The 121,896-nt window shown below is 35.7% G+C and overlaps 10 protein-coding genes, 5 long non-coding RNA genes and 1 other non-coding gene across 28 annotated transcripts; 5 read left to right on the forward strand and 11 right to left on the reverse strand.

Annotated features, from left to right (window-relative positions):
• Positions 1 to 28,515: 28,515 nt before the first annotated feature.
• Positions 28,516 to 29,237, forward strand: LOC118437405. Its single transcript, XR_004836090.1, has 4 exons — positions 28,516 to 28,665; positions 28,791 to 28,854; positions 28,959 to 28,984; positions 29,075 to 29,237. It is a non-coding gene; the product is annotated as an uncharacterized LOC118437405 (long non-coding RNA).
• An 8,116-nt stretch (positions 29,238 to 37,353) lies between these two features.
• On the reverse strand, positions 37,354 to 38,942 carry LOC110855666 (probable isoprenylcysteine alpha-carbonyl methylesterase ICMEL2). 2 transcript variants are annotated; one of them, XM_022104079.2, is made up of 3 exons: positions 38,798 to 38,942; positions 38,464 to 38,685; positions 37,354 to 38,081 (listed from the first exon to the last, which is right to left on the reverse strand). In XM_022104079.2, the coding sequence occupies exons 1-3, from the start codon at positions 38,847 to 38,849 to the stop codon at positions 37,546 to 37,548; spliced, it is 810 nt and encodes a 269-aa protein (XP_021959771.1). In that variant the 5' UTR covers positions 38,850 to 38,942; the 3' UTR covers positions 37,354 to 37,545. The 2 variants fall into 2 exon arrangements, with proteins under 2 accessions (XP_021959771.1, XP_021959770.1); XM_022104078.2 differs by having other exon boundaries at positions 37,354 to 38,090.
• Positions 38,943 to 39,400: 458 nt separating this feature from the next.
• LOC118437512 lies at positions 39,401 to 39,990 on the reverse strand. The gene is made up of 2 exons (XM_035856562.1): positions 39,875 to 39,990; positions 39,401 to 39,742 (listed from the first exon to the last, which is right to left on the reverse strand). Exons 1-2 carry the CDS (start codon positions 39,923 to 39,925, stop codon positions 39,440 to 39,442), a joined length of 354 nt encoding a protein of 117 aa, XP_035712455.1. The 5' UTR covers positions 39,926 to 39,990; the 3' UTR covers positions 39,401 to 39,439.
• Positions 39,949 to 40,969, reverse strand: LOC118437486. Its single transcript, XM_035856513.1, has 5 exons — positions 40,777 to 40,969; positions 40,558 to 40,692; positions 40,253 to 40,490; positions 40,060 to 40,079; positions 39,949 to 39,996 (listed from the first exon to the last, which is right to left on the reverse strand). Exons 1-5 carry the CDS (start codon positions 40,864 to 40,866, stop codon positions 39,949 to 39,951), a joined length of 531 nt encoding a protein of 176 aa, XP_035712406.1. The 5' UTR covers positions 40,867 to 40,969.
• Positions 40,970 to 53,097: 12,128 nt separating this feature from the next.
• Positions 53,098 to 53,216, reverse strand: LOC118437528. Its single transcript, XR_004836148.1, has one exon. It is a non-coding gene; the product is annotated as a 5S ribosomal RNA (ribosomal RNA).
• Positions 53,217 to 57,502: 4,286 nt separating this feature from the next.
• On the forward strand, positions 57,503 to 60,932 carry LOC110855635. Of its 8 annotated transcripts, none has more exons than XR_004836075.1 (9): positions 57,503 to 57,705; positions 57,788 to 57,940; positions 58,016 to 58,186; positions 59,344 to 59,540; positions 59,615 to 59,830; positions 59,919 to 60,089; positions 60,174 to 60,267; positions 60,522 to 60,583; positions 60,789 to 60,932. XR_004836075.1 is itself a non-coding variant. In XM_022104043.2 (4 exons), exons 2-4 carry the CDS (start codon positions 57,802 to 57,804, stop codon positions 59,406 to 59,408), a joined length of 375 nt encoding a protein of 124 aa, XP_021959735.1. In that variant the 5' UTR covers positions 57,504 to 57,705; positions 57,788 to 57,801; the 3' UTR covers positions 59,409 to 59,410. The 8 variants fall into 8 exon arrangements, 1 of the variants encoding a protein (XP_021959735.1); XR_004836078.1 differs by having other exon boundaries at positions 57,504 to 57,705; positions 60,174 to 60,245; positions 60,555 to 60,583; positions 60,789 to 60,931; XR_004836079.1 differs by lacking the exons at positions 60,522 to 60,583; positions 60,789 to 60,932 and adding an exon at positions 58,751 to 58,785 and having other exon boundaries at positions 60,174 to 60,361.
• Positions 60,933 to 61,713: 781 nt separating this feature from the next.
• On the forward strand, positions 61,714 to 63,317 carry LOC110855634. Its single transcript, XM_022104042.2, has 2 exons — positions 61,714 to 62,294; positions 62,701 to 63,317. Exons 1-2 carry the CDS (start codon positions 62,292 to 62,294, stop codon positions 63,142 to 63,144), a joined length of 447 nt encoding a protein of 148 aa, XP_021959734.1. The 5' UTR covers positions 61,714 to 62,291; the 3' UTR covers positions 63,145 to 63,317.
• Positions 63,226 to 64,900, reverse strand: LOC110855637. Of its 2 annotated transcripts, none has more exons than XM_022104045.2 (5): positions 64,816 to 64,900; positions 64,596 to 64,707; positions 64,409 to 64,521; positions 64,207 to 64,339; positions 63,226 to 63,862 (listed from the first exon to the last, which is right to left on the reverse strand). In XM_022104045.2, exons 2-5 carry the CDS (start codon positions 64,657 to 64,659, stop codon positions 63,624 to 63,626), a joined length of 549 nt encoding a protein of 182 aa, XP_021959737.1. In that variant the 5' UTR covers positions 64,660 to 64,707; positions 64,816 to 64,900; the 3' UTR covers positions 63,226 to 63,623. The 2 variants fall into 2 exon arrangements, with proteins under 2 accessions (XP_021959737.1, XP_035712252.1); XM_035856359.1 differs by having other exon boundaries at positions 64,820 to 64,882.
• An 847-nt stretch (positions 64,901 to 65,747) lies between these two features.
• On the reverse strand, positions 65,748 to 68,939 carry LOC118437509. Its single transcript, XM_035856554.1, has 4 exons — positions 68,357 to 68,939; positions 67,673 to 67,953; positions 66,546 to 66,965; positions 65,748 to 66,156 (listed from the first exon to the last, which is right to left on the reverse strand). The coding sequence occupies exons 1-4, from the start codon at positions 68,598 to 68,600 to the stop codon at positions 66,031 to 66,033; spliced, it is 1,071 nt and encodes a 356-aa protein (XP_035712447.1). The 5' UTR covers positions 68,601 to 68,939; the 3' UTR covers positions 65,748 to 66,030.
• Positions 68,940 to 69,922: 983 nt separating this feature from the next.
• On the reverse strand, positions 69,923 to 71,487 carry LOC110855678. The gene is made up of 3 exons (XR_002548490.2): positions 71,356 to 71,487; positions 70,970 to 71,033; positions 69,923 to 70,489 (listed from the first exon to the last, which is right to left on the reverse strand). It is a non-coding gene; the product is annotated as an uncharacterized LOC110855678 (long non-coding RNA).
• Positions 71,488 to 76,064: 4,577 nt separating this feature from the next.
• On the forward strand, positions 76,065 to 79,167 carry LOC110855515 (sushi, nidogen and EGF-like domain-containing protein 1). The gene is made up of 6 exons (XM_022103918.2): positions 76,065 to 76,276; positions 76,363 to 76,433; positions 76,588 to 76,736; positions 76,935 to 77,137; positions 77,883 to 78,272; positions 78,716 to 79,167. Exons 1-6 carry the CDS (start codon positions 76,222 to 76,224, stop codon positions 79,087 to 79,089), a joined length of 1,242 nt encoding a protein of 413 aa, XP_021959610.2. The 5' UTR covers positions 76,065 to 76,221; the 3' UTR covers positions 79,090 to 79,167.
• Positions 79,168 to 79,432: 265 nt separating this feature from the next.
• On the reverse strand, positions 79,433 to 80,965 carry LOC110855724. The gene is made up of 3 exons (XR_002548499.2): positions 80,826 to 80,965; positions 80,466 to 80,529; positions 79,433 to 79,864 (listed from the first exon to the last, which is right to left on the reverse strand). It is a non-coding gene; the product is annotated as an uncharacterized LOC110855724 (long non-coding RNA).
• Positions 80,966 to 97,142: 16,177 nt separating this feature from the next.
• LOC110855516 (ervatamin-B) lies at positions 97,143 to 99,077 on the reverse strand. Its single transcript, XM_022103919.2, has 8 exons — positions 98,880 to 99,077; positions 98,687 to 98,816; positions 98,436 to 98,618; positions 98,338 to 98,369; positions 98,185 to 98,266; positions 97,844 to 98,076; positions 97,490 to 97,596; positions 97,143 to 97,417 (listed from the first exon to the last, which is right to left on the reverse strand). Exons 1-8 carry the CDS (start codon positions 98,970 to 98,972, stop codon positions 97,258 to 97,260), a joined length of 1,020 nt encoding a protein of 339 aa, XP_021959611.1. The 5' UTR covers positions 98,973 to 99,077; the 3' UTR covers positions 97,143 to 97,257.
• A 722-nt stretch (positions 99,078 to 99,799) lies between these two features.
• Positions 99,800 to 104,916, forward strand: LOC118437323. Of its 3 annotated transcripts, none has more exons than XR_004836012.1 (9): positions 99,800 to 100,053; positions 100,160 to 100,458; positions 100,886 to 101,115; positions 101,459 to 101,581; positions 101,897 to 102,085; positions 102,213 to 102,389; positions 102,646 to 102,974; positions 103,069 to 103,320; positions 104,515 to 104,916. XR_004836012.1 is itself a non-coding variant. In XM_035856274.1 (9 exons), the coding sequence occupies exons 2-9, from the start codon at positions 100,183 to 100,185 to the stop codon at positions 104,531 to 104,533; spliced, it is 1,533 nt and encodes a 510-aa protein (XP_035712167.1). In that variant the 5' UTR covers positions 99,800 to 100,053; positions 100,160 to 100,182; the 3' UTR covers positions 104,534 to 104,916. The 3 variants fall into 3 exon arrangements, 2 of the variants coding, with proteins under 2 accessions (XP_035712167.1, XP_035712166.1); XM_035856274.1 differs by having other exon boundaries at positions 103,069 to 103,258; XM_035856273.1 differs by having other exon boundaries at positions 99,801 to 100,053; positions 103,069 to 103,258; positions 104,191 to 104,916.
• A 9,966-nt stretch (positions 104,917 to 114,882) lies between these two features.
• LOC110855633 lies at positions 114,883 to 118,782 on the reverse strand. Its single transcript, XR_002548485.2, has 4 exons — positions 118,459 to 118,782; positions 116,142 to 116,246; positions 115,714 to 115,795; positions 114,883 to 115,603 (listed from the first exon to the last, which is right to left on the reverse strand). It is a non-coding gene; the product is annotated as an uncharacterized LOC110855633 (long non-coding RNA).
• Positions 118,783 to 119,998: 1,216 nt separating this feature from the next.
• Positions 119,999 to 121,578, reverse strand: LOC118437292. 2 transcript variants are annotated; one of them, XR_004836000.1, is made up of 4 exons: positions 121,125 to 121,560; positions 120,960 to 121,040; positions 120,264 to 120,793; positions 119,999 to 120,178 (listed from the first exon to the last, which is right to left on the reverse strand). It is a non-coding gene; the product is annotated as an uncharacterized LOC118437292 (long non-coding RNA). The 2 variants fall into 2 exon arrangements; XR_004835999.1 differs by having other exon boundaries at positions 120,264 to 121,040; positions 121,125 to 121,578.
• Positions 121,579 to 121,896: the final 318 nt, after the last annotated feature.

Raw genomic sequence — 121,896 nt, forward strand, 5'->3', positions numbered from 1 at the left:
CGTAATCCAGGCTGTTCCCCCCTTTACCACATCGCAACGTGGAGGTGACCCGTTTCGTCACAGTTTTCGTCTTTGTCGAGGTGATCGTTTTGGTCGAGGTTATCGTCGATTGTGATTCCGCCTCCAAGATTAGAGTGGTCACGGTAACAAGTAAGATTAAGGCCACGGCTAAGTTTGCCATGTCGATTCAAAATACTTTTTTTGGGAAGAGTTTTTGAAAACTTGCAGAAAAAAATTCAAGTTTTTTGGAAACTTGTAGATGTACTGATTTTATATTACCAATTTTATTTGGCAGGACGAAAAGCTTAACGTGTTCGTCATGCGGAAAGCCAAGGTGGACTGGTATTCCAGTAATATTTATTATGATGGTGGATTAATACAGGGTGCAATTAAATACTTAAATGTGTATGTACCTTGACAAAGTAATGGGGATATTCACGGCGAGTAAGAGTTGCAATCGTTATTATATATGTAACAAAAAATATGTGCACTCTTAGAAATCCAGTATTAAAGTAATACCAAGCGATATTCATATATGACTCTACCAATGTAGTATTTATGTATAAGTAATACCATGCAGTAATACCTCTGTGATGAAGCTGTACCACATCAGCCTCAAATTTTTTACGGACAGGTAAATTTTTTTTACCAAGCGGTAGCAATTTTAATACCGAGACATCATTACATACATATCTTTTTTTGGACGCTGTTCCACAAACACAAGTTTACTGACGTAAGTACCCCTAATCATGCAGACATTGATGATTCTACCCGTAATTGGCTTAAGCTTCCCACGGTGTGATTTTAATAATTAAGCATTTTGCAGAATTCGTTTTACATAATGCGTCACTATAAAAATCATAACACATATGCATGTATGCACGTAATCACTTTGTAATATGTATTTATGTATTTGTAAACTTTGTACACATGTACATACATATGTATGGCATACGTACTGTCAGAATTCTGCATGCGTCAGCCAGATATGAAACATTTATTCTTTTTTCTCACACCTAGTGGATTTCGTAGCCATGGTTAGGCTTCATATGTACCAATGCCAATGCTAAGAATATGTACCTTTAAAGGAATGAAAGTAAATATTTAAAGATAATCATTCAAATCTTGCAAGGTTATTATACAAAAATTACATATGTGGTTCGTACAATTGTTCCAAATGGCCGAAAGTAAACTTTCGTTCTGTCATCTGTACTATTTAAGCTAACGATAAAGTAAAAGTTAATAAAAATTAAACGATATTATGACATTTTGTAATGCTTCTTGTTCTAACATTTGAAGTGCGTTCTTCACCTTACAAGGGAACATACCGAGGTGTCCAACGAGTTAAGGGTCGACACCTATACCAAAATGACCACAATACATGACTTATTAAACAAACTGAAGGAATTTCCGTGTAAAATTCACTTTTCGTCAAGTTGTGACGATATTTGTGATGAGCGCATGACCATCGGGTTGCCAGAGAGGGAGAGGTCGGCCGCTGAACGATCACGTCGAACACAGAGAAGCGTCGTCGTCTTCGGAGATTTCAAATTTTGAAAACAACTTGAAATTTTGAAAAAATTTTGAGAAAATTTTGAAAATTTGAGAAAATTTTGAAATTGTGAAATTTTGAGAAAATTTTGAAATTTTGAAGAAATTTTTGAAATTTTGAGAAATTTTTAAAATTGTGAGAAAATTTTGAAATTTTGAAAAATTTCAATTTTTTTTTCAAAATTTCAAGTGGTTTTCAAAATTTGATAGAATTTGAAATCTCTGAAGACGACGTGAAGACGACGACGCTTCTCTGTGTTCGACGTGATCGTTCAGCGGCCGACCTCTCCCTCTCTGGCAACCCGATGGTCATGCGCTCATCACAAATATCGTCACAACTTGACGAAAAGTGAATTTTACACGGAAATTCCTTCAGTTTGTTTAATAAGTCATGTATTGTGGTCATTTTGGTATAGGTGTCGACCCTTAACTCGTTGGACACCTCGGTATGTTTCCTTGTTAGATTTATTAATACTTATTTATTTACTTACTTATTTCTTGTGATGTCTGAACTTCCAGGTCTTTTATGTGTGAACTCCACAACTAGCAGCGGAATGATTTAGTATTTAAGGTTTTATAAAAAGTAGCACGTACTTATTTACATATATATTTATTCGGTATGTAATTAATTATCAGTATTATTTGTATAGCACACGATATACGATCAAATTTTTCAGGTTGGGAAATAGTATTTTTTGCTAAAACACAACCTAAACAAAATTTAATCAAATTTTAATCAAATAGGCTGAAATTGAGGAAAGCGCTAATATATATAACTCGATTTTAAACGGGTGCGTTTTGATCAAGCAATAAAGCGATTATCTCATCCTCAGTAACAGCACATTATACAAGTATCTTCCAGGTCTTACAACGTATCCTGCTAAAAGATGTCCAAAAGCGGTACAAATGTTTACAGCAAAATATTTTTAGTCATTTATTTTTGTAATCTGTTATTTTTACATTCACAAAATTCGCTATGTGGCCCGTATGTATGACAAAAAGGTTTGTAATCGTGTTTGCCTTTCGTTACGAAAAACATCCCGTTAAAAAAGTAGTTAACGCCTACCTTAAACTTCACCAGTTCTTGGACCAGTATGGACATAACAGTTTAGATGTTAATACAGACTTGAGACTGTATTTATATACATTCTTTTCAAACCGGAAAAATAACCTTAAAGGCTGTGGTCTACATACTCATGTCAATATTTTTATCAAATTCGACTCAAGTCTTGACATTTAATAATTTCTGTGCACATGCAAACTGGTTTGAAATCGTGTTTGAAAGTTATCACGAAACTCACGCTTCTAGAAAATTAGTTACCGCCTGTCTTAAAGGTCACCATTTCTTCGGCAGATATGAACATGAAAAACTAATCTTCTTTTAATGTCCAAGAGTGCCTGATTCCAATCCAAACCGATGGGCACAATCTAAGAAATCCGGTAATTAAATGATACCATGACCATGGAAGAATGACTCTTCCTAACTATGTAGTATTCTAAAATATGTATATATCTAAAGCCTTACGTCGATACATCCATATTTGTTCGGGTAATAAAGTTTATCATAACCGACTAAGGATAATATCACTACCAATTGGTGGAAAATTTAGCGAATAATTCTTATCTACACTACTGGACCGTGTTGTCTTCACCATATTTCTAAGAGTATTTTGTATAACTTATTATCCAACTACATAGATATATCGATTAATATCCCACGCTAACCTTATAAATATATGACATCTACTTCGCGGGTGGTCTACAGAAAACTGACGCCAATATTTTAGTCACATTCGAACGTCCTGACACAATTTCTTGCTAAGCCAGGAAGGTTTTCAAACAATTGCGATTGGGAAGATTTCGCAATAAGCATAAGTGTACTGAGGGCTTTGTTTAAAAATTGCTTAGCCTTTAACGTGCTACCCTCGTTGGTACATACATCTGTCTATTTTTACCCCTCAAACTACATATGCAAACTCTTAGCAGGAGAGCTTCACCACCTGCCCTTCTCAGATCCTGGTGTCCTTTGCATATGTGGTAGTATCCTGTGAGTGTACTAAAACCCTGAAGTGGTTTAATTCCATGGCCACGTTTGCGCCAGCCAGACACAGTAAAAGGGATCAAAACCACAAAATTTATCAACTTCAAAAATCCACCAAAAATCCAATTTTGGTTGGATTTTGATAAAATTTGCATCCTTGTGATCCCAGATACTTGTGTGATCATATCCATTAGCAATCTCAACTTCTTTGAAATTTTCAAAATTTTTGGACACTCTATTGTTGATGAATTATTCGGAAAAATTCAAAACTTCAACAAAGTTGCTACTGGATATGACCACACAAGTATCTGGGATCACAAGGATGCAAATTTTATCAAAATCTGACCAAAATAGGATTTTTGGCATTTAAAGCACATGAAAACAAAGTTTTTTTCGTATGTTTGGCGCCTTTGAGTGGGTGTGGCGGGCGCAAATGTGGTCACGGAGTTAACCCACTTCAGGGTTTTAGTACACTTATGGAACACCACCACATGTCCAAAATGTATCAAGATCTAAGAAGGGCAGGTGGTGAAGTTCCCCTCCTTAGTAAAATTGTGTGTACAGTCCGTTTATTTACTATACGACCCTCGACGTCACCACTGCAATGCTATTAGTAATTAGAGTGATGACGTCGAGGATCGTATGGTAAATAAAACAAGAGTAAATGTTGAATCACTACCGACAAGAGACCGACCACTAATAAATATGTATAGATTTATCGGCGCGGTAATAATGGATATTACCATATAGTGTTGAAGTATATGTACTGTTGTGGTAATGAAAGCTCACCACTAAGAATCAAACTACTACCAATCGGGAGGAAGTTAATCTCCAATCTAGATATATCAGCAAGGGGCCCATACATATGTTACTTAACCAAATTTTTAACAGTACCTAACTACAAATAAGTACGTAGTCACGCTACCAACAAATCGAAACCTGAACTTATATTACTGCCTCATTAAGAAATGTACTCCTTCCTTATCATCTTGGCTTTAGGAATTAGGAACACTATAGCCGTGGACAAATTTGACCTCCATTTCGTACTTGACAACGATGAGGAGTATGGGCAGGAACTTAGCATACCCAATTTGTCACCCGTTTCGTACCATCACAACGTTAAAACTATACGAAATTTTAATCCTCCCCTAAATAAGACCTGCTTTACGCAAAAGGAAAACCAAATTGGAAGATACCCTCGCCCGAAAATATTATTTATTTCAAACCCATTATTCTTAAATTCTACGGCCCTTAGCCCAAATTTAAACTCAGAATATGTCTTTCTCTTTCAGTCTCCGTCAAAATTCTCAGTCGACAAGTTCCATGAGCTCTCGATTCTCATCAGGTCATCGAAGATAATATTTTTCAGCGCAGGTGGAATTTTCATCCCTTGCTTTCCCTGTCGAAATTTTGCCATTGTGAATACGCATATTTTTCCTTCGTTTGATATAATTGACTCAATTTGGCACCAACATAACCAGATCGACATGCAGGGATCCATTTTCACTACTAATGGATTTCTTCGGACTATTATCGTTTATGACAAAACAACTTTTTATGTCATCAACCTAAGTAGATTCGGAAATGAGATTTTACCATCCTGTGTGAGCTATTTGATAGCGATGCAACTAAATTTCACCATGGTTAGCGTTTACAAAGTTTTACAAAATTCAGACACAGCGAGTGCCTATATCGTATGGAATATCATGCTACAAACTGGTGCAATTACCGAATTGCATAAACAAGAGGAGAAATTATTCACTCTGTCTTTTACAAAATTTAGATTTTCAATCATCACGCAATTTCCGAAGGCAGAAAGCAGTTTCGGGAACGTTTTCGCCCCATTTGACGTCCCCACGTGGACCTTAATTTCATCTTTTTGCATTGCAACAACTATTCTAATTCAATTTAACCGGGATATGAGTAAGACCAGGGCAGAATATAGTGTCACATTCCTCCGTGACTTAATAGCATTTACCTCAATTTTGCTTAGTCAATACGGTAGTGATATAGCGAATTGGTTACAAAAGCACAGGAAAGTTGTTCCCTTGCTTACCGTGTGGTTTTTGGGGTGTAACGTTCTCATGCAGAATTTGTACCAGGGATCAATCACCTCGGATTTGACGGTAACACCATTTCCCGTGGTTCCCAGAACTTTCGAAGAATTACCGGAATCTAATCTCACAACAATTACGGTCGGTACTTCCGTGTCAGAAGGAAAGTATGGATCCATCCTAAAACGTCTCCTGCCACCGTTATTACAGTCTATTAAGGCAGCTTCGACACCAGCCAGTGATAAATTTGCCACCTTGTTGTCAACCTTTGTACAACGGTGCATCCACGTGTCGTACATGAAGTTTGCCCTTATAGACATAGTGAATAATATTTCCAGCTCGCAAGTCATCGCGACCAAAGATTCGAAAATTCAAACGCATAACACGTTTGCAATTATAGACAACGAAGAGGACCTAAGCAGATTAACCTCGCCAATTAAAACGATTGGGAAGCGGTTAGTCCTGGACGGCCTGCGCGATGTACCCATCCAATTTTACATATTGAGTCATGGCCCCAAAAATTTTATTTCGCCGGCAATATCCTATTATATCGCTACATTAATGGAATCCGGTATAACTGCGAGATGGAGAGCACAAGAGGGTATGATGGTGCAGCTAATAAATATGCGACATTTTGGGCTAGATTTGCAAAAAAATTATATCGGAAATTAAGTTCCAACTTTAAAGAGGATAAGGTTCAAACCTCTAATTCTCAGGATAGCGCGTTTCCCGCTCTTTATTACTTTCTCGGTTTATGCGCTATGATTATCGCAGTGGCGGTCATAACTTTGTTGGTAGAGTGCAAATCTGCGATCAAGAGAGTTCTAAGAACAACCGTAAGAGTTTTCGTACGGCACTTTGGCAATTGCGCATGCTTCTTGCTTGGCACCGGGGTAAGTATGTTAATTATCCCTGGTTATCGGGGCGTTGGGGGTTGCCGGTCTTGGTGGGTTCTTGGGTAGCAAGTACATATGAGCAAAACCTACGTAGAGTGGGGTAGTCGAGGTTTTTAAATTTAATAAAGTATGACATGTAACAGGGCATTAGTAACAATTATTATTTTGTAGAATACCTACAAAAGTCTGCATTGTAGTCCGTATTATGTATGTTCTCGGTTTGTTGGTTGAGTGCAAGTTTGCGATCAAGAGGTTTCCAGCAATATGAATGATTTTTATGCAGAACCTTTATGTGTTTATGTTGGGCACCTGGCACGGTGCATGGTGTACTAGAAGTCTACAGTGGGCTCTTGCAGATAATTAAGTAATTATAGATACATAAATATGCAGATATTTGTGAGAAATAGAAATATTTTCCATGAAATACAGTTATGCAATTTAGGACGTATTTTGGTGTGTAAGTCATTTCATGGGTAATGCATTCTTATCCTTTTGTAAGGACGGACGTCCATGCTATTATAATGTAAACGGGTTGAGAAATAATCAGACGGATTTCAGATAAAATTTTGCACAAATAACTGGAATATATTTATTTCAATAAACTGATAAGTTCTATAAAAACACTTGTATAAGGCTATTGTATTCACTGGTAAAAATGTATACTAAATATTAAAATATTCTAGATAGTCGGTTTCGGTTTTAGTAATTTTGTCAGGTTGTCAAAAGATTTTCGGAGTACAAGAAACATCCGAGTTCGGAGTATAAAGAACCTCCGATTGAGCAGAGTGGTCTTGGCGGATAAGCACACCAACTTGAAAAAGAAGTTTTGGATGTCAAGTCTCTCCAACAACTCGTCGTTTTCCAGTTTTGGACGTCTTTTTATACCCGATTTTCAACATGTAACAAGTTAGAAAAATCGTAAAACTAAATAAAGGAAATGCATCTCTGCGTAAAAATGTGTATGTACATACATTTTATATAAGTTGCATTGGTCAAAGATAACAATGCTATACGCACTAATATATAGATATGTAACTTAAAGAAGAGTTGTTTCTAAAATAACACTGTTGCACTAAAAGGTTTTCACGCGTTTCCTGGAACTGAAAGTAAGAGTTTGACAGATTTACTGCCTTTGTCCAGTAGAACTAACCTATCCTAACCTAATATTATATAGGATTGTGTATGTATATAACTATGTAACTACATATAGCAATAACCTAGTATTTATGTAATATTACTTAATCTGTATAGCTATTTCTTAATGTATGAAACTACATATAACACATGCTAAGATCCAGTGGCGCATCCGACAAATGTTTTGTTTTAGTGCAATCTAAATTAGACCGAGATGTGTTGAAAGCAAAACTTGCGTCTTTCACATTTCACATGATCATAGTATGTGTCAAATCGGCATCGTACTACTGTTATTGGATTAGAGAGGTCCATCGAAGACTAATAACATCCGCTATCCTCTCTAAAATGCATTTTAGTGTATTTAATAATTTTGCCTATAAATATGAGTCACATTTCAGAAAATAAATCAGTCCGTTTTTGTGAGTTGAAATCCTTAGGCAACGATATGCATTTATTCGCACATTTTAACAAAGCTCTGGTTTTCTGCGTAAGAAACTGTCACAACAAGTACATATTTGTGTCTCCTCACTTACCGCAAGTGAGGAGACACAACCTACTTATCTCCTGCACAAGTGAGGCGAGTTGAGACTACGTATAAATAAGACTCAGCGAATAAAAACATTGTGTGTGAATTGAGTGTGAGTTAGCTCAAGTCATAAATACAACGTGCAATCCTACGGTGATACACGTTATTGAGACGGTGTGCATTAGGTACTAAGATGCAACCGCAGCAAATGAGTATATAAGAGTGAACGTTCCGTTCACAATTACTCATTCCCTCCATCTCTACTTCAATCAAGGAAGCTGGAAGTTAACGCACTACAATCCGAAGAGTTGTCGCCCCTCTGCACGGGTAAATGTGTCAAGCCTGTCCGTCACGAAGGAAAGGCAGATCAAGGAATGGGACAAGAACGACGCGATGGCCCATAGCTGTATCATCCCACTCGTAGATGAGACAGATTCATCACCAATCACGCGACGTCAAAGAAAATCCATTTCGATTCCGAGGTTGGAATCCATTTCAAGCGTTAACTTGAAGATTCAGTTTGGAATAGCATAACAAAACTTTGCTTTGAGAGAAAATTTGAGCTGGACTGTTAATTGCAATATATAACATGCATAAACTTGCATTCCAATAGATAAAATACACCAATTCAGGATCAGTAAACATTACCAGTAAAGTTAACGCACTCAAATATATGAAATTGAAAGTGTAATGGTTACAGCAATAAATAATTAGAGGTACGGGAATATGTACATTTTTACATTCTCAGCATGTGCGACTTTTAACTGTAAAAGTTGAAATAATTTTTGTAACAGTCTACATACCACTATAACTTTGCATATCCCACTTTACAATTCCTTAGTGTCAAGGATACATTTAAATTACTTCGGACAATCTGCATATGAATGTGTAAATGTAGTTAACGACATTTGAAACAATACAAAATTTCACATAATATTTTGTTAATTACACCATAATAATCATTAACTCATTAAAATCTGCCGTCAGCCAGATTTGTGACATCAACATGACAATTTTTGTACCACAGTTCAGTTATCAGCTTATGTGCCATAATAGTCATTATATTTAATCACCAATACATTTGAAACGTTGAAAATCATAATTGTCCTACATGTTTTTTAATCTGGATTACTTGTATGCGCATATTTTTGCTTTTGCTTGTTTGTTAAGCTTGTTTAATCTTTTCTGAGTCTGGTAATCTATATTTTATTGCTCCATACCAAGATGGCATAAAACATTAGCTACTCCACAACGGACAAGCTGAGAAGAAATGAGTAAGTATTTTTTTGTGGTGTACATAAAACAAAACTTGTCGTTGTCACTTATAATAGGTTAGAGATAAAGTATATCACAATTATACCTTTAAAGCCTACGATATGGAATGCGAGCAGGAGGGTATGCAAGTACCTCTAGTACTGGTGGTATGCAAAGTCTCGGAAGACGGGCGTCGGAAGAAACCCAAAACAACAAAATTATCATTTCACAATTTCAGACAATGATAGCGATCCAGAAGAATAAAAACGCGATAGTGGTAAACAAAATTCAGATGGGATTCGATTAAATACAAATTATACGTAGTGCAACTATGACATCGAAAAGTAATTCAATATCTCATTTCACCAAATATGCTTAATATTCTTAGGCAGACCTTACACTTTTAAATTGAATGACATGGATGATGGGTTATTATTCTACTATCCAAGAGAGGAAAAAATTCCAAGTGAAAAACAAATTCACACAATATCATCATTTGATTATTCCCAACAACGTATTTGGTACTATAGGATATAAGTTATATTGGGTTCCACTTCGAGACCACAAAATAAATATAAATTGACATATTTTGATCAGGTCTACAAGCATGCTCGAAACTGCTCAATCAGGGTGTCAAGACAGAAGAACAGAGTGCTTCATGTCGGATCCAGACAAACTTATTTCTCGTGTTCCATCTCGTATTTACAACTGTCCCGTCTATTAAGATGTTGCATAACAAATTCTTGGTTTCCACTGGTATTTCATGAAAAACAACACGTTGGTTGTCCTATGTAGTGACGCAACAGAAATGGATATTTACACCACTATAGCCGCAAAATGGATTAATTTATTGCCGCCTGTCTATATGTAAGTATGTCAATTTTTAGGTACGGACAAAATCCCCTATTGGGATGAGAAAGTTGATTTTGCCCAAGGCACGATGCCATTTCTCTCTAGATAGAAAGAAGCATCTTGGTTTTCAGTCTTTGTTCGTTCCTAGGGCCTTGGTTTCATCTTTCACACGAAAGCTTGTCTAAAAGAAAACACACATTTATTGTTATAAACGCACATATTTGGTTTAGTATTTACGATTACATTGGTGACTGCTGTTTTGACTCACATTGCTTCGTTTTCTTTTGTGTATTGACATTTGTGCGTTTTTGTGCTCTTGGGACTTTTTCGTGTTCCATCACCTTTCCATCATTCTACCCGGTCATGGAGGTACCCCGTGCCTTGGATTCAAGTCAGTTTCACCGACATTTATGCGAACTCTTGCCGCCTCTTCTTCCTCTTTCCTTCTATTCCTCTTCGTCTTTCTTCTGACGAATAAAGCCTCCCGTTTCCTTTCTCTTACCCGCCTTGGTCCACAAGAGTGGCAGCGTATCGACCTGCTCCTCGCGTCTTTATGTTTTTTTATTGTCATATTTTTGCATGAGTTTCATCCGTCCTCTCGCGTCCCTTTCTACATGCCGTCTATGGTTTCGTTTTGGCCAGTGGCGGATTTAGTAGCATTCCTGGTTGGCTGCTAAGCAACGGTTGGTTACTAGCTGACTGTGTGTTGTTAGGGACCCCGTCCCTATGTCCTTGTGCGGCATTGCTGTTGCTATCCTGTTTGGTGCAGGTGCAACAAAGTCATTTCACTTAGCTATTTTAGCTTGGGTATCCAATAGAACTATTGGATCGGTACCAGCTGTCTCATCCAGGTCACTGAACTGACGTTGAACCAAATCGCCTATACCCTCAACAGAGTTTCCGGACCAGGTTGCGAAATGACCGACCACAACTACGTATTCCTTTTTATCAATTCCGACATTGCTCTTCCTTCTCCCTTTCCCACACCGCATTACATGCAGGCAAATTTCTTATTAACATGGAGAGAACTTCGCACTGAAATCACATCCTCTTTCCCCACTGAGGATTAGATCATGAGGACTTAACTGACTTAATCTCTAAATATTGCAGTGACTTCCTTATTGGACCAGTATGAGTAGGATGATCCTAGGCATTTTGATACCGCTATTTTGTTCCATCCATACCACGTAGCTCACTACTACTCGTACGAAAATGTAATTATTTGAGCGAACCCATGGAAAGGTCAACTAGAGATACCTCCACACGAATTTGATTTCTCTTTCTCCCGGCACTAAACCGCAAGAACGTACGACTCCTGGGGAGTTTGAAATTGCGCAATTTTGAGTCTCCACATTTATTGTCAGAAGCCGACATATTATGGTTTATATTTACTACCACAGCCATGCCAAATCGAATGACCTCTGAATCAGCGACAGCAGCGCAAGATCCTATATTTAACTGGCAGAAGAGACTAGTATGTCGAGTATGAAGAACTCAACCCATACATCCCAATCCTCCAAGCTGATGGAAATCGCGTGAACACTGTTTGGAGAGGCACCGTACCTGTGATTGCTTGGATGGATGAACAGTGGATCCTGAAATGTGTAACTTTACCAGAATAGGCCAACATCATCCATTAGACCTCATTAGACCCTCTGGTCTTTCATCTTCAGCCTTGCAAATCGTTACTTGCTAATCATTACTAATTGTTTTCCTTTTAGCCAAGAAGCCAAGAAGACAATAACGTTATAGCATATAGGTACATATATCAGTATATATACAGGCAGCAGACGCAGTATTGGGGGTCGTGATTGTAAGACATAATTCCCTATCTACTGCTGCTGGCCTGCCTCGATCTGTATAAAAAGTATCAAATAAAATCCTGTCCTCCTTACCAACCAATCTCAACTCGACTCCAAATCCACCACTTATTTCCTCATCGTGATTAACATCACACACACACAGAGCCATTTGTGGGGTCAGGAAATTGTCTTGTGAAAAGGGACATTTCAATCCCTTAGCTCATTTCCCATGTCCTGTACTTCCCAGGAGCCGCCAATCTCTTCAGTGGTGGCGTGATTGATGATGGTGGATTTAAGATAATAATGGGATGAGCAATTTTTGCAAACAAGGTAAACTGGTTCCACCATAAATCGGAGTACTCCGGGCTTGGAGTACACGAAGTTTGGCTGGAATACGCGGAGTACGCGTGGCTGGCCTGGGTACGGAGTACCCAGGCCAGCCAAGTCATGGGGTTGATGATGGCGCAATTCGTCGATATCCTTTCTCATTGGGGAGTTAGACCTCTACATGGCGCCGCCTTCCAGCTTCTCAAGTGGAAACATTGACGAGATGTGCTACCTTCTCCGCGCAATGTATGGGCTGCAACAGTCCCACAAATGGAGGAGACAAATTGACAAAGTTCTCCGCACCCTTGGACCCCGGCCCGAAGCGTGTATATTCATCAGCAAAAATATTACCATGGTGGTAAATTTCTGATCAGTCCGCAACAATTTATTTCTATAGATATACACCCATATATTCATCTATAATCCTTTCGTTACCATATAATCCTGCTTGAAGTACATTTTGACGCTTAGTCAAAAGTTTTTGGCGCAACGTGTTATAAATATTTATTTCTAAAGCGGTGCGTATTCAATAGTTCAACGTGCAACTGTAACATGCATTAATGGGTAATTATGTACACAACTACACAAACTAAAGACGTAAAACCATTTAAGGTTATCTTACACAAATTTCAACTTAAACCTACATATAATAACATAAAATTAACCCAATATTCAACAAATCACCCTAAATACTCACGCTAGCAAACCGGTAATCACAAAATTCAAAATAGCATTAAAATACGTAGTTTTAGTTTAATTCTCCATAACAAATAGGACCACATCCCCACACGCCACCTTAAACCCGATTGGTCTCAGAGACTTAAACTTTTTCTTTAAATATTTGCAATTATGTGATACTCCCCGCCACTGGTGCAAGAGGAGAGTCGAACTATCCCACAAATTTGTGAAAAATGGTATAGATATTTTTAAAAGCATTCCAATATTCAACGCGGTCGCCACCACGAACTGATAAATCATGAAAGGCATGTGACCATACATCCGAATTATGACGAATAAAAGTATAACTACCAGCACCAGGGCGTGCCACATGACGAAGAAAACCGCGTTATCATTGCCTCCACCCAGTTTTTCGTAAACTATGAAAAAATGTTCATATCGTGCCATAAACTTTTCAAACTGTCGCGCATTTTTTTTAGTTTTTCGTAACATTGATAAAATGTTGAAGTATTTGGTTAGTATTATTAACTGGAAATGAATCACGTATGACATATTTCTCGCAATATCTGTGCAGACGAGGAAATAAATTATTAATTTTGAGATGATACAGAAGGTTTGACGGTAATTGAAAACTGGAAAAAATCCAACGGGCGAGATAACCGAGAAGGGATCAAATCCTAAGTAAAGCCATACCAAGGGGGCGGCAGGACCGGCGCAGATGTGTAGGATGACGGCGTTTTGCAGGGCCAAACAGGCCAGAAGGTCCCGCATTGGCGATGCAGATGGTCGTCGTCCGAAGAGTACTTCTGACAACAAAATTTAAATTAAGTTTAAATAATTTATTTTTATACTTTAATACATAGATAAAATTATATCAGTGTTTTTAAATGAGGATTTTTAGATTATCCGGTCTACATTATTCATCCAATGATCATACATGGTTAATTATGTTAATCTGATAAAATTTGTAAAGTTACAGGGTACCGAAAAATTCTGACATTAAGTGAGGATATACATACTTGAATTTCCGCCCCTAGCTTACAATCAATATTCAAAAATCATAGAAATATGGGGCCTCCATGTTTGTAGAGAACAAGTGGCAAAAAATTAGTCCCGCCAAAATCCAGGAAAACCACTTCATGGCTAACCATTTGGAACTTATGGATCTTCAAGATATCTGTTTACGTTTCTGCATTTACATAGATTTTCTTAATTAGCCTTCATACATTTTATGTACACTCTAAGAAACCCGGCAACTAAGTTCTTACCAGGGGGAGTACAGATATTTATGTGACTTTTTCGCATGACAATTAATTGATTATTGAGTGGTAGAAAATTATTTAGAGTGTAGCTGCTCATTTCAAGCTTACAACTTGGTACTTACCAGATCCCAAATCCTTCTCCAACTCCAGCATTCTTGTAAATCCCGATGGTACGCCACTCCCTAAATATACTTCTCCACTGGATATGCAAAATCCCGACAAGGTGTACACGATAGTGACTGTGCACATTAACGAGAAAAACAAGTTGAAAGTTGTTCCCTCCGAGTTAAAATGACCTGCAAAAAGAAATGCGACACAGCCAAGGATTAGGATTGGATTAAAAATGAATTCCGTAAGACGCCAGACGAAACATGACTTCAGATTGAAATTGAATTTTTGTTTGGCTTGATCGTATTCCAGAGGACGTTTCCACGCCCATTTGTAAAGATTTTGATTGAAAGAGAGTGAATCTAAGGTGCTACAACTTGACAGGGAAGGGTGAAGGAAATATGACAAAATTTTAATGTCCATACTATTTGCTTTTTAAATTTTCTATGTAATGCAAACAGGTCAAGCGCCACCTGCAAGGTGCGTAGCTTTTATAAAAATAAAATAATAACAGGTTAGCCAGTTTTAAACGTGATATTGCCTTGCTAAATAACTAACGTTTTAATAAAATGAATATGTACTATAGAATTACAACTTCGGCTACCCCGAGATGGATATACATACACATACATATATCAAATATTTGTAGTAAACTTAATGGTAAACGGTTAATGGTGACAGCGTTCCGAGAAATAAATCGAACAAAATTTTTTTATTTTTTTGGGCGAAAGTGTATGCTTTTCATTTAATGAATTTCTGTTGATTCGAAGTTAGTCAAGCATGAGTTATATAAGGCTATTTATGTGTAGTTAATTTAGGAATTACTTTGAAGCTGAAGACTTGGAACGGACACACTGTCGTAATACAGATATGTATCTAAATACAGACAAAGACAAAAGTCATTTCCGATTTTTTGAAATATCAATTTCAATATATGTAAACTATAGAATCTTGGGGTAATCGGGTTTATTAATTTGCATAGTATATGCATTTATATGCCAATTTTCATTTGAGATTGTAAACTTAATATACTCAATGCAAATGCACAAATGCTTTAGAAATATGTTATTTATAAGTTTGCAGTAAGACTTGTTCGCAAGTTAAAAGTTACATATTTCGCTATTTATCATTTTGTACATGATTCCTTACAGCTTTTAACATACGTGTGTACGTTTGCATCTTATAATTCGACTTGAGCACTCGCATAATTCTACGGACTGATTCTACACTCTTGAATACCCGGTGTTAATCGTCACCAAACGCTGTGCATATGCAGCCCCCGTTTTAGGTATAGGCGAGCTAGGCAACCGCCTGGGGCGCCAGATTGTCGAGGGGCGCCGGCAGGCGCCCCTAGACACTACACACTAGATAAAAACGACTATGCGGAATTTTAAAATTTGTGGTGGAAAATAACATAAAAACTGACTTTCACTGAAATCTGTGCTACAAAATTTTATTTGTAAGTTATTCACAAATTTTAACTTGCGAAACTTTCAATTTTAGAAATAAACTGCAATTTCTTCGTAACACTTTACAATGCAGCAGCAGTGTGAGGTGGTTACCTCCGATTTTCGCCGGACTAATTTAAAATTGTTCACTAGCAAAAATAAGCCAACGTATGTATATTTGAATGCTATTTTTCCCATGTAGACGTGGAGTAATTTTTTAATAAATTTTCAGCCACAATCGGGATTTTTGAAAACTTTCATAACATTTATCAAATTTTCAACCGATGAAGAAAAATATGCACAACGTTTACTAAGAATAGCTTCTCGGAAATTATAAAACCCATTTTTGTCAATCTTTTAAATCAAACAAAAATAGAGTGTTTTGTGCCTCTAAAGACGCAGAAAAACTTGTAGCATCAACTCTTCAAAATTAAAAAAAATAATTCGTATAATTTCAGCGAATTCTAAGCAAAATTGTACTGAATTTTTAAAATGGTAAAATCGTAACATTTATAGGATTAAAAACCGGGTATTGGCTGTAATTTTATTTTGAAATTCTACAACATTCGTGATCCCGCGGATTCAGCAAAACGAAAAAGTATGTGCCCGTTAATTTTCTGAGCATGAGCAACTTGAAATTAGTCGCATCAAACTCGGAGATTACCAGCTTACGCTTCTCCATTGTTGTATGATTTAAATTTTGGATAAGCAACGCCTCAAAAAGTTAGAAATCTTAATGTGGCTTATGTTCCTTAATAATATTCAATTATGTTTTCAGTAATTAAAGATATTTAATCAAACTTATCTAAAATATGCTGATTTATGTAAATTCAATTAGTGTAAAATGCAAGTTTGTACGATTATATAGTTAGGTGTAGTGCATAAAAGTGTTTTCGAGCGCCGATGGTGCGAGCACGTAGGGGCGCCATTATCGTTTTGCCTAGGGCGCCACATCGCCTAGGACGGGGCCTGTGCATATGTGACTTCACCGTGCGGTAATAATGTGTCTGACCTAATGGTGGTCAAATTAACACCAGCCAGTGACAATTTGTCACCATGCGGACAAGATTTATCACCATTTGGTGAAGTCACATATGCACAAAGTTTTGTGACAGTTAACACCGGCTTTTTTAAGAGTGTACATTCTTTTACAAAGTAAACTATGGTTCATCTATTAAAAATGAGCCACTTTTTTCAAACTTGTTTTCTTGATTTATTTATTTAATCATTTTTAGCGATGTGTGAACTTCCAAGGTGCGTATAAATACGTTTATTTGTTAGTGGTTTCTCCTAAGAGGGTGATGTAAGAAAAATTTGTTTTCAAAAAAATTAAAATTTCTGGAAATGCATTTATGTATTTATAATAATCTGCAACAACAACCTCATCCGAAATGTGTGACCTTCATTGGTCAACCATTTGCCCGATCGTATCAGTCTTTGAACACCCTCATCTTCAGAGCTTGCTAAATTGGATAGATTTTCAAAATCGGGACAAAATGTACATATACCTATTTTTAAGAGTTATTTCGTTTCCAATCCGTAATCTTTTACGTGCTCAAATTTCGCTACGTAACAAATGTTTAAACGAAAATACTACGAAAAGGTTTAAAATAGTGTTTGTTCGATATCACGAAACATACACTTTTAGAAAATTAGTTAACGCCTACCATAAAGGCTACCGGTTCTTCGGCCGATATGAACATGGAAAATTAATCTGCTTTTAATACTCAAATGTGCCTGTTCACAATCCAAACCGATGGGCACAATCTAAGAAATCTGGTAATAAAATGGGACCGTGCACTATGATACGAATAACTCTTCCGTAGTATGTCGTGTTATAACTTGTGCATCTATTCATAGCCTTACGCCAATACGTACGTATTTCAGTAATCAAATTTTACCATATCGGTAACAATGTATAATCTAACCACCAGTTGGTGGAAAGTTTAATGCCGCGTAATCCTTAACTACATACATACGCTACCTCTAGCGAAGGTCGTCCCAGATTTATTGATCCTTCATGGCCAAGCTATGTTCGTGTTAAACGACCTTCCCTCGTAGACCGTGTGGTCTACACCGCATTTCTAAGAGTGTATCTTGTATAACTTATTATCCAACTAGATATATTAATATCCCAGGCTAAATTTATACACGACACGACGTGTATTTCTCTGATTGGTCTGCAGCAAACTGAAGCCCAGAGTTTACTCACATTTGAACGTCTTGAAACATAAAGACGCATTTCGTTGTTAAGTCTGGAAGATTTTTAAACAGTCGCGACTGGGAAGATTTCTGAATATTGAATGCAAGTGTCCCGGGAGGAGTTGAAAAAAAAATATTGAAGAAGTGAATTGACGATTACATTTATTTAGCTGCCTCATTAAAAAATGTACCCTTTACTTATTACCTTGGCCTTAGGAATTAGAAACACTATAGCCGTGGACAAATTTGACCTGAATTTCGTATTTGACAAAGGAGAGGAGTATGGGCGGGAACTTCGGATAAAAAATTTCTCCCCCATTTCATACCATCACAGTGTTAAAATTATACAAAATTTTGGTCCTCCGGTAAATAAGACGAATTTCATGCAAAATACAAATGATATTGAGAGATCCCCTCGTCTAAAAATATTGTTTATTTCAAACCCTTTTTTATAATCTCGGAGGAGCTCATCAATTTAAGCTCGGATTATATCTTTCTCTTTCGGTCTTTCTCAGAATTCTCAGAGCACGAAGTCCTTAAGCTTTCATTGCTCATCAAGACGTCCAAGCTGATATTTTTCGGAGAAGATGGCATTGTCGTTCCCTGCTTTCCCTATAGAAATTCTCTCCGAGGAACATTTATCAGCAGACACTTTTTCTCACTTGATAAGGTTAACTCGATTTGGCACCTACAAAACGAGATCAATATGCAAGGAAATATGTTGGTTTCTAATGACGCTTTCAATAATATTAAGATTTCTGAGAAAATAAATCTTTGTGGGGTTAGCCTTAGGAGATTTCACCCGTCTGGGGGTTTGTACATATTATTGTACAAACTATATGATCGGAATGCGGCTAAATTTCACTACGATTCTACAACCCCCTAACACGCCTGGTGCTGTTATCATGTGGGGTGCACTTTTAGCACCAGTTACGTTAACCTCTTATACTCAAAAATTAAAATTGTTCACCCTGTCTTTTAAAAAGTTTAGATTTTCAATCATCACTCAATTTCCGACGGCTGAAAGTAGTTTTGGGAACGTTTTCGCCCCATTTGACGTCCCCAGTGGGGACTCCCCACGTGGACCTTAATTTCAACTTTTTGCCTTGCAACAACTGTTCTAATTCAATTTAACCGGGATATGCGTAATCTGCGTAGGACCAGAGCAGAATATAGTGTCACATTCCTCCGTGATTTAATAACATTTACCTCAATTTTGCTCAGTCAGTATTGTAGTGGTATAGCAAATTGGTTACAAAAGCACAGGAAAGCTGTTCCCTTGCTTACAGTGTGGTTTTTCGGATGTAACGTTCTCATGCAAAATTTCTACCATGGATCAGTCACCTCAGATTTGACGGTAACACCATTTCCCGCCGTACCCAGAACTTTCGAAGAATTGGCGGAATCTAATCTTACAATAATTACGACCAGTAATTCCATATTAAACCAAAAACATGACTCCCTCCTCAAATTTCTCTTGTCACCGTTGCTTGAATCTATTAGGGCAACTTCGTCACCAGGCGGTGAAAAGTTTGCCACCTTTTTGTCAACTTTTGTACACCGATGTATATTCGTTTCGCGTGAAAAGTATAATTTGTTGGTATTAACGAGCAATATTGCCAATTTGAAAATCATAGCGACCAAAGATTCGCAAATTCGGACGGACAACACGTTTGCAATTATAGACGACGAAGACTTTTTAAATCGACTTACTCCGTTAATAAGAATTCTTGGGAAGCGGTTAGTCTTCGACAGCATGCACGACGTACCCTTCCAGTTTCACGCTATGGCGTTCAGCAGCCACAATTTTATTTCACCGGCAATGTCTAAATGTATGGTAAGCTTGACGGAGTCAGGCATATCTGGGAGGTGGGAAGTAGTGGAGACCTTGATCGCTCAGGTATTTTATATGCGATATTTTGGACTGGAATCTGTAAGAAAGTTTTTCCAGAAATTAACTTCCAAATTTAAAGAGTCGAACGTCTAAATCTACAATTCTCAGGAGGAAGCCTTTCCCGCACTGTTCTATGTTCTGGGTTTATATGCGACGGTTATCGTTGTTGCGGTCGTAACCTTCCTGGTTGAGTGTAAGCTTATAATTAAGTTTCTAGATACTTCAAAGAGTTCTATGCGACGTTTTGGCAATTATGTAAGTCAGTTATTAGCACAGGGCATTTTTTATATATTAGAAAACTGCAAAAGGAGGCTTTTGTAAATATTTTAGTATTTGTATATATTTAAGGCACGTGAAGGTTTCTAGTGCATTTAAAGTGCCACACAAGGATACATAGGTTAGGCTAATTAATATTAAATTAGTAACATTAAAAAGGATGCAAAATTATTGATGTTTCAGAAGATAACCATCATCCAACGCTACCAATTAATCAAAATTAAAATTTCTTCAGTATGAAACACTCCATGCAGAATTGTAGCACACCTGACCACACAAATCGACACAAAAACTGATCACGGCACAACTGCACATCAACAAATTTTGTAGTTAGATTCGGCAATCAGACCTCCTTCTTGGCTCAAATTGCCTTTATGCAGAGTCGTATTTATGGTCTGTTTATGTCAACTATTTTATAAGCTGAACGGTACTATTTGATATATCCATTAGTGCCAAATTATTAAAGCGATATTCCACTGTATGTTACTCTTTTTCGACATTTTGCGATATGATATTGAATAACCTATTCCCTTTTTGCCACAAATGTGTCAAATACTTTGATTCATGTTAAAGAACTAATTTTAACTCCATTTTTAAGATTTTACGATCAATAATATGCAATCATTCATGAATTTGTAAACGCTTTTGGCAAAGAGGCAATAAATCAATCTTTATTTTACTTGAAATTTATTATAATACGCTGGAAATGTTTGTCGGGGACAAATGTAAAAGTAAGGGAAGTCAAGTTGCAAATGGCGCGTCTTATCTTAATTTTATTAATTTAACACAAAACACATTCGAGAATGTGTAGTTATCGAGGTGTTGTTGGTGAGTAGTGGTTATCGGGTGTGGCACAATCAATCGCAATGCAAATGCTGGAGGCACCTGCTTACAATTATCTTACATATTCTAATTCCAACTAATTAAAGCTTACATTTAGTAACACAAAATTAACTCAACATTAAATAAATCCTTCTTAACCCTACTCAAAGCGGTAATCACAAAATTCAAGATCGCATTAAAATACGCAGTTTTAGTAGATTTCTCCATAACAAATAGGACCACATCGCCACACGCCACCTTAAACCCGATCGGTCTCAGCGACCCAAACTTTTTCTTTAAATATTTCGAATTATGCGATACTCCCCGCCACTCGTGCAGGAGGAGAGTCGAATTCTCCCACGAATTGGTGAACAGTGGAACAAATATTTTTAAAAGTATTCCAATATTCAACGCAGTTGCAACCAGGAACTGATAAATCATCAAAGGTATGTCCCGATGCAAGCGAATTATGACGAATAAAAGTATGACTTCCAAAACAAGAGCGTGCCACATTACGAGGAAAAAAGCGTTATCATTGACTCCACCAAGTTTTTCGGAAACTATAAAAAACTGTTCTTATCGTGTAATAAGTTTGGCAAAATATCGCGCATTTTTCGGAATTTCTCCGAACATTGACAAAATCTTGGAGTATCTGGTCAGGATTATAAACTGGAAATGAATCACGTATGACATATTTCTTGCAATGTTGGTGCAAACGAGGAAATAAATTATTAATTTTGTGATGATGCTGAACGTTGGACAGGAATCGAAAGCTGGAACCCATCTGGCCGGAGAGATAACATCCAGTGGATCAAGTCCTACGTAAAGAAATGCCAAGCGTACGGCTGGACCGGCGCAAATGTGCAGCATGGCGGCGTTCTGCAGAGCGATGGTGATTAGCAAGTCGCGCATTGAAGGAGTAGACGGTCGTCGTCCAAAGTGTGCGTCTAATAATGCAAAAACTAAATTTTAAATACATTTGAATTACTTAATGTTTATAAGTGAAAGTTTTCGAAAAGTATGCTTTTTAAATGATCCGGTCTAATTCAAACAATGTTGAAACATGTTAAACTTTTAGAATCGATCAAAATTTGAAACTTGAAAAATCCTGATTATAAGTTATGATTTAGTTACAAATTCCGCCCGAGCAAACATTTTCGCATTCAAGAAATCGTATCGGTCAGCCTATGAGAACAGGATAAGGAAAATTAATCCGGTAAAAATCTAAGAAAACCAGTCCATGCCTAGCCATTTGTAACTTTTAGATCTTCAAGTTACCCGATTACGTTAGTTTTTTAACCATCCTACAGGGTTACTTACTCCAGTTCCAACCTTTGTACTTATCAGATCTCAAATCTTTCTCGAAGTCCAGCATTCTTGTAAATTCTGACGGTACGTCCATCCCTAGTGATACTTCTCCAATGGATATGCACAATCCTGACAAAGTATACACAATAGTGACTGTGTACATTAAAGAGGAGAACAAGTTTAAAGCTGTTCTCTCCGAGTTAAAATGTCCCAAGAGAAGAAATGCGACACAGCTAAGGATTAGGAGTGGATTAAAAACGAATTCTGTAAGACCCCAAATGAAACATGATTTTGGATTGAATTTGAATGTTTCTTTGACTTGATCGTATTCCAGGGGACGTTTCCACGCCCATTTGTAAAGATTTTGATTGAAAGAGAGTGAATCTAAGGTGTTACAACTTAGCAGCGAAGGGTGGAGAAAATGTGACAAAATTCTTTTGTCCATTGTTTTTGGGTTTTATGTAATGCTCACAAGTCAAGAGTCGATTTCCACTCACTGACCTGGCTCTTGTAAGATTAATGAAAGTTACAAAATGTTGGCCAGTTTTAAACTTGATATTGCCTTTCTAAATAACTAACGTTTTAATAAAACGAATGTCATAAAATTGGTTCAATACAACTTCACCTTTCCCGTAAGATATACATACTACAAGTAAAGTTAATCTTATCGTAAACCTGATAGCGCTCGGAGAAATAAATCGAACAATTTGTTTCTTAATTTATGGGCAGTACAAGATAAGATTTTCATTTCTCGAAATTTCAAGTTGATTTCAAGTTAATCAAGAATGACTTATATAAAACTGTGGTTACGTTTAGAATTAATTTGAGGCTGAAAATTTGGAACGGACACACTGCCATTATGGAACTAAAGATATATACCCACGAGGATAAAACGTCATTTCCAATTTTTTAGAAATATAAATTTCAACATATATAAACTATGGAATCTTGGGTGTAATCATATTTATTAATTTGCATAGTATATGTGCACGTAAACGTTCGTTTGAGATTACAAATTTATTATACATGTTCATCACAAAAAAACTAATGTTTTAGAAATACTGCAGTTATAGATATTAGTTGAAATAAGACTTGTTGGCCAACGTGGCCAGTTCGATAAAGTTACTTTATTATGCATTAAATTTTACCTGACTCTTTACCATCTTGAATATACGCATGTATGCATGTCTTATTTGGACTTGATATAAATTTGAAATGTGTATTTTTCACTCGGGAATTTTGGTATATGTATTCTATGTATCTGCCCTTATATATTAAACCACCAAAAGTTACAGAAATTCAGAATATGACATTTATGTACTTTATGTTCGCACCGTGCTAAAGTCGATATTCGTCGAGATGCGGGATAGTTTTTTTAACCGCCTTACTAAAAAATGAAAAACCGTCAGAGCAAAAATTCGACGTTTTTCAATATTGATCTTATCAGCCTTACGCAGCGACCTATTTGCCTGCAAGGTCAAACTACTTACTTCTTACATAAATCGGATATTGATACATGTCCAATATTACTAGAAAATGTGCATCTCATTTCAAAGTTGGTAGTGCTGAGTAACGGAGAGATTGACGGACTAATCTAAGTAATCTACATATAAGTTGCTTAATTACTTTCTAATATTTATGTAATAAATGTATTACGTAGCCAGCTCATTTCATGGTAATGGTTTGATTCTAAGTGGTAAGTTTTCATCACCCCAACGATGCATATTTTTCACTATACGGCAATTCCCGTTATCACTGGGCCGGTTAAGTCATACACGCACTCAGGTTGGTGATGACCGTTTCTCTAAGAGTGGACTTAAATGCATTTGTACATGTGTCGGTATAAAGTGGTGTATAATTTGATGTGTAACTCCATAATGAGCAGTGCAACGATATATTAATTTCCTGGTTTATGAGAAAAACTATTGTAAAAACCTATTTAGGCTTCCACGTCGGTCGTCATGCTGACCATTATCATCAGCATTGTAAATACATCGGCGAAAAATTTGCCGCTGCAAATTGTCGTCGGATTTATCATGGTTGGAATAGATTTATTTATAGTGATTCATATCACGTTCCGAATTCTCAGTTTGCCTCGGGAAAGTTGATTGAAATTATCAAACTCTTGCTGAATGGGAGGGATTCAGCTTGGCTGAAGCGCTTCGGAAGGAGGTCGTGTCCTTCTCTAAAAGTTGGGATGGGGGACAGAACATTTTTTGACGGGGTGACTCCATTAATTATTTTTGTATGGACAGGTTAATTGGCGTGTTGCTAATTTATCTAGTAAATATGCAGGTGGAGCGAAATATGCATTATTTATGTGTTGCATACATATGAAAGTTTTCAAATACATAATTCTTAAAACTCGAAAAGTGGAATACTTAATTTTAAATTTTAAATATTACCTTAAGCATCTGTAGATGATTTTAAGTAAAGACGATTTCATAGAAATTCGGGTCGGTAAATGTATGTTACGTCTTGTAGAATTAGATATATGTATACTGTTGTGGTTCACGTCATTTGCATATTTTGACGAGAGTTTATCAGCATGGAAACTCCCTTAAAAGGGGGATAGTGAGATCTATTTATGCAAATGAAGTAATCTGCATCCATAATTCCACTACATGTAGTGCTTGGGAGAAAGTTTAAGTAATAATTCACATTTAAGATGGCTAAAAGCATCCATAAATTATTTGGTCAGTGAAATTTTGAATATAAACATAAAATACATCAAGTTTATGGCTTACATGGTGTCTACATAGAAATGTAAAATTTTAAGATCTAGTTATGTGTGGTATAAATATACATTTACATATACTGCACATTTGTCATTTAACCATGACATTTGCCAATTCCTTCGCATGTCTATTTTAGCAAAGCACGTAAATATGTTTACTCTTTTTTAGAGAGAAAACACGATGGTATTTTTATATACGACGCCACATCGCATCACTGCAATGTATGTTCATCCATATGCGTGATAAGTCAACAATATTAATAGACATTACCATGACAAGATCAAAGGGTAACACATCAGTAAAAGTGGTTTGACATCGTGTCTATAGGTTGACGCGAAGCTAAGAAATTCAAGAAAACAAAGTTATCACGAAACCAACACTTTCAGAAAACTAATCTACGCCAAGTTTAAGCTTTCCCACTTCATCCACCGACATGTATGAAAGATTAATTTTATCCTAAAGTCACTGGTGCATATTCATTGTCCAACCTAATGGTACACCCTAAAAAGGCTAGCAATAAAATAACACCGCCTAGTACTATATGGATGACTCTGTAAAGGGCGTAATCATCAATGTGTGCTTAAACCTAACGGTAATACATAGTCGGCTAATTAGCTTTTACCATACCTTTAACCCATTTCTACAAGTGTACATACGTGTTTCTGCAAACGTCAACTTCCACAATTTCTCCACGTTTTCGAATGATTTCCACACGTAATTGTTTCCAAAGCAAATTATTTTTATTAAATTAAATTAATTATTAATTAATTATTATTACAAAGTGGTAAAAACTTACTACCAATATTTGTGGAAAATTTAATGCCGAGAAATATTTATTTACATACTTGCATTCATTGCTAAATCACAATTCTAAGGGTGCGTGATATTCGGTTACCATATTGATTATTACACAATTTGATATACATAAATATTCAGCCCAACCATGTACACGTCTTCGTCGGGTAAAATTCTAGATCAAACCGACGTCAATATTTTAGTTACATTCGACTCCTGGCGTGAACCATAGTGACAGAAGAAAATCCAACAAGAATTGTGCTTATCTAGCCACCTAATGCAAAGAATGTACCGCCTCTCAATATTGTTTGTTCTTTTCGTCATAGCAATTGGAAATAGCGTAGGGCTGGGGAAATTTGACCTGAATTTCATACTGAACAACGAGGAGGATCGTTGGGAAGATATGCTACAAACCTTGCCAACTCTTTCGTATCATCACAGTGTAAAAATTATACAAAATTGGAATACTTCCACGAAGAATCCTGCCTTCGTGCAAAAAACCAACTATTTTACAAGATCGCCTCGACCAGAACTATTACTTATTTCAGAACCATCACTATTGTATTTGCGCAGATTCAAGACTTTCATAAACTCAAAAACCAGATATATCTTTGTCTTTCTGTCGCATTCATTACGCTACAAGGATAAACTTTCCCTTGTGATCAGGACCTCTAAGATAATATTTTTCAGAACAGGTCGCATTTTTATTCCGTGCTTTCCCTGTCACAATTTTACGTTTGCTACTAACCACATTTTCTCATTCGATATGATTAACTCAATTTGGCACCGACAGAACGAGGTCGATATGCAGAGGAATATTTTTCTTCTCACCTACGCGCTCCGTTATGATATAATTTTTAAGAAAAAAAATTCTTGCGGTCCAAGCCTTAGTACATTTCTCGCGAGGGAGTCCTTACAATACTGTCAGAGTTATATAGTAGGAATGCAGCTTAATTTCACCACAGTGCGCAGAAAAAAAGTGGAAAATACTGGCATTACACCGAACATGCATTTCAATTTATTTATGAACGATAATTTCATGAATAGGTTTTACAAAAGCAAACATGTTATGTTGCTGACCCTAACTGTTGAAAAGTTTAGATTTTCCATAGTCACTAAATTTCCGATGGCGGAAAGTAGTTTTGGCAACGTTTTTACCCCATTTGATTGTTGGACGCGGATCTTGATTTTAGCTTTTTGCAATGCGATAACCACTGTAATTCAATTTAGCCGGGATATGCGCAATATTCCTAAGAGCAAGGCAGAATATAGTGTCATATTCCTCCGGGACTTAATAACATTTACGTCGATGTTGACGAGTCAGTATGGCAGCGATGTGGTGAACTCTTTGCAAAAACGAAGAAAGGCCGTTCCGATGCTTTTCGTGTGGTTTTTCGGGTGCTACGTTCTCATGCAAAATTTGTACAAAGGATCAGTCACCTCAGATTTGACGGTTACACCCTTTCCCGTGGTTCCCGCAAGTTTGGAAGATTTAGTAAAATCTAATCTCACAATCATTACAACCACCACAATTTACTTGCCTGCCGGGAAGCATGGACCCCTCATACGACATCTACTCTCAACTTCAGTAAAATCTACTAGAAGAGATTCTTCAACAAGTGGTGAAAAATTTGTCGCATTTTTGTCAACCTTTGTACACCGGTGTATCTATATTTCGCCCAAAACGTACAATATTCCCGCGATTGCAAATAATATTTCCAACTTAATTCCGATTCAAACCACATTTGCAATTATTGATCGAGATGTCGAATTGATCCAATTGACCTCTTCAATAAAAATTTTGGGGAACCGGCTAGTCCTCAACAGCCTGCCCGACCTGCCTTTAAAGTATTACAGAATAGCATATGCCAGCCACAATTACATTTTCAAGACCATATCTAAAAGCCTTGTAAAATTGACGGAATCAGGGATATCTGGAAGATGGAAAGCACTCATGACTATGAAATTGCAGCAACGTTTTATGCAATATTCTGGCCCAGATCGGATCAAAAGGTTGTTGCGTCAATTAAATTCCAACTTTAAAGAGGCAAACGTTCAAATCTCCAATTCTCACGAGAGCGCGTTTCCCGCGCTATATTACTTTCTCGGTTTATGTGCCACGATTATCGCGTTAGCGGTCGTAACTTTGTTGGTTGAGTGCAAGCTTGCGATCAAGGGGGCTCCAGCATTAATAATGTTTATGCGGAACGTTTATGTGATTATTTGGGGGTAATTAAGTAAGTAATTATACACATGGTGATATTGACAGCACACTAAACTCTGGTGTGCGTATTGCAAAAGGCTTGGTTAATTTAGTTACTACACTCTTAGAAACTGGGTATTGATCCATGAAAAATTTTAATACCGTCTCACCGGTATCATCAAGAGGTGACAATGTGGTATCAAAATTTTACGGAAAATCAATACCGGACTATTGAACTTAGAGAGTATTAAATAGTAATACTATTAAGGTATGAAAATAATACTGTGGGGTATGGATTTTATACCACGTTTACCAAGTCTCAAATCTGTCCGGTATAGACTTGTGCGCGAGATTTGCAAACTACTCACTTGCAGTTGCAAATCGTTCTCGTTTTAAAAATAAGTTCTTCTTAAATAGTTCGGCTGGTAAATTATTTGTGGGGAAGAAATTGACTACTTCCGCTAGTGGAAACTTTGACACGTTCTTATTAAAGGGTAAGCTTAAATTTATTCTTTTCGTTTTATCTTTTGCCACGTATTAAATTAATAGGGAGGAATTTTAAACCACCAATTTCGTTGTTTTCTGCTTTATATTAATTAACTTATTTTTTTATGTTTAGCGACATCATCAACTTCGCCAATTCCTAGTTCCGGTCGTGAATATAGGATTCCGGATAATTTTAGGTTGGTGAATACATATGTATACGAAGTTAGAATGACAATTTAAATTAAATTAGACGTGTATAGATATTTCAACTAATTGACAACTTGCTTATCACTTATTTCAGTCGGATATTTCCTGTCGAATTAGGAGGTAAGATAACTTTAAATTGAAAAATATATATAAATAACTGCCTAAAAGTTTGTTTAAACAAGTTATTTCTTTAATTACTTGCGCTTTTAGATCCAGTCAGCTCAACTTTTCCACATTATAGTGCGTAAGCCAGCTTTATAATTAAGTCATTCCATTATATGTATTACATCCGGATTTCCATTTTTTGTAAATATTTATGTCATTTATAATTTTATGACTTGTAATTGTATCAAATAAATAATGTTAAAATCAATACCAAGCAGTACTAAACCGTTATTTTTTTTACTGCATGGTATCACTCATTAATACCTTATTTAGTCGTTTAATACCGCTGCATCCTAGGTTTATACCCTTCGGTATTAATAAACAATTCCACCACGAAAAAAAAATCAATACCGTAAGTGACATTTTAATACCGTCACGGTATAAATCTAAAATAATACCGCCTGGTATTAAATCAATACCAAAACGGTAGAGTCACATATGAATACCGCGTGGTATTGATCTGGTATTGATTTTTCTAAGAGTGTAATTATGCAAATGTTCTTTTATATTGTGTATAAGACATTCTTAACTTTCCTACCGCCAATAAATACTCTGTGCATAGGAAATATATTCAAACTCCCATCCTGCGCTAACTCAACAGCAATGAAATAAACGACATACGTGAAATATCTGCATAGTTAATTTTTTGACCCTGAGAGAACAATTGTGCATTCAAGAAAGCGTTGAAATACTGGACCGCTTAAATACGTTTGTCGAGAACAAGGTACATGAAATTAGTCTCGTGAAGAACTAAGAAAATCACCGCATACCTACCCATTTCGAACTCATAAATCTTCTATAAGTTTAATAATAACTTTTACGCTTCTACATGTACATAGATGTTCTTAACCTGCCTACATATGTTTTATGTAGATGCTCGTTCCAAGCTTCCCACTCGACACTTACCAGATTCCAAACCTTTCTCCAAGTCCAGCATTCTTGTAAATCCCGCTGGTATATCACTCCCTAGTGATACTTCTCCAATGGATATGCACAATCCTGACAAAGTATACACAATAGTGACTGTGTACATTAACGAGAAAAACAAGTTGAAAGTTGTTCCCTCCGAGTTAATATGTCCTAACAGAAGAAACGAGACACAGCCAAGCATTAGGATTGGATTAAAAATGAATTCTGTAAATCTCCAGACGAAGACTGATTTCGGATTGAAACTGAATTTTTGTTGCACTTGATCGTATTCCAGGGGACGTTTCCAAGCCCATTTGTAAAGATTTTGGTTGAAGGAGAGTGAATCTAAGGTGCTACAATTTGAAAGGGAAGGATGAAGGAAATATGACAAAATTTTCATGTCCATATTTTTTTTCAATTTTTTTATATAATCTAAACTATTCAAGAACCACTGGCAATGTGGGTAGCTTTTATGAGAATAATGAAAATAGTAAAATGTTGGCCAGTTTTAAACGTGATATTTCCTTGCTAAATAACTAACGCTTTAATAAAATGATATGTACTACAAAATTATATTTAACTTCGCTTACCCCGTTAGAGGTATGTACATATTAACTCATATGCTACAAATATAGTAAACTTGATGATAAAAATATTTGACAGTGTTCCGAGAAATAAATCGAACACAATTTTTTGTTTAGTTTCTGGGAGAAAGTAGATAATATGTAAGCTTTTCATTTATCGAATTTCTGTTGATTCGAAGTTAATCAGGAGTAAGTTATATAAAGCAGCATGTAGTTAAATTTTAAATTAAGTTGAAGCTGAAGCCTTGGAACGGACACACTGTCGTAATAGGACGGAAGATGTATATCTACATACTTACAAAGAAAAAATCCATTTCCCATTTTTTTGAACTATCAATTCCAACATATGTAAACTATTGAATCTTTAATCGGATTTGTTAATTTGCATTGTATATTTATTTATACGTCAACTTTCATTTGAAATTGTAGAACTTAATATACTCAGCACAAACGAACTAAAATGTTTTAGAAGTATGTATTTTATTGATAAATTGAAATAAGACTTGTTCACCAATGTGGCCACTTCGAACAAGTTATTTTACTATGCATTTTTTTAGCTGATGCTTTACCGTCATTCCATATTAGGTCATTTCCACACAAGCAGTAGCGAAGCCGTTTGTCGAATGCAGAATTCCTGAAGGACCATAGGAGTTAATTGTTCGACAAAATTATTTCCAAATTGTACCCTTAATGGTCCCAATGATCTACAAACCCTCCTCTTCAATGGCGACTTACATTTTCCCTTAAACCTCAAAATCCATTCAGCGCTAATCCTGATAACATTTCCAGCCACGGAAAATATTACCAGGGTGAAACTTACCAGTCCCAAGTAGGGACACATGAATATCACCATACTAACAACATTTGTCTCAGGACTTTGCCAAATTTTGATGGCTATAAAGCAATAAGAAAATTGCAGAAGGGGTACGAAGTAGCCATAGACTGCAAATATTCTGTCGCTGATGACAGAGTTAACGATTTTTTCAAGAACCTGCAATTTCTTATAGCCAGAAATGCCCGTTTTCAGATATTTCAGGTCCGACAGCAGGAACGAAATGCTTGGGACGAGAACCACGATGCCGTGATAACCTGAACCAGCTGCAACTACCATCATGTTGAAGATTTCGAGGATTATTAGGCCGCATCTTATCACGAAATTGCATTCACCATGTTGACAAAAAAGAGCACTCAGGAGGGGTGGTTTGGAGGGGAATAGGATTGCGAGAATGGCCATACAAATCGGCAGACACACATATTGCAGTTCTGCCATGTCCAGGCAGAAGAAGGCACACTTCCATATGAGGTTGGCTTGGTTTTGGGTTGAGTAGTTTTCACCTAACGAAAATATGAGATCCAAGTATTAATCAGAATTTTGATGAGTGATATTATTTAACCAACATATAAAATTTAAGAGTGGGATTTGATCCAAGTCCGGATAGAATTCAGCTCTAGCCAACCACCCAGCTAAGAATAGTGATGTTAATCCTAGTCCTTCCACCGTTTCGAGATAATTTGCTGCCTTCATTCTAGTACAATAAAGTTGGAGAAGGATGCCCAGGAATTGTAGGATTAGTCCATATCGGACTATGCTGTGTTGTTTCATGTTTCGCAGAATCAATTGGTCCTTATTTTCATCCCAGATTCGAAAAGTGCAAATAAGCATGTTAGTATATCTGGCGTGATGTTTAATCTTGGCAATTAAAGGAGATGATTGTGATGTAATGCTGGACATCATTTTCGAACAACCAATTAGACTACGTAATGGAAACGAAAGTACGAAGTACAGGTAAATATTATAGTCTTTATGTTTCTTTGTTGATACGACGTTTTACAATAATGAGATTATTGCAGAAATCGCTAAACTTGTCAGCAATAGAAGGATTAGCAAACCTTTCAGCGTGCAGATAGTTCTGTCGGAAGATACAATACCAAAGAAAGCTATTTTACATGTGGCTGTTTATCGCACTTGCAGGATGTGTTCACATGTTGAGAATATCAGGCAATGGACATATATATTCGGCAAGTAAAAGATAAAATCCACTGTCTGAATATTTAATTATGTATCCACAACCAAAACCCTAGCCTCACCCGGCATGGTCGATACAGATATGCAGATGTGTAAATCAAATAAGCTGAAATTAATCATAAATTATATATTTCTTCTCGCAGCGTAAAGAACATAATGTCTAATAGACATTGTCTATAATAATAAATTAAACACCAACTTCACTTTAGACGTGAGAATAAAGTAAATAATGTGAATTTAAATAATACATGTCCTTTATCCGTATTTACTTCAGTATGCACAGGTAGTAAACCAAGATAAATACATAATTTAATAGATGTGTATCGAAGCTCGACCATACGATGGAATTATTTTTGCGTGTCACCTCAATTGCATTAATCTCTGTCCAGGTTCGGTGATATGGTCGTTATACAGTGTATCAAACAATTGAGTACACGGTAGAACGCCTCTTCATTAAGCATTGAATAAGTTATTTGTTTTTGCAAGTTTGAAAGTGAAATACGCATCTGTAACTTAGAATATAATGCGGAATCTGAATTTCGTATCAAATTTCATGCGAACCAATTATTTCAGCCTGCACTGTGAGATATGTCCGGGAAAAATGAAATCCCGCATCAAAAAATTGAGTACACGTTGCAACTTTAGTTTAGATATTTTCATTTTCTTGTCCACCAGTCTTTGGTAAGTGATTAATTATAATTAATTACAGTCTATAGTTGCAAATAACAAATTTCATTAAGTCTTTCAATAATGTAGATGACAGGTCTTAGAGAAAATGCGAGACATGAGCTTTGTTATGAAGAAAGAAAAAAACATTATTTTTCTTGACAATGACACACATTTGTGTGACAAAATTAGTGAAAAAACAAATCATCAGAAGTAGACACTTGCCAAAATTATCACCAAATAGAAATCCAGTGGCTTCGTGGCGGATAGGACTGCAAGATATCAAAAAAAAAGAAAAAATAGCGCTCGTAAGGACTGAAGAATCATCAAAATAGAGATGTCAAGCAAAGAGATATCTGGGCCAAAAAGCTCTGCTGAAGTTACCCACGAGTTAGGCCTTTCCACTAGTCCACAAACTGTGAGGACCAGACTGCATGTATTTTTTTTAATACCCAAGTTGCACGGATGACACCATTCATTGAAAAGCGTAATCAACGCCGACGCCTGGAATGGGCTAGGGACCACAGCGCCTGGACAAATAACGATTGGAAATATATCCACTGGACCGACTAAATCAAGTTGAAGTTTTTTAGTGCAGGATGAGTTGGTTGTATGTGGAGAAAGAGTTAGGAGGCACTAAAACCGGAATGCATCCATTAGACAGTAAAAAACGGAGGTGGTTCCGTAATGGTTAGGGGTCCATATTGTGGAAATCTGTTGTCAAATTACACTTTATCGGCCAAATTATGATTAAGGAGTTCTATCTGGACATTTTAAAGAAAAATTTGATCCCATCACTTCCAAACCTGAGAATTCGGGGCGATCATTTATTTTCAACAAAACTCGGACTCTAAACATCTGCGAAGATTGTGACCAGGGGGTTCAAAGATAAAAAGGTTAAAATACTTCGCTGGGCAGCCCAATCACGGGACTTAATTCCCACTGAACAGATGTGGTCAGAACTCGAACACAAAATTGCCAACAGGTCTCCATCTAGCAAGGATAACTTGAAGCCCATTATTGCGGGTGCATGGTAGAATACAGACCCAGATTTTACAAAAGAACGGTTGGAATCCATGCCCAGACGAATTCAAACTGTTATTGAAGGTAAATTTGGTTTAAGCCGCTATTAGGTTAAGCTTGTTAATCATAAAAATGCATCATTATTATACCGTGTACTCATTTTTTTTACTTCAAATTTACAGATTTTTGGGTTCTTAATTTATTTCTGGACAAACAGACTGATAATTGAAAAATGCTTTCCACCATTGGATTCAGTATTAAATTTACCATTATATTGTCAACCTTACATATTTTAGTAATTGCTATGCAATAAGTTGTCAACAGTTGAATGAAGAACCGTGCTACCGTGGACTCAATTGTTTGATACACTGTACATATGTTGAATAAACTCTGTCTCCCGTGAATGTGTCCAAATACGCAAATGAGCTGACCAGCGCTAATAATTCCACTTTATGTGGAATATGTACAAAGAAAATCAATTACTCAATAATTTTAATGAAACTTTATTTAAAATAATAGAATATGTTAGTATTTATGTAGAACCGAAATCCATTATTAAAGTACACATTTATTACCAAAATTATATTACGATAAAATAAAATAAATATACATTTATTAAACTTTGCTTTGTGATACAATGTATCAAATACTACTTTCCCCCATCATCCATCAAAATCGGAGATACATAGGCTAGCAATGTTCATTAAAAAATTAAGTATTCATGTGGTCCATACGCTTACATCATGCCCAGCTTAAAATTATTGGTAATCTAAGGAAGACTAGTCCAATTTTTCTCGTAGCATCGGCATTGCTTTAAATGCACTATTATGGACCATGGGCTAGTTTTCATGATGTTCATGACGGATCTTTTTATTGCGAGCTACGTATGTATGAAGTTAAATCAAAAATCAGTAAAAATGGGGAATCAGATTGGACTTATCTTCCTATGAATATATTGGGGATATAAGTTCATAAGCATTTGCGCGTTGTGCTTAGCTACAGAGGGAAAGGTAGCAGGGGAAATTTTAATTAAAAAATTTATTACAATGCATCTCGCCTGCGTCCTCATTCCACTCACGTTAGCTTTACTATTCGGAACATTCACAAAATCTATATATTTCTTCGTGGGATTTCTCTCGAAAATTTTCGTCTGTCTTTAGCTTTTATGTAAGGGCATCAAATTTCACAACAGTTCCAAAATAGAATTTAAAAAAACACTAACGGTATACACAAATCAACGTAGAAAAACAAAAGTGGCAAGAAAGTCTTAAATCTAATATTGGAAGAATACAACTATACATACTAAGAATCGTTACGACATAAAATTAAAATAATACTGTCATTTTGTGGTAATTGTCACGTAAAGACCTTATATCTCACTTCAGCCACTTCTTTTAAAGTACATGATTTACTCTAATTAATTGATTTGCTTTATGAAGTATACCAATCATTCCTATCTAGATCATTTCCACACAAGTAGCAGAGAAGCTGTTTGCCGAATGCAGAATTCCTGAAGGACTAAAGGGGTCAACTGTTCCACAAAATTATTTCCAAATTGTACTTTTAGAGGTGCCAAGGACCTGCAGATTCTCCTCTCAAGGGCCGACTTATTGTTTCCCTTAAATCTCTTAATCCATTCAGCGCTAATCCGAATAACATTTCCAGCCACAGAAAACGTTACTAGGATCAAGGTTACTAGCGCCAAGTAGGGAGACACGAATATCACCATCCTAAAAATATTGGCATCAGGACTTTGCCAAATTTTTATGGCAATGAAACACAAAGAAAATTGAAGAAAAGGCACGTAATAGCCAAACGTTGCAAATATCCTGTCACGAATGACAGAGTTGACTATTTTTTCTAGAACCTGCAATTTTTTGTAGTCAGAAATTTCGCCCTTACGAGATTTCAGGTCGCATAACAGAAACGAAATGCTCGGAACAAGAACAACTATGCCGTGATACCCTGAACCAGTGGCGGCGATGGCCATGTTAATGAATTCGGTGAAAATTAGCATGCATCTTGTCGCAAAATTGCAATGCCCATTTTGGCAGAAGATGGCGCTTAGAAGGGGTGGTTTGCACGGCTGCAGAATGGCGAGAATGGCCATGCAGATGGGTAGACACACGTACTGCAGTTTCGCCACGTCAAGGCAGAAGAGAGCACATTTCCAGATGAACTTCCCTTCTTTTAGGGTCACGTAGTTTGCACCTAGAAAAATTTTATATTAAAGTATTAATTCTAACTTAGATAAATTGATGTTATTTAACCAACAGATAAAATTCAAGAGTGGAATTTGATCCGAATCCGGGTAGAATTCCGCCCTGGTCAACCACCCGCCTACAAATAGCGATGTTATTCCAATCCCCTCCACAGTTTCGAGATAATTTGTAGCTTTCATTTTTGTGCAGCACAATTGGAAAAGGATGAAAAGCAATTGCATGATTAATATACATCTGACTCGACTGTGTTGTCGTATAGGACGAATGACCAGTTTAGCCTTATTTTCATCCCAGATTGGAAAAGCGGAGAAAAATAGATTAGTATATCTGGTATGGTGTTTGACCTTCGCGACTAATGGGGATGATTGAGTGGACATTTTTGGTGTGGCACTCATCTTTTAAGAATGAATTATGCTTCTTGAATGTCACGAACGAAACGACCTATTTCTCTAAGTTTTCGGAAGATTTGTTATAGGTTGGGTTCCAGGAAAAATATTTTAGTTCGAGTTTCTTTACTGATATCACTTTTCCCATTGATACTCGTTTAAAATAACATGACAGCCTATTTTACTTAATTATTTAGTTCGAGATGAATCGGATGTGCCTATTTACTTAGAATGTCGTGTAAGATAAATTATCTGTTGGCGAAGGATATCTAAATTGAATATTTAATTATCCACAACCAAAACCTAAAGTCAAAACGATCGATTGACACAGATATGCACATACATCTAGACGTCAAATAAACTAAATTTATCACTTTCCGTCTACATTTCTCCTGGCGGAGTAAAATACAAAAACATGTTTATGCATGTCAGTGCTGGCATAAATAAATGAATTTACGTATATTGAGCATATATATATATACTTATGTACTTATATTTATGCACACAGTGAAACGAATAAACTCAAATTTAATAATATAGTTGAATCAGGCAGGTATTGATTGTTATGTTAAAGTTGAAACAGCTTAGTATTAAAATTGCCTAAAAATTTGCTACTTACATACATACATTCTTATTAAATTTTGCTTTGCCAATTACATTACCAATCGTTGCAAAATATAATTTACCAAAACCTGAAAAGTTACCAATTTTCATTAAAAAATTGGGTAATCTCCACCCTTAAATCTTCTTTATCGGCATCCGACCAATTCCACCCATGCCCACCTTGATATACCTTAAATTTATTCGTAACTCCGAATGAGCCCAGTTTTTCTCTTAACAGCGGCATCTGTGTTGAGGGCACTTGAAGGTCAAAGTCGCCATAGAATCCAATGGTTTTTGCGGATCGCTCATTTACATAAACTAGTGGACTTGTCGCGTTATAAAGGTCGGGACATTCAGCATACAAACATGGACCGACTAGATTATAGAATAATCCGTTATACAAGGGATTCCCAACGTACGAAGGATCCGTCAGGTCGGGTGGACCAACGTGGGAAACGATAATCTTAACGTCGGTAACGTTCCTCGAGTAAGAATATAACATTGAGAGATGGGCTCCCGCACTGGTTCCGAACAAGGCGAACGTAACATTGTTCGTGAAAGTGCCACGGAGATAGGTCAAGGCCAAGTCCAGGTCGTCCACTTGTTTAGGGAATCCTGGACTTTCATGAGTTCCTGCAATTACTTAGAGTTGAAATTGATTTTTGCTCGGATTAGAAATATGGGAACTTGCGTAAATTGGCTAATTATTTTCTGATTTGCATATATTTTTCCGTTGGATTATGTATGCAACCCACTTCAGTGTACTAATTTCTCGGTATTAGAGTATTAGTTACGGCTTGGTATTAAAATCATTACCGTCAGTAACAATTTCCTATCGATACGGTAAAACCTGAATACGGAGGTACATACATACATATGTACATATGTATGTATTACTAGACAGCGTTTGTTTGGAAAATTAATATATGGATAATGGATACCGCTTGGTATCATTTTAATGCTGTATTTCTAACAGTGTATTTATATGTAACAGCCTCCTTGAAATTTCACAAACCTAATTGATAATCCATATTGGCGATACAATAGTCAGGAAAATCTCTTTCGAGAAACGGGACAAATTCCAGCATGTCTGCTTTTTCTCCGGAAAACCAAGCCCCACCGTGCACTAGTACGACCACTTTGGAGACCACGCTATTTTCAGAGGAAGGCAGGTAAATGTCCATGATTTGTTCGGGATGTGACCCATATGGGACGTCTGGGATTAAAATGTGTTCCCCTATAATTAACGACAAATCCAGAAATATTTATTACCTGAATAAGTTTAATTTCATAAGCTAATAATAAATACTAAATAATTGATACATAAAAAACGACAAATATTTTTTTACCATGAGCGTGAAGAATGAACCCAACCAGAAAATATAATTTAATGCTGATCATTTTTAATGACTCGGATTATTGAAAGTTTATTCTGTTTATTTAAATTGAAGTTCAATTTTTACGTCCAGGTGTCTGGAGCAATTGATGAATTGAAGTGCATATGTAGAAAGGTTTGGATGAGATGAATATAAAATGTGCCATTTGCGTCATAAATACTTATCTTATCATTCCTTATCTACCGACACACAATTTCAAGTTACTTTATTGTTTGAATATTCACTCGTTTGACAGGAATCACAAGGTGACTTAAGTTTGCTAGAGCAAAAGATGCGAAACGATAATTAACCAATTTCTTGTTTGTGGAATGCATGCTCATCAGACAGTTCTTTGATTATATTCACTCAGTTTGATGCTATTTTAATTCCGCATGTCTAAAAGTACATAAAAAAGCTGGCTGATCCCCCTTAACATCAGAGGCCACGTAACGAATTTTCATTTCTAAATATGTATGCAAATATGCATAACCGCATAATGTGCTGAAATTAAATATGCAAATTTTAAGCATCTCCCCCTTCATAAGATTTGATTTATCATATGTTGTAATCAATCAAATCAAACATTGTATCATATTCCACTTTCTCTGCATTAATTTATTTTCCCAATTTCTTAAATGTGACCCAGTTCGTTTCCTGGACGAAAGTGAATCCCAACTTCTTCAGTAACTGTCGTGACGTGTCGTTCGTCACGGTGCATTCCGCCATCGGCGTGCAGCCCATCTCCGCCGCGGAATGCGACAAAGTTTGCAGGACCTTGGCAGCTAAACCCCTCCGTCGAAAGGGCTCCTCCGTCCACACATTGTTCATCAAACCGGCTGGAGAAAGCATGGCGAAAGCGGCCAAGTCGTCGTTAATGAAGGCCCCTGCTGTGGCGAGATTGCTGATTGATAGCTCCATCTGCAAAATAATTATGCACAATTTAGACATCAAAAGTACCGTTTTAGTAATATGTATTGTCATTACAAAGGAATTTTGTTAAGGTGTGAATGTTAGTTTTACGGTAAAAAAATAGTGCGATAAAAAACTGACTTGTTGTTTCATCTTAGAATGCATCCAAACTCTCGTCAGCTCTGTGGCCATGACTTGATTTACATTTTTCAAAGTCAAATCTGCAAGCCGAATGCGATCCCCTTTTTCATGATATTCGTACTCTGGAAGTAAATTAAGACACGTGACAAAATTTTAGTCGAATTCAACTACCTCTTTTTATGTACTTGTAAAGGAAATACATTTTCTGAATAAAAACATGCCAATTGCTAGGTAAATTTGCGAATAAGACGGGTAGTTTTCCATAATTTTTTGTGAAATTGTTCAAATTTCCAGTTGACGTGAGTGCACCAATTATTATTTATGTAACTGTTGTTATGTATTAGCCACAATTTACTAAATAATTTTTATGTATCTCACCCCGTTGACCTGTCATCGCCCTGTCCCCATCGAGAGCATAAGCTTCGCATGCATGCTCTTTGGGAGGTATGCCACCCCTTTTAAGACAAATTGGTTTTAAAAACGCGTCCGTAAATGGTCCCGGTGCAGCCGGAAAGAGTGGATTTCTGTCCCATTCCACGAAATCCTCGAAAGCTTTAATCATCTCGTGCGTTGGAGAAACTGGAGCGTGAATAATTACGGAATAAAGTCCGTGCATCTAGAATTATGAGCCATTGAAATTATTAATTTCATCTGAATTTATGTAATAGTAAATATTTGCATACATTTGGCTCTTGCACACAAAGCACGAAAATATCTTGGACACATCCTAATTCTTTCGTTACCAAGTAAATGTAAAATTTTACAGAATTTTCCACCGTAAACTTTCCTTGTCGCCTTAACCGCCAAACGTTTAGTAGCTGAAATAGGGCAAAAATTTGAATTAATTCATGATTAATTAAAATCGAATTTGTGCGTTTTAAAATTAATGCAGCGTAGCTCACCTGTCCAGTTAAAGGTAGCTTGTTCTTTAAAACGTCCTCGAACAAGGTTTCATTCTCAGCAGTTATTTCCACAAATTTCCCAGTGCCCATTTTTCGAATATCTTGTAGGAAAAATTTTTAGATTGGAATTTTTAAAAAATATTAAAATTCCTAGCACAAATTCTACTTGGATACTTCTTATGCTACAATTAAGAAATCGCAGTTGCGAATATTTTCTCTTACGGGAATGATTTATTTATATATGCACGAATTTAACTTCATAACCTCAAACGTATGTATGAACACTCTTAGAAATGAAGTATTAAAATAATACAAAGTTGCATTCATACAGTCAATGGAACAAGTATTGGCAACACCCACACAAGCTAAATAAAATTGGCTATAACTTTGGCATGCATTATCAAATTAGCATGCAAATTTGTACGCATTTAGCAAATCTAATGTAGTTTTCGATTATAATCATGTTTTACTGATTAAAATTAGATTAACGCAGTTTTTAAATAATTTGCTGGAAAATTTGTGAAATTAACCCACAAAAAGTATTGGCACCCTCTAACTTAAAAAATCATAGAGCAACGAAACGCCAATTTTACTGCGACAAAGTGCTTCTAGTATTACGTGGCACCTCCCCTCGACACAATAAGAGCAGAACTAGGCTGTGGAATTTATTCGACAAGTTCCTATATAACGTTTTTTTTAAATGGCTGCCCACACTTCTTTTAAACTTTTGACAAGCTCGTTTTTCGCTAGTGGTTTCCCATCGGTCTCTCTTTTCTCAACCCGGACAATCAGAATCACATCAGGAGACTGTGCAGCCAACGAAAGAATCTTAACCTTTTCGGTCTCCGAAAACTTGCATCGTTAATTTGGCTACATGTTTGGGGTCACTGTATTTTTGGAATATGAAATTTTTTCCTAGGTCAGGTTTTTGTTAAATGATTTCAAATTATCGTTTGGAATGATTGACAACACCTTCCTGGTCATAATTTTATCGATAATGACCAGGTAAACACGCCGCCTCCTAGTCATTTAACCCCAAACCATAATCGATCCACCTATGTGTTAAACTGCCATACGAACGTTTTATTCGCATATTAAACGCAAGTGTTCTTAGGGGAGTCGGCAATTAGCCTTAAATGCGCTACCGCCGCTGGCCTGGCTGTCTCTATTAATGAGTAGTCTGGTCACCCCACATAGTACATACAATAGTACATACATACAACGTGGTATGGCCCTTGACAAACCAACACCACCTTTGGCCACTATTTATGCCAAAAACAAGTACTGGAATGGACATACTCCTATGATTCATATAAATGCAAGTAAACGCTATGAATGAAATACATGTACATATTTATATAAACTCTAAATATATTATAACGTGGAATCGATCTCGCAAATCGGACAGGTACATAATAATAATGCATGCATAATAATGCATAATAATGTCTCATTTTAGAATTTTATTTATTTGCAAATAAGAATGCATTTTATTTTTATGCATTGTTTGACTAAGTATTACATAGTTTTAATTTTACACAAATTGTCCTCAAACTTATCGTGTAATTATGTAAGTAACGCGACGACCACACCATGCTTGCAGATTTTGAATTTTAAACTTACCATTTAAAGCTAGCAAAGACGTGGGCGAGGAAAGTAAACAGCTAAGAAGAGGCAAATTCTGCCGTTTTTTGTTGATATTACACTTCATTTGAGTAAATTATTCCAAGCAATTATCCATAGTGCTACTGCTCACCGCAAGTGCATATGTACATATCTACACAGGTTTATACACGTGTTCCTGAATAATTAATCCCCTTTTTAAATGTTCATTAATTTCCGTCACAATTTATTTCTCTGTATCCATTTTGCTCACAAAATATTTAGATACTGTAGATGTATATATTTAGCTTCCTCTGAATTGTATTATTATGTATCTAAATATGTGTCCATACACAAAAAATCTATTTCTCGCCTTAAACTATCTATACATGCACTTAGAAATCGTGTACTAAAAATTTATACCGATCGGGATTCATACGTACAGACAATACACATACTGCTCAACCAAAGTGGGTATTAGAGTTTTACCATATCGGCCTGAAATTACATTTTTACGGATCGGTATAATTTTAATGCTTGAAGCGATTGCATCTTTAATACCAAGAAATCCATGTCTGCCCGACTATGTGTACCAGTGCAACTGCATAAATTAAATTCATAATTGCAACGAACCCTACATATCATGTGCCATCTTTCTCTAAGAATTTCACAATTTCTCGGTTACTTTCCTCGGATCACGATAATTTCACTCGGAGTAAAAGTACATGGAAACGATTCTTCTACTTTCTCCCCACTTTTCTCCACTTTTTCCTAATTTCCGGAAATATCCTTCTGTTTGTTATTTATACAAAAATACTGCACCCTCAAACCGATTGGATGACCATGTTGGGCCGAAAATCCGAAGCTAACATGCTCTACTCCATTTTTGTCTTTATGTTGAAAGCCTTGTGTCATATTTTCGCTACGTCGTACATAAAACTGGCAATATTTTTGAGGAGAGAGGATCTTATCAAATTTTGGGTAGATTTTCAGGAAATAATCAAGCTCTCTGATCAGTTGGGTATCTACCCTCCCGAAAAATCTATTGGAAAGCTTGGAAAGGATTTTATCGCTGGGATCGTTCTTTGCATCCTGTTTATTGCGGATATGTGGGAGGGCTATTTACTAAACCCGAACAGAGGTGATGGAGCTGCTGGTAAGTGCAAAATGACATGCAAAAAATATGCATGTTTTGCTAAAAATTTGATTAAATTTGCCAAGCTTAAAATACTTAAGTACAGATGCGATTTCCAAAAAAAATCGTTTCACAAATTTCTGTAAAAATAACTATCGCAACGACCCTGATTTACATGAATTTCCGTAATTTCAATCTCTTATCATAGACAGAATGATGTTACGAAATATATAAATAATAGTTTTACGAAATGGATACCTACCAATAATCAAATTTGCAAAAATAGTCGTCTCTTTAGTACTTTGCTTACGTTCTTATATTCAATTTGCGAGATGTTTATGTATGTGAATCTTTTTGGTAAGTCAAGTCACGACGATTTGTGAGCACGCACAATGGATTAAAAATTGAGCTAATTTAACCCTTTTAAATTCGCAAATTTAACTCTCTCACCCTCTCTCACTTATTTTTAGAATCTGTCACATCCGTCTTCGTAATCGTCTTCCCATCAACATTGGGCTACCTCCAGGCAATCTTCCCCTTCATGATGACGCATTTCTTATCCTTCTACTTAGAAATTTTGAACCGTTTAAAGCACACCGTGATTCCAGCCTCGGTCGTTCTAAAAGTGCAGATTTATACCCAACTTAGACGCCACGTGGCTTCGTGCATGCATCTTTTCGGCAGCTACATCGTCATCGATATGGCGCACAGTATTGGGCGAATAATCATGTGTTCCTACTTCTTGGCGGTGTACACTAAGCGGAGGTCGCCCGATGTTCGGGGGGCCGTTTCGGATGCCGCGACCGTCCTGGCGTATTCCTACTTGATTTGGATGATTTGTAAGAAGGGGTCCCAACTGGGAAATGGGAGCGAAGAAGTCATCGAAAAATTGGAGGGGGAAGAAAACTTGCAAATTTTGGATGGAAAAAATAGCATCCTAACAGGTCGCAGGTTCAAGCAGATTTTTTTAAAGACGGATTACTTCAAAGTTGATCTGGGTCTGATTGCTCCGGTAATTAATTCATTTAGGGAATTTTTAATAAAGCGCATATTTAAGTTCTAAACGTCTTTATTTTCAGATTGTGGGAACAGTAACTACCAATTTGATTGTGATGATTCAGTTTAAAAAATGAAATGAATGAGTGAATTTGCCTAAGCGACAGCATTTTGATAAACATTACCGATCTATTTGTCCAGCATATATCAAAGATGAAAATTTAAAAAAGGGTCCTATTTAACTGATCATAATTTAATACTACTTCCGACCATAATTAATACTTTTTTCCCAAATACTTTCTTTCATCATAATGGAATCTAATTTTACCATAACTAGAATACTGAGTTATTCATAATAAATCCTCCGTCTACCATAACCAAGTTATTGGCGAATACTCTTCAGTTTTTTATGCCAGAGCGAGGATTATACAAATATTGAGTAAAAATATATCTTTGTTAAACATGTAGGGTCAGTGCGGGTTAGTCTGGCCATTTTTTTCCTAATCAGCGTTCTTCAGTGAAACAAAAAATGGTTCCGAGTCAAAAATACTTATTTTGAACATCATGCATTATAAACTAACTATTTCGCTTTAGTTTATGATCAAAAAAAGTTTTAAAATATAATTGGAAGTAATATTTATCAATTATTTAAAATAAATAAAACACGTGTGCACATTAACCCACCAAATGGGGTAAGTGGGGCCAGTGGAGGGGTTAGTGTGGACACGCATATGTTTTAATGCAAATATATTTGCATATTAAAATGCTTTTCGAATTTAAAAATTTTCGAATTCATGCCAGATCGATTATTATACAGATATTGTGTAAAATATATTTTTCAAAGATAGAATTTGAAAATATTCGAATATAAAGGAAAATTTACGGACAAGATATCTGCGAATAATTAGCCCTGCAAATTAGGCAGGATTAGAATCCAATTACTAAAATCATTCACACATATCCACTGTGGGAAGCAAGCGATAGAAAAAGTGTTACTTAAAATGCTGCAACGTATAAGGAATGATTGCCGCTACATATGTTTTTCGAAAAAGCATTTACAATCTTCCAACGCTGGTCTCAATTACTCAATTATCGATCAAATTAAAGGTTTCGCAGCCTCCACCAGACGCTAAATGTATACCCATTGAAGAGAAATGCAAGCGTGGTAGACCAGAAAAACCTTCCAAGAAATTTGTAATTGACTAAGAATAGAAAAGTTTGTAAAGTTTTTTAAAGTTTCATATTTTAAAGCGATTTTAAAGTGTATTTTTACTTATGGTAAAATCGAGTAATTATTATACACAAGGAAGCACTTTATTATGGTGAGAGATAGTATTCGGGGAAAAAGTATTAATTATGGTCAAAAGTAGTATTAAATTATGATCGGTTAAATATTATCCATTTAAAAAATGCAACATTATCGATAGTACCAATCCTCAAAATTCTTAAAAATCTCGTGTAGCCTTTAGTAAATTGTAAGTAGGCACCAGATATTTCAGTTTTTGCTTCGAATGATTTTTCTTACTTCATTGTTGGTCAACAATTCGACTTTCGGCACCAGCCCTCAAATTACCAATTTTCAACCCGATTGCGAAATGTCCTGGCTGATTTTTTATCATAATTTTTTGTTATAATTATAATGCTTCCACAGCTCGATCAATTCATTTTCATTTTTCTTCATAACCAAGCGACTTAACTAAAATAAAATACATGAAGTAAATCTTCATTTAATTTAACATTCCAATTTTTTCCATTATCATAACAACCAGGTATCAATTTCACCTATCTCGCAATTAACATTTCTACCGGATTTTCCTCCACAACATCTGTCCATCTCGTCTGCTTAAATAAGTCGAAATAAATAAACCTTTATGCCAAACACTGAAGAAGGAAAACTCTACAAAAATTCAAAATTCAAACTCATTGTGTTTCGAATTGACACTCGCCACCTGTCAAACATAATGATTTCGAATTTCCATAATTCCTCGTTCTTTAAATTGATATAAATTCGTACATAAATATGTCGCCAACCTTCTAAATTAATGACTTAAATATTTAGTTACAAGCTAACACGCCGAAACACAATGAAATTCCTTTTTATCGAATTGACCACAATTATCGCTGTGGTTTACTTACTGCCTCGAAATATTGTCGCACAAGGTAAGAAAACAAAGGAGAAAAATAATCAGATCGCACACTCTTAAAAATTGCTTCTCCTTTCATCCACCCTGGATTTAGTAAAGTGTATTTGGAAGTCTTTACGTGTAAAACTCAAATTTGGTTTGGTTCGCCACAAAAATAAGCGTACCCATATTCCTATATTTTTCCTAATGCGCTAATTTGAGCGCGAGGCGCCAATTTTAAAGTGCTTTCCACCTAAAACCCCGGTGTTTAAAAATTCTTTAAATTTTCGAGTTTTAGGGTCAATCAAAATATTCGAAAACATGTCTTCAGAATGACTTTTCAAAAAATGCATATGCATTATTTTTTGAAAAATTAAAAATTTGAAAGGGCTTATAATTTTAATGGGTTTCAAAAATTACAAAAAAATCAGAAATTGAAATTTCAAGGCAATTGGATTTTTTATAAGTCATTCTGAAGAGGCATGTTGCCAAATTTTTGGATTCACGCCATAATGCTAAAATTTAAAGAATTTAAAAAAATGGAGGTTTTGGCTGCAAAACAGTTTAAAATTCGCGCCTCGCGCTCAATTTAGCGCATTATGAAAAATGCAAAAATAAGGTTATACTTATTTTTTGTGGTGAACAAAATAAAATTAGTCCCATTGAGATCTGAGTTTAACATGTAAAAGACTTGCATGGTCAGACTGAATTGTCCAATTTTTCAGCAAAGTCACAAAATCTTTAACATTGTGCCAGTCTAAGTTTTACATTTTATTCAAGGCGTCGGGGAAAACGGAACCGAACTTTTTTCCAATCAAATAAACTGCGACACCGATGACAACGGAATGATCCGTATTGGACCTTGTCTCAATAAAAAAGTCTACTATGCCGTCCCAAAACAGGCAAGTTAAGAGTAAAATTAGCCTGAATTCTATATCTATTTACTAAACTACACTAAATCCAAACTAACATTAGCTTGATGAAGGGTAAACTTTGGTGAGAAATTCATTTTCATTGTTCTTCAAACCTTACTAATTCTACCAATTCTGAGTCAGAATTAGAATAATACAGTTAATATCGAATCTAGACTGTAAGAGGGTCCCGGGTGAAAATCGTATGTCGAATTTTACATGATTCTACACAAGTGGCCCGAACAATGGTTTGTGCAGAAAACCGAAAACGTGTGAACGATTCTGCATAAAACTTCTGACCGGTATATTCTGCAGAAAGGTTTACCCCAATTATGCATAATTCTGCATATTTTGTGTACAAATTGTTTCTGCATAAAATTAAGCCAATTCTTTGCATAAAATCCCTTAAGTTTTTCACCCGGGGTAATCTTATTTTTACGAGTGTAGTATTCTAGTTCGTCAACTACATTGTTTTCCTTCGGCCTCATTTTCTCAGGCAACCTTCATCGAGTGCCACAGATTTTGTAGAGGAACAATAACCCAATCTGGGGAACAGATGCACTTGGCCGAGTTCAGAGATGCGACGGAGCAATATTATTTCAACGCTTTCACTTTGCTACACAGTTGTACCGGTATGTTAGTTACAGTTACAATCATATTTATATTTAACACCACGGGGTAATACCCCCCTCCACCAACATACCGATCGGTATGTAGATACATTAAATCCCCATTTTTTAATTAATGAAATTACAAAATCAAAATCTAGTTTGATTTATTTGTCGACTATTGCAACTTTTTATGGATAATGAATCATTATTAATGATCCGATGTCGTATAGATAGGTACTTGTGTTTGGTTGGAAGATATCCGTCCACAAATGACTGAAAAAAATCTGTTCAAAATTATTATTTTTGACAATAGATCCTATATTTTTAAAAAACGTGGACTTAGAGTACTATAAGGTACCCTGTAAATAATCTGGTAATAAACATTACCGAAAAGCACAAGAACATGACTCTACCAAAGTGGTAATGATAAGTTATACCGTATGGTAATTGCTTGGTAATAAAGTTATGGTATCGAATTTTTACTACCTGGTCTCGTAAAATATTATTACCAAATTTATTACCGAGAAATCATTACCTGCGTGACTTTACCGGATTATTAAGAGTGTACACGGGGCGGGGCGTACTTATTCAGAAACAATTCTGCCATAAAGATGGTTATAATTTTTGTTGAAATTTATTAATTTTCTTCAAATTCTAAGATATTAGGCGTGCAGAATTTTGGGTTGGAGGTATCGCGCTGGATTATCTTTTGAGCAACTCCCCAAAATACATTCCCTCCTCGGCATGGATTTGGATCCATTCCGGGCAGAAATTTAACGACACGCTGGGTTGGAATGCGGATGGTGAGCCAAGTCGTCACCCTGACCATCTGAATCTTCAATACGAATCCTGCGTTACGATGAAACCAATATTCCCGAGCTTTTTTGTCCACGCCCTTAACGACTTTTTCTGCTCGGACGCACTTCCTTGCTTGTGCGAGGCCCCACTTGCTTAAATATTTAGGATGACGACTCGCAAGAAAGTGCAAACTTCGGGGACATTATAAATATTTTGTAGACATGATGTGAATAAAAATGGTTTCAATAAAAATATGTATGCATAATTGAAAAATCCATTACTATTGCTAAGATTGCATAGGTAATACTTAATTGCATAAAAATTGCATAATGCATAATAATAATTGCCTAATTATGATTTTCAAAAAATCAATTTTCACGGAAAAGAAAAACTGACCAGTGCTATGTGCAACGTTTACGTATTTTGCAAACGCAACTGTTTGAAGGTTTTCGAGAAACGCCGAAACTCAAATATTTGGAAATGATTAAAATAAACGCTCCAAACAAATGTAAATAAGTAGCGTCAGACCGATTCAAGTTTCCTTTAACGTTTCTCCGTATATGACCTCGTTCTAACGGTCATGAGGTCAAAAATATTAACATCCTTGAAATCACAGTCAAATTTCCTTCAAAATGATACCCCATATGACAGCTATGTATTTTTTGACCTTTGACCTCGTCGTTAAGGTCACGAGGTCACAAATTTTATTTCTATTGAATTCGTGGTGAAATTTCCCTTAAAACGACACCCCATATGAAAATTAAAGTCAAATTTAATTTGGACCACACCCCCTGGGGTGGTGGGGTGTGGTCTGATTGACCCCATTTTCGAACTCGACCGAGAACTAAAAATTAGAAGCAAAATGGCGAAAACGGGGTTTGATTATGTTGACTCGTTCTGGAGATATTCTGCTTACGGAAGGACAGACGGACGGACGGACGGACAAAACGATCACAATAAGTAGCTGACGCTACTTAATAATTTGAATAATTGGAAACAATAATATTATTAGAAGTAACATATAGAAATAACGTGAACCCGGACCAAGAAAAGAAAATTTGTCCAAATACGTAGTAATTTCATAGATAATTTATTGAAGGTCTTTACATCGGAAAAAACCTCTGACGCCATGAATCAGGACCACGGTAAGAACCTGAATCCAACCCGGTCGCCACTAATTTTACCCCTGATTAAGCACCGCGGACTACGATAGCGTTTTTTGAACAACAAAAATAATTTATGATAATTATATATTTTGGGTGAAATTAATTGATACAAGTGTAGTGTCGAAAGTTTGTAATGAAATATATCTGCAAATCAGATAAAATTCATATCAATTCATTAAATCATTCGTATCGTTGGATAACTGTAATACGAAACTAAAAAAAAATGAAGATGAAAGTTGCGAATTTAAAAAAATGCTAAAATGAGACGTACACTCTTAAAAATTTTCACTTCGAATGAAGTAAAATGTCACTCTAATAGGTAGTCAAAGTGCTTCGACGCTGCCCGGAGTAATGCCTGCGCAGTGATGGGCGGCCTCGGCCTATTTGAGGCCATTTTTTGTGACCTCAGGCTTCGGCCTCGGCCTCTTTGAGGCCGAGGCCAGTGAGGCCTGAGGCATACTCTTTGAAAATTAGAGAGGCCGAGGCCCACCTCGCTGAGGCCTGAGGTTCAAGATGTGAGGCCGAGGCCGAAATCATGAGGCCGAGGCCTGGAACTTTTTCAGCGAGGTCGAGGCCAGTGAGGTCTGAGGCCTATATTTTGAAAATTGGAGAGGCCGAGGCCGACCTCGCTGAGGCCTAAGATTTTGGACATGAGGCCGAGGCCGAGGCTGTGTGAGGTCATAGGCCTCACTGTATATTTAAATGGAGAGGCCGAGGCCGACCTCGCTGAGGCCTGAGATTCAAGGTGTGAGGCCGAGGCCGAAATTGGGAGGCCGAGGCCTGGAGCTTCCTTGGCGAGGCCGAGGCCAGTGAGGTCTGAGGCTTTCTCTTTGAAAATTGAAGAGGCCGAGGCCGACCTCGCTGAGGCCTAAGATTTTCGAGGTGAGGCCGAGGTCGAAATTAAGAGGCAGAGGCCTCTAGTTTTCTCAGCGAGGCCGAGGCCATGTGAGGTCGTTGGCCTCATTAAATTTTTCGAGAGGCCGAGGCCTCGTGAGGTTGTCCATCACTGGCCTGCAGCAACTAGTCTGGAGTAAGCGTACTTACTCCACCCAGAGTTGTAGCATGCTCCATATTATGCATAGGGCTTGCACGACACATAGTAAGATGTTACTCTATATGATTCAATCCTGCCCGATTCTAAGTAAAAGTGAACACGATTTGGAGTATATGGCTTACTCTGTCCGGGGCTCGCCTTACTAATTTAAAAGTTCAGTGAAAATCGAATAATATATATTTATTTAAGTATGCGCTATTTATTATTTCACAACTATTAAGCTTTACAATCCAATTAATGTCATATGTAGGTTAAATATAATATTCCAGTGTAGAAAAAAATATTCGAGATATTATTAACACTAAAACAAGCTTAGAAACAGATTTAAATATTCTGTATAATTTGTCCAATCAACGCTTGGTGAATTAGACTAACTTATTTATTCCATTCCAAATCAGAATCCGATCACCATAAGGTCTTGGACGACGTAGATGAGGTTATCTTTTTGAGCGTAGGTTACATTATTATCTGCTAAAAAACGTACAAGACTAATAGTTTGAACTTGTAAAAATATACAATGGAATGTAAAATAGATCTTACCTTTAAGCAATTATCAGTATTTTGCAAGATTAAGTTGCATTAATAATCTTTTTACACGTTTTTAAAATTTTTTAAATAAGAATTTAAATTTTGGAATACTTAAAGGAGGGAAATGTGTAAATCTGGAATAGACTAAGAAAGCCTAAGGTGCAAATCAAGAAGGGCGGGAGAATTGCGGCAGGTTTACTCGCCATGGAGTTCGCTTAACTTTAATGGGAGTAGACGTGTACTCATTTTGAAGTTATTTTCAAGTATGGTTTTTTCAAAGTAAAAACGATCGCTTACTCATATAAGAGCAACTGGATTTACTTTTAAAATATCTTCGTATTCCCAGTTCAGGGTTACATGCATTTTTACTTTTCGAGAAGTACACGGGATTTTTGAGAGTGTAATATTTTAGTTCATCTAAATTGTGAACCCATTTGTGAAATCTACTCAAACGCTTACATACATACATGCACGTGAATAATGTGTGAATTCCAGTGCTTGTAGTTTTTCGCATAAATAGTGGCGAAAGGTGGTGTTCGTTTGTCAAGGGCCATACCACGTTGAATGCACCAGTTCTCGTCCGATCACTGAAGTTAAGCAACGTCGGGCCCGGTTAGTACTTGGATGGGTGCCCTTGGCGTACAATTTTTTTGCCAATTTTATTGCACTTTTTTGACCAAGTCAGCGTACTACTGGCAAAGGTCTTAAAAATCAGTTAATAAACTTTGTGTCGTAACGGGATTCGCATATTATGATTTTTCAAATACGTGCAAAATCATAATTTCTATAGTTTATATTTCAATATATATGTTCAACGTTTCAATGTTTCAACAGTTTATATTTATTTTTAGCTTGATATAGTATGGTTTCGTGGTTAGGTGGTATATTTATAATTTTAGAAAAATGGGTTTGTTGCTGTGCCAATTAGTTACTGCCATATGGTAAGTTATACGTTACCATGTGTAAATACCAGTGCTATGAATTTCTATTTGCGTCTACAATTTGCTGGTTAAATCCTTGATTTATGTACCTACGTCATATTAAAATATGCATGTATGTAAATTGGTATGTCTAAATGATACTCCATAAAACTAGATCACTTTTATCGTTTCAAAAATAAAAATGATTACATTGATATTGTCGATCAATAAGCTCAAATTCAGTTTTTTGCCAATTTTATTGAATAATTAGTGTTAAACCTTAACACTGATCCAGGAAACCTAATTAAAACAAGATACCAGAATCGCTTTTGAAAAACTGCGAAATCATATTTTTCGAACCCTGTAAATTGTTTGAGGCCCGCAAGTTTTTTTAACTGATTTAAGAACTTTGCCAGTAGTACGCTGACTACAAATATTAGAGTCAAAATAGTGCAAAAAAATCTGCCAAAAATTGTACGCCAAGGGCACCCGGGATTCCCAAGCGGTCACCCATCCAAGTACTAACCGGGCCCGACGTTGCTTAACTTCAGTGATCGGACGAGAACTGGTGCATTCAACGTGGTATGGCCCTTGACAAATGAACACCTTCCTTTCCCCCTATTTATGCTAAAAACGAGCACAAAAATGGAAAATCATTGACGTGAAGTAAACGCTCTGAATGACTCTTGCATTGAGATGAAATGAAAGATCGCGTCCCATTTTAGTATTTTATATTTACAATTTTCAACGCATTTTATTTTATTTGAAGAAAAATGCATGGATTCTGAGGATGTGGCATTTATTTTAAATGTGACCCTTGCTTTCGGTAAGCTTATTCTTCTTCATGTCATGTTCTCATTTCAACAGAGTATTAATTTTTAAATTTACACAAATTGATCGCACACGGTGGCCCTGAACTTTTAGAGGCTAAACATACCGAGACGTATTATGGGAAATGTTCCATTCTACGTTGCATCGATTTCTTCGAATTAAATATAAAAATTTGCAAGTAGAGTTCCGGGTACAACCGTCAATTTACCATAGCTATTTTTGAATTATATTCAACCACCCCCCTTTTAAAAATTGAGAAAAGAAACTGAGAAAAATGAGAAATCCAATGTACACTCGGGACAGCAAGAATTAGACCCCAACTTGCATTTGCAATTCTAATTTCCCCATGAATACGGACATTTTGATGCATCAAAAGTTTCAAAATTCGAAAATTGGCGGTTTTTCGACCTACATATAAATCGTTAAAAAAGTGACCTTAGCGGTCATTTTGCGGCTGACAACCTGATGCCAAATTTTTCTCCTTTAGAAGTGCTACATTTTCCGCTTTTGTGGTCCGCTGCAAAATGGCCGCTACCATGACTTTTTTGGGGTCAAAGTTTCTGAGGGAGGGGCTTATACAGCAAGAGCCATAACAAACTCTGGCCACTAATGAGTGCAGAGAGAGAGAAACAGAGTGAGAAAATGGATCGCGCATACGATCCTAACGCACGATGGTGGTGGATACCCACCGCCAACCACTTTTCTCACTCTGTCTCACTTTCTCCTGCGAAATATGGGAAATGATTTTGTGTTACATTTGGCCTGGTTTTTATCTACCATCCTCACACGCAGGTGGACGAGGAAGATAAGCACAGCCAAAAAAGAGAAATTGTATAGTTTTGTGTTGATATCACACTTTGTTGATGTAAATTGTTCCAAGTAATCATCCACAGTGCTGCTGTTTACCATGCATAAATGCATATCTACATCATCATGTACACGTGTCTTTTAATAATTAATCCCTTTTTCATTAATTTCCGGTACAATTTATTCCTCGGTCTGCATCCGTTTAGCGAATAGATAACGAAATAAATTCTGAATAGAATTTGAATATATCTGTCCATCCATCCACAAGAAATTAAGATTAGTAAGTAATACAGTGTAGCAATTATTCAGTACATACTAAAGTTTTACCATATCGGTAGGAAATTCTACCGACTGGTATAATTTCATTACCGAGCCGTTGCACCTTTAACACCGAGCAATATGTAAATACCAGAATTTTAACAGTGTATTTAATTAAATACACAATTTATAATTGAGACGAACCATGTATCACCTTTCTTTAAGAATTTCCCAATTTCTTGGCTACTTTCCTCACTCTCTGGACAAAGATAATTTCACGTGCAATAAAAGCAAATGGAAACGATTCGTCTACTTTCTCCACTTTCTTCTCATTTCCGGAAATATATTTCTGTTTGTCATTTACACAAAAATACTGCACCCTCAAACCAACTTGATGACCCTGGCTGGCCGACAATCCGAAGCTAACAGGCTCTATTCCACTGTTGTTATGACGTTAAAAGCGTTTTGTCATATTTTTGCCACGTCGTATGTAAAACTAGCAATATTTTTGAAGAGGGAGGATCTCACCAAATTTTGGGAAGATTTTCAGGAAATTATCAAGCTCTCTGATCAGTTGGGGTTTTACCCTGGGCAAAAATCTGTTGGAAAGATTGGGAAGGATTTTATCGCTTGGATCGTTCTGTGCGTCCTGTTCATTGCGGATATGTGGCAGGGGTACTTGCTAAATCCGAACAGAGGCGATGGCGCTGCTAGTAAGTAGGCGAAAGGGATTGCAAAGCTTTTGCACTGGGCGTACTCACGGCAACGTTTTTTTCAGCATCGTGCCTCATTTAGCAAATTTGCAAACTTTAAAATATAATATTTGTTTCCTGACTGGATTTTTACAAAATATGATAATAAAGCAAAGCAAGATAATAACCCTTTTTGCACGAATTTCCGTAATTTCTATGGGCCGTGTTTAATGAGTTTATGGGATAAATAGTTTTGCGAAATATCTACATACATAGATACCCAGTTAAGTTTTCTAAAGAAAATCCTAAATTTTGCTACTAAAATTTGTGTGAAAGCTATTTAATTTCATGATTCTTTCCATGTCATGTTCTAATCTTAAATTTGCGAAATATGCTGCGAACGTTGCCGTAAGTCACAGCGATTTTTGAGTACGCACAATAAATTAAAAATTGAGCTAATTGTACCCTCTTAAATTCTCGATTTTAACTCGAAATGGATACTTGGTCAAATTTGTGATAATAATCCTAAAATTCTGTTCAATACTTATTTGTTTTGTTCTTATCATCAATTTATCAGACGTGTGTACATATGTGAATGAATTCCGTAACTCATGACAATTTGTGATTGCACACATTGAGTTAAAAATTGAGCAAATTTTAAATTTGCAATTTTCACTCTCCAATTATTTTTAGAATCTGTAACGTCCGTTTTCGAAATCGTCATCCCGTCAACATTGGGCTACCTCCAGGCCATCTTCCCGTTCATGATGACGCATTTCTTATCCTGCTACTTAGAAATTTTGAACCGTTTAAAGCACACCGTGATTCCAGCCTCGGTCGATCTAAAAGTGCAGATTTATACCCAACTTAGACGCCACGTGGCATCCTGCATGCATGCATCTTTTCGGTGGTTGCATCGTCATCGATATGACACACAGTATTGGGCGAATAATCCTTTGCTCGTACTTCTTGGCGGGATTTTCTAATCGTAGGTCCCCGACGTGCGGGGGGCCGTTTCGGATGCAGCGACCGTCCTGGCGTATTCCTATCTAATTTGGATGCTTTGCAAGAAGGGGTCCCAACTGGAAAATGGGAGCGAAAAAGTGATCGAAAAATTAGAGGGGGATGACAACTTGTAAGATTTCGATGGGAGAAAAAGTATCCGACTTTGGAATGGAAGGAAACTCAAGTTAAAGCAGACTTGTTTAAACACCGATTACTTCAAGGTCGATCTGGGTCTGATTGCTCCCGTGATTAAATAATTCAGGGAATTTTTAATTAAAAGGCACATTTACATACATTTTAACGTTTTTATTTCCAGATTGTAGGAACAGTAACTACCAATTTGATTGTGATGATTCAGCTTAAGAAATAAGATGAATGAACAGACTGGTAAAGGGAAAACATTTTGTGATGGATAAGAATTACCGGTGGATATGTACCAAAAACTAAAGTTTGAAGAAAATGCAACATTTTCAACTTATATACAATCAGCCTAAATATTTGTTATGCAATATGGACGGTAGGGAGTTTGATGCACATAATGTACCAATCCATACAATTCTTGGAAATCTCGTAAAATCCGTAAACTTGTCAACTCTTGAAAAATTTTCAAATATTTCTCAGAACAATTTGCTTACAAATTTTCGTGAACTTACATACATATGTATTCAGATTAAGAGCGGATTTTTAGTCATTTTACAAAGCTCACGAGTTTTACAGGCTAGCACTGATTGCATGAATTGTCTCAATGTATTAATTCGCATTTAGTAAATTATTTACAGTTAATGCAAAAGGATAAGTAAAACGACACGGAATAATGCTTCCAAGAAGTTATTCATGCATTCACACTTATGAAAAGTGAGACGCAATCTCAAGTTGAGAATCTCAAGTATCTGTCATTTAGTAGGGTTCCCCAAACACTGGTATAGTAAATACTGGGTTTTTTGTGATACATGCTCGAATCAACAAATTGTATCACTGTTTATTAGAAACACTTGTTAAAACCATACAAATATGACCCCCACCTATGGTCATCCACAATAAGTATTTTTGCATTTTTTAATTGTAGTCCATTTAACAAAATGCCTGCTAAAAAATTAAAAATGGTCAGATGATGTATGTGCAAAATGTGAATAAGTATTTTAGTAACGAGCAGAGGAAAAAACCAAATTGTGGTGGTTTTTAATTAATTTACGTTAAGATTTTGCATTGCAAAAATAAATCATATAAAAACCACAGCTTTGTGAACCCTGGTCGCCTGTTGAAGCATGAAGCGGCGGCAGAAATCCAGCTCATTTTCACGTCATGCTCTTCATCCACATGTGTTCATACACTCAAAATTGTAAATAAACACAGAATATTAAATTCCAAAGACAAAATTTAAAAGTTAATCTACACTTTGTAACATATATAAAAAGTATTTAACTTTTAATCAATTAAGCTAATATGACTCGTAAATTACGAGCCGTAATTTGAATTCCAATTTGGTTTAAAGGTAAGTAAAAGTATAAAACAATTAATCAAAAAACGCAAAATCGCACAACAAATAATAAAAAAACATGTACATATTTATCCAGACCATAAAACTATCATGGAGCGTGATGACCTAGTACTCGACATAAAGTATTCGCCAAATCGTAGACATGGCGATGACGACGACGATTTAAAAATCCATCCCGGAAACATAAAGCAGGAACCTTCCCACATTCTGGGAGGATTTATATGGCCGGGTATTTAAAAAAAACTTCTGTTTTCTTTCACATGTATGTACAATCCTCCAATAATTAAAATTAACGATACATTAGGTCCAATAAATATTGACGAGCCTCCAAATTTGTGTGATAATCTTAACGCTGACCAACTTATCAAGACTGAACCAATCGGATATCATGACGTGGACATAAGCTCGCAGAATAACAATCGTTTACCCGAGGATATAAATAGTTTAGAAGAACAGGAAGTATTCAACCTAACAGGTGAGTTTAAAATCAGATTTTACAACCATTCAATCAATTCATACGTTCTTCCAATGTCAAGTTTTCTTAACTATAAAGGGAGAGTCCATAAATCACGTGATCGATTAGAGGGGGGGGGGGGTCTGAAATTTGTCACCAATTATCACCACGGGGGGGGGGGTATGGTCAGATGTCACGTGACATGAGTCAAGCTTTTTTTAACTTTTGTATATGCCAATAAATGTCATGAGAGTTAAATATAAACTTTCTTGGCATACCACACGCACGTTATATAAATTTGATTTTCATTTTGCATAATTAGAAACCTGCTTCGACTTAAATTCTTATGTCTGACTGGCGTATTAAATAGTTATTTACACGTTAGGTCTAATTTGATTACTGATTTAAAAAATATTGTTATTCCGGACAACATGATTTAATTTGAGAATCGTCTCCTGTCACGTGACCGGTGGGGGGGGGGTAGCGAAATTATCACCACCGGTCACCAAGGGGGGGAAGGGGGTCAAAATTGTCCAAAAATCGATCACGTGATTTATGGACGCTCCCAAACTTTATAAATCACAGTTCGACAACGTAAAAGACTCAGGAAGGAATCGTATGTAAATTGTGACTTTGATTATGAGCTCGGCGGATATCGGGTGAAAACCTCCAAATATCCGTATCCAAAACCGTTGTCCATCATACTCCCCTAAATATCTCGCCCTTCAGCCCCCAAATATTTAAAGCCTCTTAAAAGATGGATGGTCAAAATACATTTCTTCAAAATACAAATACAATTCGATTCTTTTGTATTTAAATACAAAATGCGTGTGTTGTATTTTCAAGATACAATTTTTTGGTATTTAAAATTCATGTATTTTGACAACATTCCCTATTTAAAAATGGTCACCCTCTGATATCCAAACATCCATATTCATTACAAATTTCTCCCCATTCAGCCCCCAAATATTCAAATGTATCCATTAAAATCCCTTGAAATATCCAAATATCCAATATTCAATATCCAAATATCCATTAAAAATGCTCGCCCTCTAATATCCATACTGATACAAAATTCTCCAACCTCGAACCTCCAAATACCAAATATCCATGATACCCGCCGAGCTATTAAGGTATACGTACATACATCTTTCAATAAAATTGTCCTCCTTTTACAGCGTCTCCCTGGCATCCAAACCCCACTAGTGTCTCCTCTGTGGTAAAGCCTTTCGTCGAAGTTTAGAACTCATCAGCCATTTTAGAACACACGGCCCCCGCCCAAAAGTGCCCCAGTGCCCCCACTGTCCGGCAAGTTTTACGACGAGATTTAGTTTAAAGAGACACATATCTAAGCTCCACCCGACTGCTGGAAATGGTGAGAAATACGACACGCATAAGTAGTAAAAACAATCTTTTATCGTGTCTAACGTCTAAGTGTTCTATGTTCAGGGTCGATGAGCATACAGACTTTTAAAACTCAAAAATTAATCGAAAAACGACCCGACCCCGTCGTTAAGGAAATCGATTCGGACGATGAACGATTCTTGGACGAATTGGAACGTGAACAGGAGAAGAAGTCCGTCGGAAATATTAAAACTGATGAAACAAAGGAAATGTGTAGTAATTCTTGTCCCATTTTTATCAAGCCTGAACCAATCGACGCTGGTAAAATTATGGATTTCCGATGTTTAATGCGTTTTTTTCAATTTTTTTTACTCAACATAGTAATGATTATCATCTCCCCTCAAAATAGATACATAATTCCAACACCTCGTCTTCCCAGTTGAATTTTCTCCCCTTGGAGGATAAAACATCTTACGAATTGGAAAAAATTGAGAGAGAACGAGTGTAGAACAAAGAAATATCCATAACTGACCTTCGGAAACATTGTTATTAGGATTGTATTGTCACCAAACGCGGTTATGTAAGCTCTAAACTTGATAACTTTTTTTAAGCATGCAATAATTTTTTTATGCCTGCAGTAATACACGTTTCCTATTTTTTGTAGAATCCCCGAATTCACAAATGTCTCAGGATTGTTGAAATTCCAATCTTCACTATTACTCAAATTTTCCCAAGTGTACATACAGGGTGGTTTAAATGTCAGGTTACAATGGAAAATTTTTCAATGGGAAAAATTCGTAAATTTCCATTAGTTACGGATTTGGGATTGCGATTTTTATTAATTTTTATCAAAACTTATGGAACACTGATGACAAAATTCTTAAAATATTGAATTTCAGAGGCAAAATTTCTGTAACTAATGGAGATTTGCGAATTTTTCCCATTGAAAAATTTTCCATTGTAACCTGACATTTAAACCACCCTGTACATCGCGACAAATAAATATTATAAGACACATTTACTTATTACTTTTAATTTATACTAGCTAAATTAATTAATCAATAGTACAAATATGTATATGCACGCTCTTAAAATATTGTTACTCCTTTGCACTCTGAATTCAAAATTAAGCAAGCTACATGCACTAAATCCAGAGTAACGCTAACTTGATAAAGCGTAAAGTTTACGCAGGGTTTTGTATAACTTACTTAATTTATCACTAAGGGTGCATTTACTTTTCAAAAGGGTGACATTATTTTTAAGAGTGCATCCATTTCAGTCAGATACACACGTATTTATGTACAAATATTCAGTTTTCTTACGTGTCCATCATACCATTAAACGCAGGAAATAAACCGTCGCAAACGCGCATACGGAAGTAGCTTCAGACGTACTTCACCCCAAACGGTCCCACCACAACTCGGGAACACTTAATTTCACTCTATTTCACCTATAGATTAATTTTTTGTAAAAATCTCATTTTGCCCCGACCACACCCCCTGGCGACGAGGGGGTGTGGAACAACTCGGGAACACTTAATTTCACTCTATTTCATCTATAGATTAATTTTTTATAAAAATCTCATTTTGCCCCAACCACACCCCTGGCGCCTAGGGGGTGTGGCACAACTCCGGAACACATAATTTTACTCTATTTCACGTATAGATTAAATTGCACTAAAAATCTCATTTTGCCCCAACCACACCCGCTGGCGCCGAAGGGGTGCGGCAAAATCGGGGAAACACTCAATTTCACTTAATTTCACTTAATTTCATTTAATTTCACTCAATTTCACTTAATTTTACCCATAGAATAAATTGCACTAAAAATCTCATTTTGCCCCAACCACACCCCCTGGCGCCGAGGGGGTGTGGCACAATCGGGGAAGCACTTAATTTCACTTAATTTCACTTAATTTCATTTAATTTCACTCAATTTCACCTAATTTTACCCATAGATTAAATTGCACTAAAAATCTCATTTTGCCCCAACCACACCCCCTGGCGCCGAGGGGGTGTGGCACAACTCCGGAACACATAATTTTACTCTATTTCACCTATAGATTAAATTGCACTAAAAATCTCATTTTGCCCCGACCACACCCCCTGTCGCCAAAGGGGGTGTGGTCCGGTTGCCCCCAAAAGTTGATAGGATCCTCCCCCTGGGGTCCTATGTATGATGGCGAAAACCGATTTCGATTATCTCGATCCGTTCTCCTGATATCCTGCTGACAGACAGACAGACAGACAGACAGACAGACAAAGTCTTCACATAAAGTAGCTGAAGCTACTTAATAATATTCCAGACTTGACATTGGTACTTGTCACAAATTACCTGTTTAATATGTGCATAATCATGAGTCACAAGATTGGGATGAATTTCACCCCACTACTTTTTTGCGAAAGTTCACAAATTATTATTTAGAATGCAAATGTAAACGTCACGGGGACGACTTGCGTAGCATTATTGCACTAAATACATACATACATACGTATTCACAATTTGTGTGATTCATTCCATTCATACGTAGAATCAGGCTAGAAATTAACCTGTAATGTAATAATGTAATGTGACTAACCATCATCAACCAACCAACATTACTCATCCAATCCAGTGATCCTAACCTAACACCAACGTCATCGTCTCACTTCTCGCATCCTCATCCTCAGCCAGATGCACTTTTAATCGTCTCACTTCACTCACTCCACATTTAGGGATACCGGCGACAGGAAGTTTTTTTTTACTTTTTGTAACACATAAAATTAAATTGAACTCGTCAGAAATGGTAATACAAAAATAAAATAAAATTTGATAATTGGTTAAAAAACGGGAGTACTTTTTTGGCATTAAAATGAGACAGCTTTGATTTTTTTGTGAAGTCTTTACACAAAAGATTTGCGAGGAAAATCACAATTTTATAGTAGCTACCGCTTGGTATTAAAATTGTACCGGTCCCAACAAATTTGCTACTTATGTGGTACAACTTTAATACAGAGCTATTACTTTTACTTGTCAGTACCATTTTAATACAACTGATGGTACAAATTGGTATTATTTTAATATTGAATTTCTAATTAGTGTGTGTAGATTAAGGGTGTCACTATTTTGTAAAAATTTTGCCAAAATTATTTTGCTAAATTTATTTTCACATTTAGTGCAACGCTCTAATTAAAAAATTAATTTTATTTCAGGAACCATTTCTACCTCTCCTGCAATTTATTTGTAACGGCCTCACAAGTATTTTTCTATCCGTGCAATCTCTCTCGAACCGGATAGATTCCGGATATCCGGATTCACCCGAAGTGAAAACCCCGATGGGCGAGGTCATGGCAGAAATGACCAGTTTATTCGAAGCAGTAGATCTCATGAAGCCAATTATTGAAGAGTTGGCCCGACACGAGGGCGAATTACTGGACCAAGTCACTGTAAACAATATTACGGATCCCATCATGTTAATCATTTACGGGGCGGATCCATTATTCAAAAAGCTTGAAATTCTTGAAAATGCTCTCCAACCCGGAGATTCTGAAGGAAGACAAGTTATCAAAAATATTTCAGACGTGCTAACTCAAACGAGTGAAACGGTGACCAAAGTATTAAAAATGTTGAATGAAATGGATGCGCTGATAAATTAATTTTGCATAGCAGAAAGGAGGGAGAATAAATATGTGAATTAGTAAATTATATTGCAATTAAATTAAGATAAACTAATCGTATTTTACAGTGAACAAAAAGTTCTTTATTTTCCATGGAAATTGAAGACATTTTAAATATTTTGGACAAATAAAGTTGAAAATATTTCACACACTTATCCCAGACAATTGAATTTTAATGTACTTATGTACACACATACGTATGTATAACTTCGATTTTCATAACCGTCGTATTTTGAGTTTACAAAAATTTGAGGAATTTTTTCGAAATATGAAATTACCATAATTTTATATTGTGAGATTTATTCATAAGTATGGATGGTAAGATTTTAGAAAAGAAATAATTCCTTTTCACTTTGTCAATATTTTACAAATATTTCTCAAAATAGGTAAAAGACATAGCTTAATTATTGTTGTTTTAAAATAATTTAAAATATTTTTTTGCAAATTTTGCATTTTCCCTAGCGTTGACAAAGTGGTCGCCAACAAGTCGTGTCACATGGAACGTTAATCCAGACACAAGTTTGTCTACCTGTGTACTGCTGATCGGAGACGCAGTTGACGTGAGGACCACCTTGTGGGTCAATGACTGGCGAGTTTGGTGCCCAGTTTGTGTAGCCTTGTAAAAGGGTGGAATTCTGGTACCAGCGAAAGGTTCCTTCTCGATCGTTATCGTTCAGGCTTAGCCAGAAGGGGCGAGCTGTTTAATGCATAATTTAAATAAATATTTATTAGTTGTGCTTACTGTAACATTGGCAAATCGGTCATGATCCGAAGAAATTTGCAACAACTGGCATTTTTGTTCGTAGATAAGTATTCGCTAAAATGTTTCTAATTCGCAAATTGTTTCTGAAATGATTTGGTACATTGCCAAATTATACATCGACGTGAGTACGCCTAACGCGTATTAAACATGACAACAAGTATTTATAAAACGCATAATTTTGCACAAGTTCTGATAAAAACTTCGTCGATAAAAAAAATTCGATAAAATTCGATAAAAAAAATAAAATTTTCGTAAAATTTTCAATTAAATCGTCTTACTATTATAAGTCGAGTTTCCCGATAGCCGCTGGAGAAAATTGTACAACATCACATCCACGTCGGGTCCTTTAATTAAGGTTGGTTCCATTCCGTGGCAGAGACAAAATTCTATCGCGTCCCAGTACGACATTCCCTATGCAAAAAAGATGCCAAATTTAAACACTCGCAAATTTGGCCAAAAACTTAAGATCACAATTCTTACAAGATTTCCAAGATTCGTGTAGTGCATTTTTCCTCCTGCCCATCCAACATAATTTACCTCCAGCACCGTGACATCCACCGGCGTGCAAGGTGTTTGAGCGTTTATCTGTATTACTGAAACAGGTAATACACAATTTCGATATGAATTATTAATATCTAAATACACAATTTTTAATTCAGTTACATACCACCAAAGAATCCTAAAATTAGTGGAATGCTGATCAATATTTTGTCCATGTTTGTTTTGTCCATGTAGAAACAAGACAATTTTCTTTTGCGCTAGCTTGAGTTTGTCAAATTCTGTAAAATAAACATACGAATTAAAAACAAATTAAATATGGAAATGTGGTCTAAATATGTATGTACATACATATACAGTGACGAAAATTATTTTATCTACATACTTACATACATATATATTCTGTAGAAAAGTTTTGCCAAAGGCTCTAGAAATTCCAAGACAAGCCTGTTCGGATTCTAGAGAATAAATGAAGCTATTGAACCTTTGCTTAGGTTTAATGCATATAAAAGGTATTTATTACTCTGTTAAAGCTTGTTTTGGAATGTACATATATAAGTATGTATACATATGCAGATGAGCATGTATATACAGGGTGGTTAAAATGCCACGCCACAATGGAAAATTTTTCAATGGGAAAAGTCCCTAAATCTCCATTAGTTACAAGATTTGGGATTGAGATTTTTATAAATTATTATCAAAACTGATGACAAAATTCTTAAAATGTTGCATTTTAGAGACAAAATTTCGGTAACTAATGGAAATTTATGGATTTTTCCCATCGAAAAATTTTCCATTGTGGCGTGACATTTTAACCACCCTGTACATATGCAACTAAATATGCATATGCATACATACATATGCACTTATGTTTTGTAGTGCATAGTTTGCAGGTCCAGATAATACTCTTAAAGGGCCAAATAAGTGGCTCAGAGTAATGCATACATACTATGTACATATGTAAATATATCGGCATTCTCATAAAAGGGGTAAAAAAGGGTACCGAGCTTTCCTCGGTTGTCTTTCAAATTAGTGAAACCTAGGCTAGGGTTCAATAAAAATACGGTTTTACATATACATGTGTACAATGTGTCCCTATTTATGTTAATATGTAGAGACATATTTACACTCATGCGAATTAACAAATCCGGAACTGACCCGGTGGTGACATCGCTATTTATGGAATTGCATTTTTCTCAAAAACTACAAGCAATTTTTAGCTAATTATTTTTGCAATTATTTCTATTGATGAATGTAAATTATAAATGAGCAAAACGAGAATGAACAATTTTAGTGTATGTATTTATTCACTTTTGGATGTGTATATAAATAAATAATTTTTGAAATCGTATACAAGTCCTGAAAATAAATAAGTGAGAGAACAAATTTTTCCTAGGAAATTCTACGTTGGTATATATACATATTTCTACAATGTATGTATTTCTCAAAGACGAAGATTTTTTGCATTCAAATATTATATATTTCAGTGTGAAATACTTACGAAGATGTTGAAGATAGTGATAAATCTTATAAAAATAAATTTGACTACACCAACACTACTTGTCCAACTAATTACGAGATATTTTAAAACAATTTAACCCGTTTCACGGTACAACCATAGATGACGATGCCCCCTCTATTTCTTTACGATCACTGGAAACCACCTCCGTCCCAATAATGACTTCCATTTGCTTCACGTCAACATTATGTCCCCTGGTGGTCAGCTTGATCTAGAAAAACGAACACTTGTCGTCACAAATGTTTAAACTTCACTTAAAGTAATGGAGGTCTCCCAGCGTATGCTCTCAGATTTTGGCCAAATTAATGGTTAATTTTAGTCAACTACAAATTTTATCAATATGAAACTTCCAAAATAAAATATCTTCCAATGCTCAAATTTGGAACAGATATTTGCATCCGAAGAGGAGAGACAAATTTCACACTATCCAAATTTATTGCGGTTTTTCTCCTGTTCGGATGCAAATACCAGTGCCGAACCTGAACTTTTGAATATACTTTATTTTGTAAATTTCATATTAATTAAATTAGAGGTTGATCAAAAGTTTTTTTTCAAAATCGGATAGCATTCACTGCAAGACTGCCCTTGTTCGTCACTGACCTCGACCACGTAACGAATCCTTAAATGGGGCTCGTCATCCGATGCAAACGTGGGAATTGGATCTTTGCCCTGCGACAACTTTCCACTTCTCGTGAAGGATTCTCTTTTCAGAAATCTTCGAAAAACGAGACAATCCATGACTTCGGATTCGGACGAGATTTGTACTTCACTCTCTTGTTCGACGCATCTTAGTACTTTTTGTGAGTGGGAGATTGTTCTCGTGAGGGATATTTTGACTCGTTTCACGACACTACTTTCCCCTTGAGACGTTATGGTGAAGGGGATACTTTGTCCGAGGAGAAATTCCTGCTTGGCAATTTCCAACACGACGGTAACACCGTCGAGTGATAGCTCCTTTTTTAGTGGGGAGATGGCACAAGGATTGGTCCTCAGGGGTAACCGACCCCCGTAGAGGATTATCTGTAATTTGAGTTTATAATGGGTGTACTCACAAATTTTAACTTGCTTAAATCTCGAAAATTAAGGAGAACAACATTTCTTTATGTTCGAAATTAGTGAAACTTTCGAAATTTCTGAAAAACATGCTTGGGCAAGAAATGATTGATTTTTGTTGATACATAAATTTATGCAGAAACGTTCATCTTTTTAATTGGCCTGCATGTACATATGCACACACATGCAGTGAATTGCATGTATATGCATACATACATACACAAAGGGTTGGATTAACGCGTTAAGAAATCAATTTTTGCAATTTTTTCATAACCAGAGAATTTCGTAATTATGTACGTACTGTATGCAACTTGATAATTTTAAAATGCTTCATTTCTGACGTCGACAAGTGGGAACTTTGGAAATTTTGGAAATTTCTGGAGCAAAGTTCCCAAAGGTCTGTATTCTTATACGTACATACCTAAATAAAGTTACGCTTTTGAAAACAAATGCGTTCTGAATTGTATATAAAGTAAACCATGCTAACGTTAACTTAATAAAGAGTGGAATTTACCCTGGATTTAGTTTATGAAGTTGTTCGAATTCATAGTACATTAACTTTTCAAAAGCATAAGCTTATTTTTAACTGGTAAATACCGTCGAATTTTACGAATAAAATATTCATGCCTTTAAATTCAACGGAGCTCTTCTCTCTAAATACACAATTTCCGTACCTTTCTTCCCATCTGGGAATTTTCAGCCGTTCCACGTTCCTCCGATACGCGAAGATAGTATTGAACTTGTCGACCCATTTTAGTTTTTAGGGTAGCTGGCAGCACACAATTTGGTGGGAGGTTAAGCTGAAAGGGAAATTTAGTCAAGGCTCGAGACGTCATAGTTTCCCCTTTCACCCCGGTTCCGGCCACCCGTTGATATATGTTGCACCTGTCGTTTGGCAATATCGGGTAAGAGGTTTCCGCATGCGTATAAAATCCCAAAAGCTCAACGATCACGCCTACAAAGTATGTTAAAATTGGATTAATCCTTTTTCAGATTTGTGTAAAATTCGCGAACAAATATTTGAATGAAAGTATTTGATTACTGAACAGATTTTTGCCAATTTGCGAACTTTGGAAATTTTGCAAGAATACACTGGTATGTGCAATAATAAAAAAAACTTAATACAGGTTTGCATGTTGCAAAAGGTTTCTGCATAAAATTGTATGCGAAAGACGTATATGTTAATTTCTATGCATAATTAAGTTCCGTGCATATAATTTTTATGCATGCATCTTGCCCATACAATTTGTATGCATATTATTTTATGAAATCTTATGAATTCTGAAAATGAACCACTTTTTACTATGTCGAATTTCGGGAGCGTATAAACACAGATATGTCGTCATTTTTTTGCATACCGCAATAAGTCTCGTTCCTTTTGAGCTCGATCACTCCCGAGATTTGGTTATGCACCGGGGTCGTGGACGTCTTATCCAGCGTTATCCGCACCGAGGGTTCCGTCGAGCCGGATAAGTGGTCATTTTCATGCCAGGAATCTACCGACGTCCAACTTCGCCACTGTCGATACCCACCCAACATTAAGGGGGAACTTCCCCCTTTACCGGAGGGACGACCATGATGAAAATATACTCCGGCAGACATTGCAACGTGTGGTAGTGATCTGTTACCCGGCGATGACCAACAGGTAGATATGTAGATACTAATAATAAAATTTTTACAAAATCCTGAAAATTATAAGGCAAGGATTACAAAGTTTTACCAAATTAGAGTCATATTTATCTATTTGGTAGTTGTGCAACTGGTGTATGTATGGTTTAGTTGCCTTAAATATTTGACACCAACTGGTCTGGCGACACTTATCAACCGCGAAATTGGAATCTAGGTATGATAAGCCGATTAAAAAATAAAGCCGCAAATTATAATTGAATTTTTAAACTGAATTTTCTACCAACTTAGGTATGTACATGGCTCTACCACTACCTACAAATACTGCCCACAAATTACTCTTTTCCTTCCCAACTACGCAATATTCTGGGCTGGGTCAAATCAATAGTTTACCAAATTGTGGTCGGGATAGGTATCAACAAATAAATAAATAAATGCCATACCGAGAAACTACGACGTATGTACTTATTTAGTTAGTGAAAGCTCTGTAGGGGGAACGGGCATAAAGGATGTGATCCATTTTAAGGTCAAGGAATTATATTTCTTATTTGTGACACAGGTCATAAAGGTCACTCCGGATGTCACGATTATTATTGCGAAAATTAGCCCCATTCTTTTCGCAACGTCCCTAAGTATGAGAAATTGAGGAACTTTTCCCGATACAATTTTCCTCTAAATCGATATTTACAAAAGTGTATAAGTTATTTGTCAACTCTCTTATTCTCTTCCACGTACTTAATTCCTTATTATGTGTCAATTTGAAGAGGGCTGCATATCTTTTGTTTGCTTATCGGATGAACACGAGGCTTTAATGGGGATGAATAAATGAACAGTTAAGGACATTCGTCACTCACTCAAATTGCTTGAACTTTGCACTTTCTTTCTCTTCAAATATTTGCACTTGTGGATTAATAAATAGAAACCATGCTTGATGTATGTGATCGATTTGATGGGGTCACGGCATTCTGTCGTCATACGTCAATTACAGAATATGGGATCAAAATTACGTACAAAACCGACTATATAAGTACATATTTTGTAGTTAAACGTTGAACTAAATAATAATTGCATGGATGCATGGACACATATTTAGACAGCCATGCAAATATGCGAGAGGTTGACGCCGATCAATTTTGCTGTGACGTCAATTCGCACGATTTTTCGGAATCGTCGACATCTTAATTATGTAGAGGCGCTGATTCAGATAACCCATCCTCAAATAAATGTTTAATTCATTTCAAAGTAAACGAAAGCGAAGAAAAATGTGTGCTGAAGTAAAACAAATTAATAAACAGTAGTATAGGTAATATATAATCGTTTATTAATAAATTTCAGTCCGACAATGTAGCCAAGGATAGAATGAATTTTAAAGGTGATACATAAATCATTTGTGTATGAATTGGCAATGATTTACCCATCAGATCATATGTATTTACAATGAAGACGTCGATAAAATTAATCAGGGTCATTATTAATGGAACGTAAGACTAATATCCAAGTGGATAAGCTCTCATATTTCATTTATTATTTATTGTAATAACTCCAGACGTCAACCACACAACAAAGTAGCTCTTCCCACATGTACACGACATGAACGAAAACAATGATCCTGTACACGACCTGGTAGCTTGTCTTCCTGATCTTGTGCCAGAAGAATACCTGACCACACAAAGATCCAACCCAGCCTCCAAGAAATTCCAGGAGATGTAAGCTTAATTCCGAAGTTCGCCATGCTGCCAATTTATCTCTTCCCATTTCGAAAAAGGTCAAAAGCCCAAACCAAAGAAGGAAGTAGCCATAATTGGCCCGGTAGTATTGCTCGATCTGATCCATTGATTGTTCCTTTTTGTGGGGCGACCAATTCCCTAATGACAAGTATAATACTGAAGTAATTATATTTAGTTAAAAAATAATCGCTACGATATCTAAGCGGTAATTGTAATGTAAGCCCAGCTGCGGACTAACAGTTTAAATTTGAACATATATGTACAATATGAACGAGCTCGTGAGATATTTTTCGTCAAGTTTGTATAAATACAAGTTTACGCACACTTGACGTATGTATGTATGTTGATTTGTGTACATTTTCTTACCCTTTTTTGCTACAAATGCGTAACCTAAACCAACTCTGATTTTAACTGAAAATCCAAATACTAAATACTCGAGTTATTTACGAACGAAATTGAGATGCATAAATCTCGTAAAAGGTCGCAAGTCAATTTTGCTCGGGCATGTGTGTAAAATTTCGTAAAGTTACAAACCTAACACACTGATTACACGCAGACTACAAGGGTTGACGTGATGATATGAAAGGATGAATATGATAGAAAATAATATATATTCACCTGATTGCAATATGCACGGTTGATTTTGGTGAATTATGTAAATTTCTACGTCAGCACGGACAACCTATAACAGAGGTCAAATTATTACAAAGTTTGCTCCAAGAATACGGTAATGCTTATTTACTAGATCAGTACAGATTTAAATATCCTGGTTTAAAATGATATCAAATACAAATTAAGATACATAAACTGAAATTTACCCTTCAATTTCTTCCCAATTATAAGTACATGTAAATATTTATGTATCAAGTAAGCAAAAAGACAAAACTCTTTACATAATTTACACGACTTGAAATTAAAAATCCTTAAATTAGTAATTTATTAAATACTTATTAATTCCTGAAAATATATGATATTAAAAAATAAATATATGAAAAACCACTTACTAATATCTTTATCACCAAAGTCCTTACCCAATCCAAATGACGAAGTGAATTAACGAACCACAATTATGCTACAGATCGCCTTGAATATAAATTGAAAACGTTTTAGAGAGAAAAACACATCGCATGACATACATACTCTGCAGCTGCAGAGTATTCCATGGAACATTATATAATGTATGATTGTATCCAGCAAGGATATTTTTGATGTGGAAGTATGTACATAAAGTTGAATGTATATAAGATTGAATAGAAGATACGTATGATTATGAAGAGTTAAAAAGGAAGCAGGCATATGTACATATGTATGGACATAAATATGCATTAATTACAGAAATAATTGACCATCGTAGTCTCCCAATGTATGTAGTATGCTCTCCGATTTTGACCAAATTATTTATCCATCCATCAGAAATTAAATTAATATGAAATTTAGAACGATCCACAAATGCTTACGTTTGGCGGACATATTTGCATGCGAAGAGGAGAAAACGTGCATCAGACATGTGGGAATTTAGGAAGTGTAGAATTTTTCAACTTGACATTAAAAATCGCCTCTTAATAACAGGCGCTGATTCAGATAACTCATCCTTTGATATATAAATGTTGAAAATATCAGGGTTTCAATTGTTTTGGAATTTACCTCACTTCAAAGAATGCGAAACGAAGCAAAGAAAAATTATCTCTCGAGTAAAACAAATTAAGTAAGGATTGTGTAATTTACAATCTTTCACATCTTCCAATTACTCGACGTACTTTTTTCTGAAGTTATAATATTGGCCTTATGGGAACAAATTATCAAGCTCTGGAAAAAAACTTCCTGTACCCTTAAAGAAAATCGCATGAACCTGCACAATATGCCAAATTCTACAGATTGAGTTAGGCTAACAAATAAAAAAATTAAAACACCGAAAAAATTTCTCTAAGGTAGCTGAAAATGACCTTTTGGTGAAAAATTATGACCTTTGACCTTGTTAAGATTTGTGTAAGTTTGAACCGGCATTCCTACTCAATCTCTATGGACTTTCACTGTGCAAAGTTTCAAAGGTCAAATTTCTCGGGATTAAATCGAAGTTACCAAAATAAAAAGGATTTAAACTTAAGTATGTATAGGCACTGTGGGTATGTGTTGAATTATTAAAATAATATTCATATACATATTCATATAGATAATTATTTCCTCCTATCGCGTGAGTTTTAAATGCGTACAAACAAAATTGTGCTCGAAAATGAATAGGAAGAATGAAACGAGGATTTTTTCATTAGTTATTCATACATTTATTTAAATATGCATGTATGTTTAATATTAAGTAAAGTTGGTTTAGTTAATGTTTATATAAGTATTTTTGATTTTGTTGCCGTAGTTGTACCTAGTTTCATATTTTATTTTTTACATATCTATTTATAAGCAAAGTGCTCACTCCGAAATGCCAAACTTATTTTTATTAAGACTACGTTGCTCTCCATTAAATTCGGAACATTTTCATAGGCGACTTAATCAACATCCCAAATAAGTAGGTATTAATTTCACATTTAATAAAATACAGAATTTGAAATATTGTCAATTATTATGCTTAGGCCACCCGAAAAGTTCTTCGAGAACCCGGATATTAAGCTTTGATAATTTCCAAAACTTTCCAAGTTTTCATTTTAACATTGTAGATGAGAATTAGGTAAAAAGCTATGCATAAATATATGCCATTTGTAATTTATGAGCAGAATTTGTTTTTGCAATTCCATTTCGTTTACATATATCCAACATATAACGTATTACTTAGCATATAATTAACTATTCTAAAGACAGTTTTAGCGTTGGTAAATTTTACTAAGCTAAATGGCCCCTGCAGTCAAAATTATTTTTGTCTCAGAAAAAAAATAAATTGTTACAAAAATATGAAACAGCTACTATTTCTTCTGCAAATATTTCTGCAAACTATCTCAACATCCACCTCTAACATCCAACCCCGAGCATACAATGGGGATTTAAGCGATTACAAACTTTGCACAATAAAATTCTACGGTGCTGGCGACAATTTTAGCTTCTACACAGATTTACAGAATTTAATCCTACACAAAACATTAAAAGGTGGTATTCACTTTACAAAAATTACGATTCAAACTCAACTCCCACTTTATGAAACTACAGAGCACAATTACATCTCAGACTTCCATGTGTTCGAACCTTGCTCTTTAAACGTTGGATTTAACATTGAGAAACAAATTCAATATGTACGCCTCCGGTACAGAAACCGAGACAACTTTCGAACCAGTAAGTTTCACAACTTTGTCATAATCAACGACGTATTTAAAATAAGATTTATTATGAATGCTGACATGAAATTCGCCGCGAATATCATGCAAGCTTCCGTGATAGCAATGAACGATACAAACTTGTCTTTAAATTGGGCCGTATTCTGTATTCATTGCAAATCCTACTGGAATATAATCCAAAGTCCGTTAAACCCGAGAAAATTTAATCTGTACAGTTTAAGGGAGTATTGGTTTACTGACACGGTAAAAATCGCAACTTACTTAACTTCGGATGGAAGTACATAGAACACTTTGCGAATTGCATGGCCACTAGTGAACTTCAAGAAATATCGAATTGCTCAGCCGTACTAAAAACATTAAACGTTCTTTCCAAAGCTATGAATTGTAGTTTAAAACTTTCTTCAAGTGCGCACGAGTTTCGAACCAATCTTCATGGAGAATTGTGGTTTTGGAGTGTATGGAAAATCCACGAGTATATCCAGATTAAGGAACGGGTATTCAGTACATTTCGGGGTTTATCCTGCGTCTATTGTGATTTTGAGTCGAGGATGAGAAACCCCAGTTTATCCGTTTGGATTGAACCTTTCGATTATCTAGCTTGGGGTGTAGCTATCTTTTTAATTTCAGGGTTAATTGTTATTTCGAAATATAGATTTAAGGAAAATGTTTACAAAAAACCAGTATTTTTTCCCTCCTTTTGCGCAATATTCAAGCAACCAGTGGACCAGAGCAATTGCAACTTATCTCAAGTTTCTCTAATTATCCTTTGGTTTGTAAGCTTAACTATCTTATCGCATTACGAATACTTTATTACATCGAGTCTAATCGCTCCTGAGAAGTTTAAGGAGATTGAGAGTCTCATGGATTTCATTGATTTGGGTTACACCGTCATCTACGTGGACAATTTGGATTCGGGATATCAGCGACAACACAAAGTCATTGAAAACGAACTTGTTTATAAGGGTAAAGATCCCGAGATATTTAACAAATCCTCGTACCATCTTTTGAACCTGGTTATGGAAAATATCTATCTTCACATAAATCCCTCAAAACCAAAATCCGTTTTTCTTAAACATCCATGGCAGGATGAGACCGTAATTGGATGGTTGCAGAACTACGGACTTGGCGGAAAATATAAGTGCTACTTGTCCAAAAACGTGGCAGATGTGCAGCCAGGGTTTTTCAAATTTCAATTTATCCCGGTAGCCTTGGCCTCAAAAGTCATGAAAAGGTTGCAGGAGTCTGGACTTTCAAATATTCGGGACGAGTGGGACAAACTAAGGTTTCTTTCTAGTACGAAAGGATTTTCCCCACTTGATGTTATTACGGATTATATTACATTTGAAAATTTGAATGGGTTGTTTCTTCTATATTTTAGTGGTCTTGGTGGGGGCTTGTTGGTTTTTGTGCTGTATTATGTTTTGTTGTAATGTTATGTTTTCAATAAATAAATAATACAATATCTAATTGTCTATATTATAATTTTGCAAATTCCTGGCTATGTATGTATCTCCCTCCGCCAAACCTCAGCATCGGCAGATATTGTATTTTGCAAATTTCTGACTAATTAAATTTGAGATCGATTCACACCAATTTGGTTAAAATCGGAGACCATGCGCTGGGATACCTCCATTGTGAGATGATTCATATGTAAGTAAGACGACTGCGTCCAAGTCAGTGGAATTGGAGTTGGATACCCATGCACATGTGTATGTACTGTAAATACTCTATTTATAACCGGGTCTAAAGACGCCACAAATCCGACCACAATTTCAAACCGGGTATACATAATTAGGGACCCGGGTAAATTATTTTTTCCGTTATGCATAACGTGAAGCAACTAACAACAGGCATTAAACGAATGCTCTAATTAGAGACAAACTAATTAATTTTATTTAACTCATATAGGTTCAAGACCCGGCTATAAATAGAGTATTTACGGTATGTACTTTAGTACCAAACTAGTTGCGATCATTTAAATTAAATCTAAGATACATAACTCGTTAATACCCCAATTTTAAGTCGATTCCACCTCTCATACATAAATACATACATACGTTCGAATATGAGAAAAAATTGCATTTTTATGTGATCAAAAATAAATGTTTTTGATGTATGTATGTATTCATACGAGTATTTGTATAGCAAATGCAAGTTTAGGTCAAATTCTTGGTTTATGACTTTTCATTTTTTCCACACTCATATACGTACATAGTACAACAACATAACAAAAACGATTAAAATCTGGTGACCTTCGACCCATAAATAGAAGTGTTGATAAAATAATAAAATACTCTACAAGTATTTACAAAAAGTATTTACAGACTGATACTAAAACTGGTACATGTGCCAGTGTTGGTATGAGTCAAGTCATGAGACATGTGCACATGTCTCATGACTTAACCTGTAGCACTGGAAATTTCTCTAAATATAAAAATAGATTTCAGAATTATCAGTGACTAATAACCATCATAGTCAGGCATTTGCAGTTTATCAAGTTCATTTCTATCATCAACGTGTTGAGAGCAGGATCAGCGTTGTTCAGGAATTTAAGAATTTTTTATCTTTTTATAAAGGTGGCGAGATAATTCTACAAGTATGATATCCGAAACAGCGATGTTGTTAATAATTTTGAATCTGGGTATATTTGGTGGTAACAAAGACAAGATTTCCTAAAAACATATAATTCAACAACCAAATAATTTGGGAAGTACATACATATTTTCTTCCGTTTTTCAGCTACTAATGCGTCCGTACTGGTGAGAGTTGTAGAGCGAGATGCGGAAACGTGGATTGAGGATGGAGCCAAGGTATCTACATCTATATTATAATTTAGAATCTCTGTTGGTTGTGGAAGTGAAGTAACTTATCCGTACCGGAAGTGAGAGTCGAGAAAGCGATTTGGAATTTTTGTGCAAGAATTTTCTCAATTAAATTTGCAAATTTGTCTCAATTTATTGCTAGCTGAGCATCACGTCGGAACGATTTTCACTATCATTCAATGCACTCCATGAAGACACCGGTTACGCGGAGTGTATTGATTGCGAAAATACAATCGCCAAGCTGGCGGAAAATTTTGAAAATCCAAGTGAGGCGCAGAGCAGTCGTGACCGGTTAGATTTTTATAATTTTTTAAAATCGCTTTAGAATTTTACATCTTATTTGATAAATAATTAAATTGGACTTCCTGTATAATAGTAATCCAAATAATTAAAATTTAAACAAGAATTAATTCATTTGTAAACTGAGACAAAAACAAACTAATACTCTAAAACCAGCAAAAATTAAATCAATCCTTCTCTTATTTTTAGCGATTTTCCAGAAAGTTTGAAAGGCACGTACGGCATCCCAGTCAAAGACATGATCCCTTTTGGGACTGATAATAGTGACCTCGCCCTTCCCACAATGGACGATGCGTTTGTCCCCGTCACGCTCCTCGATGGCTTCAAATTTGCTAATTTGTCCTACAACAAGCTTTTCATAAATACAAACGGTGGAATCACCTTCATTAAAGGTGACAAATTTTATTGAAAAATTCGTCTGTTCATATTTAAAAATATAAGAATAATCTAAACTATATAAAGCAGACGAGTGTATCGCTGCCTGCTGGGTCGGTGGCTTAGTTCAGAAGTTAGCCTCTCCTTTTCTCTCTCCGCTCTGCAAAGAGAACAGGAGAGGCTAACTTCACTAATGTTGGGGCAACGGGCTTATCGACGGGCCTATTTTTCACGTCGATTGACGGGCTTCTACACTAGTGTATTTATATTTTAAAAAAAGTTCTCCATTGTTTTTTAAATTCACATTTACGACACTTTTTGCCGGAATAGGTTATCTATTTTATTCTATGTATTCTAACAATGCGACGGTGTGAAGTGTAACCCTCCGATTTAGTTGAAATTTTGAAGCTATGTGGTATACAACCAACGTTTCTTGAGGAAGTTTGTGCGATGGTTGGAATTTGTCAAAATATTTTAGGTCAAAGTTGAAAAATAGACGATTTTTATTGAGGGAAAAGAATGTAAGTTGAGTTTGCTTCCTCTGTCTGCTAAAAAGTCGTGAGTTTTTCAACTTTGTCCTAAAATATTTTGACAAATTACCACCATCACACAAACTGCCTAAAGAAAAGTTAGTTGTATTGCATGGTTCCAAAATTTCAAACAAATCGAAGGGTTACCCTTCACACCATCGCATTGTAAAATACTTCCTTTCTAAATAGGTTACAAAAATTTAAATTCTGACATAATTTCCCAAAATTGTAGGCAGTGGTGCATCTATCCCCGATTGCAGCCCTCTCTCTATTCCCACGATAACCCCATTTTGGGCCGACATTGACACCCAGATCGGTGGAAATATCACCTACCGACAAGCCACCGAAAACGCCACACTCTCCAAAGTGGAGCCCTTTCTGCAAAAAGCCTTTCCAGGAATGTCCTTCGATTTGAAATGGGCATTCGTCATGACCACGTACGACGTTCCGTTCTTCGGGGCAAGTCCGCCTGCCTTTGCTTGTCCAGGGTCCGCTTTGAGAAATACTTTTCAAACTATCTTAACCCTTGGGGGGACGGAATCTTATGTGATCTTCCTTTATAATAAAATCGATTGGGTGAACGCGTACATGATAAATGGTGATGGTGGAAACCATTGCTCGGGTAAGTGGGTGGGGTTACAAAAAAATATCGGGTTTCCAAAAATGTTTGATAAATATTTCAGATTTTTGTAAGTTCTATGTTACTAAAAATGTGATGATTTTGACGAAACGACGATAATTATGTAACCTTAAGTAAATAATTCAACGTATTTCAGGAATTTTAAGGATTTAAACGAAATTATGATGGAATCCGTGAGCGAGAATCTGAATTTTTGCCATGAAAATTTTCTCGTGAGGGAGAAAATCGAAATTCTCTCATACTCATTTCTTCATAATTTCGTTTAAACTTAGCATTATGATCCAAAAATCCTGAGACACGTGTTCAATTATTTATCTAAGGCTACAGAATTATCGTCGTTTTGGGAAAATCGGAGCTGGCGTCGTCGCATTGTAAAGTAAATAATATTTAACATAAAATATTAATATTTATCTACATAATTACAGGCTTTAACGGAAAACACAACCCTTTCGCAGGATTGGACGCAGCTGATGGTAAAGCTCGCTACCAAGTCGCGTACGCATGCACCAGGTGGGCGGAGTATATTCCAACAACAACGAATATCAATATTCCCGGGGTCTGGGTTTTCCGCGTTACTTCCGGAATCAGTACACCCTGTGACGTCGTATGCCTGTCGAACGTGGATATGCTGCCGGACCCTTACGACTGTTCTAATTACTATGTGTGCTCAAATGGCGAGAAAATTAAGCATGAGTGTCCACGTTTTGGTAAAACTGGGCAATTGGTTTACAACCCTAAGTCCAAAGTGTGTGTTGCACCAAAGGATTATCCATGCGAACCAATCTGCCAGGAAATTTAAGACACTTGATGCCACTACTCTTCTGAAAAGTAGTGATACAAATTTAAGTTTCGAATTATTATACATATGTACATGTACCTACACAGGTAAAATAAATCATAAAATTTGCCATAGTTTTCATAAAACTTTAAATTTGTAAATCCATCAATTTACATGAAGGTATTACGAAATGAATTGTCTAGCTAGATTAATCATGAATACATAAATAATTTTAATTAGCAAATCAAGCCGTTTATATGGAATTGGTTTCACTGGTTACAAAGTTGGAAAACGTGACGGAAGATTTGCATTTTCACCTGAAAATTTTTCTCACAAAGGGAAAAAATAAAATTCTCACATAAAATTAATCACAGATAGGAAAGATTTATTATGGAATGTTAAACCGATTTGCAAATGGATAATTGTATCACAGAGCAATTACTATGTAAATAATTTCACGACCGTATCGACACAATTAAACAGCTCTTTCGTCATGAACACAACATGAAACATAACAATGAACCAGTACACCAACTGGTAGCTTGCTTTCCTGATCTTGTGACAAAACAATACTTGAGCACAAAGACTTCCAACCCAGCCTCCGAGAAATTCCAGGAGATGTAAGTAAGCTTCAGAGGTTCGCCATTTGCGCCCACGCGCTGCCGATTTATCGTTCCGCATTGCGAAAAAGCTCACAAATCCGAATACAAGAAGGAAACTGGCATAATGGATGCGGTAAAATTGTTCGATTGGATGCATTGATTGTTCGTTTTTTGGGGGTAAAGGGGTCGCCTTTCTGCGAACAAATGAAATAATAAAACAATTATATTTATTTATAATTAAACAATTATGGTTACGTATAACCGAAATTGCTGGCCCAACTTCGGACTAGCATTTGCAAATTGTATATAGATGAACGATGTATTTATTTATTCAATGATAAATATGAAGGAGGTAGAATCAGGGTTACAAGTAATATATATCACCTAGTGAGATTTAGTGAGATTTAATGATTTATATCATTTATCTCACTTGGGGCTGAGTGAGAAATATGAAAAATAATGAGATAAACATGCAGTTAATGACCCCGACCGCTAGGTGGCGCCACTGCATGGCTCATAAATCTCACTAAATCTCATATTTCTCATGTCTCACTATTTCTCAATATATCTCAGTGAGATGAGATTTGTGAAGGTGAGATGAGATTTCTGAGATTTCTGCAACCCTGGGTAGAATATGTATTAGGGGCCGTCCATAAGTTACGCAAATCGAGAGGAGGGGTTTAAGGGTCCAATGATCTCGTTCCTACGTCACACATTTTTAAGGAGGGATGGATGGTGGGGGGTCTAGTGATTTTTTCTTTACGTAATTAATGGACGGCCCCTAATAATGCTAACCTGATTGCAACATGTATGTGTGTGTTGTTAGATTTCGGTAAGTTTCCACGTCAGTACGCACAATCTATAACGAAGATCAAATTATTACAATGTTTACGACAAGAATAAATAAGCTAATGTTTCCTAGACTGGTAAAAATTTACATCTGCATCTTTCTTGATTAACAATGAATTTATTCTATTTATTTATTCCCAATTAAAAAGATAGCAAATTTATGTTACTTTCCAAAAACGACAGTACTCTTTAATATTCAGGGCTTGAAATGGAAGTAAAAATATTTCCCATTGTAATATAATACTGCATTTATCAATTTCTGGAACTATTGGCTATTTAAAAATAAATTTGAGTAAAAGCACTTACCAATATGTCATAAATAGAAATCCGTATGACCAGAGTCCATGTGCATATCCAATCCAAATCCAGAAGTTAATTAACCACAATTGCGCTACGGTTAGAGTTGAAAATAAATTGAAAACGTTTGATAACAACACGTACTACTACTCTTCACTTTGAATTGTATAAACTATGATTTTATGCAGCAAGGATATTTGGGATGTGACGAAGAATTTATATAAAGTTTAGTTAAGCATATTAATATGTAGTTGAATGGACAAAAATGATGGTGAGGAGTAAAGGGATAAGTATGTACATATGCAAATATGTATGCATGGCTCACAATGGAGGTGTCCCAACGTATGCTCACAGATTTGGACTAAACTAGCGTCAATCGATCGCAAACTAAATCTGTATGAAATTTGCAAATGACAATATCTGTCAATGCAAAAGTTTAGCGGAGATATTTGCATAAGAAAGGGATAAAAGGAGCACTGAGCATAGAATTCACAAAGTGTAAAATTTTTCAATTTTGAGGTGCGTTTTATCCTCTTTACAGATTTAGTTTGCGATCGATTGACAATAGTTGGTCCAAATCTGTGAGCATGCGTTGGGAGACCTCCATTGTTAGTCACATAGTGAGTGGAATTGGAGTATGTACTATGCAAATACTTATGCATGCATTAAGTTCTTTACAAATGTATTGTGGGCAGTATACAATTAAATCCGAGATAAGTCGTTAATACGCCAACTTTAACTGATTACTTAGCTTACTACATATTAGAATGCACCTCTAATACTTATATTGAATTTTTATGTGGTAAGAAATAAATGTCTTAAAACGTTTGATGCACTAAAATATCCATATTCATGGGAGTATTCGAATAACAAATGAAAATTTAGATCTATGCATGAAATCATTGTTTTACCAAGTCTACACACGTATGTACGCATTTTCTCATTTTTCCAAATTTTCTTCCCCTATGTTTGTAGGGGGTATAGTTGCACATAAATAAAAAGTAGCTATGCTTTATTTATTTTTCATCCATACATAATTAAATTCTCATTTTTTTATTAATTCCCGTGACATCGATGCAAAATGGAGTGACGTGTCAGCCTTTCTGTAAGCTGTTATCCATAATTTCAACGTGACGCACTCTGAATAAAATTATGCAAAATTTGATAATTCGATTACACGAGGTTAACCGAGTTAAAGCTTTACTTTATTTGTAAATATTGCGATTGATACATACATAAGCATCTACCATTAAGTTTCAAGACGTGAGTAGAAAAGGATGAGAAATTTGTCACCAAAATCTTTTAAAGAATTATAGATTAGCTTTTTTTCGGAGATTCAGAAAAATTCTTGCCCTGTTTCTGGCGTTGGATACGGGGATGAGTTTTTCAAGTGATCAAAATAAAAGTGTTGAAGTATTCCAAATTTCCCGAAGGCTGGGCAAAGAATAGGATGACATATTGTTGTTGTTGTTAATCCTTTATTCACGTGTCAACAGAGATCAATTCATTGCAAATTGGTTTACACACCATGACACAAGTAGCATATAATTTTTTATAAGCATCTAAACTATTCTATTTAATTAAATCATAAAAATCATACATATTTCATGCATTTGTCCTTCGATTGATTATAAACCATGCTCTTCCACAAATGACACGTAAAAAAACAAATATGTAACTAATTTAAACAATTTGTAGCTAAACATTGATTAGAACATTAGCACATACAGTCAATGGAACAAGTATTGGCAACACCCACACAAGCTAAATAAAATTGGCTATAACTTTGGCATGCATTATCAAATTAGCATGAAAATTTGTACGCAATTAGCAAATCTAATGTAGTTTTCGATTATAATCATGTTTCATTGATTAAAATTGGATAAACACAGTTTTTAAATAATTTGTTGGAAAATATGTAAAATTAACCCGCAAAAAGTATTGGCACCCTATAACTTATAAAATCATAAATCAAAGAATCGCCAATTTTATTACGTCACACTGCTTCTAATGTTACGCGGCCCCTCCCCTCGACGCAATAAGAGCATAAATAGGCCGTTGAATTGATTCGACAAGGTTCTTTATAACGTTTTTTTATATGGTTGGCCACACTTGTTTCGAACTTTTGACAAGCTCGTTTTTCATCGAGTGGTTTCCCACCGGTCTCTCTTTTCGCAGCCCAAATAATCAGAATGACATCAGGAGACTGTGCAGCCAACGAAAGAAGCTTAACCTTTTCGGTCTCCAAAAACTTGCATCCTTAATTGGGGTAGCTGTTTTGGGTCACTGCATTTTTGGAATATAAAATTCCTCCCCAGATCAGGTTTTTATCAAATAATTTCAAATTATCGTTTGGAATGATTAATTAGACCTCCCTGGTCATGATTTTATCGATAATGACCAGGTAAACACGCCGCCACCTAGTCATTTAACCCCAAACCATAATCGATCCTCCTATGTGTTAAACTGCCATACGAACGTTTTCGTATTTCTGAGCCTTTTATGGCATCCGCCAGACTTGAACCAATTAATGAGCTCCGAATAAGTAAAATATGCCTATGTCGTACCAGTAGATTTTATTTCATTCATTGGAAGTCAATTGAGGCTTATATTTAGCCCATCCCAATTTATTGAGGTGGTTCGCTTTGGGGACTCTCTCGTCGGTCGGGCTTCTGGAGCCTGAAACCCCAAGGCATAATTTTTTAGTGAACACCAAATTGAATGATATGTTTGCCCACAGTTAGTACTGCAATTCAACATGGATTTGGGGGCTAAAATCTTCCGATCTCGAGTGATTTGTTGCTTGATTCATCAGTAGATTTTGGGCGTAGGTGACCTTTTTCCTCCGCATCGTCGAAAAGTAGAAACTGAGATCGTCATTTTATATTTCTTTGCTACGTTTTCAATAGTGAATATGGAAAAGTATGTTTTCTCTTTGATTTTTCGATAACAAAGCATTTTTATGGAAGAGGCATGAATATTTCTCGCCGCGCCAAATACAGCTGGTTTAGTGCCGCCATTTTGGCTCCAGACAACACAACTGTAGACTTAAAATGTCGCTAACGTTATATTTTGTCACTTAATTACCTTACCGTAACGAAATGTGGAAGATGGTTAAGAAAATTGTGTCGAGTAACTAATTTAGCCACATGTTGCCAATACTTTTTGCAGGTTCGTACCTGACTAGTTAGGGTCAAAATTTGGATTGCGTTATGTTTACTAGGTTTAAATCGGAAACACGATTATAATCGAACACTACATTAGATTTATCAAATGTGTTCAAAGTTTCACGCTAATTTGATAACGCATGCCAAAGTTATAACCAATTTTATTTAGCTTGCGTGGGTGTTGCCAATACTTTTTCCATTGACTGTAACAATCAGGACAAGATTATCTCGGGTTCGATTACTACATAGGCAGATTCGGGTTTGACAACAACGCTGAAATCGTGTAATTAAGGGTCTGATCATAAAACCAGACTTTCGTTCCTTTCACAAGCTTCAAAACGTTATATCCAGCAACCCCACAATTAATACAGAACGGTTTGCTGGCTCTCAACAATCTCCTCACGTACTTTCTATCCCCACATCGCTCTAACTCTCTGTCCCACTTGTTCCTCAATTGAACCGCCTTCTCATTCAATCTTATCCCAAATGGTAGCAAAGCTTCAATAATTACTGGAATCAGGACAGACACGGATGGAAAATAGAGGTAAAGTGGCATCGGGATAACGCTGTACAGTCTAATTGTTACGAAATTGTACACAACGCTCATAAGTAGTCCCAGCCCCATCATTATGGCGGTAGCCGGGGCGACAACGCCACCAACGAGTTGCAGAATTAGGGCTAATTCTCGATGTTTTCTAATCTGTAAATCAGCCGTACTTCGGATTAAAACTGCTCGCAACTCCAATTTATAGATCGCATCAAGTAAAATAGTTATGAACAATGATAACGAGGAAATTAAAATGGGCAGATGGCGGGAAACTTGAAATATTACTAGAACCTGGAGAAAGCGTAAGGAGTGTGTAAATAGGCGATATGATAACGTGGTTACTTCAAGGTGGAGAACATATCTTGTAAAGAGATAGCCCGGATCTAAATCGACGTAGTATAAAAATGGGGACAAGAAATAACCATATATCGAAAACAGGGCAACATTAAAGTTCAGGAAGAGTCCGAGTGGATCAATTTTCCGGGGTGGTGATGCTGCAAAAAAAATCAAATTGTTATGTTAATATTAAAAGAATATGTGTAATTTTGCGTAAGGTAACCAATTTAATATTGAGTCTGTGAGTGATTTTTTGCATATCAATCTTAATAACTATGAACATAACAGCCTCCATGCCCACCCTGTGTGTCTAAGCATTTATACTTCAACTCTGTGGGGTATTCATTACTTCTTCGCATTCCTTTTTATATTTTTCCTATCGTAAAATAAGTTACCACGGTTATGAGATTTTGTAAGCGTATCAAGATTTTGTCATCGAAAGTAGCACGATTTTTTCGAAGCTTAAGCCCTTGCTTTTTTCGTAAACTATTTTATTAAGGATACAAAGAAATAAGGAGTACACGAGTCATGTATAAATTTACATATAATTTAAAAATCGTTCTGCATACCATGTTTGCTATCATGCCTTGTAATCCGTATTAAATGATTGCAGCCTGCCGTAAACTGCTCAACATAGAGAAACATGACCAATTCAACCGTCACGGAAAAAAATGTTAACATTGTAATGATGACACAGACAAAAAAGCTTGTCAGTGGGGGTGAAATAGTCCCGTAAATATTTAGAAGAATGGTGACAATACATAAGCCACAAACAATCGGGGTGACAACGAAAAAGACTATGATCAAGGTAATCAGCAAATGCAGTGACTTTATGGCGACGAATTTCTTGCTCGTTTTGTCCCAGGCGAAGGAACACGTCCAACAGTACTGGAAAGCAGTTTCAAAATTTTGCAAAGATTTCCACGCAAGGGGGGACGCCATAGCGGAAGTATTTTGTTTCTTCTTTCCCGATTGCGAACAAGAGAATGAAGAAGCTTGGTAAAACTAAGGGTTCAGTTGGCTAAATCGAATGGGTTAGTGTTCGTAAAATATTTGGATTGGAAATCAATTTATTTAGAGTGAGTCAAGCACATATTTGCATACATAGATAGGGTTTAGCCTAAACCTTAGATAACCCTAGATCGGTAAATTTTGCTTTGCTTTTGTAACAAATTCTACAAATTAGAAATTCTGACCTTCTTCCGCAATGTAAAATTTACAAGATATTATCTAAACCGTTTAGGTAATCCAATATTTTACATTGCGGAAGAAGTCAGGAATTTTTAATTTGTAGAATTTGTTACAAAACCAAAGTAAAATTTAGCTATCGATTAAGCATGGTTATCGAGCTTACTGCATCGCGTCTCTTATGTACTGGCTTAATTTTACATTCGTGGAATGTTCGTGTAAAATAATTAATGCGGCCGGTCTGTAGGACGGGCTTGTAGGCTAGTTTGTTATAAAACGAAAGTAAAATTTACCGATCGATTATGGCCACATTTATGGTGTGTCCACTATATAGTTGGATTGGGATCCATGACCTGTGGAGTTCCACCTAATTAGAAGATTTTTATAAAACCTTTAGGGTAGTGTAGCCGCGAACCATGTCCGTCAGTTTTTGTCGCGGACGATTTGTCTGAGCCTCTTCTGGGCCACCAATGACAATTTCCGCACCAACCCTCAAATTATCGATTTTCCACCCACTTGCGGAATGTCTTTGCTGATTTTTCGCCATTAACGTTCGAAATTTTCCAGTTTTTCTGCCTTTGAGCGACGGTTAGAGTATCAACTTTTACACAAGGCCAAAAACTTTTCAATTTTTCGCAAGTAGGGGCATTTAGAGGGTTTTCTGTTTTAAGCCCATTTGTCTCAATGTAAGCCTTGCTTGGAATTTTGCAGGGAATTTAGATTTCACGTACAACTTCTGTTGATAACCCACACTCACAGGGTTGCCTGAATGAAAAAATGTGCTTTTCGAAGTCTTTGGGGGATCTGCTTCGACGTAGGTCTTGTCATAAGCGATGATAATTTGTCATGACATTTCGCGACACATTTTTTTGCAAAATTTTTCGCATGTAATTTTTTGGTGTTTAACGTACTTTGGGGAATTTTGTTTGAATTTTTCCGGAATCCTCAGTTTGCGAACTTTAATGTTGCGCAATAAAATTTTTGAAAATTTCAGTACCAAAGCGGCACAACGAGGTGACGTCGAAGAATTAGTTCCCAAGATTTTATAAATGTTTTTCAAGCTTTGGTGGATGGTCATGACCGGAGTTGATGTGGAATGTTTTTTGAATTTCACTTTTTGTCATCGTAATACTTCATGTTAAAGAAAATTGTTGTCTTGGGACATCCTTCCTTTTTGATCTCCTGCCACGTCTTGTTCGAATAACGTGAAGTGGCGATTTTATAGTTGTGAAAAACTCGATTCGCGAGGTCTTCACTTTGACCCTGATTTCTATTGAATTTAGACTTTCTGATAAAAAGGGCTTTCCACCTGATAGTTGCCCTTGAAATTGGGTTTCCAAAAAATCATATAGCTAAACAACAACCACCACCAACTGCCGAGTACCATTTAAAATCCATCAATCCAACTATATAGTGGACACACCTTATATAACAAAACTGGTAATAACACTTTTCTAGATATGTATAAGATAGAGTTGATTGGATATAACTAAAATAGTAAAAATTTGTAAACCTACACTATAAAGCATCCGGTAGAGTAACATATGAACACCGTGCTGGTATTGATTTGGTAATACTTGTTTACCAGCGTGGTTATAGTTTGATTCTGAGTGGTACAGATTTCATTACCACCTCACTACTGCGCCGTAACGATCGATATTGCCGATGCCGGTAGAGTCATGTATGTACTCCGTCCAGTAATGATTCGCAATAATTCAATACCAGGTGCCTAAGAGTATACGTAGGAGTGTAAAATATTCTCTAATTATTTCAAGTTTATGTAAGTTGCAAGTTTGGAGCAAGTGGGCCAGAAGTAGCTGACTATGCGATGACGCCAGCGGTCTCGCTCCGATTTGGATGAAACATCGATAATTATGTAGCCTTAGGTAAATAATTGAACACATGTTTCGGGATTTTTCATAATGCTCAGTTTAAACAAAGTTATGATGTTATAAGTGGCCGAAAATTTGCATTTTTCTCCCTCAAAAACAAAAAACGAAATACTTCACGAGAAAAGTGCGAATTTTCGGCCACTTATAACACCATAACTTTGTTTAAACTGAGCATTATGAAAAATCCCGAAACATGTGTTCAATTATTTACCTAAGGCTACATAATTATCGATGTTTCATCCAAATCGGAGCGAGACCGCTGGCGTCATCGCAAAGTGAGTGTTGAGTACCTTGTTTGTTTCTTCATTTGATGACTTCAAGTATGTACGATAAGTTTTTCTGTCAATAATTTTATTTGCATAATCAGGAATAAGCCAAACCTACTTTATGACTTATGTATCTACGCATACATACACACACATAAATATGTAAGTATTTATGTAATTTGTCCTTACATATACATACATACGTTTAAATAATTTCTTAGACAAGTAAGTCGGTAACTTATGTATTTAAGTGGAGAATTTCAACTAACTAAATAATACATTTCAATATGGAGGTAAAGAAGTGATTTTTTCGGATCGGAAAAAGGCTCGTGACCACTTTATCCGTCAAGGGATGAGCCGGACAAAATTAATCGTACACTATACGGATCGTGAAAATGCAAAATATAAAATTTGTCCTTGTTCACCTGTCCTCCAGAAGATCAAAACACTGATAAGAAACGTGAAAAAACGTTTGCAGAAAACCTCCACAGATCCGTGATGGTTGCACCCAGACAAATTAAAATTTCAAAAACCTATCTTCGCAATATCAAAGCCAATAAGACGTGCTTCAAAACCTACCACACTAAAACATATCTATAAACGCACGTATTTATTTATACACATTACTTATACATTACTTGCTCTCTAAACTGCTAGCCAAAAGATAATTACATGTCCTCTAGCAAGATCAAATTAACTGTTTGGTCAAAACAAAAATCCTCAATTACCAGAGGAGTCCCTTTGTCGATGAAGTTCTGTCCAAATTTGATTCTTAGTGGGGCACACGCCAACAACTCCTTCCTATACCAAGACCTTACCGCGTATCGTTTCAACTGCCTTTTCATGTCGGCCAGTACCCTCTCTGTTAAATTTATTTGCCCCGCCAACGTGCCAATGATCAAATTGCATAGGAGTGCATCCACGAAAAGCATGGGGAACACGGCATATCCAGGGAGGGGTATTTCCCGGTAAAAATTGATGCTCACAAATAAAGAGAATACTTGCAACCAGGGACACACACCAATCATGGCGGGAACGATTTGCCCCTTAATGGCGTCGTTCAGCCCGATTTCAAGCAACTGTAGGGATCGATACATCCTGATAGTTTGTTCCTGGGAATTAGTCTGTTTTTCCTGATTGGTTGCTTTCACGTTTTTACGGACATTGCTCCTCCCGTGGGTTGTAATCCTGTGTATAAAATTTAATAATGGGTTAAATGGTCGAAGCATTATAATTAAAGCCATTTTACCATACATTCCTTATGTAAAAATGACTTTAATTATAATGCCTCGACCATAGTTCGTCTTGGGGCATCAAAAATCAGGTTTTCGGTTTTATACAAAGTGGTTTTCGACTTTCTATAAAAAGTGCTTTGTAGCCTTTAAACATTTGCCACTTCTTTCCTCACTGTAAAAAATAATTGTTCCGAATTCTTTTTTAAAATAATCGTTTAAAGTTTATTACTTCAAATTTTATCTGATAATATTGTCAAATTTTATAAAATTGGTTTAAAACCAATTTCAAATAGGTTTTGGAGCAAATAAAAAATTTATTTAGGTAAATTTTTTTTAAAGTATTTGGATACCCTGGATCGTTTATTGACTGTGCACATTAAAAAATTAATACATTGTGTCACAGACCTTTGAAAATATTGCAAGTAATCCAACATCCCCCCGATCGGTACAATTAATGCGTACATTATGTATAATGTCCCATCGTACGTCGTTTGTTGCCAAAACCAGACCTCTGCCAACATCCACGTGGAGCGGACAAGAATTGGTGGCTCCGTCCACACTCGGGCGGAACAGTATGGCGACAAAGACCCAATGAATGGGGGTGCACAAGGTGAATGGAGTTCCAGCAGGATAACAAGGAACGGGCCAATGAGCAAGCTAAGTTCGCAGACACTTAGACAGATGACGATAAGTTTATCCAGGGTGGATGCTCCTTCTAAGATGGTAACGCAATCTAACAATTAACTCAGGTAAGTATGTCTTCAATCAATGCTAAAGAGTTCATTAAGGCCCTTGAGCGATGTGGGGTCATGTTCATGTAATAACTTATTTTCTTATTTTAGCCTAGCCCGCCTAGAAATATGCAAATTTCAAGTACCCCAGAAATCTCACAATTCCCCAAAGTTTCCTGTCCCTTGTGGAAGGGAGACAATGTCTTCGAATTCTTAAGCGTGCGAAATTCCAATAAAATTGCTGGTTAACTTTTGAATGGGGCATCCCTAAATATCTCTCGGAAATAATTTATCACATAAATTACAGAGCTTTTTAATTAACGCAAAGAATAATTAATTAGTAATTAATAATTAGCGCTGACATCTTTAATCTAATTAATTATCAATTTTTAATTAGAGAGCTTCAACTAATTAATTATAATTACTAATTAATTACTTCTAAAAAAAGTAATTAATTACTTCTCGAAAAATAATTAATTAGTTAAAAAAAGAATTGTTTTCAACGCAAATTTACAAGCTACAATATAAAATTACGGACGGCAGAAATAATTACCGGCAACTCAAATTTATAATGATCGTTACATTTTAACATCGCCCATATTTCGGATACATTTATGTATCCTTTAATTGATGGAATGATTATAATCAGTCCATCAAGTAAAGTTCAACTGGAGCTGATGATGGTATTTGAGTATTGACATTGTTAGTTTGTTAAGATTTTCATATTAATTTTTGAGAATATCGTCTTCCATTATTGGCACTTATATACTTTACAGTATGCAGTTATTTATTGTAACAAAGTTGAAATTATTGCATGAAATTTAATTATGAGGGCTTGAAAATAAGTCATGTAGAATAGGAGAGTTGCCAGATTAAAAAACGCCACTTTACCTGGGAAAACGAAACAGCGCAAACCAGATAAATCTCAAAAATTAAGTAATTAATTAGTTAATTAATTAATTGGTTAAAATATCACGAAACTAATTAATTATAATTGACTCAGTTTAATTACTCTAGTAAGGTAATTAAAACTAATTTATAATTGTTAATTAGCTGAAAATTGGTAATTAATTAGCAAATTAATTGATTTCACTAATTAATTAAAAAGCTCTGATAAATTATCACCATATTGCTCAGCTGGCATACTTAACTGAAACCGTTTCAAATTTACCAGTTTTTCTTGAAGAAGAATTTTTAAACCGTACAAACATATTGATTGCTTGGCCTGGTTTATTTAAACCGCTCGGACTTGGCCAGTACCATCTGGATATGATCATAATCACCAGCACACCAAAGAAAGGGATTCCTTGTAATTTTTCGAGAATTGTGTTTTCTCCAAAAGCCAGCTGCATTATTATTACCACACCGTAGACGAGTGAACATAATATTTGCAGTGCTTGGCTAAATACACGCCATTTCGAGCAGTTCTTTGGTAAGGTTAGTTGTCCAGATTTATAATCCCATTCGACAAAACTACATCTTAAAAGGGTACATATTTTTAAATGGTGGAGTAAATATGGTTTGAATGATGGCGTCCATACCATGTTGCAAATTTACAAGTCTAATTTACAAAGCATTTTAAATTTGAGCATTAATTAAATAATTGAATTAAAAAAATGATGCACAAATTTGTGCGATTCTAACCTACCTAAGGTGGCCCTGCAAAGATTTATGACTACTGAATGCGCTGCTAAGAAAAACTAACAAATTTTATATAAATTTCTAAAATAAACACACGTGCTATGAATCCGTCTTCATACCCAAGTTTTAATTATTGGGTTTGATGTTTCAGCATTTTATCAGATTGCGATGGAATTGTTAAATTTGAAGTAAAATGATAATTATACAAATTATCTGACTAAGGAACCTTCTGATGAGCAAGTTCAATTCAGGGTTTCGACTTCGTATTTCATATTTGTACTTATTTACTTCAGTGCTGACTTTATTTACTTAATTGGCGGATGGTAATCAACTTGCTGGAGTAATTCCATAATTGCCGTAAATTATATTCATGTCAATTCTCAGTTCAACTAATGCAAATTAAATATTTTCAGCTTTGGGAGGTCAAACTAGATGCTTGCGCCAAACATGTAACTTTTCTTTAATTATTGAGTATGTACCTATGTACATTAAACCAATTTTATTAGATTGTCGGATAAGTTGAACTAAATACACGCAACACACGTATGTACATAAAACGCAACATGTATGTATCTATATAAACAAATAAATTTGTAAAATAAATCCTTCCTCTAATTTATCTATCTAAGAAACAGACCTAATTTAAACATAAATTTGGTCCGCTGGGCGCTAAGCGCCAAGCTTACACCGCTAATCCTAAGCTTACATACGTAGCAGTAATATTGACAAATTTAAGAGACACGAAGATGTGGGAGACAGGCACTGACTGAGAATTAGATAGTTACTACTCGGACTGACAATAAAAGTAAAGCCTTATCAAGAAGACTTGGTCTCAATATATGTAACTCTTTTAAATCTGATAAGCACTTTAATATTACAAATTCTGATAATCATAAACTAAAATAACTTCAAGCTTTTTGTTAAACAACTCAAAAATTTACTTCACCATCCTAGAATTAGTTTTCAGACTTGACTATGCAGATACTTCAGTGTTTTGCCTTTTCATCAACTAATCGCACATTCAATAAATTATTCAAGGACAGTGAGCACGAACTTCTTAAATCTTATGTATCACACGCTCAGCTCTTAGCAGGCAAAAGTAAGAGCGCAGATAGCTCAACCAATATTTATATTTTAACTCCATGCAATTATGCTAATTAAAACAGGTACATACAATGTACCATCTTCGTGAACCCTAAATATCCTTAGGGAGACAATTTTCTTACCTTTCAAATAAAAGCAAGCATGCTACCATATTGTAGATTTGATTTAGTTCCCTTGGGCTTTAACATATTTTGCACGGAGACAAATCGGACATAAGATAGATATCCGGGGTATGTAACTTATCCCCCAGTTCTCATTTTGGTATCATATCCAGTGGGTAGCAGGCTCGGCATAATTCGTAAACAACTTACTCTGATAACTGTGCACCCATGCATAAAAATGGTTGCTTTACTCATGGAATTAGAAACTATACTTTACTCAACCTGGGAAATTTGAGTAGGAAAATTTCCAGAAACTTTGTGCTAACTTTCATCTGCTTTACACAATCCGTCTACATACATACGTACACATCCACATATTTTTTCATCGTACATATTTGCATTTCTTAAACTCTTTGCAACCTTGGTTTTGCTAAGTGACTTCTTCCACATTAGTTTCCTCTCGTATTTTCTATAAATTTTAAAGGGTCTACTGCAATCCAGCAAAAAATATACAACTGCGCACAATGACCCAATTAAATCATCCTCACTCGACCTTTCTGGTGCTGTATTGCACGGTAAATTTTATTTCAATCGAATCCACGACGTCGTTACCCGTAACAAATTTGGCATCTGTCCTCTCGCCCAACACTACTTGTCGACATCACCTCGTCTTCAACAATATTTCCACCTCGGACTTACCAACTACTCGTAACGTTCCACTTACACTGACCAAACGAATCTATCCAATCGATTTTAAGCCGTGGGTCACCAAAAACAATACCCAATTACGACTCGATCTCCTCCAAAATAAGGGCTGGCTTTGTGAAATCGTGATTTTGTTTGTCACCATAAATTCGTCAGATTTTACAAAATCCCACCAAAATTCCTTAGCAGATTGGATTCTAACTCAAATAATAGACTACTTAAGCCTAAACAGGAATTACGGGTTGAAACTTTATCCGGATCATTTTTACTTTATCCTATTTCCAAGCAGCTACAAAATACTGGAATCCCACATGAATTCCCCCTTGTACTCACTCATTCTCTTGCATCGACTGCATTGCCCGTTGAAATTTGCGGTGTTGCTATTTCAGCCTGAAAATATGGTTACATCCTGTTACCCAAAAGGCATTTATCCAATTCTACAAAACTTTGCCTGCACTACTGAAATTTCAAATAAGGATACAATTTTATTCACCCCTTTCAACAACCCGACAAAATTGGAGAAGAATTGGGTCGACTCTTCCGATAAACACCCCATTTCAGAAATCTTGTTCACCACGGCTTTAAGTAAACTTAACGCAACTCGACATTTCCAGACCCCTCTAATGAGACAAGAGTGCTACCCAATTCCCCCTGAACGTTGTCTCTATCCTTCGTATTTCTACGGTAGTACAGCAGTGATTCGTTACTTTGAGTACAGCATGCAGTTTGCTATCATAACTTTTACGGGTTTCTCATTTTTTTCTTGTTCCCACTTTTCGAGGGGGATTTCATTTTCCTTGTATTTCGCTCCTTTCGACCCAGCCGTGTGGATTGTAACGCTGGTCATGATTTTCTTATCATGTTGCCTCATTTCATTAGGGTTTTACATTTTGAACAAGCAATTCTATCCGCTGAAATTATTCTTATACTTTTTCGGCCTCCTGATCGACGAAGTGAGCAACCTGCCCACAAAACTCAGCACTTTTCTACCCTTCAGATTCTTAAGTATTCCCTGGCTCCTTGTCGGCATGCTGCTCAGCACGTGCTACCTGAGTATTTTCATCACAAATTTAAATTCACCACTTCCTGGGGAACGACTCGATAAGTATGAAGTAATTTTTTGTCAGGATAAATCTCAAACAATGATAAAGCCCAATATGGTCAAAGACCGATATCGCACATGGCGTGACTGGGACGGCTACCAAGGCGCGATTTTAAGAAACGTTTCGCTTGCTAGGAGTTTGGGGGCATTCTGCTACACGATTTTGTCTCACTTTGAACAATCCGATGGGTATCGGCTGCTGGAAAGAAATTCATTTTGGGATTACGTATTTCCCATATTCCTTGATGAACTGCTTGATTCATCGATGAACTTGCAAAATGATATGTATGATCCGACATTTGCCAGAATTCCTAGAATTTATACCCAGAAGTTTTTGCGATTACTGTATTCCATGCTGAATCCAAAGATTCGCTGGTATCCGGAGAAATTGAAATTTTCCGACCGTTTCAATGCCACCCGTGTAAATGGGATTATCGAAGAAGATCTTTTGAGATGTGATAGATCAGCTTATATGGGACCGTCGAGTCAGGTCGAATCCTACCATGAATTTGTCAAGAGAAATTATCCCGCTAAAAAGTGGTATCGTGGAGAGAAAACAATATTTGAAGGTCCGATCGGATTTAGGTTTGATGTTTGGCGAGAATCACGGATGGTGCAGTATTTTAAATTGTTTTCTGCTTCAGGGATTTATAACCGGGTGGCTGGTCAGGTTAGTCTGAACGCGACAATCTTACGCGAAAGGAAGGCGAAATTGGGAAAGAATTGGAAATTTCGCTATGCAATGACCTCATTTCAAGTGGTCAGGCTAGGTGACAGTATTCAAACTATTTTCATTCTACTCGTCACCTGTCTGGCGGCTTGTTTGTGTTTGGCGGTTATCGAGTATGTGAAACACAATAAGGCAAATATCGCGCGCTGGGTTAAATTAATTTGGGGAGGATGTTTTAAAATTATGAAAAAATGCAGGCGTCACGGTAAAATACTGGGTAGAATTAAGGTACAGTGTAGTATTCCAGGGATGAATAACTATGGTGCCTCATAATCATGCAATCGAACAGTATTTCAGGACTGGCGAAGACGATGTTAGATGTTTCTTCATTGGGTTAAATTAACGGCGGCGTGTTTAGGCGTGTTTCCAAGCTCGTGTACCCTTGTTCTCGTTTAAAGCAACTATGTAGCGTAGAATTGAGGGGGAATTGTACGGAAATTTCAGCCGAGAAGAGAAACTTGTTGAATAGGACATTTAAGAGGAAGGGAAATTGATGAAGCTTGACATACATAATTATTTATTTAGTACAAGAAGCAGCGTACATATGTACCATAATTACTTCCTATGAATATATATATTTAGTCACGTGACACTCACTACACGTCACACGTTTACATGTAAATTAGTCTGATGTCTGAGAATATTACAACTGTACATATGCAATATGCATATCCACATTTGTAATATTCGTCTTCGCATTCAAACCACGCGAGACGTAAATTTACCAAGTTATGAACTCTTGGATCGTGTTAAATCGGAATGTAGAGATTTATGTGAATAATATTTATTTTTGAGTCACATGTGTGCTAGCCACAAGTTTCTTCGTTTTTCCTAAGTTTGGGTTGTACTTATGGATTATGTACATATATAGGTCCTCGAAAACTGGTTGTTATTCCATATTTGAAACGTTGGGTTACTTATCATATTTCTGAACATGATATGTTTTCGTCAAATATTTGTCACGCCATACCTACATAAGTTATTAAAGAAAAGTAAATCCAAACCCAGCATTGTTTTTTATTGCACGCAATCCAAACTCTTAGAAAAATTTCTATTGGCTAGCTCAATCTGAATTTTCATGGCAACCACGGGGAAAGTCAGCTTGTCGAAATGCTTGTGACTCTCTGTCAGAAAAGATTCTCAGCATTAGTGATTAGACTTGTGTATGTGGACCTGGACACTTCCAAAACACCTGGAAAGGAGGGAATTTTATCATCGCCCAAACCCAGAGGAAGTGGATTATGACTACAAGATTATAAAAAGACGAAATTTATTGCAAAATCACCCATTCTGCAAGCATTGCACTTTATGGGAAATTTCATCGCCGAGGGGAAATACTCCGAATATCCGCACAACTGAACTGTTTTGGACCGAATGAAAAGCCAATGGTATGGCAAAGGGTCTTCCAAACATGAGAAGAATACGGGCAAAAATTAGCCAGGAGGCGGCGTACAAACTGTGGAGCAGCTCAAATAGCTACGGTCAGTTAAACTATTCGCACCTGCATGGCTATGGTGGGAAGCAAACTGATGATTTTTATCCAAAATAATTTATAAATTTAACATTTGTCAAAACAGTGACTACATTGCATTAAATAATTCTTTATTTTGAATTTAGTTAATCGTGTCATTATTATAATTCCAGCAAGGAAACCGTAACCAGTTGCACAATTTTGCTTCGTTTGAACAGCATTAGTTTAGGAAATGGTGGGATATGCAGCAAGATTTTTAGTAACGCTGCAGTCCACGTTATCGTTTTGACCGGCCAAAATTTTAGCAAATCCTTTGTCACCCCATCCTGTCCCCCAGGAGTTTTTAATGATCCAGTATTTTTTGCCCACACTGTCAGCCCCATATCTGAAAGTAATTAGTATAGCCAATTGGTAACTTTCGACGAGTTTTTTTTCATTTAACATATATATAAGTTACCCCACGAGCAATACGGCATGATCCATTGTTTGGTTCACCTTACGCGATAGATATCCCGTGGCATATTGCGGATCCCATTTTTCACTTCCAGAAACGGCAATTGCCAACTGTTTAAATAAATAAGTTTCGAAATATATCGACATTGCACTCTTAAAATTAATGTTACCATTTTGAAAAGCAAATTCACTCTGACATATTTACATATATCCAGAGTAACGTTGACTTGACAAGTCAACATTTATTCTGGATTTAATATTACTTCCTTAATATAAAATGCATAATGCAGTGATTTTTAAACTGGGTACCATTAATTTTAAAAGTGTGTTGACAAATTTATGCAACTTAGGTACACACCGGTCCATGAGTAACCAGAAAGGATTTAAGGGTGTCGTCGGTCGCAGGCATTGTTAGCCTTTCAAATCCGGTAACGGTTTGCACTGCAGGGGCGTTTGCCCCGCTGCATTTTCCTGTTGTATTACAGCAGCCAGATGTGTATGGGTAGGCAGAATCTGCTTTACTGCCCCCATTATTTTGCAACCATTTGAAGGTATTTGTTGGCCAACCGCCATTGCAACCGAGGTCTACAGCTGGAAGATTCAAATATTAAACTAAAATAAGACATCTAAGGAGTTTACGATTAGATAGTGTGATTATCGATCAGCGTCTAAAGTGTTTACGTGTTAGCGGTTACTTACTATCACAATCCAGCAGATGCTGTTCACTCAACAGGACCGAGGACTTTCCAGCAATTAACACTTGGCTTTCAACCGCAGAGAGCTACACAGATAATTTATAAAATGTTCCCACGTGCATAATGATGCATATGGAGGTATGTTAATATGACTTACGCTAGTGAACGCCCAACAGCTGCCACACTTCCCTGTTAAATTAAATAAAAGAAAATGTATCATCGAAATCTTGCGACGAACTAACAAGCCAAATGTACCTTGATTTCTGACTGCGGAAACCTTATTTGACGATCTCCAATCAAACGAGTCAGGTGGCGTCGCCCTAACATACCTCTCGTGAGGAACGGATCGGGTTGAATCGTCCAGTCTTAATTCTGGTTTCAAGCCATGATGGGTAAGATGAAATTCGTCTGGATCTTCGTCCGCAAATTCGTTTATAGCTAGATCCATTACATTGAAATTGTGTGTATCGGAAACGATGTGCATAGATTTCTTAATGAAATCTCACCTAACGTGTATTGCACTTCCCCGTTTTGAAATTTTTTGTTATGTTCATCCACACGTGCTAAGGTTTTTTCAAATTTGGCCATCGCCTTTGCCGCATTTTCGGCCGATTTATACTCTTTTTTATATTGTTTCTGTATTTTTGGGGAGTGCAAATTTAAATAATGTAATAATGATAAAATTGAGTGCACTCATACCATGAAGGACACCCAGTCTGGTTTGACGGCCAGCGAAATTTCCAGAAACATTCCCATTACGAGGAGAACTGTTAGGATGCTGAATTTACCCATTGTTGACTCAGTTTATCTGATAGCTTTTCTCAATGAACAACTTGGAAGACATGGTGGTTTTTATAGTGGACTATGAAGGCGTAGACTGATGCATGAGACATATTTGGTTCGAATATTTCATCCTAAACATTTGGCAGTACAATAGGGAAATATGTAACTGCGGTCAGATGTCGGCAATTACTTAGTTAGATGTGAAAATCATAAATTGTTGTTTCATAAATTGTTTTGAAATATAGAACAATATTCAGTGATGCAAGTGTATCTGGCGTTGGATAACTTGTTTACAATTTTGGTTGTATAAGCGATTACGGAAACAAGGTTTTGGGTTTAAAAATAAGCTGAAGATGATTTGTTGGCCTTACTGGAGATCACGCAAAGTTGTTAATAAAGTTATATGGATTGACACCAGTACAAAAATACGTGCAAGATTTCACAGGTAAATTGGAGGATTTTCCGTATTATGTCACCGTTTCCTTAGTTTATGTATTACGTATCTATTTGTGAGAAGCACATTTCTTCCACATTACGGCCTCCGTCTCACCAAGCTATTTGATTTAAAAGAAATTCGCTATTGACAAAGTTCCTTGAAAATGAATTTTTCATCAAATTCATTAAATTTGCTTAGGAAATCTCGTATTAAATACAATTTCAAATGGAAATGTACTTTTAACTTGTTATACACCTCGGTTTAAAAAATGCTTGGTTATGAATTAATGCACTTATATAGCATTTATGTTTAAATTATGGATGAATTGTTACATATTTTATAGTACGACAAATACTTGATTATTGATAACACTGGGATGAAATGGGGAAAAGTAAATAGTTTGTTTATTTTTAAGAGTGTGACTACATCAGGTGAACCACAGTAAATTTTTGCAAATAACGTACAGACCTCATACAACAAGCGGTCCAATGTTATGATAAGTGAAGCCTACATTATCTGCCTGATAAGACCAGATAAAATTCCTGACTATGTATAGACGTTTGGCATTATTACGTACACATTACACTCTCCATTTCACTCCACGTCTGCTACACGCAAACCAAACCATTCAAGATTCTTAATATTTCATAACAGGTGGTAAATTATTTATATCATATTTAGAAACTGAAATATGTACTCATGTATTCACAAAATTCGGCTGCATCAAAATTCCTTCATTGCGTAATTTATTTTTTTATAGAATTTACACGTGACGGGTCTAACATGGCACACGAAACGACGGATCCAACCTGTTTAACAGGAGCTATGAGTCATCTTTTTGATACCGGATTATTTTCTGATGTCGCATTTTTAGTGGGTAAAGAGAAACATCGATTTAACGTACACCGAATGATCCTTGGGGGAAGATCGCCCGTTTTTGCGACAATGTTGGAGGAACGATGGGCTCAACAGCAAACCAGGACAGATTCCGACTTCAGGGACAAAGTGTTCATTAGGTTCCAGGAGTATGATGTAGAGTCGTTTCGGATTTTTCTAAAGGTAGAGCTATGTATGTACTTACGCTGTATTTTTCGGGTGACGGTGCACAGTTTGGCGAAAAGTGACAAAATTTCATCCCGACGGTGTTTACTTTGAGTTATATTTCTGCCCTCAGGTTTTGTCGCCCAAAACAAAGATTTCGCTCAAACGACGTAAATAGGCACAAAGGTCCTTAAATTGTTGTTGGTTCATGTAAAAAAACTGCCAGATAACCTTACAGATTCTGGTGTCTCCTTTTTGTTAAAGAACAGTAAAATTATGATTAAAGATCCTTGAGCAGATTATTAATAACATTTCGCTATTCGTATGACCAATTGAACAAACTACAGAATTTGAAATGATTAGCTCTATTTATACATAAATATTTAAATTTTTGAATTGGTAAAGTTGAACTGTAGAGAATGAATTTGTATTCTTGTATATGCAGTTCTTGTACACGGACTGGCTATCCCCAGTGAACCTCGGGATATTGTTGGACCTTTTGAAACTAGCTCATTTGTACGAGATTCCTCGCCTTTTACGCATTGTGGTGGATCGTGTAAAAGAATATGTTGCAAAATGTGACCCAAAATCGGCCAATGACTGCCTGACCATATACAAACATTCCAGGCATATTGATGAGAAGTTGGGCGAGCTAAGTTTCCAATTTTTCATGAAGTACGTAATATTTACAAGATTAAAGAATACGCTCTAAGAAATCCTGTACTGAAAGAGTACCAACCGGTATTGATACATTCATGCCTCGACCAAAGTCGTATTGATATGCTACACGGTGTCGTAAATAATACAGAGTGGTGCGTGTTGTAAATAATACATTAGTAGCCGGGTATTACAATTTTGCCATATCAGTAAAAAAAAATTTACAGACCGCTATAATGTTAATACCCAGCGGCAGCAGGTCTAATACCGAGAAATCAATACCTGAGTGACTATTACCAGATTTCTAACAGTGTACCTAATCTGTAAAGATGCATTGTTCGCTGATCAATTGTTTCCCCAGGCATGTTCGACTGGCTGGACAAAATAATCGGTATTTATCATGGGATACGGAAACCGTGAGGCACATATTACACCAGGATGTCGTTGATGTTCGGGAAGTTGATATATTTAAGGCTCTATTGAAGTATGCCATAATACGGCACGTTTGAAAATAGTGTCACCCTTTTGAAAAATAAATGCGCTCTGAATTCTATACATTACGTAAGTCTGATAATCGGACTAGGTATATTAAGTAGGGGACCGTGCATAACTTATGCCACTCTAAATCCAGAGTAACATTAACTTGATAAAGAGTAAATTTTACTCTTGCTTTTGTGTAGTCTACTTAATTGAGAATTGGTAGTGAATTTATGTTTCGAAAGGGTAACATCGTTTTTAACAGTGTGGCTGGTTTTCTGTAATCAACGATCTGTTTTTGTCTTCCATGGCTCAAACGTAGCTGGGCAAAATGCGATGGACCTAGTGACGATGATAAACATTCTGAAAAGGCAAAAGTATTTCCTCAGCTTTTGAAAATGATTCGATTTCCAGCCATGGGAATAAAAGATTTTGGGAGTGAAGTCGTCCCCACGCAAGTCCTTTCTCAGGATGAAGTTGTGAAAATGTTTCTACACTTTTCTAATCCAGGGTAGGTACAATCTAAAAAGACGAGTAAATTCCACACACCTTTTCTTTAGAACGTCTGAACGTAAATACCCAAGTTGAGAAAATTTGGCTGTGTTCTGAAGCAATCAATCTCATTTTTGCTTTCGCAGAGAAAATTCTACAATGTACAATACTACACCCCGCCAGAAAGTGAAACCAGTGAGTTTTTGCAGCGCAACTGGACAGATACCAGATTTTGCGGTGTACCAGTCGAAGCTGGTTCGGCCACATATAACCATGTCCAAAGTTTCTACAGCAACTGTGGATCAATTACCTCCAGAAATTCGGTAGTTCTTTCTTCCAAGAATGCTTTCATTATATGTAAATAATAAAAAGGAACAGCAATACTTATTGTAGTATGCCAAGAATTACAAAAAATGTCCTCGGGCGACTAATTCCGGCACGATTAATTTTGGTCACCCTAGAACGATCGTAATTCGTTCCATAACTACAATAACTATATTTACCATTCTTTTGTGGATGAATTACTGTTCCTAACAATGTTACCTTAACAGCAACTTATTTTTCTTGCGGCATAAACAGGTTGGAGGTAACGTCATCCATTTGTCTGACTGGAATTAAGGTAGCTTCATCCGACCTCTGGAATCGTCATGGGAATGAGTTTAAATTTATCGTTCTTGTGAAAATCGATGGTGGGTTAACTGTTGCAAAAGGAGAAGTTACAATTACCATACCCAACAGGCATAACCCCGAGTATCTAGTGTGGGTGAAAGAAAAACTTGCTTTAGCCGAAATTCCATTCGACGTACCGTTAACCTTACAAAGAGGCAAATTCTATGAAATATTGGTGCACTGTAAACAAACAACGACGCCTGCGAGCGATTTGATGTATGGATATCAAACTGGTTATGGTAATTCTAAAGTATATGTACATATATTCAATTGTATAAGTATGTAGGCGTGAGTGTTATGATAAAATTCGAAATTAACTGATATCATCCTTAGTTGTTCTCTGTCGCCGGAGTGATTCGCAAACCTACTCTGGGTTCCGAGAAGAAGAAAGAAACATAACTTTCGCTAATAATGTGATGGGGAAATTGAAATGCCTTGGTGGATTAGGATCACGGTGGATTGGTGACTTAGTCATTGCTCCGGCAGTTAGTGAAGCTGAAACTCCTACGGCCTGCCCAATAACGTAAATCGCGTTATGTTAGACGCAAATTATATAAATATCTGGTGTACTATGCACTGACATGTGTTAGCAATCCCGCAGAAATGATTTCGCTTAAAACTTAATCACTTCTTTAAACTGTCCTATAGGGTTGCCGCGGGTAGCGAAAATGCTACCCGTTACCCGACCCGCTACCCGTTATGAAGATTAAGTTAAAAACTAACCAACCTTGAAAATAAATTTGATTTAATCAAATATTTTTTCTCATTAAGGTTGATTAGTAGTTTGAGATATGTAATGCTGTGCAACTAACGAAGTAACGAATGCCATAATTTGCTAGGTGTCATTAGCTGTTTTTAAGCCAGCATTTTTGGCTTTCAATGGAACCTTTTTCAAGCCTGGTCGGGATTTCTTAGCGAATTATATCAAAAAATCAAGTCAAAAATTAAGAATTACCACTTACATATGCATCTTTGCGTTGAATGGCCCGTTTAAAAAAATGGGGGGCAAAGTTCAAAGTCCACCATGGTTTTTGCCCAGTGGAGGAAAAATATCCAGAACATTAAGTTAAAAATTAAACTTTGCTTTGCTTTGCAATTTTTTAAATATTTTGTTCAATGTGGACATTTAACGGAAAGATAAGTATCAATCGATTTCTAATTTTTGGCTAGACTTCTTGATATACCCACTTGACAATCTTGGAATAGCTTGAAAAAATGTTAAATTTTTAGTTTGATTATTCGAAATTATGATTTAAATGAAGTTTTCATTTAAAAAATTGGCTACAGATACAAATAGAATTTTGGCTTTCAATCGGATTCTGATTTTTCATGTTCAAAGCACAAATTAAAATCTAGTCAGACTTAAATAAATACAAACAAATACTTACAAGTCAAATTATTATTGATATTTGAGAGCAGACAGATTATGCTTAAGTAACAATAATTTCTCCGCAGTTTCGGGACGTCAAACGTATTTGCCGTAGGCTTTTGTGGCTTCCAAAAAGACACGCTCGTTATAAACTCTAGTTGCTGCATGGCAAATGGAAAATTTTGAAATGGATAAAGAATAAATTAGCGCTTTTGTTGGTAAATGAGCTAACTTGCTGCTCACGTTCCTCGTGAACTGATTTATGTTGAAAATTAAATAAAACCTGAACTACCCGTTACCCGTGCGGGTAGTTCTCGCTACCCGCAGATAACGGGTACCCGCAAGGATCGTGCGGGTAACGGGTACCCGACCCGTTACCCGCGGCAACTTTACTGTCCTATACTTCATAGCCAAAGTTTACTGAAATAAATATGGAAGCCGTTTTACAAAGAGGGACAAAAACACTGTCTACAATTTTCTTAATTACGTACGATGAGCTTATATCAATAATTTTAATCTTTATATTTCCATCACGAAGACTGATTAATATTGTTAGGTTTAAATTAGGCATGTGGCAAATTATTCATGAACCTAATTTCTAAGTTCTGCAAGTAAGAAAAACTCTTCAAACGAAAAAATTTCCTGAGAAAGACTAATGAATCATCCAGATATGTTAAATTAGTACGTATGTTATTACCTACTAATATCGTCGTTTCTTATGCTTTGAAATGATTTCATTTTTAAAAAGTGTCGTATTTATCAGTATAAGATTATTAAAATAATGTGTATCGAAATTTGAAACCTAAAAATCATATTTCCCTAGTACGAAAAACTTGCACAGGATATTACTTCTTCTTACTTGACTTGAAAAAAGCCACCATCTTATACACTATCACCTGCTAAATTCTGACTTAACCACACCCCCATTTTCACCGTATTTTAAAAATGATGATGCCTAAGTCACTTGTTAAGTGGGGCGAAACCTGTGAACGTTTGATTTTTTGGGCAAATGTAACAAGAAAATTTGAACGCCTTTAATTCTCATGATATGATTATTGACTTGAGTGCACCAATTCTTTTCCATATATATGTTTCTAGCGATCAGGCTTGCATTGATTTCGCAGAAAACGGTTGTGTAAAAATGTGCTAGAGTCATGTTGATTTATTAATTCGAACGAATACGATTTATTTACGTTTTATGATAACACTGGTATCTGCCCATTTTTTAATCCGTGAAATTTTGATCAAATGCGTCTTGGTAAATTTATCTGTAATCTAACATAGATACATGTCCCATAAACTAGATTATAAGACTTTATTTACTTACCTATATCGTGTCGCTAGGGTACTTGGCCGAATACTGCTACATAAATCGTAACTTCTATTGGAGAAAGGTTTTCTGTAAGAGCAATAACTTGAAAAAATCCTTTAAAAAATCTGATAGCAACACTTTTTATGCTACCGTTTCGGTGAGAGCTATAGATTTTCGTAATTGTCTGGTAGTAACATAGTGCAAATATATTCAATTTATGCAATTCTAATGATTTTTTTCTATGCATGACTGTTCTCGGTGGTATGTAGGTACATTAGTAGCATTTTTTACATTGTATGGAGAATTATTTAAAACTTATGTATGCAAGTATGCAAATAATATGAATAATATGTATAATATGAAAATATAATCTGAAAATTATACGAATTGAATAAATAAACACAAAGTATGCAAATATTCCGCAGTGTGCATGTATCATCGAAAGCATTTTTTTTATTAATTAACCATCCATTTGAGACGAATCAAAATAATTTTAATACAAATATATAGGCATATAGGTAACACATTTAAATAAAAGTAATCTACATATGCTTTTCAATATACTGATAAATATTGATGTGTCTTCCATACTAAGTAATAAGTATTAAGTAATTGACAAATAAATTTTCTACATCAACATAATGGAACACATTATCGCATCAATTTGCAAGAAGATATACACAGAGGAAGTCAAACAGAGGAAAAAAATTGAATTGGCGAAAATCATAGATTTACGACTAGTCAATGAGTACTTAAATAAGAAGTAAAATGGACAGGCAATGAAAGCCTAACATTTATTGACCAAGACGTGATTTTATGAAATACCTCTTGTATTTAAAAAAATATTATTACTAAGAAAATTATGTTTGATTCAAGCATGAAATATGTATCAAGCTAATATTTTGTCATGCCACAAATTACAACGAGAATTACAAGCTCGTTGTAATTGTAAATAATACGATCAATTGAAGATCAATTTGTTACAAAAGTATTCTTAACTTCGAAGCATGTCTGTATGCAAATAGCTGCTTAAATCTATGTAATTATGTCCCAATTTTATTAAACTGATTCCGATTGCTCAACCGAAGCCGATCAAAATACACTTAATCAATAAGAAACAGTCGACCAGGAGCTATTCGTATAATTTTAAGATTTCTGATGGAAACAGTTAGAAATCCTAAAATGTCATTAAAAATATTTGCTTCATTCATTTGATAAAATAGGAGCAGAATTAAATAGAACGACTAAATACTTATTAAAATGTTGAAGTTTTTAATTATCGCTGGATTCATTTCAGCTTGCCAAACTTTTCTGGATATTATACCCAACCAGGAAGGAACCGACCATAACGCCGTGTTATTTATTAGAGATGGTAAAAGACCTTTTGGAATTATTAAGCAGAAATAGTGAATTCAAAAATCAAACTGCACAAATAACATCCCCGTCAATCTCAAGTGGTGAAATACTTAAATACTTAAATACTTAAAGAAGTAATTTCTGATGTTGCAACTTCTTTTGTAAAGGACAATATCAATAATTTGACAAATGTTGAAATTAATGAAGTAAAAGAACGTGCAAAAAATTTTAGTGAAGTAATTATTGATTCTACTCCCGACAACACTTAGGCAGAGAAAAATGCGGATTCGAAAATTATGGAGTTTTTCGAGACTCATTTACACAAAACTGTGTAAGATTGTATAAAGATAATTCCACCATAACTGCAACTATACTAGATCATTAGTATCATTCAATATTTAACCTAACAAACTCATGATATTGAATATTTGACAAAATGCTGGCATAATTATACGAGTATTTTACAAGTATTATACGATAAATTGCTTTGTTTCGCTTTTAAACTTCACCACAACAACCCAATATGATGCAGTTTCTCAAATTAAACCATTGTACAGTAATGGCTCATTTCTTAATAAATTTTATGTCTGTACTTATATTAAGTTTGTGGAATTACTGCAACTATACTCGACAACTAGTATCATTAAATATTCGACCTAACAGGTTGCTGGCTTGGACAAAATAACTGTAATCATTAAGGAATAAGACATAAACAACAATTGGACTTGTTTGCCTAAATTAAGGATGCTCCTATTTTCCAAAATATTCCCATTATCCATGCATAACGGGTCAATTGATCATAGAAAAAAGACTAAACCTTAATTTCATATTTCATTTCGAAATCGATCTGTAAACAGCCAAATTATAAAATTAACGCAAAAATATGTAAAACAAATTATCGAATAAATTTTAAATTATTCCAGATTTTGGTTTCCATAAAAAATTGGATTTGAATCTTCCTTGAATTATTTTTTTTACGTATACTAGTTTCGAGACATTCGAACGGACATCAATATACCGATGTGGCACCTTTTCAACATGGGTTTCTACCGGAATTATAGTACCACGATAATTCCATGCAGTGCGTTTGACCCTTCCATCTAAAGGGATTCATTATGTTGGCCCTTAGCCTACAAGCTTGTAACAATTGGAAAGAATACATTTAAATAAGGATCCTCAACTATTATAATTTGCGGTGGTATATCAAAGTTCTTTTGTATTACTTTTGTACCAATACCTTTGGTATAAAAGTGCTAAATTAATGGTAGTATTTGAGTATAAGTGTACAAAAGTGGAGTATAAATTGCAAGGTGTATACTCCCGTCGTAGCTTCGCGTCGCTGAGTTTAAATTAAGTTCCACCTTTGTCCCAATTACATATCCTCAACTTATCTTTGATCAAAATTGTTATAACTTGTTGTACCAATACTTCTGGTACAAAAGTACTAAATTAGTATAGCGATATTAAAATTCTTCAGTCAACTCGTCAAAAGCAATGTATATACAGCTGATGCATAAGAAATATGTAAGCCATGATTTAAAATGGAACTCAACTTTCCTAAAAATGTCTAAAAAAACGACCCATTTTTTACAATTAATAATGCATCAGTCATAAATAAATATTCTTAATTCAAATGAAGTCTTATTTGTTGGTGCACAAGTTAAAAATAAATTTACAATATCTTGCTCCCGTCGTAGCTTCGCGTCGTTGAGGAGTAGAAGGTCACTACTTGTCGGGCCCCGATTTCGATCTCCTTTGGATATGTTGTAGTACTACATGAGTGTAAAAAAAGTGAAGGAGGGTTAGACTCCATGAGCCCATTTACGCCCGCCACACCCCCTCAAAGGCGGCCAAACCCCCAGAGTTGCCGCACTAAAATCATCGCTAAAAATCGAGTTTTGGTCAAATTTTCAAAACATTTACATATTTGTGATCCCAGATAGTTGCTCTACCATATCCAATAGCAAACTCAACTTTTTTGAAATTTCGAATTTTTTCAATACATACACTTGGTCAGAAAATCTTCAAAAATATTGAAAATTTCAAAAAAGTTGAGTTTGCTATTGGATATGATAGAGCAACTATCTGGGGTCACAAATATGTAAATGTTTTGAAAATCTGACCAAAACTCGATTTTTGGCGATGATTTTAGTGCGGCAACTCTGGGGGTTTGGTCGCCTTGAGGGGGTGTGGCGGGCGTAAATGGGCTCATGGAGTCTAACCCTCCTTCACTTTTTCTACACTCATGTAGTACTACAACATATCCAAAGGAGATCGAAATCGGGGCCCGACAAGTAGTGACCTTCTACTCCTGAGTTTAATTCAGGTTTAACCTATCTCTCCATTATACGCATTAAATAAACATGTGCTTGAATGATACAATCTACAAGCATAGAACTCATGAAAATGTCCCGTGCAAGAAATTTGTACATCATTACAATTTTTTATACAAATCAATTCTTCGCTCATTTAATTCTATTATTATTCTGCACTTCCATCGCCGTGAAAATTTGATTCGTTACAACGACGTCTACAAGCTTGTAACAATTGGAAAGAATACATTTAAATAGAGATCCTGAACTATTATCATTAGAGTAGGTCCATGCAAAATTTTAAAAAAATGTTACTTTTGTACCAATACTTTTGGTACAAAAATGTTTATTGAAGTATTTGAACGTAAGTCATTCAAAAGTTTAGAAAGGGTTAAGGTCCCGTCGTAGCTTCGCGTCGCTGAGTTTAACAAGGGTTTAACCTTTCTCCATTACATGCACTGATTTAATTTAGTAAATAAATATGTATGAACCTGAATTATACAACTTACACGCGTACAACTCGTGAAAATTTCCCGTGCATAAATCTGTGTTATGATTTCCCTGATTATTTTATTCACTACATCTGTGACTATTTACAAGCTTGTAACAATGATTATTTCAAACAGCGCGTTTGACCCCTCCATATAAATGGATTCATTAAGTTGGCCCTTAGCCTACAAGTTTGTAACAATTGGAAAGAATACATTGAATTTGAGAACCTAAACTATTAAGATTAGCGTTCATTTATGCAAGTTTTTATCAAAGTTGTTATTACTTTTTTACCAGTACTTTTGGTATAAAAGTAGTAAATTAATGAAAGATTTTACTATATTTTTAAGAATCTAGTATACTTCTACAATAAATTAAAAGCTTGATACTCCCGTCGTAGCTTAAGGTAGCTGAGTTTAAGTCGGATTTAACCTTTTTGGAATTACATGCAAGCATTGATTTACTTCAATAATGAAATATATACTTAAAGGATACAATTTACCGGTGTATCATTCATGGAATTGTCTCCTGCAAAAATTTGTGACATAAATTTAAATATTATTTGTTATACGTATAAGTGATACACAAGGTTAAAATAAATTAAAATTTGTACACTCCCGTCGTAGCTTCGCGTCGTTGAGTTTAAATCGGGTTTAACCTCTGCCCTCATTACGTATATACCCTGAACTTTTATAATTCGAGTATAGAGATCCCTGCACATTTTCGATTAAAATTGGCATTACTTTTATTCCAATACTTTTGGAATGAAAGTACTAAACTAATGACAGTATTTCTTAGAGGAGAATTCACACATGGGTTAAAAATAAATTATTTTTGCAAGAAAAACTCTTAGATGAGGTTGCGTGAATCGTAAATAAAAACATGAAATATGCAGCTGAATATTTTTGCATTTACAGAAAATTGGAAATCATTTGCATAATTTAAATGCGTAATAATTGTGCCGTTTTAAATGGCAGCACGTTGCCTCACTTCGGGCCAAATACGTGTAATGGGCAGTGGCCTGCAGAATTCGATTCCCAATCTCGAGTATAAAACTCGGGTTAAAATCTTTCCACAAGTTATGTACGTGCTGAAAAACGTTTTTAGAATGATCAAGTTTTTTAATTATTACTGGATTCAAACTTTTTTAGATATTCCATCCAACCCAGAAGGAACCGACCATCATGACGTAGTATTAGAGATGGTAAAAGACCATTTGGACTTCATAAAGAAAAATAGTGACCTAGTGAATTCAACTGTACAAATAAAATCTCCGCCAGTCTTCAGTGGTGAAATTACTAACGAAGTAATTGCTGACATATGTACATACTAACTTCTTTAGTAAAGGATTAAATTCCCGTCGTAGCTTCGCGTCGCTGAGTTTAAGTTGCGTTTAACCTTTCTCCATTACATGCACTGATTTCAATTTAGTAAATATTAACCTGAATTATACAACTTACACGCGTACAACCCTTGAAAATGCATAAATTTGTGTCATAATTTCCGTGATAATTTGATTCACTACACTACAAGCTTGTAGCAATGATTATTGCACCCAGTGCGATTGACCCTTCCATCTAAAGGGATTCATTAAGTCGGCCCTTAGGCTACAAGTCTGTAACAATTGGAAAGAATACATTGAATTTGAGAACCTAAACTATTAAAATTAGCGTATAGATGTGCAAGTTGTTGTTACTAAGGTACCAATACTTTTGGTACACAAGTATTAAATTAGAGATATCATTTGTTTATTAAGTATAAATTATGCACTAATTGAAATTCAATAATGCATTTATTCTTGCTTGATTAATGTTGACTACTTAATAACTGCTTATACATACACTTGAAACAAAAAGTTACTAAATAGTTTGTTGGTAATTGACGAAAATCAATTGGAAGCTTCATACTCCCGTCGTAGCTTCGCGTCGCTGAGTTTAATTTAGATTTAACCTCTATTCCCTATTCTGATTTGCTGGACTTTTATAGTTATGTAAATTTTTGATCAAAATTGTCATTACTGTCGTACCAATACGTTTGGTACAAAAGTACTAAATTAATGATAGGATTTATGAGGGTCATATTGTACGTCTTACACAAGTCGAAAATAACTCATAATATTTATACTCCCGTCGTAGCTTCGCGTCGTTGAGTTTAAACCTGATTTAACCTCTGTTACCATTACATATCATGAACTTTTTTAATTCGAGTACGTCCATGCAAATTTTTTAAGCAAAATTGTAATTAAACTGTTATACCAATACTTTTGGTATAAAAGTACTAATCTGAAGTTATTATTACTCAAGTCGAGTATAACTTAAAAGGTATAAGCACCCGTCGCAACTTCGCGTCGTTGAGTTTAACCAGGCTTTAACCTCTTTTCACCTTAAAATGTACTCATTTAATTAACCGAATGTTTCATTAAGTTATGGAACTTATTTACAAGCGGGACACAGTGTTACGCTTGTACATATGTATAGACTTAATATAAATTAAATTAATTTGAAATTGCATTACTTCAGCTTATCTTTCAAACCCTTGAACAAGGTAATTAATTACTTTAATTACTTAAATTAGGAGAAAGTGTAAATGTCTCAGTAATGGAGGCAGGTTGATCAGTTTTTCGCAAAAAAGGATTAGTATTCCGTTATGAAAGGGACTAGTGCAAAAATTTGCGTTCGGTTACTCAATTTTTGGTATGTACCAGTATACACAAATGAGTAGATGGTTCCTAATCTTGGACAAAATGCCTATGATCCACTATTCTCTATGACTGATAATATGGTTTGTTATAGTGAGTAGCTGACCTGTCCGAACTGTGGTAGGAATGTGTACAAATTTATATTGTAATTAAATTACTCATTTAATTGTACCATATTAAATGAGCATTCTCATCTGAGAGGGTTTTTTATAACTATGGATAAATCAAAATTTCAATTTGCGTTTCCCATAAAATTTCTCATTTTTCATAGTTGATATTTGAACTGTGCAAAATGAAGAAGTATACAGTATTTAAAAAATTGAAAACTTTGAGCTCCTGTCGTAGCTTCGCGTCGCTGAGTTTAACCGACTTTAGCCTATTTCTCATCTATTAATTTAAGTAAATATGAACCTAACTTATACAACTTACAAGTGTAAAAGTAATACAAATGTCCGAAAAAAATTGCAAAAATGTGTAAAAAAATTACCATTCTTATCCGAGAATGATGTAACTCTAAATAAGTCGAGATTTCAAACAAACGTAAGCCCACACTAGTTAATAGCTCATGAAAGTGTATTGCACCTTAATTTTTTAGTATGCAAAAAAATTAAATCATAGATTTGTATGTAACTCAAAAGATATGAAGTCACGTGGGACAATTTTAACTAACAATTTTTCAAGTTCCCTAATAAATTTACACCATTATTAGGGACAAATTTTTTTAATTGGGGGTGAGAAAGAAACTCTCTTCCACTGTTTGGAAATCCAGGTTAGTAACTTAATATTGACAATAATGATTTTGAAATTTAATCATATCCAAATTTTAGATTCGATTAAAAATGTTAATTATGGACATTAATTCCAGAATCCTTTACGTACCTATGCAACTGTCAACGGGTCAGAATATTGAGGAATACGTAGGTGTTTTATTATTAATTTTCAAAAGGTATGTTCCGCACTGTTTCTGACCAAAATTTTGATGAAATAACAAACTTCAAATACATTTAGGAGGCTGTGATTTTTTTCAACTCTGTGGGTTAACATAAACACTAGCAATAAATCGGCAAACTTTACCTCGACGGAAAAAATGCTAGATTTGCAAATTAAATATCGTAGTGTGATTTAATTTTTAATGCTGGATCGGCAATACGTGTCGCAGATTTATGGTTGAATCCTTAAAATTTACGATGAAGACTGCCCAACACAAAACACAAATTCAATTGGGTCAATAATTTTAAATGATGGCGAAACGATGTCTCGGGCAAAAAGTCGCAACGACGCTCAAAATCCGTTTCTTCCACAGAAAGGCTCCGGAAACTAGAGGAACAAATAATGAGAGATCCGCGATTGAAACTGTCCTATTTAGCAGATGAGATGGGTGTTTCAAAACCAGCAATTTGTTCCATGTTAACTGAAGACTTAGGTATGAAAATGGTTTCCGCCCGTTGGGTACCAAAATTGCTTTCAGCATCTCAAGAACAGGATCGAGTCGACTTTTGCAATGCCAATTTTAACCTATTAAATGAAGACTTGAACCTGCTCAATATTTTATTAGTTGCATATGGTACTTGGGTTTACTATTATGACCCGGTGACCAAATAATAATTCCCTCAATGGAAGCACGAGGGGTTGTCACCGCCCGTGAATTGAAAAGTGCAAAAATCTGACAAAAAAATGATGATGACCATTTTCAAGGATACCAAAGGTCCCCTCCTTATAAAATTTATTGCTGTAAATACTACAATAAATGGGGCCGTGTACGCAGGAACCCCGAAGGAGCTGCGTCCTCCGGTTGAAAAGAAACGTGGGGTCAAAATAAAGAGTTGGCCTTTTTTTAGACGACAACGCGCCACCTCATACCTGGCTTTTTGCGAGGGTTAGTGCAGACGAAAATCGCTTTACCTGCACAAACCACACCCCGTGCAGTCCGGACTTGACCCTTAGTGATTATTATTCGTTTCGAAACTTAAAGAAAAACATCAGGGGAAAACGGTTTTCGGATGATAATGAAATCAAGTCGTAAATTTTGGCATATTTTCGAGGTAAATTTTAATGAGTTATTGCTAGTGTTAATGTTAACCTACAGAACTGAAAAAAATCACAGCATTCTAAAAGTATTTGAAGTTTGTTATTTCATCAAAAGTTTGGTCAGAAACAGTGTGGAACATACATTTTGAAAATTAATAATAAAACACCCACGTATTTTCTCCACATGAAATGTCCCCCGAGATATTTAAATACAAACTTTAAATTCACGATGCTCAACTACATAATGAAAGTTACGCCACTTGACAAAATAAATTAATGTAAAGTGCTAATCTGCACGTAACGTAACGCGTAACTTTGCACGAACTTAATTTCGTTAAAGACCCGCTTAAGTATAATTTTCCGCTGGAAACTTTAGCTAAAGAAATTTGAAATTGTGCTAAAACCCGGAACCACAGTAACCAACATTTCCATGGGAAAGTAAACATGTTAACGACTCGGAAATAAATTTTGCAAATTTCCAAACATAACGTAGAGCAGGTGGCTTAAAATATATGTACAGCGTTTAGATTTAACTCCAATAATTTTAACCCAAATTTTAAACGGAAAAAGATTAATCGCTATCTGAGTTTTTTACAGGCAGATTTTTTTATATTATTTCCAGAATTATTTACGTCAGTACTATTTTATATTGCGTAAGTGTGTATGGATTACGAGAGAGAAAAGATGTCATCAACTTTTTGCATTGATGACACGAATATTTACATATTCGACAAACGCTGCTTAAATGTTCCCAAGAATTTTTGTACAGCAATTTTCCCCATCGAAATTTGATAAGAAATTAGCAAATGTTTTAAACTTTGCTGGTAACATTTGATAAAATTAGTGAGGAAATTTGATACACATAAAAATACGATAGAGGCATGAATAGGAAAATTTAGTGATAGCTAATTAATAACGTTATCAAGTATTGAAGAAATTTCACAGAAAATTTAGTTTGAAGCCAGGAAAACAATGTAGGACAATTTCTCATAATATTTCTAATTGAATGATGAACTTAAATATATATACTTATTTATGTAAATATGAACGAATTTAAGATAAATATTTCACTATTTAAATTTCTATGCAATAGATAAAAACTGACTCGAAATAGACTGGAAGGGGTTACTTTTTGATGCAGGAACTTTTCTTCTTGTGTCGGCGAGATGAAGAAGCGATTTCCGATGAAAAAGTCCGATTGTGCTCATGAATCGGTGTAAATGTAGGAAAATATTTGAATCCGCGTGATGTTGGAGATTTTTCCATGAATCGGGTCGTTTTAGAGATGAGAAAATCTAGAAAATCTGCAAAATAAATAATGAAAAATTGTTAATTTCAAATGTATTTATGTAAATACATAAACACATGGATAATTATGTATGATATGCATACATACTTCTTGTGTCATACTTACACTATGCAAATGTGTGATCCACTTACTGCTAAAGATAATTAACCTGGAGAATCTGGCGAGGAGAGCAAACCAAGACTCCGATCTAATAAGAAAAATATAATACAATATTTAGTACCAAATATATGTACTCATCTTTCAAATACACCTCGTGTTTAGCAGCACATGTAAAATCGACAAAAATTACGCCATACGAATACATGCACTATAAATAAAGTTGAAGAAACTTTACGCAAAAGGGTTTCACAAAAAAGAAGGTGTCACAAAATTTGGGTAAAATTTATCCAACGTTTTGTAAAGTTAGCCCAATTATTGTGTCAATTTTACCCTGTTTTTTTACCCAACCATGAATAAATTTTACATAACTTTACTTACAGAGTGTATGTATGACGACACTTCGTTAATTAAGAAATGGAAGATTATCTTCTTACCTTGGAGAAAGTCGATGTAAAAATTGGAACGCATATTCTCCATGACGTGAGTCTTGAGTGGAATGTCACCGAGAGTAATTAAGCAATTTAAAGGTGCAGCATTACCTGTAATTATTTAAAGTTTGGAAAATGTCTTAAACAGTTTGAAATATGTACATGTAAATTCTTCAGACTTAATTTGCACGTTGATTTTTTTTAATCAAATGGAAATGGTGAATTAAACTATACACAAATCCAAATTAAACGGATCACAGTTATCATAAACAAGGCCCCAAAAAATGGGAAATCTTAGTGAGTCAGCACAATCACAGTTAATAAATAAAATTAGATTGAATAATTTTTTCATCACCGCTCTCGGTATAATTTTTCCTGGAAGCATCCACTCTAATAAAGCGTTAGTGTTAAGTCGCTGACTGAGTCCCTGTGGCTCTCAATGCAAGTTGCCCCATAGAAGAGACAAAGAGGAAAGCTGAGCAACCACTGCATGCATGAATTTTCTGCATGAGTCTCACTTTGCCTGCACGTGACTTTCACGTACGTACACTTGCCATCAAACTCAAATTAAATGTTTTAATATATAAACACAGTGTGCAAGTATTACTTGCACACTCAATTTAAAATTGAGTGTGCTCACATCACTCATCAATAGTGGTTATCATGATAAGTGATCTTGATAAACACTATTAATTAATTATTTTAGTTTGAGACACTCCACCTGCAACGACTGGAATATCAATTCGAATGTATTTTTGACGCTAAATCCAACGGCGTTAATGGTTTTGACCTCCGAGGCCCGTGTGACCTTCCCGTGACCGTGGGGGGTAAATATGGCTTATTCGTGATGTCGCATATCAATTTGAATGTATTTTTGACGCTAAATCCAACGCCGTTAATGGTTTTGACCTCCGAGGCCCGCGTGACCTTCCCGTGACCGTGGGGGGTAAATATGGCTTATTCGTGATGTCGCATATCAATTTGAATGTATTTTTGACGCTGAATCCGAATCCGTCAATAGCTTGGCGTTAATTGTAGAAGTTAATGGGGTTTATGGAACTTAACGGGAGCGTGAAGCGTGGGAATTTAAATAGTTGTCTATGCAGTTACTCCCACGCGACGGGAATTTAAGTAATTAGCTATTCAACTACTCTCACAGGGGGAAATCAAATTGTACTGTGACCCGATTAATTAAAATGCAGCATGACTTGGGCAAACCCTCACTCTGATGTATGCATGTGGTATGACAAAGTCTCCAGTGGAAATTATTTAAAGTATAGTATGACGAATTTTTTGCTTTGGGCACACCCCCCACTGAAACCCTAGAACCCGGCCTTGGCCGGGCTATACGCTAGTTAATTAATCATTTAGAATAATTGCCCCCCCTCAAAGGGTCTGGAGATTTCATCTGAATAGGAATTAATAGGATATCTAAATTTATATATCGAAATTGTAGATTTTCAACTCTTTCTAAATTTAAAATTCGCAGTTCACAATTATATTTCATATCGATTAATTTATTCAACTTCTCGTTCAATAGTAAAAACGTCATCTTGTAATCTCAATTAATTTAATGAATGCAAGAGTTCATGCGTATGCAAAACTAAATTTACAGTGGACCCAGTAAAAATTATCCCGAGAGCGGTGATGCAAAAGTTATTCAATCTAATTTTATTTATTAACTGTGATTGTGCTGACTCACTAAGATTTCCCATTTTTGGGGGCCTTGTTTATTTAAAACTTGTAATTTGGTTGTCAAAGACATTATTTTTACTGCACAACCGCCGTTATTATCGGCACCTTGAATATTTTTATTAAATTTTTGATTTTCAAACTTGAATAACGCTGTTATTTCTCAACCGATTTAGGTCATTTTGGGCTTAAAATGTCCGGAATGACTTTGACTAAAATATTTTCAATAAGCGAGCATGCTGGGATACACCACTTATGAGTCATAAAAATAAATATGTTTTCAGAGGAAAATTTTTGCACATTTTGGCACATAACTTGGGTAAGAATCAAAAATTCGCCAAGTCGACTAGCACATCTTTTCTAAATTACCTGACAATGATCTGTGCAAAATTTCATCAAAATCGGTTGAGAAATGGCTGAGAAATCGACTTATGTCACTTTTTTTGGGTGGGGTAAATGCATACTTAGCAAATTTTTTTCGTTGTCAGGTATTTGCCTCACTAAGAATAAATGATTAAAAAAAGATGAAACGAGATTTTAAATTCGTTAGGCACAATTAAATAGTGTTTTAAAGAAGATACGATTTAAAATGGAGTTTTAATTACTCCAAAAGATCAAGGAATGTACTTACAATTTCCCAATATTGACTGAACAGCTCCAAATTCAATGTATTCTTGCTAGGAAATTATGCAGATTTACAAAAATTGGACACCTCTTAATTAAGTGACTTGTTCATAGAGAGGTTGACCTCGTACTGAGGAAGAAATCGGACAGTGGTTGCTTTTTACGGACAAAGCATTCCATTAAAATATGCACCCTTCGAGAAGGGTCTAGATTAGAAAGGGGACTAACTCAGGGATAAATTTAACTCAGGAATTATATAAGGGTTAAATACGAGGAAAAACGTTTAACCGTCACAGCTTAAAACTTGTGGATTGAGTGTACATATGCCATGCCGGCTTAAAATGCGCAAGACATACACATACAAGATTGGATGGCACCAGCATCGTGGTCTTCCTATATGTACGATCGATACACTGGACACCAAATTTATAAACATGTACATACCCATCAGAAATATATGATTTACGTATGTATCTCCGCTGTGTAGTACGTATGTTAAATATGTATGTATGTACATACGTACGATATGATACTTTTACATATGCACTTGTTCATACCAATCTATAAATATATGTACGCATTTAATGTCCTATACTTTACAGGGTCCGGAGATTCATACATGCATATGTGCATATACATACACGCTTGTTTTTTGTACATTTTGTCTGTTTTTCAGAAATATTTATTCCGTCTATTCACACAAAATGATCATAGATAAATATGCACAGTGTAAGTAATTGAGCAGAATGATTTTGAAACTAAAATATTTACTAATAAAAAAATCCTTTAATATTAAGAAACGCCTTTCATGCATGTTGCGATGTGCATACAGACAAATCAAAAGCATCTGTTGCTACATGTTTGCCAAGTAAATCTTCATTCTTGACTAATTTTCAGTTTAGCATTCGCACATTAAAAGAATATACATTTGTATCAACGTGATGTACTATTTGTCACTGTATATACGTATTTGCATATATTACATAAGCATGTACATATACGTATGCATGTATTTATGGTACATATGCACACTGCTAGAAATATGTATTTCTTTGTGCCTTTCTCTTCCATTTTCTAAGAAATCGGGGCATGAAAACCTACCATAATATGTAACTAAATAAGCCGATCCTAACGTACACATGCATATGCAAACCCAAGCCACCTGAGGGGCCATTCATTATGATACCCTTCTCATAATTTTGTACCCGTTCACATGCTTTAATACGTGTGTACGTATGGTATTTCTGTAAAATCAGGATAATAGGCTTCATCGTCTAAAATGGACATAATTCTATGCGCACTGTCCCTAATATATAAAAAGAAACTTTATGCAAGTAGAAGAAGGCCAAAAGCCTTCCAAGAAAAATCGGGAAAATAAACACCATGGAGTTAAATTTTTAACTGAAAACTGAATTTATGGAAGTTTTCGTGAAGAGGCAATAATGCAGACGAAAATATAGTCGAATATATTTAGAACCCTAATTTTTTATGTATTTATGTACATACATATTTAACAAATATTTTTTTCCAGATTTCTCAAGTCTGTATACATTATTATTTAGCACATTATTGCTTTATTTAATTATTCATGCGACAATTTATGAATCTACACAATAATTACGTCATGTCATATGTATGTACATATGATCTTTTTCACAGTAAATAGTTAACATATGTATAAGATTACCAAATTATAGACTAATATTATTCAATTATGTCACCCTTATCTGAAAATATAGATATACATACATAAATATTTAAAACTTTTGACTAAAAAATACTAATATAATTGCGTTACAAATGTTTAATTACCGAATCCCTCGCATTAGGAAAAGTCTTCAACAATCGGCCGTAAAGGCCATCCCGATCTAACTTCCGCTCAGTGGTGACGGAATATCCGAAAAAATTGATATCAACTTCTTTCACTGATTCCACAACCGGATATCCCGTATCATCTGGCATCGGAAGGAAGGTCGCCACACTCGAATAATCATAGGAATTGGTGGAAACGTGTAATATTTCCAAGACAGGAAAACACACGTGGTAATCAATCCGTCCACTCTCTGATTCGAAGCTGGTTTCAAATTCAAGTTTTTAGTCCGAGTTGGGCCTTACGGGACGGTCATATACATATGTATGTATGTATGTTCATCTTTCCGTTCAGATGGGGCCGAAACCGGACTCAAAATTTTCGCCATAAACATTAATATTAGCGCAGGTTCGGAAACGAGTCGATAATCTGTCGCGTGGTTGACCGCTGGGGGTCATATTACTGGTGGGAGGTAAACGTGAAAAATATTCGAAATAGTCATAAAAGGCCGAAATTCTGTGTGGGAGTTGCGCTAAACGAAAGAATATGAAGTGAAAATTAATCAATGTAAAAATTGTAATAAATGAATTGCAAAAGGTGAGAGATAATAAATATGTAAATTGGTTGTAATTTGCTTTCCCCACTTATTTTTTGCGAGTTTTTTTAACTAGCAAAAAATAATCGGGTAAGAATTTTACATCTGTAAAAAGAACAGGCCCAGAGTCGAGTTTGATAGCTGCGTCGCCTTCATCGTCAGTACATGACTTGGAATCTCCCCTCTGCAGAAATTAGAGATACTTAAATGTCAATAATGAAATTATTACAAAAATGTGATAAAAATCATCACATTTTTAATAACTTACTCCAGATTCCATGAATACACCGGTTATCAACCGAACTATGTAAATGTGCAGTTATCTATAACTTAGTAGTGAAATTTAATTATTTTGTATAAATTTGTGTTGGAAGCAAAGATCAACCAGAAGTAAAATAAAACAGATGACTGATATGCAGTTAAACGTCTAGAATCTGTGAGTCGAATCTTTAAAATAGATCCCCCTTTTTTGGATAATCACCACCACCACTTTGTCTCCTTTACATAAATAAATATTTCTAATGTATCATCCTGCTTCGTGTTTCATTTAAAGGTTTCCATGGATAGTTTATTATGTAACGATATGAAAATTTAATTGTTCCTATCGAAAACAAGTGTATTTATCCTTACAGGTGAAAACTTTGATCTGTTATTATCTAATAAAATTTATGATGACGATACACACCCATTTTGTTAAATTCTCAGAAACACGGTATGAACAGGGTTGCATATTGAATAAATTTTGAAGAGGTCCCACGCTTAAATACTTATAAATACTTATGGTATGATAAACTTGAAGCATAAAGTGAAAATTAAAGAATGAAAATCTGCCAAAACAGTAAAAAAAATTTTAAGAGTGATTCGTTGCATGCAACGGAATGAAATTCGATCCAGAAATTTTCCATGTTTTTCATTAATGAAAACTTGAGTTGACCAACAAAGAAAAACTGGACTTGTGAGTTCAATAATGTGTAGGAAAAATCATACACATATTTATGTACATACATATGTACATAACGTAATCATACCTCATTCTCTCC

This window comes from Folsomia candida, unplaced genomic scaffold (genome assembly GCF_002217175.1).
Source record: "Folsomia candida strain VU population unplaced genomic scaffold, ASM221717v1 Fcan01_Sc013, whole genome shotgun sequence".
In the NCBI taxonomy this organism is placed as follows: Eukaryota; Metazoa; Arthropoda; class Collembola; order Entomobryomorpha; family Isotomidae; genus Folsomia; species Folsomia candida.

Coding starts and splice junctions, on each gene's coding strand:
- LOC110855635 (XM_022104043.2), top strand. CDS start 57,802: ATGGAGCGTGATGACCTAGTACTCGACATAAAGTATTCGCCAAATCGT. Junction 57,941..58,015: donor GGGAGGATTTATATGGCCGG/GTATTTAAAAAA, acceptor ACGATACATTAG/GTCCAATAAATATTGACGAG. Junction 58,187..59,343: donor GGAAGTATTCAACCTAACAG/GTGAGTTTAAAA, acceptor CTCCTTTTACAG/CGTCTCCCTGGCATCCAAAC.
- LOC118437512 (XM_035856562.1), bottom strand. CDS start 39,925: ATGGCCACAGAGCTGACGAGAGTTTGGATGCATTCTAAGATGAAACAA. Junction 39,743..39,874: donor ATTCTAAGATGAAACAACAA/GTCAGTTTTTTA, acceptor ATTATTTTGCAG/ATGGAGCTATCAATCAGCAA.
- LOC118437323 (XM_035856273.1), top strand. CDS start 100,183: ATGGCACACGAAACGACGGATCCAACCTGTTTAACAGGAGCTATGAGT. Junction 101,582..101,896: donor ATATTTAAGGCTCTATTGAA/GTATGCCATAAT, acceptor GCTCAAACGTAG/CTGGGCAAAATGCGATGGAC. Junction 102,390..102,645: donor CAATTACCTCCAGAAATTCG/GTAGTTCTTTCT, acceptor CGGCATAAACAG/GTTGGAGGTAACGTCATCCA.
- LOC118437509 (XM_035856554.1), bottom strand. CDS start 68,600: ATGTCTGCCGGAGTATATTTTCATCATGGTCGTCCCTCCGGTAAAGGG. Junction 67,954..68,356: donor AAGGAACGAGACTTATTGCG/GTATGCAAAAAA, acceptor CATACTTTGTAG/GCGTGATCGTTGAGCTTTTG. Junction 66,157..66,545: donor GGATTCGTTACGTGGTCGAG/GTCAGTGACGAA, acceptor TCGTTTTTCTAG/ATCAAGCTGACCACCAGGGG.
- LOC118437486 (XM_035856513.1), bottom strand. CDS start 40,866: ATGGGCACTGGGAAATTTGTGGAAATAACTGCTGAGAATGAAACCTTG. Junction 40,491..40,557: donor TTTGTGTGCAAGAGCCAAAT/GTATGCAAATAT, acceptor TCATAATTCTAG/ATGCACGGACTTTATTCCGT. Junction 39,997..40,059: donor AAAATGTATTTCCTTTACAA/GTACATAAAAAG, acceptor ATTTACTTCCAG/AGTACGAATATCATGAAAAA.
- LOC110855637 (XM_022104045.2), bottom strand. CDS start 64,659: ATGGACAAAACAAACATGGACAAAATATTGATCAGCATTCCACTAATT. Junction 64,522..64,595: donor AATTTTAGGATTCTTTGGTG/GTATGTAACTGA, acceptor TACCTGTTTCAG/TAATACAGATAAACGCTCAA. Junction 64,340..64,408: donor ACACGAATCTTGGAAATCTT/GTAAGAATTGTG, acceptor TTTTTTGCATAG/GGAATGTCGTACTGGGACGC.
- LOC110855666 (XM_022104078.2), bottom strand. CDS start 38,849: ATGATCAGCATTAAATTATATTTTCTGGTTGGGTTCATTCTTCACGCT. Junction 38,686..38,797: donor GTTCATTCTTCACGCTCATG/GTAAAAAAATAT, acceptor CGTTAATTATAG/GGGAACACATTTTAATCCCA. Junction 38,091..38,463: donor CAATATGGATTATCAATTAG/GTTTGTGAAATT, acceptor TTCAACTCTAAG/TAATTGCAGGAACTCATGAA.
- LOC110855515 (XM_022103918.2), top strand. CDS start 76,222: ATGATATCCGAAACAGCGATGTTGTTAATAATTTTGAATCTGGGTATA. Junction 76,277..76,362: donor GAATCTGGGTATATTTGGTG/GTAACAAAGACA, acceptor TCCGTTTTTCAG/CTACTAATGCGTCCGTACTG. Junction 76,737..76,934: donor GCGCAGAGCAGTCGTGACCG/GTTAGATTTTTA, acceptor TCTTATTTTTAG/CGATTTTCCAGAAAGTTTGA.
- LOC110855516 (XM_022103919.2), bottom strand. CDS start 98,972: ATGGGTAAATTCAGCATCCTAACAGTTCTCCTCGTAATGGGAATGTTT. Junction 98,370..98,435: donor TTCCGCAGTCAGAAATCAAG/GTACATTTGGCT, acceptor TTAATTTAACAG/GGAAGTGTGGCAGCTGTTGG. Junction 97,597..97,843: donor TTCTGGTTACTCATGGACCG/GTGTGTACCTAA, acceptor TTATTTAAACAG/TTGGCAATTGCCGTTTCTGG.